The 125,900-nt window shown below is 47.3% G+C and overlaps 5 protein-coding genes and 2 pseudogenes across 10 annotated transcripts in view; 3 read left to right on the forward strand and 4 right to left on the reverse strand.

Annotated features, from left to right (window-relative positions):
- Window positions 1-13,854: 13,854 nt before the first annotated feature.
- Window positions 13,855-14,353, reverse strand: LOC119234489 (adenylate kinase isoenzyme 6-like; annotated as a pseudogene).
- A 12,476-nt stretch (window positions 14,354-26,829) lies between these two features.
- On the forward strand, window positions 26,830-55,194 carry UPB1 (beta-ureidopropionase 1). Of its 2 annotated transcripts, XM_037496741.2 has the most exons (10): window positions 26,830-26,987; window positions 32,943-33,114; window positions 34,902-34,989; window positions 41,062-41,156; window positions 43,392-43,553; window positions 45,190-45,359; window positions 49,145-49,226; window positions 50,181-50,223; window positions 51,278-51,432; window positions 53,599-55,194. In XM_037496741.2, exons 1-10 carry the CDS (start codon window positions 26,884-26,886, stop codon window positions 53,680-53,682), a joined length of 1,155 nt encoding a protein of 384 aa, XP_037352638.1. In that variant the 5' UTR covers window positions 26,830-26,883; the 3' UTR covers window positions 53,683-55,194. The 2 variants fall into 2 exon arrangements, with proteins under 2 accessions (XP_037352638.1, XP_037352639.1); XM_037496742.2 differs by lacking the exon at window positions 32,943-33,114.
- A 12,445-nt stretch (window positions 55,195-67,639) lies between these two features.
- On the reverse strand, window positions 67,640-80,480 carry GUCD1 (guanylyl cyclase domain containing 1). 5 transcript variants are annotated; one of them, XM_037495626.2, is made up of 6 exons: window positions 80,202-80,480; window positions 75,319-75,403; window positions 74,355-74,520; window positions 73,162-73,253; window positions 70,766-70,908; window positions 67,640-70,122 (listed from the first exon to the last, which is right to left on the reverse strand). In XM_037495626.2, the coding sequence occupies exons 1-6, from the start codon at window positions 80,410-80,412 to the stop codon at window positions 70,028-70,030; spliced, it is 792 nt and encodes a 263-aa protein (XP_037351523.1). In that variant the 5' UTR covers window positions 80,413-80,480; the 3' UTR covers window positions 67,640-70,027. The 5 variants fall into 5 exon arrangements, with proteins under 5 accessions (XP_037351523.1, XP_037351521.1, XP_037351522.1 ...); XM_037495624.2 differs by having other exon boundaries at window positions 70,766-71,007; window positions 80,202-80,478; XM_037495625.2 differs by having other exon boundaries at window positions 67,640-70,119; window positions 70,766-71,007; window positions 80,202-80,477.
- On the forward strand, window positions 80,063-93,840 carry SNRPD3 (small nuclear ribonucleoprotein D3 polypeptide). The gene is made up of 4 exons (XM_037495629.2): window positions 80,063-80,650; window positions 82,546-82,689; window positions 91,717-91,909; window positions 93,616-93,840. The coding sequence occupies exons 2-4, from the start codon at window positions 82,564-82,566 to the stop codon at window positions 93,675-93,677; spliced, it is 381 nt and encodes a 126-aa protein (XP_037351526.1). The 5' UTR covers window positions 80,063-80,650; window positions 82,546-82,563; the 3' UTR covers window positions 93,678-93,840.
- Window positions 93,841-98,628: 4,788 nt separating this feature from the next.
- LOC119234667 (TIMELESS-interacting protein-like) lies at window positions 98,629-99,725 on the reverse strand (annotated as a pseudogene).
- Window positions 99,726-102,121: 2,396 nt separating this feature from the next.
- Window positions 102,122-108,614, reverse strand: LRRC75B (leucine rich repeat containing 75B). Its single transcript, XM_037496417.2, has 4 exons — window positions 108,438-108,614; window positions 105,891-106,019; window positions 104,443-104,558; window positions 102,122-103,584 (listed from the first exon to the last, which is right to left on the reverse strand). Exons 1-4 carry the CDS (start codon window positions 108,612-108,614, stop codon window positions 103,053-103,055), a joined length of 954 nt encoding a protein of 317 aa, XP_037352314.1. The 3' UTR covers window positions 102,122-103,052.
- Window positions 108,615-112,221: 3,607 nt separating this feature from the next.
- GGT1 (gamma-glutamyltransferase 1) overlaps window positions 112,222-125,900 on the forward strand; it is a 22,212-nt gene continuing 8,533 nt past the window's right edge. The window contains exons 1-3 of the mRNA XM_037496416.2: window positions 112,222-112,553; window positions 123,513-123,649; window positions 124,206-124,367. Of these exons, the coding sequence (XP_037352313.1) occupies window positions 124,210-124,367 (158 nt within the window). The 5' untranslated portion in view covers window positions 112,222-112,553; window positions 123,513-123,649; window positions 124,206-124,209. The remainder of the gene's footprint in view (window positions 112,554-123,512; window positions 123,650-124,205; window positions 124,368-125,900) is intronic.

Consider the following 125,900-nt stretch of genomic DNA (forward strand, 5'->3'; position numbering starts at 1 on the left):
TTGCTTTTCTGAGCTTCAATTTCTTTATCTAAAAAAAAAAATGTTGTATACTATATGGCATTCAAATACCATGGAGTAAGTTATTCTGCAAAGGTAACAGACCCCAGTGATGTACCTAAAGACAAAAAAGTACACCAAGGAGGGCCTCCCTGTTGGTGCAGGCAGTTGAGCGCAGTGCTGTGAAGCTGTCCGCAGCCTCTGCAGCGTGGGTTCGATCCTGGCCGGCCAGGGAGATCCCCACATGGCGCAGCAGACCTCTCCTGTCTCACCCGCTGCTCCCCTCAGCAGTGTATTTCAGTCTGCCTATTCTGTTCCCTGCTCTGTCTCTGGTGAATCCTCTCACCCTCCCGCATATCTGGCCTGTACCCCCGGTTCTTGTATGCATGATTAAATGAATCTTAAAAAAAAAAAAAGTACACAGAGGAGTAAGGTCCAAACAAACCTTGTTAGAGTGAAGGTGCCGGGACTACTGTTCGGAGGTGTGGCATGATGGTCAGTGTCTGGTGAACACCAGCCAATATTCTGGTGTGGGGTCAGCTAAAAGGGTGTTCACAGCTAAACAGCAGGCTTAGGTTTCAAAGTCTATTTTTAGATCCAGCAGAACTCAGTGAGGGGGAAGAGGCAGGATTCAGACCACCTTGGGGTCATACATGCCTGCTGTTAAAGGGGAAACACAACTTTGATTCAGACCATCAACTTGTACTGAAACATCGTGGAGCAGGGCTGGCTGCAAGTGTTCTCTGCAAGGATAAAACGAGGAAGAGTGAGAAACATTCAGTCTAAGGGATCTTGAACTCAAATTTAGGAAAGTGACCTAAGAAGATTTGAAAGAAGCTAGAACTACAAGCAAATGTGAGGATGTTTCTGCTTTTGTTTATACTTTAGCCAGTCACATGAACAGACGAAGCTTCTGCAGAGGTAATTTGAGAAAACAAAAATCTTCATGACTATCATTAGCATATATTATCTTTCAAGGTGTATCCATAATCTTTACCCACATAGAAAGGTAAAGAACAGCATAAAGGGTGGAGTCTTGAGATTATGAATTTGGACATAACTGGCGACAGTCGTTACATCATCGTCGCTGCCTGGAAAAACAATCCGGTCCCCCAACTTTTCTTCTTTGATGCCCCACAGCTGGGTTGACAACAAACTCTCACCAGTTTGTGTCTTGCAGCGTCACTGGTATAGCAGAAGCCTTGCAGACACTCAATACTTTGGACGACAGAGCTACCAAGCCCGTTCAGACAGACATCCTCTCCCTGCTGGGCCGCCGACAGGCAGACCTCCCGCGCCTGCAGTGCATTCTAGCAGAGAGACGCCAAGTTGGGGTGGCGCTGTTTTCACTGAGTCTTCAGTGACTTTCCACTGAGCTGTGGGAAAATTTGACAGTTGACTGTAGCTGAATCATAACCCAGAGGTCCTGACCACTCAGATCTGTGAAGATTCCTTTCATTCCTTTCCCAAAAGGATAACCTGGTAATCTGCGATTGGTAATTCCATTTACCTTCCGTTCCTTGCAACTAGATAAAGGTGCGAGTTGCATGCTCTCAGTGGTGGCAAAAGGGTATCTGGATAATAGCAGCTACAACTTATAATTATAGGAGCTTATATTTATCTTATATTTACTGTTATTAGGAATTTTTATAGATTTTTGTCATTGACTCTTCAGAACCACCCAGAGAGGAGTTTACTATTCAAACGCCAAGTTTACAAATGAGGAAACAGAGGTCCAGAGAGGCTAATAACTTGCCCATGGGCACACAGCTACCAAGGGCATGAGAAGCTGAGATTTAATATAAGCGTTGTGGAATTCTTCGGTATGGAGTCTTTATAACTTTGTTGGATCAATGGGAATGGAAAATAAAGTTATACCGTATCCAAACCCAGGACAGATATTCTGATCTCAAAGGCACTTCAGATATTGCACTTCAGCCACTAGGTTTTGCAGCTGAGAAAACAGACCTAGTGAGCAGGCGGGAACTGCCTGGTGACAGCCAGAATTCAAGGCATGTCTCTTCACTCCAGGGTTCAATGCTCTCTGCTGTATCAGACCTCAGGTTCTCTGCATCATCTTAAGAATCCAGAGTTGATACCTTCTCCTTTGTTCTTAGAACCTACATTTATATAAATGTAAAAATACCATCATATAGTTTTTCTATAATATACTGATCCCCCAATTTGCTCTTCTCCTTTTTCAGGGCCTTAAAAAAATTTTGGCTTCCTTTTAGGCCTTCATTTTTTGTTTTTTTAAAATATTTTATTTATTTATGCATACAAGAACCGGGGTACAGGCCAGAGTTGTGGGGGGGGGCAGTGAGAGGGTTCATCAGAGACAGAGTAGGGAACAAAACAGGCAGATCAACTGAAATACACTGCTGAGGGGAGCAGGGGGCGAGACAGAAGAGATCTGCTGCACCATGTGGGTTTCTCCCTGGCTAGGGATCGAACTCATGCTGCAGTGGCTGTGGCCAGCTTCATAGGTTGAGTCTTAATCCCTTGCGCCACCAGGGAGGCCCTTAAGCCTTCTTTTTTAAAAAAAACTCAAGAAAGCGAAAGCAGTTTCAGATAGGATATTAAAAAAAAAAAAAAAACAAAAAACTTTGAAATATTTTAACATTCCCTCCTTTTACCAAAGATTTTAAACACTATCATTCAGTAAAGATTTCTACTTGTCAGTCATGCAATTATTTTGATCTCCTCATGCTACCCTCCTCTGCCCTTCCTCATAGGAGATGACGGACAAAGGTCAGTGTATTACTTCAGCTCCAGCGTGTCCATCTCCAGGGCTTTACTCACACAGGTTCCTCTTCACATCCTGCCTCCCGTCCTGGAGAGAGTGTCCCATAAGCTCCCCACCGACTCTGGACTCATTCCTTCCCACCCCTTTCTCTATCTGGACCAACAAATTACAAAGAGATGAGAAATGATCTGATATAGTCGTATGGCAGAGTTTAGTCTTGTAGTCAAACAAATCTTCGCCCCTCTGGACAGATTAGTCAACCACACAAAGTCTCAAGTCAAATGGAGAGGAGACTCTATTCAAGGGGATTATGAAAACGAAATGAGAGAATGTGGGCCTCCCCGGTGGCGGTGGCGCAGCGGTTGAGCGCTGGGTTGCGAAGCTCCCTGCAGCTTCTGCGGCACCGGTGCGATCCCGGCTGCTCCCCATGGCGCGCAGACCCCTCCTGCCACCCGCTGCTCCCCTCAGCAGTGTGCTTCGGTCCTTCTGCCTGCTCTGCTCCCCGCTCTGGCTCTGGTGAATTCTCTCACCCTCCCGCGCTTCTGACTGTACCCAGTGCTTGTATAAACAAAATAAACAAACAAACAAATAAATAAATATACGTGCCTCTTCCATAAAAAAAAAAAATGAAATGAGAGAATGTGTGAAGGGGCATGATATGTAGTGCCTTCCTTTCTCTCCTGGCTCCTTCCCTTTTCTTCACGAAAAAGCGTTCCAAAGAGATTCATTTGTTAAAAAGTTCTTTCTTATCCTCAAACAGTGAACTGTTCTTTCTCCTTCCTGTTCTTTCAAGTATATTCGAAGTGCTCTCATTATTGGCCCTTCCTTCCCCCCATTCAATTCACTTCAGTGGCTATATATTAAACTCTTGCTAGCAACCCACTTAGTCCGTTTCAATACTCTGCTGAACTCTGAATGCTGCCGCCTAACTACTGCCCAGCCCTCTGACCTCGGTGGTCTGCTCATTTCTGCATCTCCTCTAACTTCTCTGAATATTTCTGTCTTGGTCACTTCCTCCCTCTCACATTTTCACATTCTGTGTCTGTGTGACCACTTCCGTCCCCATTGATCCAACAATCACAATTTGCTTAGATTTCTAGTTCTCAGTATCTCTAATCTGAATTCCAACACAGGTCCCAGACCTGAATTTCCAACTGTTCATTGGAATCTCTTTGGCGTTTCTATGAACATCTAAATCTCCAAATCCACTTTTTTTCTGATAGCTTCAATTTTCTAAATGGTTTCACCATAAAGCCAATGTTCTAGCAAAATGCCAGAGTCCTCTGGAATGTGCCTGTCTTCTATACTCTGTACTTGAGTGATCATAAATCCCTTTGATTTTTATTTTCACAATATTTCCCAAATTGATTTCCAGTTTCTTAATTCAGGCTTTTGTCATGTCTCGGTTAATACTTCAGAATGGAAGTCCTTACTTCTTGTCATTCACTTCATGCATCCCCTACTCCAGAGCCGTAATTTATCTAATTAATAAATCTAAGCATATTAATCATCTACTCTAAAATCTTCCATAGCAGTGCCATGGATAGCAGGAAATAGAAAAGAAACAACACAGTTCCTGTCTTTTAGGAGAATACACTATTTTTGGAGAGACAAATAAACCCAAAAAACTAGTACCTAAACTGAGATACAAAGTCTAAATGCCAGCAGTGTTCAGAAAAGACAGGTCAGTGTAAGCTAGAACGCAGGTGGAAGTCTCACAGAGACTGCCTCAGGATCTTGAAGGATGGGTGGAGTTTTTGTCAGCTCGGTGGAAGAAGCAGGATGTTCCAGGACAGAAACGGCACACGGAAAATACAAAATTTTTGCCAGGCAGAAGGAAGCCTGGCCAAGTGTAATGGGAGATTATATAGGGGTATGATGAGACTAACCTGAAGAGGTAAGGTGGGCCAGGAAACAGAGGTCCTCAAAAGCCAGGAAAAAAGGAGTTTCCCTAGAATAAGAAGGCCGTAACTTTTTTGAGTGTTCTAAAAATATAAAAGCAATCACATAACAAAACTAGAATAATAGAAAAGCAACTCTGGCACACAGACATACACATTCTTTTTTTTTCTTTGTAGTAATGTTTATTGCGGTACTGTTGATTTACATCACAATATATGTCTTAGGGGTGCAGCTTTACACCTCTACTAATGTATATTTCAACACACCCACCACCAAAGCCTTACTGGACCCCCTTCTTCCCTTTGCTCCCACCACCCTCCCCTTCTAGTAGCTTCAGTAAAGTTCATTGCGCTCTTTCCCCTCCTGTTCTCCCCTCCCCCATCCCTTCTCCCTCCCCTTCCGGATGCTTCATACCTAGGGTCTGCTTTTAAGGTGACCAACCTTTTGTTTGGTTTCTCTATATTTCACATATAAGTGAAACCATCCAGTATTAATCTTTCTCCTTGACTTATTTTGCTTAGCAGCAGCTCCATCTATGATGCTGCAAATGGCATGAGCTTATCTTTTTTGATCACTGAGTAGTGTTCCATTGTGCATTTATACCACATCTTGATTCATTCATTTGCTTGGGATCATTTAATTTGTTTCCTTATCTTGGCTGTTGTAGATAGTGCTGCAATAAACATAGGCATGTAGGTTACTGTTCGAATTAGTATTTGGGGGTTCTTAGAGTAGGTATCTAGGAGTGAGATTGCTGTGTCATATGACAGATCCATTTTTAGTGTTTTGAGGAATCTCCATACAGCTTTCTATAGGGGCTGGGCTAGTCTACATTCCCACCAACAGTGTAAGAGGGTTCCTTTTTCTCCACACACTCACCAGCACTTGTTTGGTTTTTTTTTTTGTTTGTTTGTTTGTTTTTAATATGGGACATTTTCATAGGTATGAGATGGTTTATCATTGTGGGTTTGATTTGCATTTCCCTGATCATGAGTGATGATGAACATTTTTTCAGATGCCCATTGCTCATGTGCATGTGTTCTTTGATAATAACCTACTTAGTTCTGCCAATTTTTTTATGGGGTTATTCAGTTTGTCTTTGTTGAATTGTATAAGCACCTTATAGATTTTTTATATTAGTCCCTTATCACATGCATGATATATTTTTCCTATTTAGTAGGGAGTCTCTTCATTTTAATTACTGTCTTTTTCTGTACAGAAATTTTTTAGTTTGATGTAGTCCCATTTTTTTACGTTCTCTTGTTTTCCTTGCTGCCTAAGGTGAGTCCTCAAAGATGTTTCTGAAGTTTATGTCATGGTGTGTTTTTCCTATGTTTTCTTCTGTACACGATATGGTCTCAGGTCTTACATCCAAGTTTTTTATCTATTTTGAGTTGATTGTAGTGTATGGTATGAGGTTGTGGTCTAGTTTCATTCTTTTGCATGTGACAGTCCAGTTTTCCCAGCACTCTTTATTGAAGAGACTTTTCTTGTTCTGGCATAGATGCTTCACTCCTTTATCATAGGTTAGTTGTCCATAAATATGTAGTTTTATTTCTGGGCTCTCAAATCTTTTCCATTGGTCTATGTGTCTGTTTTTTTTTTCCCCAGTACCATGCTATGTTAATTATTATAGTTTTTTTTTTTTTAAAGATTTATTTATTTATTTATACAAGCACTAGGTACAGTCAGAAGCGCGGGAGGGTGAGAGAATTCACCAGAGCCAGAGCGGGGAGCAGAGCAGGCAGAAGGACCAAAGTACACTGCTGAGGGGAGCAGCGGGGGCAGGAGAGGTCTGCGCGCCATGTGGGACCCTCCTCTGGTGGCCGGGGAGCAACCGGGGATCGAACTGGCGCTGCAGAGGCTTCGCAACCCAGCGCTCAACTGCTGCGCCACCGGGGAGGCCCTTATTATAGTTTTATAGTACAGTTTGAAGTTTGGAAGTGTGATACCACCATCCTTCCCCTTTTTTGATAAGAGAGCTTTGGCTATTCAGGGTATTTTGTGGCTCCATATGAATTTTGTTAATATTAATTCCATTCCACCTCATTGACGAATGCATTAGGATTTTTATTGGGATTGCATTGAATCTGTAATTTCCTTTGGGTAGGATGGCCATTTTGAAAATGTTGACTTTTCCAATCCATGAGCAGGGAATATCTTTTCATCTTTGTCTTCTTCTATTCCTGTTAACAGTGTTTCATAGTTTTCTTTAAATAGTTTCTTCACCTCCTTTGTTAGATTTATTCCCAGTTATCAAATTTTTGTGCATGAGATTGTAAGTGGGATGGTTTTCTTAATTTCCTCTTCTTCTAGTTCACTGTTTAAATATTAGAAGGCAACTGACTTTTGTGTGTTGATTTTGAATCCTGCCCCTTTGATGAACTGGTTTATCGTTTTGACTAGTTTTTCTATGGAGTCTTTTGGGTTCTCTATGTATATTATCATATCATCTGCAAATAATGATAGCAATACATCTTCTTTCCCAATTTGGATTCCTTTTGTGGCTTTCTCTTTTCTAATTGCTCTCACTAGGACTTCTAATACTATGTTAAATAAAATGCTGAGAGTGGACATCCTTGTCTTGTATTAGATCTTACTAAGGCTTTCAGTTTTTCACCACTGAGGATCATACTAGTTATGGGCTTATCATATATGGCTTTTATGATGTTAAGATGTAATCTATTTATCCCCAGTTTTACAATGGTTTTCCTCATAAATGGATGCTGAATCTCATCAAATGTTTTCTCAGCATCTATTGATATGATCATATGGCTTTTACTTTCCTTTTTGTTGATGTGGTGAGTTACATTGATTGATTTTTAGATGTTGAACCATCCCTGTGTTCCTGGTATAAATCGCACTTGGTCAGGATGTATACACTTTTTTTTCTTTTAAGGATTTATTTATTTAGGCATACAAGAGCTGGGGTACAGGTCAGAGGTGAGGGGGGTGAGAGGATTCACCAGAGACAGAGTGGGGAACAGAACAATCAGATTGACTGAAGTACACTGCTAAGGGGAGCTGCGGGCAAGTCAGGAGAGGTCTGCTGTGCCATGTGGGTTGCTCCCTGGCCGAGGATCAAACTCGTGCTGCAGAGGCTGTGGATTGCTTCATAGTGCAGTGCTTAACCCCTTGCACCACCAGGGAGGCACAGGATGTATAAACATTTTAATGCATTGTTGGATTTGTTTTGCTAAGATTTTATTGAGGGTTTTTGCATCTATGTTCATTAGGGAGATTGGTCTGTAGTTTTCTTTTGTTGTGTTTTGTTTAATTTCAATATTAATGTAATGTTGGCCTCATAAAATGTACTTGGAAGTATTCCCTTTTTTCTCAATTTTTTTTGAAAGAGTCTGTGCATGGTAGGAATTAGCTCATCTTTGAAATTTGTTAGAAATTGCTTGTGAAGCCATCAGGTCCTGGATTTTTGGTTTTGGGTAGAGTTTTGATTACTATTTCAATTTCCTTGCTTGCAATTGGTTTGTTTAGGGTTTCTGTTTTTTCCCTATTCAGTCATAGATGACTGCATAATTCTAAGAATCTGCCTATCTCATCTCACTTGTCAAACTTGTTTTCATATAAATATTTGTGGTAATCTCTGATTATTATCTGCATTTCTGAAATCTGTTTTAATTTCTCCTCTTTCATTTTTTAGCCTATTAATTTGAGTTTTCTCCCTTTCTTAGTGAGCCTAACTAGAGGTTTGTCTATTTTATTTTTTTCAGAGAACCAGCTTTTGTTTTTATGATCTTTTTAATTCTTTTTAATTTCTATTTTATTTATTTCTGCACTGATTTTTACTATTTCCTTCCTTCTACTGACTTTTGCATTTTTTTTTTGTTCCTCTTTTCAATTCCCTTGAAACAAGAGACAAGTTTGTTAAATTGAGCTCTTTCTTATTTCTTAATGTGGGCCTGTATTTCCCTCTTAGCACTGTTTCTGCTGTGTCCCATATGTTTTGGAAAGTATGTCCTTGTTAATCATTTGTCTCAAGATTTTTTTAAATTTAAAAAAAAAATTTAAATACAGCTGTAATTTTATTTTTGTAATTTTCTATATTTTTTACATCATTTTTCATTTTTGCACAATGTATGCATTTTCATCTTGGTTATAGTCCCCATACAATTCCCACCTTCCCCCCTTGTTTTAATCCTACTCCCTCCTCCGCCCCTGTAGTATGTCTCTGGTTTATAGTTGCTTGTTGATTTTGATTTTTACTTTATTATAATTAGGTTTTTTTCCTGGTCCCTTATTTAGGTTTTCTAAATTCCTGCTATGAGTGAGACCATCCAGTATTTTCTTTTTCTTTCTCGCTTACTTTGCTGAGCATGATTCCTTCCAGCTCCATCCATGTTGATGCAAATTTCATGAGTTTCTTTTTTGATTGATGAGTAATATTCCATTGTGTATGTGTACCATATCTTTTTGATCCAGTCATCTATTTTTGGGCATTTCGGTTTTTTTTTTAATTTCTTCTTTGACTTCCTCATTAAGCCAATGATCTTTCAGTAGTGTGTTGTTCAGTCTCCATGTATCAGAGAATTTCCTTATTTTCTTTTTGTAGTTGATTTCTAGGGTAATACTTTTATGATCAGAGAAGATAGTTGGTATGATATCAATATTCATAAATTTGTTAATATTTATCTTGCGACCCAATATGTGGTGAATCCTGGAGAATGACCCATGTGCACTTGAGAAAAGCATGTACTCAGCTTTTGATGTGTAGAGTGCCCTATATACGTCTATTAAATAAAAGCAATCTAATTCTTTGATAAGGAACTATATATTATTTTCTGTCTCATTGATCTGTCCATTGGTGAAACTAAGGTGATATCTCCAACCATATATGTATTTTCTCCAATGTTTTCAGATTTAATAGTAATTGCCTAATGTATTTTGGTGCTTCTTTATTTGATGAGTATATATTGATGAGTGCTATGTCTTCCTGTTTTATTGTTCCCTTAATCATTATATAATGTCTATTCCTGTTTCTTTTTACCTTTTTAAGTTGAAAGTCTATTTTATCTGCTATAAGTATGGCTATCCCTATTTCCTTTGAGTGCCGTTTTCTTGTAGAATTGTTTTCCACCCCTTTACTTTCAGGCTATTTATTCTTGGAATTTAGGTGTGTTCCCTGGAGACCACAGAAGGGTGGGTTCTATTTCCTGACCCAACTCGATACTCTATATCTTTTTATTGGTGAATTCAGTCCATTTACATTCAGTAATTATTGATATATGAAAACTCACTACTGACATTTTGTACTTAGATTTATGATTCTATTTAATTGCTTGTTCAGTTTATTCTTCTCTTTGGTTTAAATACTAAAGATCCTTTTAATATTTCCTAGAGGGGGGTTAATGGTTACAAACTTCCTAAAATTCTGTTTGTCTGAGGTCTTTTTTTCTCCCTCATATCTGAGGGAGAGTTTTTCAGGATAGAGTATTCTTGGTTGTAATTTTTTATTTTGGAGTATAATTAAAGCAGGGCCCTTGAAGCAGGGCCCCCCTAAATTTTAAGCCCAGACCTGATGAAGGATGTCAGATGCAGTTTGCCTCCAGCTCCACTGATGACAGTCCCAGCTATGGTTCCTCAGAGCCCTGCAGCCCAGGAGTTTGCCTGGACCTCAATACAGGATCCTGTCTAGGCAAGGGCTGGGCTTTTCCTTTTTATATCAGGATACTGGGAATGGGCTCAAGAATGGACCAATTTTATTGAGGCAAGAACTAGGGTGGGGGTTCCAAGGGCCCTGTCTGAAAGCAAACGGCACTTGATGCCGCCCACCCCAGCAGAGTTGGTTTGATAATTTAGGGGCCCTGCTTCAAGGGCCCTGCTTCAGTTTTAGTATGTCCCTCCATTCTTTTTGCCCATAGTGTTTCTTCAGAGAAGTCTGATATTAGTCTAAATGGGGTTCTTTTATAGGTTGTTTCCTCCCTCTTGTCAGCTTCATTATTTTTCCTTTGCCTTGGACTTTTGGAAGTTTTACTATTACATGCCATGCTGTAGTATTCTTTTTGTTTAGGTTGTTTGGATTGTTTGGGTATTGTTGTTTTTTGGCTTCCTGCATTTACATGTTCACTTTCCTCTTAAAGTTTGGAAAGTTTCCTTCCATTCGTTCTTTAAATAGTTTTTCAGTTCCCTTCTCTCCCTCTTCTCCTGGGGAAACTAGGATTCTTACATTCCCTTTCCTCGTGGTGTCAGACAACTCTCAAAGTGTTTCTTCCATATTTTTCTTTGTGACTCTTTTTCTTTTTCTATTTTGAATCTTTTCCCATTTGCATCTTTGAGTTCACTGATTCATTCTTCCATTTGGTTTATTCTACTTCTTTGGCTTTCGCCAGAACTTTTCATCTCTTCCATTGATCTTTCTACTCTTTGCATTTCTATTATTTTCTTTTGAAATTCTTATTTCAATTTCAATATTTTGGTTATTGATTGTGTTTCTCATAACATTCATTTGCTTTCCTGAGTTTTCTTGCATATCTCTAAACTGTTTGCGTTTTCTTGGTATTGTTTCAATTCTTTGATTTTCTTAATTATGGTAGTTATTAATTCTGTATCTGATAGGAAGAAAAGTTCTTCCATGTCTTCGTGACTTGGTTCTCAAGATTTGTTTTCTCTTTGTAGTGTATTCTTCCCCAGGGGACTTGCTTGGCCATTTATTTGTATATTTTTTTCTCCATGGTTTGCTTTCAATTTGTTCTGCTGCAGTTAAGGGTTTTGTTGTGTGAGGATCCTCCTCTTCCACTCTGGGCATTTACTGGTTGGTGGGCACAGCAGTCATGGCCTTATGGGGTTTGGTGTGATGCTGGGAGTTCAGCCAGGTGTCACAGTGTCCCTGGCTGGGCAGCATGTGGGGCCTGGCCAGAAGTAGCCCTGTAGCTCATCCTAAGGCTGGGCAGGGCTGGGATCTGGGCATTGTGGCTTCCAGAGCTGGGCAGGGGGCAATACATATAAATTCTTTCTTTCTTTCTTTCTTTATTTATTTATTTATTTATTTATTAAGATTTATTTATTTTGCATAAGGCCAGAGGTACAGGCCAGAGGTATAGGCCAGAGGTGTGAGTGGTAAAGGGATTCACCAGAGACAGAATGGGGAAAAGAACAGGCAAACTGACTGAAATGCACTGCTGAGGGGAGCAGTGGGCGAGTCTGGAAAGGTCTGTTGCACCATATCGGTGGCTCCCGGGCCAGGGATCGAACTCGTGCTGAAGTGCTGCAGCTAGCTTCATAGTGCTGTGCCTTAACCCCTTGCACCACCAAGGAGGCCCCTATATAAATTCTTTTACTGCAACAATCCTTTTAGATGCTATTATCCTAATTTTACAAATAAGGATATTGAGGCACAGGTTTGTTAAATAACTGTCTGGAGACCACACAGCTTTGTGCAAAACCCTATACTAAACATTAATGGTACAGATAAATAATTTCTGCCTCTACAGTTCTCAAAATTTAACAAAAAAGACAAGTACACAAATTATTATCTCGTAGGCAATTATTTATAAGTCAATTTTTTAGGTATTGTAACAAATACATATACAATATGGTAGTGTTATATTAGGAAAATTAATTTTAAAGTAATAATCTAAAAACACTAGAATTGGAGAATTAATTTCCTAGATAATACAATCTCCCTATTAATGATACAGTGATCCGGTCAAGATCTAGTGATAATGGTGAACACAGTAAGACTGGAAAAAAGGACAGAATGTAAGATATTTCTAAAGCAGAAATGATTATAATAGGTTTAATGTAAGAAAAATATCACATTTAGTTTTTTAAGTTTGGGAAACTAAAAGAAGGATGTTTATAAGAGAAAAATAAATTCACTTGAAGGCATACAGAGTTGAAGACAAAGTAGACCTTGGAGAATATATCAATAAAAAGCCTTAATATAATAAGATTCAAAAATGAAACTTAAAATTGTTAGCACCCAGGTTTGAGCTGTATATAAAAAAAATTTTAAGCGTTGAATGAACTCTGCCAGTAGGATGGCTTCTATGTATTTTCAAGTTTTATTCTCTCTTCATATTCTGCTTATCACTATTATCAATACCATTTTGCATCATCCTTTCCACAGAAATAAGATGTGATTATTATGTATCAATATTGAAGTCTGAAATATAAGAACTACCCAAAATGGATCTCAAAAATTAGGGTTTTGCTCAACATTTTTCTGGAACTTCTCTGTCAGAGTTACATTCAGGGTCCATCTATAATCCAAACTTGGGGGCCTCCCTGGTGGCCTAGGGGTCTTTGTGCCTGCTATTATCATTACTCCCTGACTTCAATCCTCCCCCAGTTGCTAACCCACATATGGCGCAGCAGACCTCTCCTGTCTTACCTGCTGCTCCCCTCGGCAGTGTATTTCAGTAGCTCCACCTGTTCTGCTCCCCACCCTATCTGTGGTGAGTCCTCTCACCCCTGCATCTCTGGCCATCATCCCAGTTCTTCTATGCAAAAATAAATTTAAAATATTTTAAATAAAATTTAAAAATATAATCCAAACTTTACAGTCACACTTTATTTGTTAACATCGCCAACATGATCACCCACTAACTTAATTCTGAATGAGATTTTCTTATTTCTTCAAAAATAAAAGCTACCCTCAAAAAGAAGAAAACATTGTTTTCAGAATCAACACTAAGGTTATTCCAGAGGTTATGCCACAGATGCAGTAAGTAGCTTCAAAAGAGGCTTTCCAAAATATTCTGAGAAATGGCCACAATTCTGTGAGGAAGGGGTGCCCCTCCTAAGAGCTGGGCATTGTACCGCAATTATTTCACAGGCCTGCTTTTATTTACCCCTCAAATCAGCCATCAAGTATAACCATCTTAAGCTACCAAAAAGTAAAAGAAGATTCAGAAAAGTGAAGAAACCTGCTCAGGGTTATAAAACTAAAACATAGTGGAGTTGGGACTTTAAAAATGTGATTTTGTGATTGCACCATGTTGTCTTTTGAGGGAGGACAGATTTATTTATTCTTTAGCAATTAAAGCATTAAATGACAGTTTTTACTCTCAATATGTAATATTTCAGGTTGCTTAGATTTCTTGTGGAGAGTAAAAACTCAAACATAAACCTTTGTTTGTATTATCTACATACCAGTCCTGCAGCACAATTTTAAAAAGAAAAATTTTACTGATAATTCCTATGATATGGTAGAACAATATCAAGAGTGATTATAAAGTGATTCATCTTGTAAGTCAAGAACTACGGTCTTTGACCCATTGCTCAATCCATTTTCAGATCTGATTAACAGTATCCTCTAGGTCTGGTTCATTGTTGGACAGCTGATGCAGTATTTCTTCCTTATAGGATGCTATGTTCTTCATAAAGAACTTGAAATAAATTTCTCACTAAATATTGTCTTTTAGTTTCTTCTCGTTATAACTCATTTCAGGCCTTTTTTACAACCCACTGTTACCTCTTTTTAGCACAAAAACCATATGAAACCAGTATTCAAAGAAAAAAGCACAACTATGGTAATCAACAATAACTCCAGCTTCTTTCATCTGGTTTTCTGACTCATCAACTATCTTCATCTAAAATGGGACAATACTGTTCATCACAGCCATCGCAAAACTGTCCTTCTCAAGCTTAATCACCCACTAAGGTATTTCAGTCCTGATCTTGTTGCAAGTTCTTTGCCTAGCATGGTTTTTCCATCCCATCATGTGCTGGCCTTTTAAGACACACTTCCATTGCTGGCTGTGAGGCAGGGGCACAGGTGAGGTCAGCATTGTGTGTCAGGAGGTGCTTTAGATGCCTATGTCACTAACTTTTGGCAGCTCCTGTCCCTTGGGTTTGTACCACAGTACCTTTGCTAAAATAACACTGCTCCACAATGGATGAAGTTATTAATTAAATGGTGTGACTACTAAATAATCCTATCTCATATAGCCATAACTTAAATACTTTTTAATTTTTGTTTCCCACCACTTTCTGTAACCAATTAATTCATCAAAATATTGAGGCACATAAGAACAACCAGTGATGGAAATTTGTCATAGGTTTGGACTTAAGTCTACCTTACAGAAGTACAGAATATTAGAACTAGAAATGTCTTTAAATCATCAGGTCTGATTTTCTCTGATTATAGTATTATATGATTTAAGAATCTTATAATCCAGGTCAACAAGCAAATAGCACTTCCTTTCCTTACATAACACGTTAACTGAGGGCTATTATGTATTTGCCATCAGGGCTTTATTCCTGCACACTCAGTTTAACACAGACAGCAAGTTTTACTTATTTTTTTTTTTTAAATTCTACTCATTCACCACTGGCCCACCATATACATTTATATATAGCAGACACTGATACTACCCGAAACTGGGTTGGGAGTGTGTTGGCTTGAATTATTTAAGAGAAAAACATTTCTACTTGTCCTGCCAAACACATTGATCAATGCTCACTTAAGTGATGTAATCATCCCTCATTTTGTAAGGTCTACTCTCTCTTTTTAGGTGACTAAGCAGTGTGCAATCTTCCTTCCTTTAATGGGATAATTTTCAAGCTTGCTTTATCCTTCCGGGTTTTGTTTGGTTTTACAATTTCATGCAATCATTTTCTCCTGTGAATATGGTGAAAGGTTTCATGGTTGGAGTTTTTCTTTAGCACACGTGTCTCTAGAACTCTTTAAACATGCTTTCCTAACACTGGAGCAGTGTAAGCCTTCACTGATGTTCCAAACAGACTGGCTACACTGCAACAACCATCTTTTTCTGCTTGCAGTCCTTCTTTTCCTTCTCCTAGACTGACCTTCCTGTGTCCTCCACACATCCTTCTGGCTCTGATGTTTGTTCTCCTACCTCTGGACCTGTGTGGCACTTTTGGTAATGTTATCATCTAACATTGTAAACACAGCTACTGTTTATTAAGCACTAGCCATGTGCTATGTCTGAAACCTTATGTACATAACACAAACTACCTAGCTTGTCTTTTTACCCCTGCACCATGCTCCTCCCATTCCCTGTAAAGTCGGTCACTTTAAGGCCTCGCACATAGCAAGGCCTTACACATAGTGTAAGCCTTCACTGATGTTCCAAACAGACTGGCTACACTGCAACAAGTGCTCAAAAAAAAAAAGGAGCCATTATTATCATCATTATGAGAACAAGCACCATATGACCATATGACTTATTCATGTTCAATCCCAGTGCCTGACACAACGTCAGGCTCATTCAACAAATGTTTATACAACTAACCAGTGGAGAACAAATGTTATATGGCTAGAAGACCTTCTGAAACAAGTGGTGCAGCGTGCTGACTGCTAACACTAACTCTTCAGCAGGAGTTTTCTGGACAGGAAAAGCACCCAGTCAAGTTAGTAAAGATGGGGCTGAGGATCCCAGAAGCACAACCTGGAAGTCCAGCAGAATGCGCAGTACCAAGTCCAGGAAGCTAGTGTTGGCTAGTGACCATAGGGTCTGAGGCAGAAGAAGGCTTTCTGTAGATTGCTCTGGATACAGGCCAATGTCACTTTAGCACCCCAGGTGTAGACAGCATGGTCAGACTAATGTCCTTGGATTAGAGAGAAATTTAGGACTTAAAAGAAGCCTCTTGGGCCTCGCCGGTGGCGCAGCGGTTGAGCGCTGGGCTGTGAAGCTGTCTGCAGCTTCTGCAGCGCCTGTTCAATCCCCGGCTGGCAAGGGCCCCACATGGCACGCAGACCTCTCCTGCCGCTCCCGCTGCTCCCCTCAGCAGTGTATTTCATCAGTCTGCTTGTTCTGCTCCCCGCTCTGGCTCTGGTGGATTCTCTCACCCTCCTGCACTTCTGACCGTACCCAGTGCTTGTATAAAATAAATAAATAAATCTTAAAAAAAATGCTCTTAATGATGAAGGGGGTGCCTGATTCTTAGAGAGTTGAAGCACCCACAGAGACCCAAGGGTGAGTTTTTGGAGCCCTGGTATTTGGCAGTGGCAGTATGGGATGTAGTCTGTGCTAGCATCTGGGCAAGAGCTAGCAGAGCCCAGAGACCAAAGTGAAACTCAAAATTCACATTCAAGTATTTGATGGCATTGGGTTGAAAAGGGGATGGAACACTAGGGTGTCAGATAGAGGCTTGTATTTAAGGAAATTAAACATATATCCAGTTTCTAAACTGGAGTGTAAGAAGGCTAATGCCTCAAACATGGCAGGCAAATTATTAGTTTAGGGCACCGCTTTAGAGAGGGTTTGCGGCAAGATTGATATCTGAAGCAGGATCCTGGGAATAAGGACAGGACTTGCTAGTGGTAAGGTGGTTGGCGGTGGGGCAGAGAATCTGTTAGGTTATTATAGTACTGCAAGCCCTCCAGGGTGGATCATTAGCACACAGAGAGCACCCTGGAGTACAAAAGCTACTTTGTTTCAGCGTTAAGGATTTTGAGGTGCTAATTATCTAGAGACAGTAAGTACAGTACACAAATCTATTTGGCCTTTTAACAAATATCTAATGATTTCTCTGTACTTCTTTCACCCCCAGGTTGTATATACCTGTGTCCTAACTGGGTCTCTCCATCCCCCCATACAGTGATTTTTTTTTCCCCCTAATTGAGCACCAAATACAACCACTTCCAAATTGAAATTGCTCTTTACAACCACAAGACAGTTGTTTCAGTCTCTGTTCTGGGACTATTACAGTCACCATTATTTAGGTCCATATACACTAGCAATAAAATGGGTCCTATTACTTTAAAACCAACCAAATCAATCCAAATAAAGCCCATACAATGCTGCTGCTGCTGCTGCTGCTACTGAAAATAATATGATCTTCCCATTACCTGGTTCTCCAGTAAAATCCCACTTTTTGACTTTCACTTCTTCAGATAACAAACTGCCTCTTCTGTATTAACCTATGGTCTCTTTATGGTTCTTTGGATTTGATATTCCTAAGGTTTCTTGGTCCATGTTAAATCAATTTACACAGATAATGGACTACCTGGTTCAACTACCTATCTGATGATTGGTTTCTTCTGCAATACTCCCACCAAGTGGTCATCTAGACTGTCCTTGAACACCATGAATGACTGAGGACTCACTTCCTGAGGATTCACCTTTGAATCACCTGTTGAAAAGAAATGTTTGGGGATGAAATATGCCTCCATGAGTTTCCATCCAGTGACTCCAGCTCCTCTCCTTAGGATCATGTGACACAAACATAAACCTCTTATACGCAGCCCCCTTCTGATATCTAAATAAGGTGATAGTATCCTTCCTAAGTTCGTTTGCTTTGCTTTGTTGGATATATTCAAGATGATCAATATGCCTTATATCTACCCCAGAGCCAGATAAATTTCAGGTATGTGTTTGTCAGCATAGAGCAGATGGGAACAGTCACCGCCCTTGTGTTCTGGATACTATACATCTCATAATACAACCTAAGACTAAAACAGCTTTTGTGGCAGCCACAACACACTGTTGACTCACATTGAGCTTACAAACGACTAAATACCCCTCACTGCCATATATATTACTGCTAAGTCCATTGCAGATTTATGTAATTGTTTTAAGGGAAGGAGGCAGAGATGAAGGTTTATTTAACATATTGATATTTCATGAAATTTGGGGCCCAAAAATTCAATCTGGAATTTTGTATTCCTGATGATACCAAGTCTATGCTTACTTTCCTAGTCCAAATGATTAGACAAATTAGTTGTAAGTCATGGGCTAGGTTTCTGCTTAAGCTAGTCAGCTGTGCTTTATTTGACAGCCTCAGATTGTAGCCTTCAAATTCACTCAAAATTATTGATAGAAAAACTGGTGGAATGAGTGCAAATGATTCAATGCATAAAGGCATTAGCATCACTGGCAAAATAATTCAAGAAAGTATCCGGTACATTAAGAATGTTATATGATATCCAAAAACCCTTTCTTTGATTAAAAATAGTATCTTAGGGCCTCCGTGGTGGCACAAGGAGTTAAGACGCAACCTATGAAGCTGTCCACAGCCACTGCAGCACAAGTTCGATCCCTGGCCAGGGAGCTACCCACATGGTGCAGCAGACCTCTCCTGTCTCACCCGCTGCTCCCCTCAGCAGTGTATTTCAGTTGATTTGCCTCTTCTGTTCCCCACTCTGTCTCTGGTGGATCCTCTTACACCCCCACATCTTTGACCTGTACCCCAGTTCTTGTAAGTATAAATAAATAAATCTTTTAAAAAATTCAGATCATGAATGGCAGATAGAGTGCTTTTTTTTTTAAGATTTATTTATTTATGCATACAAGAACTGGGGTACAGGCCAGAGGTGTGGGGGGTGAGAAGATTCACCAGGGACAGAGTGGGGGAACAGAACAGGCAGATTGACTGAAGTACACTGCTGAGGGGAGCAGCAGGCGAGTTAGGAGAGGTCTGCTGCGCCATGTGGGTAGCTCCCTGGCTGGCCGGGGGATCGAATTCATGCTGCAGAGGCCTCGGACAGCATCATCTATTGTATCTTAACCCCTTGCATCACCAGGGAGGCCCCATAGAATGTTTCAAATAAGATTCATTAAATAAGATTGGCTTGTGGTTAAACGGAAAAAAAAAAAAGAAAAACCTAAGAAGAGTTGTCAAGTAATTTACTTAAAGCTGCAGATACCTAATTTAACCAGGATTAAAATCTATTTATGTACTTTCCAATATGATCCAATGACTTTCTGTTCTATTGTACTCTTTCTTGAAGTAGGCAGCTGTTACTTATAATTAGGACATTTCTGAAAATAGGGTCTGATATATTATCTATAACTCAAGAAATTTAAGCCAAAGTCTCCTACTTCTAATCCAAGGAAATATGGGTCAAGACACTAATCAGAGAGGGATCAGCCATGAGATATTGAACCTGTAACTTCTCAGTAAATGTATTGTGTGTGTCATAAGAAGCTCTCCCTGAGGGTGGATTCCCCACCTCATAAATACTGTTGTTGGCGTCATTCAAGGACTAGGGTCCCTTATAATCAGGGCGCAAAGATAGCTGAAAGTCTTATTGAAAGTAGAGGATTCTAAATCCGCCTCAACTAGGGTGGTTTTTTTTAAAAAAATAGGCCAAATAAGCAGTTACTGAGTTAATACATGTAAAGAGGACTTGGTAAGTGACTATATAAACATTTGTAAATACTGATATGGTGTTCAATTTGTTTTATAAATAACTTATTGCACCATTCATATGCAAAGCATTGTAGATTCAAAGACAGGTCATACTTGTATGCTGAAAAACTTAACAGATTCAACATAAGGCAATGCAAGCCTGAAGGTGCCAGGAAAGGCTTTATTACTTTTTTTTTTCATTTTATACCTTTTTTACATCATTTTTCTTTTTTGCACATGTATGCATTTTCATCTTGGTTATAGTCCCCATACAATTCTCACCCCCCTTGTTTTGACCCTACTCCCTCTTCCCTTTCTCCCCCTCCCCCGTAGTGTGTCTCTGATTTATAATTGCCTGTTGATTTTGATTTTTACTTTATTATAATTAGTCTTTTTCCTGGTCCCTTATTTAGGTTTTCTAGATTCCTGCTATGAGTGAGACCATCCGGTATTTTTCTATTTCTTTCTGGCTAACTTCGCTGAGCATGATCCCTTCCAGCTCCATTCATGTTGCTGCAAATTGCATGAGTTTATCTTTTTTGATTGCTGAGTAATATTCCATGGTGTATATGTCCCACATCTTCTTGATCCAGTCATCTATTTTTGGGCATTTGGGTCGTTTCCATTGCTTAGCTATTGTGAATAGTGCTGCTATAAAAATAGCGGTGCAGGTGCCCTTTGGAATTAATGCTTCTGTGTCCTTTGGGTAAATACCTAGGAGTGGAATTGCTGGATCATATGGAAGCTCTATCTTTAGTAGGTTGAGGAATCTCCACACAGCTCTCCATAGTGGCTGGACCATTTTGCATTCCCACCAGCAGTGCAGGAGAGTTCCTTTTTCTCCACAACTTCGCCAACATTTGTTGTTGCTAGTTTTTTTAATATGTGCCATTCTCACTGGCGTAAGATGGTATCTCCTCGTAGTTTTGATTTGCATTTCCCTGATTACAAGTGATGCTGAACATTTTTTCATATGCCTGTTAGCCATTTGCATTTCCTCTTTGGAGAAGTTCCTTTTTAGCTCTTCTGCCCATTTTTTGACTGGATTATTTACTTTGTTTTTGTTGAGTCTCCTCAGCTCTTTGTATTTTTTTGTGATGAACCCTTTATCATTAGTGTTGTGTGCAAAAATTTTCTCGCAGTAGGTGGGGTTTCTCTTTGTTTTGGTTATTGTCTCTTTTGCTGTACAGAAGCTCTTCAATTTGATGTAGTCCCAGCTGTTTATCTTTGACAGGAAAGGCTTTGTTAAAGAGGAGACACTTGAATTAAACTTTAAGGTTTGGGTAACAAGTATCTACGTGAATAAGGAGCTAATAAAAGACTGAGCTTGAAATAATGTGGAGTGTTTATGCAACTGGAAATAGTTTAACAATGCTGAAACCCAAAATATGGACCAGGGAAGAGTTATAATGTGATGAGGCCAAAACAGAAAACCTTACACCATGCAATCTTAGACTTCAGCCTAAACTAAGGAAAGGCACTGAAAAACAGATCACCTTAGGAACCAAGGCCAGGGCGAGTTTAAAATTGGGAAGCAGAAATACTCATTATGAATTGGCTGAAGTAATCTAGTAGCTGATGAGAGCCTGTGCAAGGAATGTGTAAGTAGTAATAAGAATGTATAAGATGCACCATAATCCCACACTACCGGGATGGGTAGGCCGCAGTGGGGAGGCCTGGGGAGAGGAGGGATTAGCGTCAAAATAAGGGGGGGGTGCAATTGTATGGGGAATATAACCAAAATGAAAATGCATACATTGTGCAAAAATGAAAAATGATTTAAGAATTATATAAAATAAAATATTTTTAAAAAAGATGCACCATAATACAGAAGAAAAGGAGGCTATTGAAAATGTTGTGTGGGGGTGGAGGGAATCACCTCATCTGAATTTTTCTCTCAGGGCCTCTCTCATGTATGACACTTATACCATCAGTTCTTTCTCAGTTCTATTAAAATGAAGCTGGTTAATGTAGTTTAGTGTTGGTTAGCTAATATTAAGATGAATTATTAAAGTTTAGTGAAAGGAAAGGCGACTTTGTAGGGATGGGTTGGGCTAGTCATGAGGGGAGAATAAAGGGACCGAAAACAAAAACAAGGAACAATGAGTTCAGGTAGCTAAAAGAGAGGCAAAGAAACTTCGTATGTCATGACTTTGGCAGGCGGACTCTGTTCTACTATAAAGCCCATTTTCAGTCAGCTTGAGTGCTCTATTCCAAAACTCTTTTCTATGAGACTACACAAGAATACATAAGGATGTCTATTATGTAGACATTACATCTACGTAAGGATAAGAACAATAAAAAAAAAACTCTAGCAAAGAAAAAGAACTGTGACTTCCAGCTAAGGAACACCATGCGATGACAAGTTAACCCAGAAATTGTGCCCTTAGGAAGTTGTTTAGAAATCGGGTCACTTCAGATCTTTCCCCTTTGACTATAAAGTGAAATGCTGGCTCCTGTATTTTCATTTCCAGTAAGTGTGAGTGTCATGTTTACCTTGGAACTCTGTCAAATACCAAGATGCTCTGCTCCACAGTTCACAGTATTATACAGAGGATCAAATGGGATAAAAAGAGGCAAAATCTTTTTGTGCTATAACTGCTGCATGAGAGCAGGCAGCCTCTCTGGCTCACAGGAGAAAAGAGGACAGGTGCAATCGCAGTGTCACAGTCCGGCAAGGATTGCTCACCAACAACGGTCATAAAATTTTAGTGCTTTGAATGTTAATGAGCAGTATCCACAGTACCTTGAGTACCTTTGCTAAGAGATTAAAATTAACATACACTGTGAATTTAAAAGTCACACCTAGAGCCACTATCCTTTTTAACAAGCTGTTATTATAAAACCAGCCTCTAATATGAAACTCTTTTGTCACAATAAGCACATAAAGAGAATTTTATATATGACTAATCTGCTAAAATCACATTTTAGTAGAATTAGAAAGGCTTAGATCATTTCTACAGACCAGCTTCCTCCCCTCCCCCGCCTTTCTTACAACAGGAAAACTAAAGTAATAGTGGAACTCAGTCTAACCTGCAGTTTTCCTGACTCCTGGTCTACAGCTGTTTTCTTCTAAAAATTTATTTTAATAAAGTAATTCAAACATAAAGAGAAGCATAATAACAACATCCAGATTTTTAAGATGTTCATATCATATGCTTCAGCTTTTTTTTTAAAGTTTTATTTATGCATACAAGAACTGGAGTGTAAGCCAGAGATCGGGGGTGGGTGGGTGAGAGGATTCACCAGACAGAGTAGGGAGCTGAACAGGCAGATCCACTGAAATACACTGCTGAGGGGAGCAGCTGGCAAGGCAAGAGAGGTCTGCTGCGACATGTGGGTTGCTCTGTAGCTGTGGATAGAACTCTACTGTAGTGGCTGGCAGTATCTTGATAGCCCTGTCTTTAACCCCTGCACCACCAGGGAGGCCCTTCAGCTCTTTTTTTTAAAAAAATTATAATATAAATCAGATGATCCTGATTCCTCGATCCCATTCCCCTACCTCCCTCTCCAGAGATAACCAGCATACTGAGGTTGTGGCATTTCATCCTTCTTGTTCATGTTTTCATGCACTTACCAAACGACTATATATCCATAAACCACACCATGTTGTCACAGAAAGAGTTGGCCTTCAAAACAAGGAAGAGTCCTTCACTCTAGTATGTTTATAGGCAGTTTAAACTTCTGGGGTTTGGCTAAATATTGCAAAAAGAAACTAGGGCATGGCTTAAACTCTTTATAAATTATTACAGAAGGATCTAGTGAAGTGTCCTGTTGATGTAGATTTTGGAGTTAGTGGGTTTGAAGTGCAGGATCCTTGAGTTCACTCTGGGAAAGGTTTCGCCAGAGCTCCCCTTTCAGCAGCAGGCTGCGAGTTTCCCAGATGAGTTTCTCCATGAGACAGAGACATTGGTTATATTTAAAGAACAGGTTTATTAGGAAAAGGGAACAGAAGAATAAAGGACACTTGCATAAACACAAGCGGGCAGGAAGAGCTGCCCCAAAGGAACAGGTTTGCTAAGAAAGGCCTGCATGCTTGCAGGCGGGCGGCTTTGAGGAGAGCTGCCTCCGCTGTGGGAGATCAGTGAAGAGAAGCCCGGCATGGTACAGGTCACGGGCAGGCAGCAAGCTGCTGCCCTGCAGGGGGACAGAGAGCTGGCGAATAGAAGCACCTGCATAGTCACAGGTGGGCAAAAGGGCTGCTGCTCCGTGCCAGTGCGGAGACTGCACTAATATAGTCCTCTTCTCTTTGGGAGGGGTCACTCCTATGTGGAGTGGCCTGTTTGCTGCTGATTTTGGAGACCAGAGGTACACAGAGATTCCACAATGGGCCCAATCTCCGTATCTTCTCCTTCAGGTCTATGTTCCTGATACCCCCTACAGCAGTCTGGTACCTGCTTGGGTCTTATGCCCCATGATAAGGTACTGGAGCCTAAGGATCTTGATTTCCATAACTGGATTAATGTTACATTAATCCCCTCTACCCCCACCTCCAGCTCTTGGCATTTTGTGAGTCAGGTTTTAGTCTTGTGATGCCTCCTTTAGATTTTCTATTCTTTCCTCCATCACCATTATTATTTAAGAGTAAAAAAAGATCAGGCAAATTTAAAATGTTTAACATTTTTATTATTCTTCTCTGGTGTTTCATATTTGTGAACCACTTGTTTATAATGACTTAGTGTGACCTGTCACCCAACGATAGGGAAAGGTGTTATACCACCTTATACGCAACTTACCAAGTAAGAATAGTTTCTGCTTAAAGTCCAACTCAAAAGTTGTGATTTAGTGAATATGTCCTCCACCCCATCAAAATTAATTCTTTATGAGTGCCAAAGCCCTGTCGATACAAAAACAGACCAGACCCAGGTCCTGTCCAGACCTCAGCAATAATTACACAGCAGTGTTTGATAAATGCGCTAACAGAGGTATCCATAGAGGGTTAGTAGAGTCTAACTTTTCCTAGGGATACTGTAGAAGACCTTTCAGAGGAGGTAATGTTTGAGCTGCATCTTGTAGGATGAGTAGGAGTTCTTAAAACACAAGATGGAAATTCATTCCAGGTAGGGAGACGCTGAATGAGAGGGTACAAAGGATGGTAACATACTTGTGTTAGACAACTAAGAGGAGATATTGGAGGTAGAGAGATAAGTTAGAACGCTGGTAAGAATTCAAGCAAAAGATGACATGATTGCAGGCATGAGGTGAGAGGGGGAAGGATTTTAACAAAATTCAGGAGATAAATTTAGCAGAACTTGATGCTTGATTACATGGAGGAAAGAAAGAACATGGAGGAGTTGGAGATGACTCCCAAGGATTTGGCAAATGAGTGGGTAGTGAAGTCATTAACTAAAATAGGAAATACCACACACAAGATAAGAGCAGGTCTAAGAAAGGTGGGTTCAAGTTCCCTCTAAGGCATTTTGAGTTGGCAAAAGGCCTGCAAGAGGCCGTCAATGAGTTTCCTTTTCTAATCCAGAAATCACCCCTTCCTCTGAGCTGCATAGCATATGGTATACTTTTTCTGTATCACTTAAATCTGCTGTATTTATAAGTCTTTTCAAATGTATCCCTCCCTTAAATCATGGAGAAAAAGTACTAGGTCTCGATCATTTGTTCACAGCCCTTATTACAACCCCTTATTATATACAAAAGGCCTTCAGCTAAAGTTCGCATTTTTGAAAAGGCGGCTCCATCAGATAATACTCAGAAGCTGCCAGTTAACATTTATCAAAACAATGACCAAAACTTTAACATTAGTGACTTACAGAAAATATCTAAAGTATTTGACCCTGCAGCACCTACTTTCACAATAGCTAGCTCCTATTGTGCGTATCTTTTAAGCAAACTTGCAAGGCAGTGGTATTCCTGTTTTACAGATAGAGCAACCTAAGTCGAGAGTGTCTAAATTATTTGCCTGGGGTCACAAGGTTTGCAAGTGGCCAAACCGGAACTGGGAGAGACTTGTTCCTTTACGATGCTGCCTTGCCAGGACTAAGGGGGCCTGACTGTCCTAATTCACAGTTGGACTGAAAACAGGGCGCCAGAGAGAATGGGACTTCTAGCTCGTTGGAAATTGCAAGAGGGCCCTAAGCGTATCATCCCAGTCACATTCTAAAGCGCCCCCCTCCCGGGGAAGTGCCCACCGCTGAGCTGAGAGAGGGCCCAGGGTCCACCCATTGGGTGGGCCGCCCGCAGCCCCAGTACCCGGCATTTCACAGCATTAACTCAGCGACAGCGGAGTTAGCGATCGCGTCTGCGCTCTGGCTCCCAAGCGCAGGATGGGGAGGGGGATGGGGGGTGGGGATGGGGGGATAAGGAATGGGGATGGGGAGATGGGGTGGGGGTAGTGATGGGGGTGGGGAAGGGGGGAAGGGGGGATGGGGTAGGGGTGGGGGTGAGGATGGGCGGGGTGGGGGTGGGGATGAAGGGGCTGGGGGTGGGGCTGGGGGGGACTGGGGGGTGCTGCAAGGTACTGACAATACTAGTGCAAGGGCTTGTAGAGACTCGTCCCTCAGGGTTTATGAATTTTCGGAAATACAGGTTACTGGAAGACAGTGGGGTAACCTCCTCCCTCGGGACACTGAAGCCCGTCCGGGCCCTTCCTCTGTGTGTCCTGAGGCAGGCAGGGCCGGTTGCAGTCCCCACTGTGCGGGCCGGAGACCGCGGAGGCGGCAGGGAGTTGCAGCCAGTCCCCGAGAGGGCGGGAACGGGGCCTCGGCGGGCGTCCTCGACCTCCAGGAGGCCGCCTCCAAGTCCTCGGTCCTGTCCCGACATCTCGGGGCCGGTAAGAGGAGGAACCTGAAGGCGAGGGAGAGTGAGACGGCGAGAGAACCGCCCGGCACCTGCTCGAAGGCCCCGGTGGGCTGCGCCGCGGGAGGCCCACCCCGGCCCAGGGGCGCGGCGCGGGCGCGACGGCAGAGGGTCCCGCGCGCCCCGACGGGGCGTGCCCGGCGCGTGCCGGGGAGGAGGAAGCCCAGAGGCGGGCGACGCCCGGGAGCTCTGCCCGCTGGCGCGGCGCGAGGAGGGGGCGTGTCGGGCTCCGCGGCGGCCGGAGCGCCGGGGTCGAGGGGAGTGAAGGGCGCGTGCGCGGGCCCAGCCCCCGCCGCTCCTCCTCCCCCACCCCCCGCATTCTGAGGGCAAAAGGCTGTTTTCGGCGTGGACTTCGGCGCCTGCGGACACCTGCCATGGCGGGGGCAGAATGGGAGTCTCTGGAGCGGTGCTTGGAGAAGAACCTGCCGCCCGCAGACTTGCGGGAGGTGAAACGCCTGCTCTATGGCAAGGAGACCAGGTCGGGGACTCAGTGGCCGGGATGCGGGCGCGCCTTGGGGCCCGACAGTGCGGGGCCGGGGGAGGACGAGGACTGACGTAGGGCTCTGAGGGAGCTGTGACGAAGTGCTGAGGTGCTGGGCGGCGAGAGTAGATGCGATGACTCAGGGACGCTCAGGGCTTGCACAACCGCGAGGTGACGTTTATAAGCTACTTCTCCCCCAGTTGCCCCAACCAGAAGAGACAGATGAGTGGGGGAGTTTACTCTCTGGATCTTTCTCTGTGGCCACCCAACTCTCCTTCCCTGTTTCTAGTGACCAGCTTCCTCCCCAGAGCTGGACCTGTATTCTAAGTGGCTGTCTGGGTCTGTGCCCCCCACCAGAGCCCCAGCCATTCAACTAATTGCCCAGACCCAGCCCTGCCTTTCCCTTCTAGCGATGACAGCTTCTGATGGAGTCTTGGAGACAGAGACAGTTGAATCTGGTTGGCCAAGGAACCTTTCCCGCGGACAAGCCACAAGAATTAGTTACCACATCAGACCAGATGGTTTCACTCAGTGCAGATGGTTTTCCATTCCCAGCCAGTCTTGTGCATCACTAGAATTTTCTGAGGGCTGTGCATTACTAGACACTGGGTATATAAAGCTGGAAGACACTAGTCTTTCCACTTGTTTCTTTTCAATAGACTCACTTCTCTCAAAGCAACCAGAAGATGTAAATCATATCCTGTTGTTCCTTTGCTTAAAACTCTACAAGGTATTTCCTTGACTTTAGACTGAAATCTAATCTCTGACCCCATGCTGCGCCACACTAAAAGCCCTTCCACCTCCTTGCCCATTTGTGGATTCCCTTCATCTAGCCAGACTGAGTCCTCCCTGACCTTGTGGCAGTGACCTTGAGCAAAAGCCTAGTCAACTCACCTGAAATTCAGAGATGTTAATTAGAACAGCGATTCCCACCACCTGTTGCTGTAGAGTTTTTGCAGGGAGGCCAGACCTTAGATCCAGGAGTTTTTTTCACTGCTAGTGGATAGAAACTGTAGAACAACTGCCTATGGGCCTAGGAGTCACACAGAAGGGCTGTTCATCCAGAAGTACCCAGGACTGGGTGACTCTAGACCTCTCCAGTGGCTCCTGCTAGGGTACCGCTCTCCACGCACCTATAAAGACTCATTGTGGGCAAAGTCTCTTAGAATTGAGGCTCCCAAGTGTCTTAAAACTAGAATGCCTCAGGCTATAGTTTCTAGGGATGGAATAAGTTTGTTTTAAGGGTGATGTGGGTATGCTCTCTTGGGGGAAAAAACAGAGAGAACTCGTGGGTGTCAGGGAGAAATAAAGCACAAGAGTGTTAGGAAAAGAGAAAGCAGTTTCCCATGAAGCTAAGTAGAGCACATTCTACAGATCAGGGTAGGGACTACCTTGCAAGAGGCACTTTATATGAGCATTCAGAGTGCTCCAGGGTAGGAAGGGATTATAACAGATAATGAAATGACAGCGCCCCATCCATTGGTCAATCCTGGGGCTTGGTTCAAATATCTGAATAAGTGGCTTACCTTTTCCCTTGTTTCCTAGTCCCTTGATTCTCTTCCACTTGCCACTGAGTCCATCCAGGCTTTACCTCTAGGGTATAAACCATATCTGCTCATTCCTTGAGATGGGATAGGATTTGACTATGTACAGAATTGAAAATGGAAGATAGAAAATTGTTAATTATTTAAAAACTCTTCTCCCATTTAAACTCCTGCTCATTCCTCACAGCCTGAGTCAGACATGGTCACCTCTGTGAAGGTCTGGTAGACCTGCAGGCCCTCCTTTGGATTCGTACTACACTCCATACAAGACCACTTCTCCCAGTTACATGCAGTGCCCAACACAAAGATGATGCTTAGTAAATATTTGCTGAATGGATCAGCTAAATGGGCTTTTGCCTGTTCCAGACAGGTGAAATCTCCATTTGAGGACTCTGAATTTGAGGACTGCCAAAATGAAGAATTCATTAATTCAATGAATATTCATTGAGCATTTACATTTCTCTTGGGCAGTAGGGGTTTCTGCCTCAAGGGGCTTTCTGTCTTTTGGTGGTTGCCCTACAGTGTGAGACAAAGATGAAGAGAATTTATAGATGCAGGGCTGGGAGCAGGTCAGGAAGGCTTCCCAGGGCAACATGCTTGAGCTTCACCCTGAAGGAGCTGGAGAGTTGGCTTGGAGATAGGAGAGCTTCAGGGGCTCCAGGCCAAAGTCCAAACACCAATGGACATGTCCATCTGGGGACAGTGAGTGTAGAGTGCTATGAGAGGAGGTGGGAGTAAATGAGGGGGGTCCTGGGGGAACTGTACATTGCTGAGGCTCTGACCTGATAGTGGTCGGGGCTTTCAAAGAATTTGAAAAGGTCATGTGAATGATGAGAAAGCCTAATGCAAAGAGTGCTTGGAGATAAAGAGGTGGGAAGTTCCCAGAGGTCACAGGGAGGTCAGCAGAAGTATGGATAGCAGTGGGTGTGATGGACAAGATCAAGATCCTTCAGTCTTCTGGTCTGGGCCATCAGGTGGCTGATGCATTCATTGCAAGAGAAGCAGCCTTGGGGGAGGCTGATGAGTTGAATTGGGCATGCTGCTTAGTTTCCTGGAGCTGCTTCCATTTGGTTGCCACGAACTGAATGGCTTAAAACAAAAGAAATTCACTATTCTGAAGACTAAAAGTACAAATTTAAAATGTTGGTAGGGCCAAAACCATCCAAAAGCCTGGGGGAGAATCCTTCCTTTTTCTAGTTTCTGGCAACTTCTAGCATTCCCTGGCTTGTGGCAGTAGCACTCCAGTCTCTGCCTCCATCTTCACATGGCTTTCTTCTTTCCCTGTGCCCTCCTCTGGATGTTGCTTATGAGAACTTGTCATTGAATTTAGAGCTCACTGGGATAACCCAGTATGGTCTTATCTTGAGATCCTTAATTACATCCATAAAGATTCTTTACAAACCAAGGTCCTATTCATAGGTTCCATATACTCATGGACATATCTTTTGCGGGGCTACAGTTCAGCCCCACTATAGGGACCACTGGATGGGGGCACCTCAGGAGAGAGCTGTTTTGGAGATGGTCGTTCCAGTTGGAGGAGGCTGGGGTGCAGAGTAGGAGAAGCCCAGGTGGAAATCTGGAGAACCTTGGATATTAAAATGGCCAGAGGACACTGTCACTTTGTGGGAGACCCCAGGAGTGAGGTTGTGGGGGTGGAAGGGTCCTAGGGTGCATAGCATGGATGCTGAATGGAACAGGGATAAAGTTTCAGGTGGTCAGTAATGTCTACTAGGATGAGGGTAACAAGGAGAAGACTGGTGGGGAGGGAGCCTGGGGGATAAGGAGCTGAGGAAGGTATGGGGGTGAGGGCTCCAGGGAAGGGGAAAGGAGAGAGAGCAAGTAAAGGAACAAGAGGGACTCTCTCCCCACTTTTATGCATTTTTATGGGAGAGACTCAAACAACTTAAGTGATGGATGTGGTAGTGTGTAGGAGGTGGAGAGATGTCCAAGCCATGCAAATCGTTAAATCAGAAAGGCAAGCAGAAGAGCAGAACTTACAGAAGGACGCCATTGTGGGTATAATGCACACACAGATAGAAAAGTACTGGCAAAATACATAAACTGTCAGTAAAAGGGTCATGTCTGAGGTTCCTGACTAGGGCTTGGACTGGGATGGACAGGGGAATTCATGTTTCAATTGATTCTCTGTTTCACTGTTTGATTTTTTTTACCCTATATGCATCTGTTTCCTTTGTAACAAAGCGCTAGTTTAATTATTTAAAACACTGATGGTAAAGCGCTGTTAGAGAGGGAAAGATAAAGTTCCAAAAGTGAGAGGTTAGAGGAGACAAGAGGTGGACTCCCTCTGGCAAGTTCTGCTTAGGGGTAGGACCTAGGAGCATGTGTTAGGGCCAGAACAGGGAGTGATAGGCTCCCCTCCTTGAATCTGGAGGTAAGACCACAAGGGGTAGGGCCTTAGTAGCAGGATGAGGGGCAGAAAGCCAATTATAGAGACCAACGAAGAGCTGCATGCATCACCCCTTCCCCCTGTGTAATTGTGACTTATTTGCTGCTGTCACCCCCCTGCCCCCCAGGCTGTGGCTGATCTGTACCTCCGCTGCATCCCTGAATCAAACCTCTGGTGCTCAAGGTTGATTGAGTTCTCCAAGATGAAGCTGGACAGAATGTGGTTAAGGACTGGCTGGATAACAGGAGGGCAGGAAAACCTTGGAGGTAGTGGTCAGACAGAAGGGATGGAGGGTGCTGAGGAGAGGTAGAGCCTGAAGGAGATTCTCTGTGAGAGTGGAGCAGCCTGAATCAGCACTCCCTCAGGCCTAGGAAAATGAGTGTTTGAAGAGGACTAGAAGTTGGGGAGTTGGAGGCAGCACTTGGCATGACAGCGAGGAGGCAGGGAGGTTTAGCATCACGCAGTCACGGGACTGACGGTGATGGAACGATAGGGAGAGAGGACAGCTGTGGGCAATGGATGGGCAGAAAGGGCTGAAACTAAGGCTATCACAAAGGTGACATGACTGGATTTACAAGCCTGAGACGAGCTCTTCTACCTGACATCTTCCTCAGGATGTGCCCGCAGCTGAGGACAGGGCCTGCCAGCACCTCTCTGAAAAGGCAGTCTAGCTCCCTGACCCATGGGCCTAAGGAGAAACTGACTCATAGAGCCCTGTCCTCCCTCTCGTGTCCAGGAAGTGACTTGTCCTGGGACTGAGCCTGCCTGGGTCAGGCGGTGCTTTCTGCCTGAGAGCGGGAGGACTGACGCTGAGGCAGTCTTGGCAAGGGGAGGCAAGGTGTGGGCACTGCTGCTATTTCTAACCTAGTAAAGAAATGGAACCCTGACTAGTTGAAAAGCAGGCTGATTGTCAGGGGCGGAACCGAACTCAGAGCTGTCAGGGCCGTCACATGAAAATCGCCTGGCAGGGGGCGGCGACAGGGGGCTTGGACTGACAGGGCTGTGATTTTTAAAGAAATGTCTTTAAGAAAGTGATTTAAAGTAGGAGAGAAATATTATTATTAGATAATGACTGTCAGGTTATTTTTTGATGTGTTCTCTGGGTATTTCGTAACCGTCTTGTCCCTAGATGGTAAGCCCTTCCTGGCCAGGGGCCGTGTCCCTTGCCCCTGCCAGTTTCACCTCAACACACGGCAGTCATCAGGAGGTGTTTACTGTTTGGCCAATGGTCACTACAGAGGGAGGTTTTTATAAATAATCCACTTGCCTTTGTTAATAAACCACAAATCAGGATAAGCACTTGGGCCTTTGTTTCAGACACCTGGGTCCTGCGGAGCGCACCCAGCACCAGGCATGGAATTGTACACCCTCCTCCCCCCGCCCCATGGGAGCAGCAGCAGGACTGGGTGGTGGGGGTCACCAGAGACTTGTATCCTTAAAGGCAGAGTGCCACGGGACTCGTGTTCATGCTAACAGTTCCTGGCCTCTCCACTCAGCTGCCTCCTAAGCCTGGTTCTCAACAGCCCCGCCCTCTTATCACAGCCTGCCCCATCCCCCAGACTCAGCAGAGCCCTCTGATCCTAGTCCGCAAACATTTTTGGGAATCCTTTCCCTCCCTTCTGTGCTGACTGCTGGGACTTTAATCCCTGCACTGATTTCAGCAACTTTAGAAAAAACACATCAGCCTCTTGACAGTTGCCCTGCTCACCTCTCCCCACCTACTCCCTCCCTGCTGAAGCCTCCTTGGTGACTGTCAGATGAAGTCCAGACTCAGTATGAGTCCCTTCTCAGGCTTGTGAGGCCTCCCTCAGCCTCAGCCCGTTGACTGAGCCCACCCTCCCAGCCTGAGCTTTGGTCCCCCAGGCCCCACAACTCTGTGTGCCTTCTTGCCAGGCACTCCCACCTCCTCTATACCCCTGATAAATGGCTGGAGAGGACTGGGGGAGTTTTGAATTCAGCAGAACTCATGTAGATTGCCTGCTCTCTTCCTTGCCCCTTTAGGAAGCTGGAGCTGCCCAGCAGGGCTTTTGAAGCTGCCTTGGAAGGGGACTTCGAGGTGCAGGGATATGCCTTTGAGGCAGCGGAGGAGCAGCTGAGGCGCCCCCGGACTGTGCGTGTGGGGCTTGTTCAGAACAGGATTCCCCTCCCTGCAGATGCCCCTGTGACAAAACAGGTGCGGCCTCTTTGGACCATAAATACAAAAATTGGCTGTGGCCCTCTCTGTGTTTTGAACATGTCCACTGTCCCTGGCTGGCCATTCACTCTGGGTCTATAGCACCTCGTGGCTCTCCTGATGCTTCTGCTTTGGCCCCTGCCCTCCAGCCTGTGTCTCTGCCTCTTTTCCTTCTGCTTCTTCTTTCTCTGCCTTCCTCTCTCATTGTTCTTTCCACCTCCCACTCCTCTGCCTCTCCTGTGATTGATCCATTGTTCCATTTCTCAGTTGTGATGGCACTCTTTTAACTGGCTCACTCTCTTTCTATGGAACTCTGCCTCTCAGTCAGAAGGCTGACCACCAGCACACACTGGTTAGGACTGTCCCTGTCAGTCCCTGTGTTCTTCTGCCTTGATCCTAAGGGCAGGAACTCTTATACCCCAACATTTGTCAACTGATGATGCCTGCAGGGTTTCAGAAATATGATAGCCATTTGTTTATTACCTTACAATTAATATACATGTGACAGCAACTGTACTTCCCTAAAGAAACATGTTGTCACTGACGCAGGTGATGTGTTGAATACATTTCTTCACAGCATTCCTCCAGCTGTGCAAACTCTCAAGGCTTTCCTGTAGAGCTTTCCTCGGAATACGGCATGGTCAAGAATTAATTCTTAGGGAAACTTCAAATACTTAAGGTCAGTTGGATTTCTGCTCAGGTTCTGTATCATCTGTTCCATTGATCCTTCCTTTACTGTTGTTGAACTAAAATATTCCTGGTTCTCAGTACCCTCTTTGTCTTTAGATTAATTGTTTGTGACTCTCTCTCCTCTTATCCCATTTTGTCAGTCATCAGGGGCACAGATGCTGCTCTCATCCCCATGGCACCTAGAAACATGCTTTGCATACTTGTCAGTGCCCAGCAACTCACCCTCGAGGCCTGGTATGTGCCGTCTGAAAGGAGAGGCATCCTTGGAAGAGCTCGTGCTCTCTGGGCTTTCAGCTTGCTTTCTGTGGTCTTTCTTTGAATACACACTTCTGAATGTCTCCTGGAAACCATGACGTGTACTGCGGACATGGAGAATATGAGGTCCATTTCCTCCTGCCCTCAAGGAGCGCATGGGGTCATGGGAATGACAGCAGAGGAATGAGCCAGCACAACGGGAATGGTGCTGCTGTGGGGGTTCCATGTAGGCTGGGAGCCCAAAGGTACCTTGATACTCAAAGCTATTCTGGAGAGTTGGCCCTCTGTGGGCAACACGTGATGTGGATGATACATCATGGAAGACTGGGTCGGGGAGGAATCTGCACAGAAGCACAGCTGGAAAAGGCAAGTCATTCTATGATAAGATACCCACAGGATGACAGAGGTGGCAGGACAAAGCATCCCAGAGTCCTTGAATGAGAATGGTAGAAAGTGGACTGTGTCCAGGTGAGGCAGGAGTTAACAATGTGGGATGGTGCCCATGTGTGGTGGGCCCACTGAGTATGACCCCTTCTTCAATAAACAGCATGTGCCTTTCCACGCATTCCTCTCAGCAATCTACTAGACAGGTGGTGTTCTCTCCATTCTCCAGGTGAGGAAACAGATCCAACAAAGCAGTGTTTAAGTCTATGTGGGACTCCAGAGCCTCTGCACCTCCCTTTTATTGCAAATTTTGGACCTAATGAGAATTTGAGTATCATAGTACCCTACCCTACTATTCTTGTAGCTGGGTGGGTGGGGGCTCCACACTGGGACGAGTTCTAACAGTGGTCTCAATCAATAGAACTATGGGTTCTTATCCTTGTGTTTTTAATTGCCAGGTCTCAGCCATTCACAGACGCATAGAGGCCATTGTAGAGGTGGCTGCAATGTGTGGAGTGAACATCATTTGTTTCCAGGAAGCATGGAGTAAGTCTTTCTTGGGGTGCTTTCTCTATTGCCTTCAAACAATAGTGTATTATTTCCATATTGCCAAGATTGTCTGCTACTTTATTTTTTAAAGATCTACTTTCTTTTCTCATCCATAGAAAGCTCTTTGTCAGCAACACCAAGAACCCAGGAACTCCCGCCCACCCTCCCTCTGCCCCAGTATATTGTCTGGTTCTGTCAGTTCTTCTTCCCAAGTTATTATGAATCCATTCATTCCTTCCTCCCAACTCCTTACCACTGCCCTGGTCCAAGGGCCCGTTTTTGCTGGGTTCTTCCTTGACTTCGCTGTTCCCGGACTATTGCACCAGCTGGTCTCTCTACCAGGAATGTTTTTCCACCCCTAGCCTTGTTAACCCTGCTCAAGCTCCAGATCTAAGCCCGGAGTCACTATCCCTATTTAAAGCTCTGCTCCTGTTATAGGTTCCTGGTACCATGTGCCTTTTCTTTATTTCATTTTTATTTTTGTCAAAACAACGTGCTCATGATTTAGAGTCTACAAATTAGTCTACTAGGCCTGCTTCCAAAAAATAGCTATCCTCTTCCCCCGAGGCAAGCATCTTCAATTCTTAGCTAGTTCTGTTGGAATTTACCTTTGTGTTGCTGCTTCCTAATTTTTCAGTTTTGCATCATCTGTTGCCTTCCTGCTATGGGTGAAGTTAAGATTAGTCCTTGCCCTCCTACTGCCTCGACACATATGTACACTTCCTGACCCATCCCCCAACTATTCTTTAACAAGCCATTTTATAAACCTTGATGTCTTTTGTTTTCCTTGGAGTTTGCTTTGTTTTCTACAAACTTTCCACAAATTCTACCCCAAGCTTTCTTCCAGGTTCCTAAATCCCCTCAAGAGGTTTAGATCCATAAAGCAGCTCATCAGTTCTATCTCTTTGAAGGAATGTGTCCCAGAACATTCTGATAGTTCTGCTCTGAATTAGCTGCACCCACTGCTGGCTGCATAGCTGTCATTTTGCCTTGTCCCTTGCCTGGCCCTTGTGTTTCTCCTACCCCGCATCCTCCTCGTTCTTGCTTTAATCCCTCATTTTGATTGAGTAGATCCCTGAGGAAGAAAATATAGGAGGTAAGCTTTCAGATTTTGCATATCTAAAATGTGTCTCCTATAACTTTCTCTGTAGTTTGGTTGGGTATAGAATTGTTGATTAGAAATTATTTTCTTTCAGAAGTTTGAACTGGTAGCTCCATTGTCTTCTGGCATTGTGTTACTGACTAATCTAAAGCCATTTTGACTTATTGTTTATGACCTGCTTACTTTTCTCTGAAAGGTTATAGGATCTTCTTTTTTTTTCCTCTAATACTTTGAAATTTCATAATGATGTGCCATCATGTGTTCTACTTTAATCCATTGATTTGGGCACTCAGTGGGTTCTACCATTTTAGAAACCTGGGTTCTTCAGTACAAGGAAATTTTCTAGTATTGTTTCATTAGTGATTTTTCTCTCCCCCCTCCCTTTTTTTTCCTCTTCTTTCTTCCTGATACCCCTATGATTAAGATATTGGAATCCTGGACTGGATACCTAATTTTTTTACATGTTTCCTCCCATTTCTTATATCTATCTTTTTGTTCATTTTCTGGTAGATTTTTATCTAATTTTTTTATTCAGCCTCTATTCAGCCTTCCATTTCTATGCTTTTAATTTTAATTTACAAGGATTCTTTTGGTCAGAAAGTTAATGTTTTACCATATCCTGTTCTTATTTTATAGCTACAATAACTTCCCTTATCTCTGAATATATTAAGTAGTGTATTTTTTCTCTCTGCATCATCTCTACTTATTCCAAATTGGTCCTTTTCTCCCCTGATTATAATTTAAGATTGAAGACTAAGCAAGTTCTGAGTTTGTTGGAGAGGCTCCTCCACTGAGCTTCATGATAGGATGACCCAATTTAACTGTTTGTTAGGTAATTCCCCCAAGGTAGTATCTTTAGGTCATTCTTTTTAGGCTGCTCAGATTCTCCAGAAAACTTTCTTCTAATCTCCTGCCAAGAAAATAAGAGGACAGGGTCCAGTACAGTGGCACTTACATAATCCCTCTGTCTTTGACACTCTACTTGCCTTCTTCTGCCCTGGTTTCCATAAAGTCAGAGACCCTCTGTTTAATTCTCACTAGAGAAGGAGCCTCCAGCCTTCTGCTAGGATAGAAGGGTGCATGTCCTAACCTCTTACAGTGGAGGGGGAGTCTGGACTTCTGCTTCTTAAACAGACTTTCAACCCATCCTTCTTATTTGTCATCCCTCTCTGCTTTCTTACCTTCCAAGCTACATGGCACCTCTGTCTCCTAAGCTTTTCATGGGAATGTTGTAGAGAGTAGGGTGCTTCCTGGCCTCCTCCACTGTTGGGGAACTCAATTTTCTCATTTCCTCTAACACATCTAATGCTCCCCTACACTCTCCAGCCTCCCGTGTTTTGTTGCTACTGCCCCTCTCTCAGTGCCCCATTCTTGTAGCTTTATACTTTTGTATAAAAGTCCCTTTACTGTCATGTTGGTAGGGCTTCAGGAAAGAGCAAGGGTATGTGTCCAATCTGCCACCTGTACCCGGAAATTCATCTTGTTTTTTGTATACTTTTGTATGTGCCACACTGTGCCATACAAGAGCTGGGGTACAGGCCAGAAGTCTCGGGGGGGGGGGGGGGGTGTGTGTGAGAGGATTCACCAGAGACAGAGTGGGAAACAGAACAGGCAGATTGACCAAAGTACACTTCTGAGGGAAGCAGTGGGTGAGTCAGGAGAGGTCTGCTGTGCCATGTGGGTTGCTCCCTGGCTGGCCAGGGGATCAAACTCATGCTGCAGAGGCTGCCAACAGCTTCACAGGTTGCTTATTAATCTCTAGTACCACCAGGGAGGCCCTGTTTGTGCCACACTTTTGATTTCTCTGTCTCTTCCATTAGACTGTAGGCTCCATGAGGCAAATGGCAGGGTGTTATTTATTTTCCCATTCCAATTCCCAGCCCTATTTTTCTACATTAAAAAAAAATAATCATGGTAAAATATGCATAGCATAGTATTTCTCACTTTAGCCATTGTTGGTGTATAATCAGTGACATTAATTACATTCAGAATTGTAAAACTATCACCACTATCTATATTTAAAACTGTTTCATCATCCCCAATGAAAACTTTAAAGTTATTTAACCACAACTCTCCCTCCTCTCTCACCCCTGATATTCTCTATTCTTTCTTTCTATGGTTTTGCCTATTCTAGGTCTGTAGAATAAGAATAAGGAAGTGCATAAGTGTACTTTCTGTCCCTTTGTTCCTAGCTTCTTTAGCTTAGCATGATGTTTGCAGGATCCATCCATGTTGTTGCATGTGTTAGAATTCCATTGCTTTTTGTGGCTGTATAATATTCCATCATAGCACACTTTAAAAATTCATTCTCCACCCCTGTCTTATTTTTAGTGTCTAGGAAAATCCCTGGTACATGGAAGACACTAAAAAATATATATTTAATGGTTTCACCAACTACTTCCCTTTGTTGGATCAGGAAAACTGTTCATCCGTGAGAACCGTGGTTCCTCTACGCAGAGCTGAACACTGTGCCCTGGAAGTTGTACAGTAATACCATGTTATAATTCAGAAGCTAAATTCAGCTTCTGAAATGACTTTCAGTTCCCAAATTATAATATCCACTCCCCACTCCACTTCTAGATTGGCAGCTTCTGAGGGCAGGGCCAAGTCTGAGTCTAGGAGTTGTGATACAATGATGTGACAACTCCATTTACCCTCTCATTAGAAAACTGTACTTGGGATTTGCAACCAACCTCCCCCAACCTCCATTCCACATCCTTCTTTTGAAGATTCATTTACATTAGAGTGCTTGTATAAACAGGAAAAGAAGTCATTAAAATGGAAATGGATAAATTTGGAGAGCTTAGCAACCTGAAATAAAATCAGAAAAGGAGACTTTATTCTCCTGGGACATTTGAATTTCTCCTAATGTTCTGAAAGCTGAGAATAAATGGTCATTAAGGGACATTTTTGTTGTCAACAATTTTTTTTTTTTGGTTGTTGTTGTCATTGGCTTCCTTAAAATAGTTCATCTGTCTTTGTAGAAAGAGAGCCTGGGGAGTCTTGAGCCAAGGCCCCTGAGGCTATTGCTGGCAGAACCTGCTGCCCACTTAGCTGCCTCTGTGGGCCTCCACCCAGCAGCCAAGATGGTGGTGATGCCATCAGTGATTTCTTCACACTGACACCATTGTAGGTCCAGACTTCCTGGAACTGGAAGGAGTTAGGAAGCTTGGTTTCTCTTCCTTCCCTTTTAAAGCAGGAAGGTCATCCCTACCTCCCAGGGGCATCAAGGGCAAGCTGCTTTTTACCAGGTCTGAATACTTGCCAGGCATGTAACCCCCATTTGGTGGAAAAAGTTGACTCCAATTATTACCCCAGGCTGGCCACACACCTCATGCTTCAACCAGTTAAATCTTCCCACAAACCCTCTCTGCAATTTGTCAGTTTGGAATAAATTGCAAAGGCTCATAGGCCAATCCCCCTGAAAGGAATGGACTTATTGAGAGAAGGAAGAGGTAAAGAGTGTTTGGAATCAGTCCAAACAAGGAATTCAGTACTCCAAATCAGGAAGTAAAAGACAAACATCCACTAGAATTTGGGCAAAGGCTGCAAACACAAGTGCCTGGAAGACAAACCCAGAAAGGCCAGTAATCATGTGGCAAGGCGCTTCACCTCACTGGGGAGAAAGCAAGCACATATTTAATCATGGTGAGATACCAGTTCACAAGAACCAGTTTGGCAGGTGTTAAAAAGTGCAAGTGTCACAGCTCTGCCAAGAATGGCTGTAGAGCAGTGGAATGCCTGCCCAAAGGCCCCTGATGGCCACCCCTAGCACATCTTCCTTCCCCGCAGAGGATTTGACCCTGTTGTATGTAGTGTTCTTTGAACTATTACTAAACATATATGTACCTGTTGTTTTAGGGGGAATAAGGGGAAATAGACAAAAATTATTTTAATGACAGTTCCTACTAAGTTAGCTCTCTGGTAGCATCTCATCTAAGATCATAGGAATGAATGCATGTATCCTTGGCAAGTGCTCAGCCCACCTAGTGGTTCCCAAACCTTTGTGGGGTCATTAAGTGAATGGCTTTTCTTGTTCCTGAAGAAGTGAGTGCTCTTCCCATAGTGACATGGCAAGGGTCCCAGCACCATATTCTAGTATTTTCCCCGAGGAGTTTTAGTTCTGCTCTTGCCAACCTGCAGACTGACCAGCAGCTCAGGATCTACTGGTCAGAAACAGTTTTTGGCTGTGACTTTTGCAAAATGTTAAAATACACACACACACACACACACACACAGAGTACTAAATATATATATAACACAGAATTTAACAATTTTAATCATTTTAAGCATACATTTCTCTGGCATTAAGTACATTCACGTTATTGTGCAGCCATTGCCACATCCATCTCCAGAACTTTCTCAACTTCCTAAATGAAATTCTGTCCCTTTTAAACAAGAATTTCCCATTACCCCTCCCCTGCAGCCCCTGGCAACCACCATTCTACTTTTTGTCTCTATGAATTTGACTGCTCTTGGCACCTCATTTAAGTGGAATCATACAGCTTTTATCCTTTTGTGACTGACTTATATCACTTAGCATACTGTCCTTAAGTTTCACTCATGTTATAGTATGTGTCAGAATTTCCTTTTTATGATTGGGTAATATTCCATTGCGTGCCTACACCACATTTTGTTTCATCCACTCATGGACACTTGGGTTTCTCCCATCTTTAGGCTATTGTAAATAATGCTGCTATGAACATGGGTGTGCAAATATATGTTCAAGTCCCTGGTGCAGCTGTCTTTAAGAATATAGGACAGGCCTTTGACCCAGCCCCTTATTTTACCATGAAGTTCAGAAGGGTAGAGTATGCCTGTGTCCAGATCCAGTGAGTGAGTAGAATCCAGGTTGAGGCATTCAGGCCGTATTCTTTAGTGGAGATCCTCCACCACTGGGAGGGCTAAGGAGCCCCCTCAGAAGTCATGAGTGCTCGATGTGATTCTGACCTTTCTCCTCTTCACAGCTATGCCCTTTGCTTTCTGTACAAGAGAGAAGCTTCCGTGGACGGAATTTGCTGAGTCAGCAGAGGTCGGTCCCACCACTAGATTCTGTCAGAAGGTAGGACATTAACTACTGTTCTGGCAACAGCTGCCGGGTATGGCCCTTCGTGGAAAATGACCCATTTGGGGCTTGTTTTGCCATATTAGAATAGATAAAACTGTTTGCTACCCTTTTTAGTGTACTTTCACTTAAAATCATATTTTCAGAGCCGGAAGGGTCCTTAGTGACTTGTCCGGGTGAGGGAGCTACAACCCAGGGAGGGGGTGCCCGAGAATGACTCCCACAGAAGGTGCTGTGCCAGGGGCAGCACACTGGCAGAACAAGTACTCAGGGACCAGGTCCTTATCCAGAATTCTGCCTACTCTATTAACTGCTTGCCTGAGTTACGTAAGCTGTGCATGAGCTGTCTCATCAACGTAGAAACTGCTTTTCATTTGTCTTTATTAAAACTTCATAATACATGTTGTATGATCCCATTTATATGAAATGTCCAAAATAGGCAAATACGTAGAGGCAGAAAGCAGATTATTGGTTGCCAGGGGCTGGTGTGGAAAAGGGAAGGGGAATGGCTGCTAATGGGTATGGGATTTGCATTTAGGGTGATGGAAATTTTCTGAAATTAGATTGTGATGGTTACACAGCTCTGTGAATGTACTGAAAACCACTGAATAGCATAATTTAAAAATGAATTTTATAAATAAAATGAATCTTATGCTCTGATTACATCTTAATAAAGCTATAATCAAAAAGATCCATAAGAAGTGATGAATGGTAACATCCTTATTCCCACTTCTAACAAAAGAACTACTTTCATTTCTCCATCTCTCATTTCAGACATTAGATATATTTTTAGGGGGTTTCTGCCATGATCATGGTGATTCCATCAATCCTAAGCTGTGATTCTCAAGCTATCAGGTTGTTGATTCTGTGCTGTGGAAAGAAGGGGACTAGTTAGGAGGTGATTGCAGATGGCACCCCTGGGCCAGAACCAGAGGAAGAGAAAAGGAGGGTGGGAATGAAAACTGGTGGCAGGGCACTGCCCAGTGCACCTTTTCCTCTCCTGTCATTAAAATCAGTGATAATCATGGGCTAGTGAGAGCTGAAGACATGACCAGCTGGGCTGCCCATGCTGACAACCATCAGGTACTTGTGTTTCTATTTGAGACAAAAGGAATTAGGTATCAAGAAGCGTTTTTCCCCTTTCTTTTTCTTTTGTATAGATAAGAAGTAAAATGACTTTTTTCTCTTTTTGTTGTGATTAAAAAAACATAACTTAAAATTCATCATCTTAACCATTTGTAAGTGTACCGTTTAGTAGTGTTATATATATTCACACTGGTTTGAAACAGATCTCTAGAGCTGTTCCATATTGTAAGTTTGAAGCTCTGTACGCATTTAACAACTACATTCCAACCCCAGGTACTGGAAACCAAAGTTCTACTTTCGGTTTCTATGCATTTGAACACTTCAGATAACCTCACATAAGTAGTTTCATACAGTATTTATCTTTTGTGATTGACTAATTTCACTGAGCATAATGTCCTCAAGGTTCATCCATGTCAAGGATGACATCTTGTGTGACAAGATTTCCTTCCTTTTTAAGGTTGAAAAATATCCCATTATATGGAGAGACCACATTTTATTTTTCCATCCATCCATCAATGGTCATTTGGGTTGTTTTCATCTTTTGGCTACTGTGGATAGTGCTGCTGTGGACAGGGGTGTGCAAATATCTCTTTGAAATTCTACTTTTGCTTCTTTGGGATGCATGCCCTGAATTGGATCCTATGATTGTTTCTATTTTTAACTTTTTCAGGAATTGCCACACTATTTCCACAGCAGCTGTACCATTTTACATTCCCAGCAATAGTGTACCAGATCAATGATTATTCTTATTTAGCTGAGCTTGGACATTAGGATAGCAGGGGCATTTGGTCTTCAAAAAAACACATGCAAGTTATGAACCACAGAGGCCCTTCTGCCTTGCAAGTTTGTTAGAGTCCAGAGAGAAGATCCTATGTCTGAGAGAGGGATAGGGATGTGTGGATTTTCCCCACTGTGTACCAGGCACTGGAACTGTAATAACAAACTCCATTCCCTCAGTTTTTGTATGATAATTAAGCGCTACAAAATCTGGGGGGTGGGGCAGAGGGTGAGGAATAAAACCAAAAAATACATGCAAGTGAAAGCTCTGAACCAAGTCTAGTTATTGGGTAGGATCATTGAATTCTTCAATGAAAACTCCAGCAGTTGATTTGAAAGTAGGACTTGATATTTTTATCATTTTTCCAGTTGGCAAAGAAGCATAACATGGTGGTGGTATCGCCTATCCTGGAACGAGATGAAGAACATGGGGACATTTTGTGGAATACGGCTGTCGTGATCTCCAACTCTGGAGCCGTCCTGGGAAAGACCAGGAAAAACCATATCCCCAGAGTGGGTGATTTCAATGAGGTAAGCTGCCCCTCAGATGACCAGCCCAGCTCTTCTGCATGCAAATCTCTGTGGGCCTTTCGGTAGGGAGGCTCTGTCGGACCATGTCATCTCAGTAGTGCTGGGACACAGTAGGGCTGCACTGCTCAGGGGGCCTCCGGACAGTGCCTTGTGTCATAGGGGCAGATGGGATGCAGGTGGGACTCCCAGGTGAGTCATTTTTCACATGGTGTTTTTCTTTAATATCACCTGTATGGGCTTTCTGAAATTCTTTTTTTTTTTAAATAATCAGTATAGAAATCAAAACCAAAATAAACAGCACACACACACACATGAAATAATTCCTGCAGTCCCTCAGACTTTAAGTTCACTCACCACAGCCTAGTCCTTGTTTGAGGTCCAGAGTCCTTCCCCATAGCTCAAGAGGGGTCTTAGCCATGTCCACCTGCTGGGTGACAGTGGGGAAAGTGCATGTTGGTACACTTGTATGTTAGATGGGGCTTCATGCCTATGATCAGAGCATGTCAGGGGTGCTTTCTGAATGGTTAATTGAAGGGAGTAATCATCTGAAGGAAGGAAGTGAACTCCACCCAATACCTAAGATGTGAAATCTGAACTTGATATGCAGTAACTACAGTTGTTCAGGATGTGGTGTCCCTAGTCTCTCACCTCCCTTCTCACTTGTACTGGTCCCGGCCATTCTCAGACTGGTCAGGGAGACAAGAAAGGGTCTGCAGAGCTAGCTGAGATTCCTGGGAAGAAAGAAGAACCCTGTGTTTCTCAGAAACAGTTGGAGTAGGGGGTGGAAAGATAGGCCCCTTACCTGTTTACCCTGGGGTTAATCTTTAGCTCCCTGCAGATAGTGAAGGGCTTGTCTCAACATACCAGGATCCGTTCCAATGTCCACCATATGCACATCCTGGTTGCTGCCTGCTCCTGGCAGATTTAGAATTAATGGGAGAAGGCAAAATACTTGGGAAAAGATCAGTTTAGGGCCCTCTTACCATTCTCACTGCCATCCCTGAAAATGTTCCAGAGCCAGCACCTTGAGGGGAAGGCAGAGAGGCAAGGACGACAGGACTGGGTCCCACCTGCCTGCTCGGCACTCCCCAGGGGCATCCTTAGCATCCTGCCCAGGAAGTCTGTGGAGAAGAACATGTCAGGGTAGGAGTTCTTCAGCTGGGCAGGTCGTAGTCCCCTCAGTCTACATTCTCTTCCCTGAGCAGGGCGAGGGTTGCCATTAGAGCAGCTCGTTGGCATGTGTGTTTGGTGAGGCTGTTGACCAATTCATATCAACGTTGACCAAACCATAGCTTTCAGTTGTACCGTGATTGAAGCCTAACTGATTTATCCTTAAAATATGTGGGAAGTGAGTTTGGGAATTTTATTTTTGTTGACATGTCATGAAAGAAATTGTGGATAAGTGTTTAAACCACAGTGATTTCCCCTTGGTTTGATTTGCTGATATTGTGTCTCGGTTTTTTGTTTGTTCTCTTTGTTTTTGTCTTTGAGTGTATCAAAATTTTGGAACTTAAAACTAGTCATACCTGGGAGCGTGGCTTGGACTACTGACAGTATTTCATCTTTTCTGTCAAGTCTAAGACAAGGGAAATTTTACGCCTCAGGAGGCTTCAATGCATGGCTCTTTGTTTTTCAGTCAACTTACTACATGGAGGGGAACCTGGGCCACCCTGTGTTCCAGACTCAATTTGGGAAGATTGCAGTGAACATTTGCTACGGGCGGCACCACCCTCTCAACTGGCTGATGTATAGCATCAACGGGGCTGAGATCATCTTCAACCCCTCAGCCACCATTGGCGCTCTCAGGTAGCTCAGCAGGCAGGAGCTAGGAGCTGTCATCTTAGACCTGAGGCTGGGCTGGGGGCTTGGAGACAGGTTTGTGAACTGCAGCAGGCAGGTGCCACCACCAGATTCCCACATACCTGAGTCCTGGGGTTGCATGTTGTGTATTTAGCCAACTTTTCCCTGAAGAGAAGTACTCGAAGTGACAGTTACAATTCCCCTAAAGAGCTGCTCTACTATAAAGTATCAACCTTTGCCATGATTCTGAACACACTGATGATAACAACCTCCCAACCCCTCGGCACCCCAATTGTCAGGATTCAAAAAAGCTCAGCTTATAAAGTGGCCAGCAAATAGTAGGTGCCTGGCCCAGAGAACTTCCCTCCCAGTCCCAGCTGCTGTGTGCTCCTGGGAAGAGCATGGGGAGCAGGGCTTGAATTCCAGGGCCTACCAACATCTGGGGCACAGAGGCAGACATTTAGATAAGAGAAGGAACAAAGGAGGGAGTTGGGGCTTAGAAGGTCCTTAAGAGATCGAGTAGCTCTGCAACTTATCCTTAACCAGAAGAATGCTCTGTTCTTGTAACACCTAATATGCATTCAAGTGTTAGTCTAATCCTGAAACAGATAAAGCTTCTGATCAAGGTGGTGGGATGGGCCAGGCAGCACCAGCTCTCCTGGGAGGACCCTCTTTTAATTATAGCAACAAGCTGAGACGACCCAGCAGGACTGCACATCCGCTCGCTGCTTCTTCCCCAAAGGCTGAGCATTTGGGTGATTTCCAGTTTTGTATCATCACGAGAGCCAGAGCTCTAGGCACGTATGTGCAAATATCTTTCTCCCCAACTCACTTCCTCCAGGGCAGGATTCCTAGATCAGGAGGTGCTTACTTTCACTCTCTGTTGTCCTGGCCGTGTAGGCAGGGCAGGGCTAGTGTCCCAGTCACTCTCTGCGGGGGGTGGGGGGGGGGCTGCTGGGGAAGTTCTGCTGGACACTTTTGAGTTCCCTGCTGGTCCACATCTCTTGTCCTTGCTCTTGATTCAATTTTAGTCAAATTTCTTCTAAATGTAAGAATGTCATGTTTACTTCAACTTTTTTTTTTTTAAAGCACGGTGTCCCCTTCTCAGGAGTGGTATCCCCTCAGCATTCTGATTTGCAGAGCACATCCCTTACCACAGTAGAATGCAAACTCTTTGCTACCTTGTGTCTGCCAAAGGTCTTTGTGTCCAGGGGAAAAATCATGTCTTGGCTCTCTCCTCGGGCTCTCCTAAGGGCATCGTGGCAGCTAGATCTCCTGGCAGCGTCCTCTGGCAGTGGTAAAGTAGGGAGGTTACTGGTTATGCAGCTACCAGCCCACCTCCCAGAGCAGCCCCCTCTTGCTTCATCTCCCCACAGGAACCTGCTGAGCATCTGGGCCTGAACTGGCTATTAAGCCAAGGCAGGCAAAACTGCAGCCTCAGACTCAGCTGGCCACCTCCCTGACCCCACTTCCTCAGGCTTTTATTAGACCCAATTAAGCAAACAGAAGCACCCTGATGTAATATACACACAACTGCTTATGTCCTCAGCAGCCTATTAGGCTTATTAAAAATTATTGATTTTCCTTCCTCAGCCAACAATCATCCAACTTGTGCCTTTCAAGGGTGTGGCGAGGCTGGCAGTTAAAACAATACTGCTTTTCTTTCAGAAAGCAGTATTTTTCATGAGCACTTAAAACATTCACCCTCTGGCCAGACCATTATACTCCTAGAACTTAAGCTTGAGGAAGTGTCAAAAAGAGAAGGCTATATCTGTGAAAATGTTTCTGGCAGCATTATGTACAAGAGAAAAACTGAAAATGAGAGAAATGTCAGGGTTAGGTAAATTTCAGCCTGTGTTTTCCCTGGGTTAGGAATATGATGTAGCATCATGACAAAATCCTATAAGCAAAATAAATAAATAAATAGTTTCCAGGCTGTGGTCAGAGCTCTGCAAAATTTTTTTTACTAAGACTGTTCATGGGGTGTGGCAAAATTACAATGGATGGTTTTTTAGTATGGTGGGATTCAGGATGCACTTCTTAATATGATTAGTTGTTAGTGGAGTTGATGGTGAGTATTCCTTTATCCAAGGCTGGGCTAGTCCCTACTACCTACACAGGTGTCGGACCACAGCTTCCAGAATCTCCATCCCTTTTCTGGCAACTCCCACCCCCATATTAGATACATGCACCCACATATGCACTGTGGGGTGACACTGTGTTCTCACCCATTTTGGAATCTCATAAACACACAATAGAATCAAAGTGCTTTTTGATGAACTGAGTCAGCTTGACAAGTCATGCAGCCTGAGTGGTTTCAGATTTCTACCCCATATATGCATTTATCGGAAAGTTGTTGTCCAATCCCCTTTTCACATTTCACCTTCCCGTTGTGATTATTTTTAGGGGCTTGTGTACACCACACTGGGAATAGGACAGATGTCCCCAGGCCCCCAGCAGGCTCTCCTTGACTCTTGCACTCTCACGAACCTCTGGATTCCTTTCCCTTGCTTGTTTTGAGAGCACAAGTTTTATTGCCAGCTGTGGATTTGAGTCCTACGCAGCACACCCTCCCTAGAGAATTGCAAGAAAGATGTTTTATGGCACTCGCCCTGCAACTGTCTATTTAATTCTTGAAAATGTCAATTACGGGCGTGTTTCTGTAAAAATCCTTTCTTAAAAGTTTTGTCAGCTTGGCTTAGCAGCTGGGGTGGAGGGAAGCAGCAAAATGAGTCCCCTCAATCAAGCCTGTGATTTTTTTTTTTTCCAGACTCGTGAATCCTCCTGAGAATTAGGCTTGTGACAAGCACCCACCCCCTCCACCTACTCCCTGGTTTAAACCAGGTGCATGCTGACAGGAAGGAAGATTCCAGGACATTTTGCTCCCAGTCACTCAGTGTTTCTAAGTGGGCATTATGCCTGTCAATCCAGAATCTTAATGATGTTGTTCCTTAGACAAGAGATAGTTAGTGACAAGAAAACCCACTGAATTCCATGGCACAATTTAGTTGGTGGGCTGGAAAAGGACAGAGTCTCCAATTGGGGTGAGATCCCCCCCCCACATCCTCCCTTTCGTAGTGCTGGACTGAGAAAGGCTCATTGTTCAGCTTTGCCTGAGGGGTGCCCCCTTCCTAGACCAGTGAGAGGACCAAGGATCCTCTGTAGAGACTCAAGATTCAGAAGAGGAAAATAGGAAGGGGCTGGGGAACCAGGACAAGCTCAGGAGAGGTGACCACTGCAGAGGAATCTGTTTTCCCCCAATATCTAAATTCCTTTCAGGCTTATTTTCTTTACACAACCTGAACCTCACCTTATGAAAACGGTTTTGTCAAGGCAACACAGCAGAGTAGCAATGGGGCAGGCAGTGCCTCCGCCGGGCCACGAGCAAGCCTCCAACCCTCGGCTCCCTCCTGCCTTTTACCTGGTAAGGCTCTGCTTACCAAGCCAGGCAGAGGGAAGGAGGTGAGTATGGAGCTCCTGCCACGCAGGCCCCCTCTAGAAGCTTCAACAGAATGTTAATTCATTCTTCGCAATCTCCCTTGAGGAAGTTTCAGAAAAGGAAACTTGAGTCTCAGCAAGGATCTGATCCAGTACTGTTATGTCTGCAGCAGGCCTCCCCAATAGTCTGCTTGGGTTTTAGCATGAACAGGTTGAGGGGTTGGGGTTACCTCTGGACATGAGTCTCCTTGACCACCCCCAGTGACGGCCTGAGAAGGCTGTAGCTGGGTGAAGCCTCCACGGAGTTTGGCTGCAGAATCAGCAACCAGGTTCCTCCCCTTCCTCTCTCACAGCGAGTCCCTGTGGCCTATTGAAGCCAGAAACGCAGCCATTGCCAATCACTGCTTCACCTGTGCCATCAACCGCGTGGGGGAGGTAAGTCCCAGCAATCCCGCCAGTTCTTTGGCTTGGTCACCAGGAGTGCTGGGGAAGAGAAAGACAGATAAGCTGCTGCCAGACCTGCCTGCAGAGAGGGGGCTGGCCCCTTAGACCAGTAGTGGCCAGAGGGGAAATCTTTGGGAGGGACTTGGTATCCCTCCTCTCCTTACTCTCTCTGCATGCCTCGAAGTTGCAGAAAGGGAGAAACTGGCTTGGCCTGTTGCTTTTGAAGATATCACTATGTCCTTCCTCTGTTTCTGTTTTCAGCTGAAACCATGTTGAATAGCTCTCACGCTGTTACTACCAAGTATCCAGTTTCTTATTTCTCCCACTTCTCCCTATGGATCCCATGCACTGAACACATCTGACCACCACATACCATGTGTTTATTATGTAATAATCCTCTTCCCCATACTTATTAAGGAGATATCAAACTCTAATAGGAGCATCTCATCAGTCTGAGATAGCCTAATTTCTGGCAACATAAAGAGACTCAGTGTTTTAGTTAGCCTGTGTAACTCCATTTCAGCTTGATGTGTGCTTTTCATGAAGCTTTGGGGAAAACATTGAAAATTGTGTGGACACCCCCTCACCTCCTTCACAGATCTGGGGCTGGGACTTAATTCCTCTGGCAGGCACACCTTAGCCTTCCACAGCCCTCAGAACCACTCCATGCCCAAAGTCCATGCCCAGTAGATAATAAACTCCCCAGCAGCAGTCTGGGTCTTTACCTTGCTTGTCAAGATTCCCTGCTGGTCTGGTCACCTGCATTTGCTCATTGCTGGGTGCCCAGCAGGGACGTTTAATAAGTACTTGCTGATAGCCCATTGGTACAGGCCTCTGTATTGCTTAACTATTAGTATTTCTTACTAAGCCACCTCAGCCTAACTTTGTCATGAGCAGAGTGGTAGTGCCACCTATAGGTGTATCTTACCTTGTTTTATTTCACAGGAGCTCTTCCCAAATGAGTTTACCTCTGGAGATGGGAACAAAGGTACGTTCCATGAATTTTTGTAGTGTTGCACCTGAGGAGAGTCCTCACCACTCCCATCTCCATCAGCCTCCTCCAGGCGGGGGCTGCCCCATGTACCATTGGGGTTGACTTCTCTCTGCTTTGTTGTCCACAGTGTGGGAGCCTGACTATGGCCGAACCATGGACAGGCAGTCCTGGGCTTGTGGCCACCTCGTTCCCTGATGGGGATGGAACAGGGATTGGATTGCATTCCACCCTTCCCTGGGGACCTGTGTGAAGATGGGCTGAGAAGACATGGGAGAGTCCTTTGTGTGCTCCCTGAAAGAGGGGGCTGCTTCATCCACCCTGCAGACCTCCCTCACTCCCTCCCTCCTTTCCTTTGTCCTTGTCTACCTCCATGCAGCTATTTAAAGAAAGCCAGACACCAGCATAGATTACCTCGGGTTCCTAGAATCCACAGCTTGTTTTCATGTGATGGCAGGTACTGCCTCACCCCTGCTATGAGTTCCCCACTGCTGGTCCCACTCTCTGGTCCAGAATGTGGGAGAGAGGGACAAGGAGATTTCTGAATGAGCTCAGGGTACCTGCTTCATCCAAGCCCCCGCTTGGCCCAGCACTGCACTCACCTGCTCCTTGTACACCTTTGGGGTGGCTTCTCAAGTTAGCCCCACTTTCCAAGAGGGGCAGAAGGGTGAAAGTGATAAGCTGGAAAGGCTAGAGAGGACAGAACCCCCCAATTCACTGTGTGGGGCCACCCCAAGAAGCAGGTCACACAGGAAGCCCCCCAGGAGCCATGTGACTCTTGGGCTGTGAGTAACTGATGTCGGGAGCAAAGAGCCAAAACACCTGTAGAGGGGTGACCTGTAGAAATATCTGCAGGGCCCGAGGCAAGGACTGTGAAGATGACTTGCAGCAATTTGCTGGGCCTTCAGCCTGAAGAGAGACACAAATCCTTGGGGCTTCAGCATTGGGCAGATGCTGGGGAGAATGGCATGGACCTTTTGTTCGGGGTGTCCCTCAAGATTCCTGGCTCTGTCTTCACAAGCTGATGGTGCTTTCCTTTGCTCCTCCAAAGCTCACCAAGACTTCGGCTACTTTTACGGCTCAAGCTATGTAGCAGCTCCTGACAGCAGCCGCACTCCTGGGCTCCCCCGCAATAGGGACGGGCTGCTCGTTGCAGAACTCAACCTCAACCTCTGCCGACAGATGAATGACATCTGGAACTTCAAGGTGGGCCTGAGTCCTCTGCTGTTGCCCTGTTCCTCCACAGGCTCCCTTCCCTACACCCCGGACTGGAACCACCTCTGTTGCTTTGCCCTCTAGCCAGCCCATTCATGTGCAGCTCTGAGCTGAGATGAGCAGAGGTCCAGGTCTGTGCCTCTCTCAGGCTTCAACCTTCCCAGCCAGGATGGAGCCTCCGGGCAAATGCTGCCCAGACAGCTGGTCTCACTTCTCATCTGATTTAGATGCAGAGTGCCTTCTACCAAATTAATCTCAATTTCATTTGTCCAGAGAATAGAATAGATTGACTTTTCTAATTCTTTTTGCCTTTCCAGGCATTTACACTTATCACAAGATAAATTCGCATGTTTGGTTCTGCCTGTGGCCAGACCCCACTGTCTAGGCCTTGATGAGGAGGGGAAATAGAATTGCTGAATGGAATCTAGGCCTACCTCTGCCATGACCTTGCTCCCTAACCTCAAGCAAGTCCTCCCTGCCCCAGTCCTTAGTACCATTGACCCTTGAACAACGTGGGGCTTGGGGCACCGAACCCTTCCACACACATTCCTGCAGGTGAAAAATCCACATAGAAGTTGGTGTTGTTTTGTTTTGTTTTGTTTTTTTCATTTTTACTGAAGAGAGGAACTGCTCACACTGTGATCAGTTTCACACAGCTTTTTAAGTGGATGAGGTGATACTGAGTTCACCACAAGAGCAGCAGGAGGTGGTACAAAGTCATGCATGACAGTGGCCACAAAGTCATGCACAGTATGCATGAGTTTATTTTACACAGTTATGATTTAATACTGCAGCTATACATTTGTATGCTTCTCTCAACTGTGAAAAGCGCCATGAATGGTCTGTGTGTGCACAAATTTTGATAAATTTTGACTTTATAACAATTTGTATATATTTTATGGTAGTAAATGATAACTACTGTCTACATATATTTTATGCACTCATCACATATCTTTTCTTTATTTTTTTTTATATTCCTAGGCTATATGGTTCATCTGTGGGTTTTTTCAAGTTGTCAGAAATCTTAAAAAATATTTCCAATTATTGAAAAAAAATCCGAATGGACCCACACAGTTGAAACCCATGTTGCTCAAAGGACTACTGTACTCCCACTTATAAAACAAGAGACTTACCTTGAAGGCCGCAAGTGGCCTTTGAGCCTTACTACCTGTGACACCAGGGTTCATGAGAGGAGTGTGTGTCCACCCTCCTGGAATGGGGTGGTGGCAGCCATGGCCTGGTTTTCTCCTGAATATGGCATCTCATCATGGATGCAGACAGTTTGCTGTGTTAGTGTTGGGCAGTATTTCCTCAAATTTAGCACCCAATTTTAAGTAAATCATATATGCAAATGAATGTCACATTGTCGAGACTGAGTGACTCTGCCCACATGTCTGGGAGGAACCAGATCCAGCCAGAGATGCAGTCCAGGCCCGGCTTCCTCATTTACCTGAGGGTCCTTGGGCATGTACCCTGAGTCTCAGCCTACCTCTGCTTCTCCTAGGAAGCTCAGATTAATGCAAAGTTCTGTGCAAATTAGAAGTAGAAACCAAGAAACAGAATAGTTTCCCATTAGAAACTTTTAAAAAGTAGAAACCTTCCCAGTCTGTGCTGCGTAATCTGCATGAGTCCTAGTGAAATCTGGGCAGAAGGAAGAGGGTTGGGGGGATGGGGAAGAATACTGGAGTCTAAGTACCCAGTGAGGTGGGCTGTCTAGCCCTGTGCCCTCCCTCTCCCAGCCTACATCTCTGTGGAGATGCCTTGTGGGATGAATCCCTAGACTCAGATCCAGGAGCCCAGGGTGCAAATCCTGACCAACTCCATTCCTGGCTGGTGACCTGGAGCAGGCTGGGCTGTGGGCTGCTCTCCTAGGGCTCTGTAGGTCTGCAGGACAGGCCTTCTCCCTCCTATCCCAGGTGAGACACACCTTCTAGATGGACAGATCACCGGAGATCCTCCAGGAGGAGGGACCAGTGTGTGTGAGTCACCTGTGATCATTGCCAGGAGTCACCGGGTCACGGGGATTATTTCTGTATGACCTGCCTTCCTGAAGCATTTCTGTCCCATGGCTGCCCTCTAGTGTCGAGAGGTGGTGGTGAGTAAATGGGAAGTGTTTATAAAGGAGGAACCTCTGACTGACTTGTATTTTACTTTCAGATGACAGGCAGATATGAGATGTACGCAAGGGAGCTCGCCGAAGCTGTTAAACCAAACTACAATCCCAATATCGTGAAAGAGTAGCTGACCTTCAGTCCCTTCCCACTAAGGGAGGCACACGTACCCAGCAGATGAACAAGTGCAACAAACTTGACAAATCCAAGCTCCCCCTAATGGTGCCCTGATAATCTTGCTGTCCTGATTGATTTAAACATGTCCAGGCAGAAAGGGTAGAATGATGAGTGACTGCTTGGTGGGTATAAAATGCTCTTCTGGGCTTGCATAGAAGTGATGGTTCTCCAAACACAGTGAACATACCAAATGCTACTGAACTGTATACTTTAAAATGATTGCTTTCATTGTTATGTAAATTTTAGTTAATAGGGAAGGTTAATTTGTAGTTAGACACATGGGGTACCCCAGTTCTGAGGCTCTCCACTTGCCTATGGAGACTGTCAGATTTGAGGGTCAGCATAAGAGTATGTGTTGGTATGAGAGGTGAGACTCGCCCAGCGTTAGTGCACCTGCCAGATGGCTGTGGAGGGAGGTGGCCATCTGTGTTTACTTGCTAGGCCATGGTCTGCAGTTATTCCATCAAACACTAGTCTGGGTGTTGCTGTAAAGGTATTTTATAGGTTTGACTGTAAGTCCACACACCCAGTTAACTAAGCAAGTGAGATTATCCCAGATTATCCAGATAGGCCTGATTTAATCAACTTAAAGTCTTTAAGAGCAGGGCTGAGGCTTCCTTATGAAGAAGAAATTTCTGCCTGTGGACAGTGGCTTCCACCCTTGCCTGAGGCTTCTAGTTTTCCATTCCTTGACTCCCTGCCTTACAGATTTCAGACTTGTCTTTCCAGCTTCCACAATCACTTAAATGTTTATTCTTTACAATAAATCTCTTAATATATATCCAACTGGTTTTACTTCTGATTGGACCCTGACTGATACAGATTCTGGTACCAGAAGTGGATCTAAAGGAACAGAATCTTAAGGATGAGTTTTCTGCATTGGTTCTAGGTTTTTCTGGAATCTTCTCTAATTTCATTGGATTTAATCACATAGGAGGGCCTCTCTGGTGGTGCAAGGGGTTAAGCACCGTACTATGGGGCAGTCTGCAGCCTCTGCAGTGCAAGTTCAATCCCCAGCTGGCCAGGGAGAAACCCACATGGCGAGCAGACCTCTCCTCTCTCCCCCATTGCTCCCCTTGGCAGTGTATTTCGGTCGGTCTGCCTGTTCTTTTCCCCACTCTGTCTCTGGTGGATCCTCTCACCCCTGCATCTCTGGCCTGTACCCCAGCTCTTGTATGCATAAATAAATAAATCTTTAAAAAAAAACAAAGTTTTTTAATAAATAAATAAATAATCACATAGGACTCTTTCCAGTGGTAAAGAAGCATATGGTAGTCTGTAACATGATGTAGCAATAGAGGTTTATATATAAGGCAGACCATCAGCCTGTGCCTGAGTTCCAGGCTGCCCCTCCTGGCAGTCTGCCCTATTTATGGATTTTGTAATGCAATTCCTTGCACTAAACTTACCTATCTATAGCCCATGTGTATGTGTATAGATATATATACACATATATATACATATTTTCTGCCATAATCATATTACAAATGCATATATGTCCCTCTATTAAAATTAAATATATGTAAAATATATATGGCTGTGTGTATAATATGTATGGCTACATACATACGCGTTTCTCCCCTCATTCTGCTTCTCTGGTTGAGGCCTGCCTGACGTGGCAGGTTACTCACTTCTCTGCACCTTGGTTTGCACATCTGTAAAGTGAGACCATATCCTTGTCTTGCTTTATGTCACAGGACACTAGGGAAAGACAGATTAGATGGACCAGAGAACCCCTTGGCCGTGTGAGTTCAGTGCCTGCCCCTTGCACCACACAGCAAGAGTGCAACTTGCCAAGTCTCAAACCTCCACACTGACCAGTAGGTGGGAATGAGGTCTTTATTGTCCCCAGTCAGAAAAGCAGCCCCGTTCCTTCACTGGTACAGCAGCTGAAATGATTGGATAGCCCGTGCCAGGGCTAAGATGCTCCTGGACAGCAACCGGGGGTAAGAAAGCTGGATGGAGCAATCTGACCACAACTCTGTATTAACCCCCTTACTCTCTTTCAACAGGCTTTTCAGTTCACCTAATAATCCTTTATACCTTACTTTTTCATCCAGCCCTGCAGACATGGTGAGCTTTTCTGTTTGGCCATCAGTATCCAAAACCTTTCTAAAAGGAGGGTATAGAGACCAACTTAGGTCATCAGTTGGTACATTTATAAAATAAGCTCTAATATACCAGAAATAATTTGATTATCCATACTTCTCACAGCATGTCGGTCAGGCTCATTTTAGAGCAGGCAGGTCCTCTACAAATGGTGTGATCTGAAGATTTCACTCATGTCTGGACCGTGCAGATGCTCAGCAAGTGTTTGTTGAATAACCCTCAGGTAGAATTTGTTGTTTCAAAGTGATCATTGCTGATGCCACAGGAGAGAACTTAAGGGTTCAGTGTACAGGCTCTATGGCCCATTGGCTCCTGTGCAGTCTTGGGTGAAGCCTTTTGACCCCTCAGGCGTTACGTTTTCCCACCTCTAAGATTAGAGGTGGCTGTGTTTGACATTCTGCAGTTCTACAAGCAGCATTCCTGCCAAGCCATGGTGTCACTGTTAGAATCTAGGGGAGAGGCATGGCGGGCAGGGAGGATGGCAAAACCACAGTACGCCCAACAGAAAGAAAAGGTGAAGGCATTCTCAAGGATAGACCAGGTTAGGCCACAAAACAAGTCTTACTAAATTGTAAAAGACTGAAATCATACAAAGTATCAGGATACAAAGTCAATATACAAAAATCAGTTGCATTTCTATACAGGAACAATGAACAATTTGAAAAAGAAATTAAGAAAGCAATTCTTAGCCCCTGGTGGCCTAGGGGTTAATTCTCAGCACTATCACCACTACAGCCTGAATTTGATCCCAGGCAGGGAGTTAACCCGCATATGGCACAGCAGACCTCTCCTGTCTCACCCGCTGCTCCCCTCAGCAGTGTATTTCAGTAAAATCTGCTGTTCTGCTCCCCACTCTGTCTCTGGTGAATCCTCTCACCCCCACTCTGGCCTATACCCCAGTTCTTCTATGCAATAAACAAATCTTTTTTTAAAGGTGACATAAGAAAGCACAATTCTTTTTATTTTTTTAATTATATTTTTATATTCCCTATACAATTGCAACCCTCTTGTTATGACCCCATTTCCTCCTTTCCCCACCCCCCACCATAGAGTGTCTCTGGTTCATAGTTGTTTGTTGATTTTGATATTTTCTTTCTTATAGTTATTCTTATTCCTGGTCCCTTATTTAAGTTTTCTAGATTCCTGCTAGGAGTGAGACCATCTGGTATTTTTCTTTTTCTTTCTGGCTTATTTTGCTGAGCATGATCCCTTCCAGCGCCATCCATGTTGCTGCAAATTGCATGTGTTTATCTTTTTTGAATGCTGAGTAATATTCCATGGTGTATATGTACCACATCTTCTTGATCCAGTCATCTATTTTTGCCCATTTTTTGACTACTACATCACACCTTGCACAAAAACCAACTCAAAATGAATTAAAGAACTAGACATAAGAACTGAAACCAAAGCTTAGCTATTGTAAACAGTGCTGCTATAAACATAGGGGTGCAGGTGCTCTTTTGAATTAATATTTCTGTGTCCTTTGGGTAAATACCTAGGAGTGGAATTGCTGGATCAAATGGAAGCTCTATCTTTAGTAGGTTGAGGAATCTCCACACAGCTTTCCATAGTGGTTGGACCTTTTTGCACTCCCACCAGCAGTGCAGGAGAGTTCCTTTTTCTCCACACTGGATTTTTTTGGGTGCAGTGTCTTATAGGTGTCTGTTAAGTCCATGAGTTCTATGTCTTTATTTAGGGCTCTAGTGTCTTTATTTTTTGTCTCTTTGATGTGAACTTTGGTGAGAGTGGGGTGTTGAAGTCTCCCACTCTACATGTATTTTCTTTAATATCTGTTTTCAGAGCTGATAATAATTGTCTAATATATTTTGGTGCCTCTTCATTTGGTGAGTATATGTTGATGAGTGTTATATCTTCCTGATGTATTGTCCCCTTGATCATAACGTAGTGTCCATGTATGTCTCTTTTTACTTTTTTTAATTTGAAGTCTATTTCATCTGATATAAGTATGGCTGTTCCTGCCTTCTTTTTTGGTCCATTTGAAGCACAATTCTCTTTAAAAAATAAAAAGAAAATAATTCTATTTACAATAGTATCAGAAAGAATAAAATACTTAGGCACAGTGAGAACTACAAAACATTGCTGAAAGAAATTAAAGATATAAATAAATGGAAAGACAGTCCATGTTGATGGATTGGACGACTTAATATCTTTAATTATCAATATTCCCTAAGCAATTTACAGATTAATTGCAATCCCCAGCAAAATCCCAATGATGTTTTTGCAGAAACAGAAAATTCTTGCTAAAATTCATATGGAACCTCAATCAGCCCTCAAACAATTGAAAAGGAACAAATCACTTCCTGATTTCAAAATTTAATATAAAGCTATAGTAATAGGGGCCTCCCTGTTGGCACAAGGGGTTAAGTCCCAGCAAGATCAAGTTATCACCAGCCACTATGGCATGAGTTTGATCCCAGTCAGAGAGCTAACCCACATGGTGCAGCAGACCTCTCCTGTCTCACCAGTTGCTCCCCTCAGCAGTGTATTTCAGTAGATATGACTGTTCCACTCTGTCGGTGAATTCTCTCACCCCCCCGCACCTGTGGCCTAGACCCCAGTTCTTATACGCATAAATAAATAAATCTTTAAAAAAAACTATGGAAAGTCTAGGATAATATCCTATTTACAAGTTGACAAATTAGCCTACTTCAGTTTCACAAACACTGGCAGAATGCAGAACATTCCTGGGTCAGAGACAAAAGACAGTTTGTTACAGCTGTAGCAGTAACCAGAGAAACCAGCATTAGGAGGTTTGCATAGGAGTTTTCTTGTAGCAATTCCCAAGCCCCAATTCCTACATAGCAATGCAAAAAGGGCCAAGTGACTCCCACCAACTCAGTGAATTACATTAAGGAGAGGAAGAGAAAAAAGAGAGACGAGAGCTTAAGGGACTTGAATCTTTTATACTGGGAAATAAGTATGCTGACCCACCGCACCAAAAGCAGACATTCTGTCAATCCACCAAGGTCATAAGAAAGCTTTGCTTCAGAGAGAGATTTCTCTCTGTCTTTCAAAACTACTACCTCTACAAACATCTTTGAAAAGATAGTCCAGAACAAAGCATCAATAGTTTTATCTCTCAAATCATGCTGAAATGCATGAGATGTGGGAACCCTACAACAATAACTTATTATTTCCATCCCTCATTTCACATCATCTTGACTTCTGGCAATTTCCCCATGAGTTACTCTGATTCCATCAGTTACTCTTATTAATCTGACCAACAGGGCTGACCCAGGTCAGTTCAAATTGTCACATAGCATTCATTAATTTCATCCATAGGGCTTCCAGGGGCAGAATCAGCCCAATCTGCACAATAGCTACAGTCCTGTTTACCAGGGTTCTTGACCCAATAGGTTGAATAAATCCCCGAAGCCATCAAGGTCTATCTTAGAAAACCAGCAACTTTCTCAAATATAGACCTTTAAATTACTTGACCTAGATTTTTAATCCAGGTATAGCAGGATATACTAGATGTTGACAATTTCCACCTTAGCAAGTTTGCATCTATGCCAACCCTGTCCGGTGAATTGACACTGACCTGAATGATTTGCAGGCCACTGATCACTTCAGATATAGTCAGGGAGAGACAAATATTGCATCACTTACTACAATCTAAGGTGACTCTTACTGAGGTGCTGCAATTGATGCTCCAAAATTGGCAAGTCTCATTCCAGTAGCTAAACATTATCTTTTTTTTTCCATTTTCTGTTTCTCACACCTAAACCTTTTCTTTGCAAGGATCAGGTGCTAGAGGAACAGGACATTTTAATAAAATGCAGAGACCCTTATCTTCCCCACTTTGTCTTGCATGTGCCACCACAGGGAGCTATGTGCTCACACAAGTGTCCATTGTCCTTGTGATCTAAGACCATGTCAATCCAACTAGAAAATCCAAGTGACTAAATCAATCAAATTCTAATCTGTAGGCCCCCTTTCAGCTGGGCTGCCACCTAGAAGCTGTGCCCATCAGGCTGGCCTGGGGTTGTTCTTAGGTGGAAGAAAGAAGCAACATTGCCCAGGAATAGTCATGTTAACTGACTATGAACTTGAGCCCTTATGACCTTTTTTTTTTTTTTAAAGATTTATTTTTTTATGCACACAAGAACTGGGGTATAAGCCAGAGATGCAGTGGTTGGGGTGTATGTGAGAGAGGATTCACCAGAGACAGAATGGGGAACAGAACAGGTGGATCTGCTGAAATACACTGCTGAGGGGAGAAGTGGGTGAAACAGGAGAGGTCTGCTGTGCCATGTGGGTCACCTTCCTGGCCAGGGATGGAACTTGTGCTGCAGTGACTGCTGACAGCTTGACAGCACTATCTTTAACCCCTGCACAATGAGGGAGGCCTCTTATGACCTTCTTACTGCTATTGTCCAGATGTACATAGGAAATGGCCTTTCTAGAAGTTGCATTAAGTGACCAAATAGCTATACGAAAGAGTATGAACCAGGAGGGAGTGAAGAAAGTAGAGTCAGAAACATTTTTGAGTTGATTTTTGAAGAAGCATTCGGGTTTTGAAAGATTCCAGATGCGTATGTATGGCAGGGAGTGTGTACAGACCATTAAAGAACCATCTACCTGTCCATTATGATGAGAAGCATGCCCTTCTCAGACTTCAAATGGCCCTGAAAGCCAAAACACCACACAGGGCCATGATATGATGGTGTACCCACAGTTGGCTGATTGGACTGGAACAGCCACTCTGAAACCTGGAAAATTGTCCACAGTGCTAAGACACCAACCACCAATAGCCCTGAAAGGGGTCAGAGGCCTATCCTGTACAAGGTGAGCAGACCGAGGCCATGTCTAGGCAAGCTGGCCTTCTCTGCAAGAGAAATAGAAAGTCCTTAGTCAGACTCATAAGCTGGACATGAAGTGGTAGGGTAGGCGGTAGCCTCTGAATCAGAAACAGTCTTCCTTTGTACTCAGTCTACAACTGTGGGTGTGTTGCTGTGCCCAGTACAATGGTGGACACAGGTGGCACTCTAGGTGATACAGGTGATGCAATCACCTCCCCCACACCTCTGGCCTACACCCCAGTTCTTATATGCATAAATAAATATGCATTAATAAATGCATATTATATGCATTAATAAATCTTTTTAAAAATGTGATTCTTCTTTTTTTAATTATTATTTTATTTTATATAATTCTTACATCTTTTTTTAAAAATGTGATTTTTTTTTAATTATTATTTTATTTTATATAATTCTTACATCACTTTTCATTTTTGCATAATGCATGCATTATCATTTTGGTTATATTCCCCATACCATTACACCCCCCCCTTATTTTGATCCTAGTCCTTCCTCTCCCCTTCCCTCCTCCTGCCCTAGGTGTGTCTCTGGTTTATAGTTGCTTGTTGATTTTGATTTTTACTTTGTAAAATTGTGATTCTTCTCCCATGGCCCTAAAACACTGGATGAGGGTGCATCAGTCACCCCTGTGGTGGAGATGTGAAGGCACCACTGTCAGAATCTCTGCTGCTGAGGCTTTTGACTTATCACCAATAAGAGGCCGATTACACTGTGAAATTTTAGCCATCAGAGGGTAAGAGGACTCGTGCTGCCTGCCCACAGGCAAGGGAGTCCATCCCACGCACCCTCAGAAAAGTGCAAGCAGGTCTTTTTAATAGAAAGAACCCCCTTTGGCTAAAGGGCAAGCATCAGCTCCTATGAGACATTCAGATGTAGACTCAACAAAGACTATACATCGAATTGGATCAAAGGGCCCGTGGCACTTAGCTTTTGCTCCCCTCACTGTGAAACTTGCCCAATCTCCATCAGTGGAGTTTGGAAACCATGCACCCCTGCCCCACAAACCCAGAAGGATGGTGACTTGGGAACTCGTATCCAACAGAGTCATAGAAGGTTGTGTTCCTCCAGTTCCCCAAGTTTCCCAGCACACTTAGCTCAGTACATATGACCTTTGGCCCTTCTTGAGCAAAGAGAGACCTCAGCCCTGACCTCATTCTCCCTCTAAGTGGCTGAGGTCAGGGGAGAGAAGGAGTGAGGGATCAGGGATCGTGGAAAGAGAAAGTGGCTGCGTGCCATCAAGCAAGGGCACATTCGCTTTCAGTTTCTAGCAGCGTGGCAGCTGTTCATAAGCTTTCAGCCCAGCCTCAGCCCCTTATCCGGTGACAAGGCCATCACTACTGACACCGCTGCTTCTGTTCAGGGGATCCCTCACCCACAGTTGCTCCACTTTTCAGTGAGGGCTGCAGGCCTTTTGTCCTTGCTTGACACAGACTAGATGTGAGCTGTGGTGACTTCTTCAAGAAATTCAGCTTAATCTGAGACATTTACTGCCCCCCTTGTCACTATCATGTTACAGCTTTCACCCAGTTTTAACAGAAGGTCTAAGAAAATTTTCCAGATGGTGGGGCTGATTACAAGGATTTATCAAGACTTCTTTGGGTGAGTTTTTCATTCTCATCAGTTACCTTCATCAGAATTGTAAGCACAACTGAAGTGGTAAGAGTCCAAATACTAGTCAACATTTCTTCTCTGGCTTTCTAAGGAGTGTGTGTCAGGGGACTCTCTCCAAGAGCACCAAAGCTCTTTTTTAGCAGCCAGGACCCACTGCAAATAAATAAATAAATAGATAGATAGATAAATAGATAAATAAATAAATAAATAAATAAATAAGAACCCTCTGAGATCTTTTACTATTGTCTCCTAGTGGGGAGAAGGTTGGCACAAGAGGATGCAAGAAGGATTAAGCTAATGGGGAGCCCATCTCTGTCATTCCCCCTTAGCAAATGCTCTGTGCCCTATGCACTTAGGACCACGCAGGCCAGACAAGGCTCCTGTGATCTGCCTGTCCTGGATTTCCAGCCCTGTGCTCAGAGCAGGTGTGCATCTCTGTAAGTGTCGTTTCAATTGGGTCGCAACCATCTGCCCACCCTAGATGAAACTTCCTGTAGTTGTGATGAGGAAAATGTAAAGTTGACCACCAAATAGTGCAGGGTGCCCCTCACCCAAGGAGGGTTGGCAACCAGGACACTATCTGTGTGACTGTCTTTGAACCTACTTCCTACACCCTGCAGGCTCCTCTCTAATTCTTCTTCATTAACAAGCAATAAAATGAAGGACCAGGACCTCCCTGGGTAAGTCCCAGCACTATGAAGCTATCCACAGCCACTGCAGCACAATCCCCAGGCAGGGAGCTACCCTATGGCACAGCAAACCTCTCCTGTCTTGCCCGCTGCTCCCCTCAGCAGTGTATTTCAATCAATCTGCCTGCTCTGCTCCCCACTCTGTCTCTGGTGAATCCTCTCAACTCCCACACCTCTGGCCTGTACCCCAGTTCTTGAATGCATAAATAAATAAATCTTTAAAAAAATAAAATGAAGGACTATTTATTGCCTGATCACGTAGAAGTTAGTCAACAACTGGTACTGATTCCATGGACTTTCCATTAATTAACCTGCAAGGCCCTCATTCCTCTTATTCCAGAAAGCCACGTCTCTGTCAGCATCCCATTCTTGTTGCCAAAACCATCAAGAATCATGAAAAGCCCTACTTGCAAGTTAGCCTGCTGTGGCTCCATGGATGCTAGTAAAACACACAACACTCCTAGCTTAGAGCAAAGGAATTTATTATGGCACTAGCAGTAGCGAGAGTACCAGCATTTTCTTGCAGATTCTTTAACCCCAGTTCGAAAGGGTCCGGGGACACTGCACTGGTAGTGGCTTCGTTACAGGAGAGGAACCCTGGGTTTAAAGAACCTGAAACTTTTATAACAGGCAGTACGTCTTTGCCCTGAAGAGAGATAATATCACATCTTCCAAAGCTATTTGCTAGGTGGCCATCCTGAATAGATAGTTCAGAAAGTGCCTCTGTGCATGAGACAGCAGAAATGCAGCCACCCATGGAGAATTGCTTCCCAGTCATCCACTGCAATTACCGTGTAAAAACGTTACCAGTTCACCCTTCTACCCCATCCTGTTGGGAGACTGTCTGCTGAATTCTGCTGACATCAGAGGTTCAAATGCCTGTACTTAATGATGGCCTATGGTGCTAAAAAGATCAGGAAAGATTTAAATGGATGTCATTAAAGACCAGTTGCCAACAACTCTCAGACTTTATCAGACAGCTACTAGGTATCAGGTACAGTGGAAATAGGATGGTGTAGGAGCGTGTGGCACAAGGAAGGTGTGGAGGTGCTCCTTTAAAATGGGTGACTTTGAGCAGAACCCCGAGACAGGAAATTGCAGGTGCAAAGGCCCTGAGGGATGAATTTTGACAGGTGAGAGTATCAAGGCAAGACCAGGTTAGGGTTCTTCTTGTGGTTTGATTGTGAGGGTGGAATGAGATGTGGACATCCAGGCACTGTAAAATCAAGGCTCTCCAGACAGCTCAGGGAGATCGCCTCACCGGATCTTCCAGGGCTGCGGGAAGCCCAGGATTTAACCAGGGCTGGGGAGATCCTCAGGAAGAAATATTCAGGACACATGTCCGGGCAGACAGTCAAGGATAGACCAAGGAAGAGGCTAAGGGGAATAGAGAATGAGGAGGTCACTTGAGACCACTGTGCTGGGCCCCTGAGAGTCTCAGCCTCCATTTTCTGACACAGGTTTTTCCGTGAACACTCAAGTCCATGCAGGGCCCATCACCCAGAAGGGCTACATCTGGGTATTTTCCTGGGTTCCTCAATTCTGTTTTGAAGCTAGTACTGGGAGGGCGAGGGGCAAGCCCATGATGCGCAGGTCAGATGGAAGCAAGTCTGCAAGAAGAGCAGGAGGTGTGCTCTTCTGGGGTGTCCAGGCTACATGCCAGCCTTCTATCGGGAGGCAGGCCCCAGGGGCCAGGGGGAGCTTACTTCTGGCTCCAGAACTCAGAGTTCACTTCTGGGCTCTTTTGGCTTAGTTACCCCTACAGGGTCTCTGTGGTTGCTCAGACCATGGCCTGACAGGAGGTTGGGAACAGGAGGGTTGGCCTGACAGGAGGGTTGTGATGGTTTGGGTCTTTTTATAGCTTAATGGGTGATGTCTGGGGTCAGTTGCTCCCTTTTCTGGATTGCAGTGCCACCCGCCTGCGCCCCCCCCTGCCCCCGGTCAGTGGTTAACCCAAGTGTCATTGCATTTCAGAGAACAAGAATGTCACACAAAAATAGTCTATGGAAAAAAAATAGTCTATGGCCTGGACAACTAATCTTTGACAAAGGAGCAAAGAATATACAATGGAACATGGACAATTTGTTCAATAAATGGTGCTGGGAAAACTGGACCACCACATGCAAAAAAAATGAAACTGGATCACTACCTCTCACCATGCACAAAAGTCACCTCAAAATGGATAAAAGACCTGGACATAAGACCTGAAACCATAAAATATATAGAAGAAAATACAGGGAAAACACTACAAAGCATACATCTCAATAACATCTTTAAAGACTCATCACCCAAAGCAAAGAAAGTCAAAGAAAGATAAACACCTGGGATTACATCAAACTGAAAAGCTTCTGCACAGCAAAAGCGACATTAACTCAAACAGAGAGACACCCCACTGATTGGGAAAAAAATCTTTGCACTCTGGCCGATAAGTAACTGATCACAAAGATATACAAAGAACTCACAAGACTCAACAAAAACAAAATAAACAATCCAGTCAAGAAATGGGCAGAAGAACTTAAAAGACATTTTTCCAAAGAGGAAATGCAGATGGCCAACAGGCATATGAAAAATGTTCAACACCCCTTATCAGGGAAATGCAAATCAAAACCACATTGAGATACCACCTTACACCAGTGAGAATGGCACATATCAAAAAAACAAGCAACAACAAATGCTGGCGAGGATGTGGTGAAAAAGGAACTCTCCTACATTGCTGGTGGGAGTGCAGACTGGTGCAACCACTATGGAAAGCTGTCTGGAGGTTCCTCAGTCTACTAAAAATGGAGCTTCCATATGACCTGGCAATTCCACTCCTAGGGATCTACCCAAAGGACACAAAAACATTGATTCAAAAGAACACCTGTACATCTATGTTTACTGCAGCACTATTTATAATAGATAAAACCTGGAAATGCCCAAAAACAGATGACTGGATCAAGAAGATGTGGTACATATACACAATGGAATATTATTCAGCAATCAAAAAAGATGAACTCATGCCATTCGCAGCAACATGGATGGAGCTAGAAGGATTATGCTCAGTGAAATAAGCCAGAAGGGAAAAGAAAAATATCGGATGGTCTCTCTTATAGCAGGAATATAGGGGAACCAAATAAGACATCAGTGTGAAAAAATAATAACAGTGCAAAACACAACAAAGTAAAAATGGACAACTATAAATCAGAGACATCCTGCAGTGGAGGAGGTGGGAGAGGGATCAGAGGGAGGGATGGAGGAGCACAGGGGACTGAGGTGATGGTGCACAGGTGCACTGGTGAAGGAAACTCTATGGGGACTACACCTGAGGAGGTAGGGGGAAGCAAATATTGTTTAAAAATGAACAGTGATGTAAAAAAAATTTAAAAAATTTATAATATATAAAATTATAATTCTTAGGGGAAAAGAATAGACTATGGCCAAGTAATTTAGGGGATACTCTGGATGGATAAGGTCCTCTTGCCAAAGGATTATACAGAACCTTTCCTGCACATCCTAAACTCCCAGAGGGTATGTAGCATGCAATGTTCACCAGGCCAACCTGTCCAGGGCACTGCTTTATCCAGGACTTCCCACCACTGGCATTCTGAAAGGCATGCCTCCGAATGTGCTAGATAAGATGGTCCCCAGGTGCATTTCTAATTCTGTTCTGAAATTTAAAAAATGGAATGCCCTGGCCATCATTGCCCCTTGATCCTTACCTACCTCCACCCTGCATGCTCTCTGGGCAACCAGATCCACCAGAACTCAATATACTGCCCACTTGTGTCCCTCCTCCTTTAACACGCCCTCATTCTGACACATTTCTCCCATAATTGCATTCAGTGGTCACTCAAAGTCTCCAAACCAATTTCATGGCTGCCCCAACCCATAATATACTCATTCAGGATGGGGCTCTTTTCTTAGGGTGGGCAGAAGGTGCACACTGAAGTGCCAAGACGGGCGAGCTCACTACCAGCGCTCACACGCTGCTGGCCACACACGTAGAACACCCGCGGTCCTGCCCAGCACACTCCAGCTGGGCCCCCTGCCACTCCTTGCCCGAAGGTGACTCCAGGTCTGTCTCCAATTGGAATAGTCAGGTCAGAACTCCTGCTGATGGAGCGCCAGTGTGGGCTTGGGCAGGTGGGCAGAGCAGCAGCCATTCAGGGCGAGAGGACAGGCCAGACACAGGAAGACTGCCTAAGTCAGCTCCCTGCAGAACCCGAGGCAGGTCTGAGGCTGCTGGATAATGCAGGGCTTCCCATCACTTCCTTCCGAAGTAGAATTCTAATCAAATGAGTTTGATAATAGTCCAATAGTTGGCAGATAAGGGGAGCTGCAGGTTGGGGTTAGAGGGTGCAGGAGGGCTGGAGGTCTCCTGCCTCCCTACTGTGGGTCCCACTGTCCCTTCACACACCCCACCCCTCTCCCCTCCCCATCGCCCTCTCCAAGAACCAGTCAAGCCAGGTTCCCAAGCCCTTCTCCCTCCAGCACCACCACCTCGGCCTTCTACAAGCATGGAAGTCTGGGTTGCAGGCATGAAAGGCAAAAAGCTGGATTCTAGTCCCCGCTAAAACCAGGCATAGCAAGTCAGGGACCCAAGTCAGGGACCCAGGTTTCCATGTGCTCATGCAGCTGAGAACTTGGGAAGATGAAAATTCAAGAAGGCAGGGGTACCATTATTTTGCAGTGACAATGTTTATTGAGAATGGCTCATTACAAACAAAATATATTTATGTATAAAATCTCTGCAATGCAAAAGATCCCTTTTGTCCCTGTGTGGCTGGAGTGAACAAAGTCAAAAGTCCAGTGTGGCTTCAGGGGCTACACTGGGCCCCCAGTGTGCAGACAGGAGGTTGTGGGTACCATGGGCTGTGGACAGAAGCTCCTGATGTCTGAACTCTTCCAACCTGCCTTTCACGTGCGCAAGAACATGACACAGTGTTCACACAACACTCCCTCGGCAGCTGGCACCACCTCAGGGACAGGCAGCTTTTCTCGTACCCTTTCAGGTGGGTGACACCTAGCTTGTGGCTTGCCCTGAGAAGCCTCATCCAAGGCCAGGGGCTGCTTCAGTGTCCCATGATGGACTGAGGTATTGTGACCACTCTCCTGGTAGAGGCTGTTCCCACACCAGCCCTACCAGCACATCTGCCATGTCTCACTCATTCAGCCACTGTGGAAGCTTGGCTACCTCACTGCTTCCCTCTGTATAGGTATTTTCACCATTTTCCCTGGATTCTCCTGAGGATGCCCAAACCCCCCACAGCTGTCACACGAGGTACTTGTGGAACTGGAGTTCCTCAGGATCCTGGGCCACTCATCATTAAGGCGATAGGAGACCAGTCTGAGAGCAACACTAGTCTCTGAAACCCAGGGCAGCTGCCCAGTTACCAGTGCCTCCCTCTTGACCCAAGGCTGCCTCTGGTGTTGAGAAGCAATCGGCTGGGTAGTCTGACAGCCCTGTATACAGGGCCAAATGCAGCATCTCAGAGCAGCCTCCTTGGGATAGGGCCAGTAAGTTGGGTGGAGGCAGACGCTGAGTGTGGCTTAGAAAGGGGCAGCAGCTGCCACTGCATCATGCCTTCAGTACTGTTAGACCAAGATGCAGGGATGCAGGGGCGGTATTATCTGTTGGGGAATTGCTGGTTCTTTGCCAGAGGCAGCCCCCTTGGAAATGATCAATTTCCCTTATTTTTCAGGTGCAGACCTGGGTTCAAGACCCAGCACTACTACTTCCTGGCCAACTCCACAGACTGGACCAGCTTCTGTCTGTAAGGTATGGGCCCTGATACTCAGTCTGCCTCAAGGTGAGTCCCCTTCTCTTTGGAAGAGACATTAAGGTGGCTTACCTGGCCCATAAAAAGAGGTGTCAGTGGTTCCAAAGTACCTGCAAACTCACTATTATTATCTTACTTGGGGGTCATTTGAGAATCAAATCCTAAATGTGAAAATTTAAATCTCAAAAAAAAAAAAAACAAAAAACCACCACAAACATCTCCACCCTCCACCAAAAAAAGAAGGGGGTATGGAGGGGGGCAGCGAGGAAGAGCTCCAGTCCATGATTCATGCCACATGATCCTGGGCAAGTACTACCTTTCACTGTCAAAACAGAAGAGAACCAACATTATGTGCAAAAGTGGGTGGGAGGCCACAGGCCTCCCCGACATTGCTTCAGGAGCACAGCACCCAGTCCTGGAGACTCTGGGCTCCTCCCACTCAGGCTATTGTCATAGGCCTCCAGGGTGTGTCCACGGGGAGGGGGGAATTCTTGGGGCTCAGACGGATGTTCCTGGTCCTTGGTCAGGCATCCTGGAGCACGCTCAGCACTGCCAGTTGGCAGGATCCAGGAACCCTACCTGCCAAGCCTGCCTGCCTAGTACCCTCCACCCTAGAGGGCTGAGTGCCTGGAGGGTTGGGGAGGGGGAGTTTCAGAGTCCTTTTTGCCTGAGGTCCAGCCCTCCTCAGGGCCAAGAGGCAGTGCAACCAGTTCACTAGGGCCCACTGGGAAGGGCAATGGCATCCATCAAAGGGGACAAGGGGTCTGCAGCACTTCCAGGGAGAGGGCTGAGGACGGTTCCGACCAAAGTCTGGAGCAATACACAGCCCCGGGGGTTGGCTACAGTCTCCAAACATACAGATGCTGTCCTGACAAGTGGCATCTCCCTTTAGCGTTCAGTCCCTGGTCTGCAGGGACATGGGCTCTGGTCTCCCCGACCTCCCCAGGGTCTGGAGCATGGAAAAGAAGGGCACCAACAGGCTGGATATCCCCTGGGCTTGGAAGGAGTCAGGCTCAAAGTCCGGGGGAGGCTCCGCACAGACATGCTGGAAATGCCTCCAGCTACTGGCAGGTGTGGTGGTTAAGTGGGTGGCATAATGACATTCAGCAGTGGCAGATGAAGCAGGCATGTTGTGGTCTCCCCAAGTTCCTGGTGCTTCATCACACTGGCCGAGGCAGTTCTGCATTACAGCTCCAGCAGCCCCAGGCCGGGGTCAGGGCCTCCTGAGTAGCCTCAGCTGGACAGGGCAGGGTAGGATCCAAGGGCCTGGGGACACCAGGCTCCTGATGTCAGCTGTCCAAGTAGACAAAGAGGATGTCCTCATCTGTGCCATAGCTAGTTCTGGCCTCCTCAAAGTTACTAACACTGGTGCTGCACATTCCTGCTGGGGGTGAGAGGACAGAGGGGTCAGCAGGTACAGGAAGAACACTGGTTTCACGGCCCAGGGAGCCAGGAAAGGTCTGACTATGTTGCACCTGCCTGACTACCTCTCCCTGCTCGGGCCTTCCAGCCCTGGCAAGTCCTCCTTGCCTACTACAGCCTTCATCGTTTCATTCTCAGAGCTCCCCCAGTTCAGCAGATGGATAAAGTGAGGCCCAGACAGGGGATGGTCAGGGCCATGCAGGGTAGGAATGTGAGTTGTTCCCCTTCCTCAGTCTGGAGCAAGTGCTGAGGCTGTCCTGGGAGAGGTGGAATCAGGGACAGCAGGGAGGAAACTGCAGTCTGTGCAGCACGAGATAGTGAGCTGGGGCCCTGGGCCACGGCACGGGGCTAGCAGGGTAGGCAGGACAGATGGCTGGGCCTGGCCTGGGTGTGGAGGAGGCCATGTGTCCCCGGGTCTGTGGTTGGTTTGCTATATGGTTGGGGGGTAGCATGAATGACATGAGCCCAGGAGGAGTGGAGGCTTTGGGGAGAGGTGAGGAGGAAGATCTTGGCCACTCCACGCTGAAAGGGAAGGAGCGATGTGGGCAGGGCATTTGGGAACTTGAATGCAGACCCTTGCCCACCATCCTTCCTGCCATACTCACGATCAGCGTAGGCTGGGTTGTTGTAGAAGATGCAGCCTGCAGTCCGGTTGTAGCCACGCAGCACGATGAAATGGCCCTGGTACTCTGGTGTGCGGCAGAAGCAGCGGTGGCTGCTGGGGGTGAAGCAGCAGTACTTGACGGGGCTAGAGCAGAGGTCGCAGTGCAGCACCCCTGAGTTCACCAGCACAATGGCCACGTGGCCCTGTGCCAGGTGTGCCTGGATGTCCTGTATGCTCACCGTGCTGTGAACAGGAGGAGGGTCAGCTGGTGCCCAACTCTCAAGGGGACCCCTGCTTGGACCCCAGTTCTTCCCTATGTCACAAAGCTTGGGAACAATGCTTCTCTCTGCCTGAGCTCCTTGCAGGTAGGACTGTCCTACTTTGACATGGTGGCCCAGGACCACCGAGGACACTGAGGATGCCAAATGACAAGCTGGCCCTGGCAGGCTCATCACAGGGTGGCAGGTCACCTCCCAACAAGTCCTAGCCAAACACCATGAGAGCAGCACACGGGACTCCCACCTCCTGACCTGGTCGGTGAATTCTTTTTGCCAATTGCCCTCCTTGGTCCTTTTCCCCAAATCGTGTGTTTTACACTGGAAAGTTATCAGCCCAATTTGATTCCCAAATCTGAGCCAAACACGTCTTTACCAGGTTTAAAGCCGAGTGCTTTTTAGAAAGGGCTCCTTTTTTTCTTAAAGCTCCTTGTCACAGAAGGGGCTGCCAAGGCAGGGCTGATCAGCACCACCTCCAGGGGGAACCCCCAGTTCAGCAGAGTTGGCTGCCGGGAACAAACCCGAGGCCAATTCTTAAGCACTACTCCATTTGTTGTCCCCCAGAAGGCAGCAAGTTCAAGTAAGAATTTAAAAGGGGAGAAGGACTGGAAGGGGGTCCCCAACACCAGAGAGAGGCACAACTATCCTCAATGGTGGGGATGCTCACCCACTTGGGTCCTCCTTCCTGAGAAATCTCCTCAGGAGTGGCAATGAGAGCACCACGTGGCCTGGTCCACAACTAAGGCACATTGGGGTTTGGTTTGTGGCTTCAGCCCAAGAAGACACGCCATTTTACCATTTGGTCTTAGAAATGAAATGACTGGCTGAGTTTACAGTGGGAACCGAGAACCCATGGCACAAGAGTGGGATTTCAGTTGCAGGAAAAGAGGGGCTCTGTTGGAAGGAAAAGCAGCCAGTTTCATGGAATAGTCTGGTGTGGAGGTGCTGGGTTGAGATCATGGCACTGCTGAGACGCTGGCGGTGAGTGTGGAGAGCTCATGCTGTTTTTCCCATCCTCAGTTTCCTCGCCTGAGGAATGCGGACAGTACCAGCTTCCCACTCAGTAAGACAGCAGCTGTCAAGTGCCACTAAATAAACATCTGCTGCTGTTCCTTCTAAAGGTGCTCATGTGGTGAAAGAATGCATGAACACCTTCCCCCCATTTTCCAAATCACCCATCATTGGCTACATTGTGTTAATAATGAAAACTGACATCTATAAAGAAAAGGGAGAACTGGGGCCTCCCTGGTGGCGCAAGGGGTTAAGATGCAACCTATGAAGCTGTCTGCAGCCTCTGCAGCATGAGTTCGATTCCACGGCCGGCCAGGGAGCTACCCACATGGTGCAGCAGACCTCTCCTGTCTCGCCCACTGCTCCCCTCAGCAGTGTACTTTGATCAATATGCCTGTTCTGTTCCCCACTGTCTCTGGTGGATCCTCTCACCCCCCCAACACCTCTGGCCTGTACCCCAGCTCTTGTATGCATAAATAAATAAATCTTAAAAAAAAAAAAAGAAAAGAAAAGGGAGACCTGAGCTGAATGGTCTAGGGAAGCATGGCTGGGAGCTGAGCCAGCAAGCCTGAGGGAGCCAGCAAGCCAGTGAGCCTGGAGAAGTAGTCTCAGGGACTGCCTGAATCTGGGTCCCTACCTCCAACTCTACCCCCATCTAGATAGAAAGGGAAGACCCATGTAAGAGCACCAAAGCCCATGGGAAGATCTGGGAGCCGGGCCTTTCTAGGCAACCTATAATGATGTCCCTATACCCTCTAACCCCATGCCAGCATACTTCTCTGCTACCACATCATCACTTGGGCCCCATGCCACCATTCTATGAGCAGACCAAAGGCTGGCTAGAGTCTGTCTTGCTCACCTGCCTCTCCAGTCTCTGCTCAAGACCCACTCAAGACCAGGGCTTTGGGTATAGTAAGTCAGTAGCCCACTGGTCCCATTTTATGGATGAAAAAACCAAGGTGGTGGCAAGTCACTGCCCACAGCCACCTGGGTAGGAAATCCACTCGGCCTGACTTACAAATCCCTAGTCTTTCTTGCAGGCCATCTTGAGGCCTCTCCCTCTGCAAGTCCGGGTGAGCAAGTACAAAAAGGAAGGCGCAGGGAGGCTCACCATTTCTCCACCAGCACCTTGCAGGCCTTGGCTTGTGCGAAGAGCTGATTTACTCGGGTCTCCTCTGTGTCAAAGTGTTTCCTATAGAAGGACTGAAGAGAAAAGGTCAGGCTGGAGGATGTCACCCATCTGGGCTACCCTCGTCTCTTTTGTAAAGATCATGTGATAGAGTCAGAGACAGCGAGAGAATGGAGATGGCACAGGCAAGGGAGACGGCGCAGGCAGCATGCCTGGGGAGAAAGCTGTGGTTCTCCCAAGCTGGCAGAATGGCTAGTCAGAGTGCACAGCAGATGGGTGGGCAGTCAGAGTCAGGTTGGATCCCTCGAGGAGGGTAGTCACACCTGGGCTTATATACCTGGTATGTATGAGTAGAAGTCTGTAGTAATGAGTAAAAGGGCAGTTAAATCCACCTGGACATTCAGCCAACATTCAGCTAAGCCGGGGGAAGTCCATGAAACATACATTAATGCAGTGGTCTTAAAAGGGTCAGAGTCCCTGTGGGGGAAGCAGAAAAGGCCCTTTTCTCTGCCTCATGGTTACATGGTCAGAATGTTCTAGTCTGGAACATTCAAAGGAGAAGTTGACCAGCACTGGCCACCATGTAATAACCTCTTGCCAACAAGGGCAGCAGTGACTCTGTTCTGCCAAGTTTCAGAGTCTGGGACAAGATCTGCCTTGGGGCAGGCAAGACCAGCTCTAGTTGTGCAGGGAGGGAGACTACATTGGTGTGTTGGCGAGGCGACATCAGCATTTTTTCTCATAAAGAAAACATTTTGCGTTCTTTCCCAGAATACCAATTACTCAGCTTGAAGCTGGTTGTCTTGTGAAAGGAAGAAAAGGGGCAAGTGATGGCCGACAAGGTCAGAGCAATGTGCATTGAGGTCCCAGGTCCTGCCTTGTGCTGAGGGGCAGCAGGGAAGGGCACAGGAAGACAGCCTAAGAGGCATCTCTGTATAGCCTCAAGAGCAGTCAAAGGCAGGCAGGAGGTGCTGGGAAGGATCCAGCTCTCTGCAGAATCCTTGGGCATCAGAAACCTCAAGGTCACCTGGTTTGACCAGCTCCTAAGTCCTGCCTACAGGAGATCTGACGCTGCTCCCTGGTCTCTACACATCTGTGTGCTATCCAGGTGCACAGGTACTTAGGCTGACTGCACCTTCTTGCAATGCCTAGACTGGTGCAGGCTAGTTGCTCACCTGGTTTTTGTAGCCCTTGTCAACGCCCAGGGTCTGGGTACAGAAGCGGTGCCTCACACCAAAGTGGCGCATCAGGTAGGCCAGGTCAATGGTCCAGATGCTCCTGGTCAGCTGCAGCTCCTGCAGGGCGCTCTCAAATTCACTGTCGTCCAGCTGGCCCAGGTACCTGTGGGCAGTCGGGCTGTTGAAGTTGGCTCATCCCCCAGGGGAAGCTGACTGGGTCACTTCCTACCTGTGGGCCCATCAGCCACTGTCAGACCCCCCTACTCCCCATAAGTCTCCAACCTTGTATCTCCCACTCTCGTGCTGCCTGGGAGCCACACTGGCTCTGCCAGGGGCCTAGATTCTTGCAGGTTGTGCAACTTGAAGCAAGTCACCACTTTCGCTGGCCTCACTAGCTCATCTCTAAGTTGAGGTACTAGGACCACATTCATGGTTTTCTAAGTTTTAGTCAAAGAATCCATTCTTGAACACTATCTTGCCTGGAATTCTGGATGTAAAATGGGCAAAGGAGAGGCCTTCACCAGGCAATTCCAGGCAGTCCCCTGAAAACTCTCCTGCAAAGTGATGATTATTGTGCCTCCAGGCTCTGTGGTCAAGGTTCTTGTGATGCTCACGTAGCCGCAGCTCTGAGGTTGGGTCCCCAGCGACTCTGTCTCCCAGGAGCCCAAAGCTAGAGGCTGAAGACCTTTTGTACCAATCATGGGGTCACTCTCTGGGCCAGACCTAGGCACCTGGAACTTCCTGGTCATTCCCAGAATAAAGACCTGGAAGACCAGGTCCACCACTTGCTCCATTTTGCAGATGAGACCGAGCCTGGATGGAAGCTGGGCCATTCTCCCAATCCCCAACCAAAGAGAGTAACGTGAATGATGAATCCCACCCAGATCTCTCCGGATCCCCCTAGATCTCTCCAAACCAGACCAGGTGGTGTGGAGGGCAAGGGCCTGGGCTACCCACTCACCGTAAAACCATTCTGGAGCAGGCTAGGCCGCAGTCCCAGTGGTAGAGCTGCTGGATGATGGGTACTGGCAGCTGCACAAAGTCCCCTGCATGGAAACACATGGTGGTCACAAACCCCTGGTGCTGTACCCACTGCTGCCCCTCCTGTTTTAGCCATGATCACTGGGTCCTGTATAGATCCTGTAGAGGCTGTTCAAAGATGGGCTCACAGCATTTCAGGCCTCCCAATCCTTCCTCCTTACAACAACAGTGATCTCCCCAAAACACCAGTCAGAGCAGCTCAGTCTGACTCAAAATCCTCCAATGCTATCTCTTAGGATATCACTTTCAAGGGTGCTGCCCCAGCACCCCTTGCCTCTTTGCCTCTCTTGGCTTTCATCAGGCACCCTCCAGATAGAATCTTATGTCCCAGGGCCTTTGTACACCTGCTCCCTCTGGGCACTTCTGGTCTCCCAGATGCCTGAGCTAACTCCGACCTGAGAATGTCACTTCTCCATGATGCTCCACTCATGCCCCCACTGTGTGAACTCAGGCTCCAGAGAGACAGGGCATGAGAGGTACTTATCGGATATTCATGTCCGAATTCATGAGGCCCCTGGATGACTGTCTGACTCCAAACCCCCTAGGGCCACCATGGTATGAAGACCATGGTTAGGAGGAGACTGTCACAAAATCTGTTCAGGGAATGCTATCCTAAGCGACCTCTCACTCTCTCTTTGCCAAGTGGCGAGGCAGAGCAGAAAGGGTTCAATTTAGACATTCTAGCCCACCTCTGCCACGGTGGGTGGAGCAGCTGAATTCCTCTTGCTGAACTAAGTCTGGTCATCTCTAAAGCGGGGACTTTGGTCCACTTTGAGCATGTTTAACAAATATTTCCTAAGCGCCTAGTAAGTGCCTGACCTGGAGATATGACGGTCAGTGACACAGGCCCCTGTCTGGTGCACAGCAAAAACAAGCAAGCATATGAGAAAAATGGAAGGGTGGGCTAGGGGGAATGGTAAGGGTGTATCTTAGAGAGGAAAGAATCAGGGAACACAAGGCAAAGGGGGTACAGAATATGCTGAATCCCCGAGGTAGAGGCGAGTCAGCACGTTGCCCACAGGACCTTCCAACTCTAAGATCCCATGAATCTGGACAAAATTCAGTCTAAAGAACCAAGAGGGACTCCCTACTGTTCATCTTAGTGGTTCCTGGGACCTCTCTTGAACCTGAGGCCAGCCTGTACAGAATTGTCCCTGGAGTCCACCAGCCATGCCAGCCCTGGTGCCCACTGTAGGTGCCACCTAGAGGGTCACTTACTAGCCCTGGAGTCCATCCTGGCCTTCTCACCTGCTAGACATGTCTGGTCAGTCCCTTGCCTGGAGTGGGCCCCAAGTTCCTGCTCTTCTACATCTAAACTACCCACCCACCTACACACACACACTAGTCTTCAAGGTTTGGATCTGTGACTGCTCTTTCGCTAAGTTGTACTGGCCTCTCTCCCCCTACTCCTTACCTCCAAGGGCCTATGGAAGGCAGGGGTGAGTGCAAGCTACATGCCACCTAAGTCACCTTAGGTGCCTGACCTCTCTCTACTTGTCTGGGCCTACTTCCTCTTCTGCTCTTGCCCTGCTTCTAAAAGAAACCCAGGCCCCTCATTCAAAATCTCTGCATATTCACCACCTCCCACTCAGATTCAGTCCTGAGGGCTCAGGCCTGCCTGACTCCTGCCTGTCTTCTGCCTCAAATTCCACCCTTCCTCTCTCATCTCTGTATACAGCAGCCACAGGGATCCCATCCGTAGTTTCTTTTTGCTCAGGATAACATTCTCACCCTTTACCATGACCTGTAGGGCACTGCCCAACACAAGGCGCACCAACTTCACCTTGGCCCTCTACTGTAGCTCAACTTGTTCCAGTAACCCTGGAAACCCATCAAGCCTCATTCCACTCTAGGGCCTTTACATACTTAGCTCTCTGTCTGCAACTCTTTCCTTTGTGTTCTCAAAGTTGCCCCTTTTCATCACTCAGGTTCCAGTTCAAAGTCTCTGAGCAGCTTTCTCTGACTATGCCTTGGGGTGGGGTGGGAGAGCCCTCCTTCACAGCATCCGGTTTGTTTCCTTTACAGTACTTTGCAAATGTAACCAAAAAAAAAGCTAGTCTGTTTCCCAGCTATATATAACCTATCTGAGGACAGAGAAGTTGCTAATCTTGTTCACTGTTGTTCCCAGTGCCGCTGGTGGTTAATAGTAACTCAATGAACATTTGTTGGGGGAAATGAATTTATTGAGCACTCCCACACTTTGTCCTCTGGTGATTCATGTTCCAACAAGTGTTCCCAAAGGGCCGAGTAGAGGGAGAGTTGTATAAATACAGTTTTTGTCCCCTCATGGTGGAGTGCCTCCCTTCTCAAGAACCCCTTACTATGGCCATAAATTAGTGCCTTTTTGTTTTTCTCTACATACACAGGTGACTTACTCCTCAGTCTTTGCTCTTGTATATCCCTTAGTCTGGAATGTTGTCTCTGAACTTCCAATTCCTTTCTCTCTCTGAGCCCCGAGCCCCTCAATAGAGAGTACTAGAGATGATGTCTGCTTTCCTCACTGAACAGAAATCCTCAGTGGCAGGTGGGGATGGCTTACATTCACCTCCTCCTAGTCCTCAGCCGAGAGCAGGCACTCAAACATGTTTGGTGAATAGAAGTCTTTTCCGAAAAGGTCTTATTCCTTGAGATGCCTTGGGCCTACTTATCACCACTATGCCCACCCCCACCCCGTCCCCTCGGTCTTCCAGACTCTGTTCATAGCTCCCTGACCTTGGGCTCTGACACCAACTAGCTGGGTTGTCTCTGTCTGTGCGATATATGTGGCATAGGATAGATATTCTTCAGGGCCCTTGGGAACGCCACTATCCTTCTGCTCCTCCTCTTGCCTTCCTCCCCAGAACCCCTTTGATCCTAGAGCCTGACAAGGCCTAACATCCCCACGTGGCCATCCCCTGTCTTGGCATTGGCAGTCAGCCCAAAGGGACCCTGAGATGCTTCTGTGGGGGGTGATAAGGGTAGGCGAGGCCTTCCAAGCCCAAAGCCGTTGCCTGAAGTCGATGTCTAGAGTCAAGGGACTGTCCTACCTGAGAGGCCCTAACCTGAGGCCCTCCAGAGGCCTCCCTGGAGGGCCCTAACCTGGAATCACTTGGCAGCTGTCACCAAGGAAGTAGGCAACTCACTGACCTTGATAATTAACCCCTCTGAGCCTCAGTCTGTTCATCTGCAGAAGTGAATATAATGATATTCTGGGATTATTATGAGGATTAATGAGGCACTGCAAATGCCTCATACAACTTAATGCAGTGCTTGCACATAAAAAGTCCCTATAAATGTGAGCATCCACTGAAGCTCAGAAAACCAAGTGCCTAGTGGGCCAAGATCACAGAGTTGGAAGTTTAGAGATGCAAATCCCAGGACAGCATAAAACCCTCCTCCATGCTGCAATCACAAAAGACCAATCCCTATGTGTGACACTATGGTCCCACTGATACCTTAGGATTGGGGTCCCATATACTCATGACATCTCCCATAAGATGGCTCCTCACTTTTCTTTACTAGCACTTTCTCTTTCTCATCAACCCTGTGCCTTAAGCAGAACAGGAATCACTACTTTCTCTCTCCTGCACTTAGAGAAGCAAACTGAGGGCCAATCTTGGTCTCTGCCCTAAAAGAACTGAGGTCATCTCAGACAGAAGGAACAGCGGGTGAAGAAGAGCAGCAAGACAAAAATGCTGAGTCTGGGAGGCTGAGGTTAAAAGAAGCGGCCCTCCCATTGCTCTGTGCTCTCAGGCAGTTCCCTGCCCTTCTAGGCCTCAATTCCCCCACAGTTCCCTGAGGGATCGGAATCTCCCCAGGTGGCTCCAGAACGACTTGAAGCTCCTGGGTAAGGTGGCACCTGCTTACAACCAAGACCCTCCCCTCGTGACCACTGTAGGAGCTGACAGGGGGTTCCAGCCTGGGAATATTAAGAAATTCCAAGTGACCCGAGCTGAGGGGTTGGCAGGGCCAAGGCGAGTGTGTACACCTGGCCAGGTTTCGCCTGAAGCTTTATAGCTCAGGCAGAGGTGGCGGTCAGTCCAAGGTCGCGCGGTCGGACCCTGCCCCGCGCTAGGGCGGGGTCCCTCTAGTTCCCCGGGGTGAGGGCTGAGGCCTAGGGAAGCACTAACCGGGCTCGAGCTGCTGCCCCGCTGCCTCCGCCTCCGTCCTCATGACCCAGGCGGCGCGGGGCGCCCATGGCCCTGGCCCGGCGCCGGCAGCAGCTTCGGCTTCGGCAAGGGCGGGAGAGGGACCGCTGCGCGTCGGGTTCCTCCGTGGCCACAGAGACCGCGGTGAGCAGGGGAGGCGGTGGCTGGGCCATCCCAAGCCCCGCCCCGGCCCTTCCAAGCCTCCGACTCGGGGCCCGCCCCTTCCTCACGCCCCGCCCCTTCTCGGGCCTCGGGTTTGGGGACCCCTCCCCTTCCCCCCCGGACTACAATCCTAGAGGCCCAGCCCCCTAAACCCGTCCCGGCCATTCGCTGTCTCGGTTGCTGGCGACCACGCCCCCCCCGCCAGCCCCGGGCGCGGCCGCGCAGACCCGCCCCACTCCGCGCCGGGCCCCGGTCCGAGCCCCGCCCGCAGCCCCGCGCTCCGCGGACTCTGCCCGCGGCTTCCTCGGCAGGCTCCGCCCCTGCTCCGCCCGGCTCCTTTGCCAGCGGCAGGCTAAGGCGCGGCTCTTCCCGAAACGCCGCGCGGCTCCAGGAGACCTCGCTCTCCTCCGACTCCCGTGAGGGCCGACTTCGGGCCGGCCCTCGCTCTACCCCGTGCCTCAGTTTCCCTGTGCGTAGAGGGAGAGACCTCGCCTCGCTTCAGGGGACCCCTTACCTGGCGGTGCCGGGGCCCAAGCGTTAAATTGTGAGGGCAGAGCCTGGCCCTCGGCCCCATCGCCTGCCGCCCGGGATCCAAGGGCCCAGGCCCCAGACTCCCGCCTCGCGATCCGACCCGGCCCCGGCGTGGAGTGTCTGGCTACGCGAGCCCCCCTCTCCCCTCGCCGGCCCGAGGGTCGGTGTTTCCGGCGGCAACTAGGTCCGGTCATCAGCCTTCTTCCGGGGCCGGAACTATCGTAGCCGAGCAGACGTTTCCTAGCCGGCGCAGTGAGGAGGAAGCAGAGGCGAGACCGCGCTGAACACCAGGAAAAGGAAGGGTGCAAGCTCTGCGCGCGGCATTTTGGGAACGCGTGGTGTTCTGGGAGCTCCTGGCCCGCCATTCGCTCGTTTCACGCCTTCGCAGTTGCTTGAGTCGCTGCCGCACGAGAAAAAAGGAGGCCGGATCCGGTGAGGAGAGGCTGGGGGCTGGTGAGGGTAGGCCGAGGCACTCGTGAGAGGTCTGGGGCCGGAGAAGGACGCGCTTCGGAGGAGCCCTGCGCAACTGGGGGAGGGAAAAGAGCGGGAAGCCCGGCCATCCAAGTGTCTGCCTGGCCTGGAAGTGAGTTCTTTAGCTTCCCCCCCAGGGTACGTGCGCGTCACTTTCTGAAACTCCCCAGGTTAGTGTTTTTCGAAGCATCCCGGCAGTAGCCTTGAAATAACTTGTGGTTGCTACCTCCTTCGCCTAAGTCCTATTAGGGTTACAGTTTTCAACGTTCTTTGCAGCTCTGCCTCCACCTACCTTCTAGATACAGAAGTTTTATCAAGTGTCCCTGCTTGTAAACCATTCCATCCAATTTTCTAAGTACTGCCACACTTTGACTGGATCGTGCCTGTGTATAATCCTACTGTGGTTTTCCACTGTCTGCAAGATAGGTGCTTACCTTGGTTATGGTTTTTGTTGCAAAAAAAATCATTTCCTGCTTATAGTGAAGCCGGTATGCGCTGTTCCCTTGAACCGCCATAGGTTCTTGTCCCACGAAGCAGTAAAAAGAAATTCGCAGACATTTTAGATAAGTAAGCAGAAAGAAGCAAACTTTAAGAAAGTAAAGTTTATTTAAAGGAAGAAAGTAAGGACTTCCAAGTACGCTGTACTTGGGAGGGGCAAGGAAGCTGTTTTGGGCCTGTGTCTAGGGATATTTAAACCTTTTTTCCCCCTCTATTCTAAAATCTCATCATCCTATTTTGTGCTTGGCTCTTCCTCCTAGTGGCTATACTCCCCTGGGCAGATGTGCCCATTTCCCTAGTCTTTAATCTTAGAGTTTCTCTTTTTATCTCCCCTGTCCAAGGTCTCCTAAAATTTACTGCCTGGGGCTCCCTGGTGGCGCAGGGGGTTAAGATACAACCTATGAAGCTTACCGCAGCCACTGCAGCACAAGTTCGATCCCCAGCCAGGGAGAAACCCACATGGCAAAACAGACCTCTTCTGACTTGCCCGCTGCTCCCCTCAACAGTGTATTTCAGTCAATCTGCCTGTTCTGTTCCCCTTTGTTTCTGGTGAATTCTCTCACCTGTGGCCTGTAAACTGCCCCCCTTCCTGTATGCATAAATAAATAAATCTTTTTTTTAAAAAAATTACTGCCTGCACTGTCCCTGAAGCTGCCTACTTAACCCTAACTTGCCCTGGGACTTGACAGCATACAGTCACTATGTCACTTTGATATTTTCTCTTTCACTTTCCTTGGTGAAGTAAGCAGAAAAATCAAAGGGCACTTAATGGGCTGAATTGAATGCACAGCCTCTTCTACTCTTGATTGTTCAGTTTGTGTCTCCACTACCCAGGTCTGTACACAGATGTGCCCAATAGTAGCAATGCATGAGTGTTGAGCACTTGAAATTGAGGGACTGAATTTTTAATTTGAATTTTATTTCCATTTAAGTTTAACATAAACAGCTACATGAGCACAGTGACCAGATTTTATTATGGGTTAACAAAGGGGTGTTACCCACAATTATGAGTTGACAGATACATTGTACTATACATACATTCTAACTCTCTTCCCCAACATATACATGGTGTTGTTTAATGCTTATTTGATGAAGTTAAAGAGAGAAATGGTAGCAGGGAGGAAAATGGGAAACACTTTTTGTTCCCACTAGCTTTCCTTCTATCCAGCCCCCACAGTCCTCCCCTCATCTTGCATGTATTTGCCAGATGGGTTCACATTCCTTTTTCTAAAGAAAATACAACTTTGGCATTTTTGCTAAGTTTTATGGCATATTAGGGCCTTAGGGGAGACTTGGTATATTCTACATGCTTTCATGTTCTGAGAGATGAACTAATTGTTGTCTTTCTCTTATTGTAGAACTTTCTTCCTGCCAAGATGTCTATTGGTGTGCCAATTAAAGTCCTCCATGAGGCCGAGGGCCACATTGTGACTTGTGAGACAAATACCGGAGAAGTATATCGTGGGAAGCTTATTGAAGCAGAGGACAACATGAACTGCCAGGTATCCTGCTTTACACGTGAAGCTGTGGGGGGAGCTTGCACCTTTGTTTTGGAGGATAGAAAAGTGGCGATTACAGGACTTTTTAAAGATATTCTCATTCACCAGTTAATTATTGATTGCCTAATGTGTGCCAGCACTGTTACTAGTGCTGGGGAAGTGGACGTAAATAAGAGTTAATTAAAGTTTGGAGTATTTAACCTTATACTTTGTTTTCTTCATCCCACAATTTTTTCTCCCATGTTTTGGGAACTTGTTTAAGAGAAATGGTGCTACTCTCTTTGGTAGAATCTTCTAGGTTCAGAACCATTATCCATTTGCCTGCACGTTTACATAATGCCTTTCATTTAGCATAATCTTCCACTCACATGGTGCTTTAGTTTCCATTTTTCTTGGGGGAGGAATTGTTTGATTACAGGCACACCTTTGAGATACTGGTTTGGGCTCTGGGCTGTGACAATCAAACAAGTCATACAGATTTTTCAGTTTCCCAGAAAAGTTATATTTACACTAGAGTTTAGCATATTAAATGTGCGGTAGTGTCATGTCTAAAAAATTTTTTTAATATGCAGATATGTTTTATTTGCTAAACAAAAAGGTAATCACATCTGAGCCTTTAGCAAATTACGTTCTTTTTACTGGTGGAGGGTCTTGTAAAAAATAAAAACTAAAAAGGCAGCATCTGCAGCACACAATCAAGTGAGATATGCCTGAAGAGCAATTACCCGTGAGGTGAGCAGATTTGGTGATAGTTTTCTCATCCATAAAATTGGCAGAATAAAGTTAGAGGACTTGTCTACTAAATGTCACTCTGCTAATGTAAGTGCTCCAGCAGCTTCCTGATACAATGCCCTTCTTTTGACACTTATTTTGCCTTTCACTGATAGTGACTTAAATTTGTACAGCATTACTTTACAAAATGTATCAGCACACTTCTTTAAACAGTAGGTTAAGAGCTTGGGCTTTGGAATTGGAGCTATGGGCTTGAATCCTAATTGTATGACCTTAGGCATATTAATCATAGTTTTCCTCTACCTGTAAAATGGGGTGTGGTGTTATTTTGTGTCCTAATACATAGATGCTAATACTGGGTCAGTTGTGCAAGAGATTTATTGGGGGAAATGACAATAACGGAGAGAGAACAGGAGAACTGGGATGCTGGGCTAACCCTGATGAAAGGAGAGGGGTCAGGAAGGAAGATTGGGAGGAACCTTAGACTGTAGCATATCTCTGAGGCAATCCAGGCAGAGGTTGCTTGTTAAGAATCTAGTATGAGGCAGAAGTGGCCTAGTTCTAGTACCCCCCACTGTGGTCCATCACTGACTGGCAGCCTGGGGAGAGAGTGGCCTCAGGTGAATGCTGTGGATCCCCAAGGTAGTGGCTAGAGACTGTTGACTCCCTGCATTCCTCACAGCCTGCTCTCCCTTGAAGGGAGATCTGAGCAGTGCATTTCCAAGTCTACTATGGGGATAACATCCACAGCCAGGACTGTCTCAAAGATCAGATGAGTTATGTGTGTGCAGCATTTCAGCATCTTGTCAGCATGAGATACCTGTTAAGACCAGAGAGGTAAATGTCCTAACTAGCCATTCTTTCAGTGTTCATTTATTTGTGATTTCTTTAGAGCTTTGAGCGTCATCTTCCTGCCAGGTTGACCAACTGTGGCAGTTCTTGGCATTTATGGAGGTTAGACATCTGATAGCTATAGAGGGCTCTCTTAAAGGCCTGTGGGGCAGAGACCACCTTTACTTTTGTGATGAAAAACTAGTCCGATCAGTCCTCTTTTTTTTGTTGGCTTAATACATCTTCATTTTAAGGTACTTTTGTTTGGTGAGTACAGGGTAAGACAGGATAGTGGATCTGAATGAGTTTACTCGACTGTTTATTTGGACAGGTTACTGAGCTTCCCTGGCCTCAGGTTTCCCATCTATACTGTAAAGATGTCTGACCAGATGATTTGGTGGTCTTGCAGATGCAACCAGTGAGTTTATATGCAAGAGTATCCATTGCAGTGGTATTTTTCATAATGAAAACAACCAACATTTGTGACTAAACAAATTAAGGTATGTTACAAGGAATGGTAATCATCCAATAAAATAGTGTAGAACAATATTTAATGTCATAGGAAAATGCTGTTGATCTAAGTGGAGAAAAATACAAAATTCCACAGTGTCTTCCTGGTTTTATAAAAGAATGAACAAAGAGGCCTTCCTGGTGGCCTAAAGGTTAAATCTCTGCTACCACACTGAAGGTCCACCTTAATAGCCTGAGTTGATTTCCCACCAGGGAGCTAACCCTCATGGTGCAGCAGACCTCTCCTGTTTTGCCTGCTGCTCACCTTAGTGGTATATCTCAGTGGATCTGCCTGTTATGATCCCTACTCTATCTCTGATGAATCCTCTCACCACCACCACCACCACCACACCTCTGGCCTGTACCCCAGTTCTACACAAAAATAAATTTTTCTTAAAACGTACAAACAAGGTATAAATGATACATAAAATGTATTTAATACACAATATACTTCCTACATAAGAATGTAGTAAAGAATTTTTTTCAGAGATTTATTTGTGTATGCATACAAGAACTAGGGTACAGGCCAGAGGTGTGCGGGGGGCGGGGTGGTGAGAGGATTTACCAGAGACAGAGTGGGGAACAGAACAGGCAGATTGACTGAAATACACTGCTGAAGGGAGCAGCGAGCGAGTCAGGAGAGGTCTGCTGTGCCATGTGGGTCATCTCCCTGGCCAGGGATCAAACTGCAGTGGCTGCAGATAGCTTCATAGTGCTGCGTTTTAACCCTTTGTGCCACCAGGGAGTCCCATGTAGTAAAGATTTTTAAGGAAAACCAGAGGAGAGGAGTTACCTTTTGATGGAAATTATATGTGACTAAAATATTTAAAGATTTTTCTCATTTCAAAAATGGTGAACATGGGCCTCCCCGGTGGCGCAGCGGTTGAACGCTGGGTTGCAAAGCTGCCCGCGGCCTCTGCGGCGCCGGTTCGATCCCCGGCTGCTCTCCGGCCACCGGATGAGGGTCCCACATGGCACACAGACCTCTCCTGCCGCACGCTGCTCCCCTCAGCAGTGTACTTCGGTCCTTCTGCCTGCTCTGCTCCCCGCTCTGGCTCTGGTGAATTCTCTCACCCTCCCGCGCTTCTCACTGTACCCACTGCATGTATAAACAAAACAAACAAATAAATAAATAAATAACATTCCTCTATTGGGGGGGGAAATGGTGAACATATGTTAAGTTTATGAGCATAAAGAAGGTAATGTCAAACCCCAAAATTGCACTATTCTTAAAAGTAACAATTTCTAGAAGTTTTGGTGGGAAAAGGTGATAGCATTAATAGGTTCCACAGGAGCTGAACTAGTGCTTTGATGGTTTAGGCATAACCTTTATACCCAGTCACTGACTGGACTAATTTAGAACTATGTTTTCTGTGCTGTGACATAACAGTCTATGGAAAAATAGTCTTATAACAATGAGAATCCAAAATAGCTCTCACATGATTGTTAGTTACAAACTGCCCAGAATTAGCCTCCCGTGGTGGCACAGGCGGTTGAGCACAGCGCTGTGAAGCTGTCCACAACCTCTGCAGCTCCGGTTCCAGATCCCAGCCAGCCAGGGTCCCACATGGCACAGCAGACCTCTCCTGTAGTGCCTGCTGCTCCCCTCAGCAGTTTATCTCAGTAGATCTGCCTGTTCTTTTCCCTACTCTGTCTCTGGTGAATCCTCTCACCCTCCCCTCGAATCTGGCCTGTACCCCGGTTCTTGTCTGTATGGATAAATTAATAAATCTTTAAAAAACAAGCAAACAGACAAACAAAACCCTAATTCCAAAAAAAAAAACCGCCCAGAATTAATATCAGGAAGGTTTTGGAAATTTCTAAATATAATGTAGTTGGAAATTTCTTCAGTTACCTAGCTCTCTAGCTAGAAGGAATACTAACTTTTAATCTGTTTTTTTCTGAACTGTGTGAGAGTGGATCATATTCACCATACTCCTTTATTGCATAATAATTTTGCATATTTCTTTGTTTTGCCTTTATTAAATTTTTACTTACATTGGTTAAGACTATGTAAGTGAGGCCTCCCCTGGTGGCGCAGTGGTTGAGTGCTGGGCTGCAAAGCTGCCCACAGCCTCTGCAGCGCCGGTTCGATCCCTGGCCGCTGGGCAAGGGTCCCACATGGCACGTAGGCCTCTCCTGCTGCCCCTCTGCTCCCCTCAGCAGTGTACTTTGGTCCTTCTGGCTCTGGTGAATTCTCTCACCCTCCCGCTCCTCTGACTGTACCCAGTGCTTAAATAAATCTTTAAAAAAAAAAAGAAAAAAGATTATGTAAGTGTCAGGAGTAGTAGCTTCACATCTCAGTACCTACCATCATTGCAAATTGACCCCCTTCTGCCCATTTTTCCCACCCTTGTATGTTTCTTAATAACATAGGCACTCTGTTGTATCTATAGTACAGTTATTAATTCAGGAACTTCAACTTTGTATCTGTCCTTTAATCTGTACTTCATATTCCATTTTCTACAAGTGTCTTTTATGAGTGTTTTCCTTTACATCATGCAGTCCAGGATCACTTGAAGTCAGGTTTTTTGTTTTTGATTTTTCATAAAATGTTCCTTAATTGAGGTTATGCTGATGCATAGCTTCAGGTCAGGGCATATTTTCTTTGACTGTTGCTGAATAGGTGATTTCTTCTTAGTCTCACATTCAGAGACCCAAAATGCCTGTTTGCCCCTTACTGGTGATGTTAAAATCATCTGGTTGCTATATTATGTAGTCTTTTCATTGTATATTCTTTTTCCTTTTGTAACTAATGAGAATTTTGTGGAGAGATTATTTGAGCAAATACCAACTGACTATACCTCACCATACCTCTTATCCATTTAGCATCCAGTAAAGCTTCTTGCTTGAATCTTTTTTTACTAAGATGGTTGCAAAATAATTTTTTTTTTATTCCATCTTTCTTTTCTGTATTCATTAGATCTAACTATATGGGAGAGCCTTGCCATATAATTCATTGCTATCATTATTTTGATGTTGTTATTCCAGATTTGGCTGGTAGGAGCCTTCTCCCTGAGCTGATTTCTGAGTCCTTTTGATATGACCTAGCAACTTTTTGGAATGCACAGCCTTACCCTTCGGAATAAGATGTTTGTTACAAACTCATCTTTTACCTTCCCTAACCCAGCTCTGGAATCAAGTATTTCTTCAGGGAGCCAAGATTTGGGCACTGTTAATTATTTAATAAGTCTTGGTGTAACTTATCAAACTAGGACCCATTTCTGAATGGCTGTGTGCTTAATATTAAGTACTAGAAGTTTCCATTCTTCACATGCTTGTTCTGTGCCAGACTCAGTGCTAGGATGATTATAAAAAATAGCTCCTTATGTCGCCATAGGACTCTACCAGAGGACAAGTCTCCAGATGTCCAGGGTGAAAGTGGCTGTAAAGCCAGGTCTTTGACTTCCAAGTCTGTGATCTTAACAACAGTCTCCAAGGATGAGGTGTACAATAAACTTGTTGGATCCAATTGCTGAGTGTCACACCTCTGCTCTGCCAAATTTAAGGCAGGAAACTTAGTAGAAGGAATCAGGAAAAGTAGGGGAGCACTGCTGTTAATGGCAGGACAGAGTACTTGCCATGTGCCCCACAACAGGAAAGCTGTGATTGACTGTCCTTAGGTGCCCCAACATTGCTTTACAGCCTGGGAGCCAGCACTGCTCTCCCCACAATTCTGACTATATTAAGCTCTCTCCTGGGATGTCTTTTTAATTGGGTATGTGGCTCTTGATCTCTGTTTCCTTGTGGCTATTTAGCAAATTTGAGTAAACTCAAACAAATTTGAGTATTCCTGCCTGCCTTTTATTAAAAATTCAAATTGGGGCCTCCCTAGTGGTGTAGGGGTTAAGTCTCGGTGCTATCATGCTATCACAACTGCAGCCTGAGTTCGATTCTGAGCCAGGGAGTTAACCCACATAAGGCACAGCAAACCTCTCCTGTCTCGACCTCTGCTCCTCTTAGCAGTATATTTCAGTTGATTCTCCTGTTCTGCTCCCCACTCTGTCTCTGGTGAATCCTCTCTCACACACACACACGCACACCCATCACCCAACCCCTCCGCACCTCTGCCCTATACTCCATATGCATTACAAATGCATAACAAATAAATTTTGGGGCCTCACTGTTGGCACAAGGGCTTAAGCCCAGTGCTGTGAAGCTATCCTCATCCTCTGCAGTGCGAGTTCCATCCAGCCAGGGAGCTACCCACATGGCACAGCAGACCTCATCTGTCTCACCTGCAGCTCCCCTCAGCAGTGTATTTCAGTAAATATGCCTATTCTGGTGAATCCTCTTACTCTCTCCTCCCCCCCACCCCCCCCCCACCTCTGGCCTGTACCCCAGTTCTTTTTTAGATATTTTATTTATACAAGAACTGGAGTATAGGCCAGATTTGTGGGAGGGCAAGAGGATTCACAGAGACAGAGCCGGGAAGAGAACAGGCAGACTGGCGAAATACACTGCTGAGGGGAACAGCGGGCTCGCCATGTGGGTTGCTGCAAGACCGGCCTGCAGACAGCCTCATGGCGCCATGCTCAACTGCCTGCACCACCAGGGAGGCCCTGTACCCCAGTTCTTATATGCATAAGTAAGTAACTCTTTTTTAAAAAAAATCTTTTTAAAAAATTCAAGTTGATTCAAAAAAAAATACAGCTATTGCTTATTAACAGGCTGTGGATATGGGTGGTGGGACCTTGGACTTGTGTGCAGGTCAGCTGTTCTCTAGCCCTGCAGGGAGAGCATGAGAGCAGTGTACTTAGGGCTGTAGTGGGCGTCAGATGATACTGGATTCATTCCTACTGCAGCCAGAACACGTGCCATTTGTGAAAACACTTTGTCTTACTGGTCTTATATAAAAAACTCTGACAGGGATTCTCAAATCGGGTTGGGGAGATTATGACAGAAGAAGGAGTAAGATATATACTGGGATGTGCTGGAGAAGTGGCTTAGCAATAGCACGACCTCCAACATAGACATTTTAACCATCCTTTAGATTTACCATTTATTAAGCTTCTACTGTGTGCTACTAGTAGGAACAGCATTTAGACATGCTTGTTCTTTAACAGGTCTAAGGAAGCGGGGGTGGTCTAATGTGTGTTTAAGAATAAGGATATAGAGGCTGATAGTCCTGGGTTTGAACCCCAGCCACGCCACATAGGAAGAGCAGTGTGACCTTGCACAGGAAAATAAGAGGCTGCGAGTGTGGCCTGTAGGGACAGATCTGCCTCTGACTAGCTGTGCCTCTTCCTCTTTCCAGTGGGGATGATGAAATAATCTGCCTTGTAGTGTTGTGATGTAAAATGAATTGCAATGAGAAGTCACCTGGGACAGTGCCTGGCATCTCCGTAAGTGCTCAGTGAGCGTCAGAGTTGTTGTGTTGTATTTCCCTCACTTGGCAGCTGAGGAAACTGAGATTCAGGGAAGCCTGGAGAACCCAGGGTTACAGCCCCAGTAAATGGCCAGGCTTGGATCTCAGATCTAGGGTATCTGGCCTGTTGTGTCTTTTACAGAGTATTCAGTATGTCTAGTATTTGTGAGCCTGCATCAGGCCCTGGATCTCTCAGATAGTCTAACCATATCTGGTATTCATTTGTGGCATCAGAGGTTATGGTGTTCTTAAGGCAACAGGAGGACAGCAAGGAATCAGAACCTGTGTGGAAACTTATTAAGAAGCTGGGAATATTGAGCCTAAAGCAGAAGGTGTGTGGGAAACTTGAGCCTACTGCCCCACTGGGGTAGTAGGGACAGGTGGAAGCTGTGTAGACCATTCCAGCTGTGCAAATACAGCAGAGGCAGCCCTAGAATATTGTTAGTCTTTTTGCACTCTGGGTGTTCATGTAGAGGCTGGTGGTCATTTGGCACTTGAGAAAAAGAGTGAGCTAGTATAAGGTAACAAGCCAGTCAGAACAGCACACCTATGTAACGTGGGCTTGAATCATTCTAAATAAATCGCAGTTCTCTTCCAACCAGAAGACACATAAAACAAGCTACCTTTTTCTGGCAAATATGGTACCCAAAGATTACCACTGATAAGTTTGCTTCTCCTCACACCAAGCCAGTCCCTTGGCTGGTCTCACCTCTAGGCTCCCTCCTCTCTATCTCACAGTTTGTCCATATTGGCATATTCATCTTTCCTAAGTGCCACTGTAATCCTCCTCGCCCTTCATATGACCACAAACCCCCAATCTGTGAGGTTTCAACCCTGTCTACAGCTCCAGTTTCACTGTTCAGTCCTTGATCCTGTGGGTTCCTCCATCTCTCTGCAAGCTCTTGCCTCACACCTCTCCAATTCCAGGCCCTTTGTAGAGGCCCTCCACTTCCCCTTCTCAGTGCCTAGGCGCTCATCCACACCAGAGTGGATGGTACTTCTAGACTGTGTCTGCACTTTGAGAGCATAGACCTGCATCTGATGTGTGTTCATGACATCCTCAGTGCCTCTGCAGTCTGTGTGTCAGGCAAATGCAGGAGAGGGTAGAGTTTAGACATGCCAAACTGCTGTTGAGTGCGTCACATGCTTCGCATACAGGCAGTGTAGCAGCTGAGTTAGTGCAGAGTCAGGGCAGTTGGGTTTGCATTTGGATTCCCTGTATTTTGGCTATTTGATCTTGGACCAAGTGCCTTCATTTTTTTTTCTCTGTAAAACTAGGAAAGCTCATACCTCTCCCAGAGGGGCTGAGAGAGAGAGAGAGGGAGGGAGGGAGGGAGGGAGGGAGGGAGGGAGGGAGGGAGGGAGGGAGAGAGAGAGGGGAGAGGAAAGAGAAAGAGAAAGAAAGAATTGCTGGGCAGTGCCCTCAGTGCACCTGAAAGCACTCCGGTAGTTCCCCAGCTCTGCCTGGTTCCTTTGTTTGACTATTACTTTCTGTACTCCTCCCACTGGCCAAGGTGCCCCTGCTTTGTGTGCGCCTGTTATCTTTTGGTGCTGTTGGCCTTCCTGATAAGCTAATGATTTCCTTCCAGATGTCTAACATCACAGTCACATACAGAGATGGCCGTGTGGCACAGCTGGAGCAGGTGTACATCCGTGGCAGCAAGATCCGCTTTCTGATTTTACCTGACATGCTGAAAAATGCACCCATGTTAAAGAGCATGAAAAATAAAAACCAAGGCTCGGGGGCTGGTCGGGGAAAAGCAGCTATTCTGAAGGCTCAAGGTAGGTGCTTCCCATGCCCTGGTTTTAAAAATATGGGTTTGTCTTTTCTCTTTAAGGACAAGGCCATGTAATCCTTTGGGCACTGAGGGTGGATCTGACCTCTGCCAGCTCTTCCCTCACTGACACCCCTTTCCCTGTAGTCTTGAGGGATCTTCGAGATCCCCTTGCCTTATACCTTTTCTGTTTTGCTTCACCTGACCCCTTTCACAGGGTTTGTGCAGAATCCAAAGTGACTTCTTGGGGAACTAAGATGGAGAGTAGTAAGAGTCTTCAATGAGAGAGTAGATAAGTCTTCAATTAAGACTCTAGAAGACCCTTTGTTTCCAGAAATTCTGCCTGGGGGGTCTGGGGAATTTGTTCTTATCTAGTTTGTGAGCAGGGGCACTATAGTGTGAATTAGCTGGCTTCTGAAATGATGTAACAACAGTTCCCAGAGAGGGCAGGAGTTTGTATTGACACCCAGCATACACAGAAATGCTAATCCATTTTCGGATCCATTTTCGGATAAGAAGTAAGCAGTTTTCACTCATCTTTACCCATTAAAGTGGGCAGGATTTCTATTTCCAAAATTTCTAATATTTGAAATTAAATCTTCCTTTAGCACATTTCCAAAATGGCACAGGTCTTGTCCCAGTCACATAAGGCCAGCCCAGTTAGAGGTTTTATGTTTGATTAAGAAAGCAAGAGCAGTTGTTAGAAATGTTCATAGTATGGTAAAAAGATGTACAATGTAGGGAAATCACGGATTCTCCATATTTGAGGTAGCTTGAGAAGTACCGATTTTCTGCTTTCTTAAGGAGGACTGCCCCCACTGTCACGTTGTAACTGCACCATCTTCTCTAGCAAAAGGTGAACCCCAGTGGTTGTGCACTAAAAGGCACTTGCTGTGAGTCGTCCCAGGCCAACTGACTGCTGCCTGAGCCTTCTCCCTCTCCCAGACCCTTACACTGGCCCTTTCAGCAAGCGGCTGGGTTCTTGGTGACGTCCCTCACTGTTGAGGTTGACTCCCAAGTTCTGTAAGAGGAAAGAAGGGTGATACTCCAATTAGTAGCTATAATAATATCTTTACTTGTTCTTCAAGCCACTGGTCCCCTCCTAGATTACTTGGGTCCCGGAGAACGGCAATCTTGTGCCCTTAGTGTGGAAAGGGGTTTTGGGTTTTTTGTGGGTGGTCGTTGGTAGTGGTGGGGGTTTTTTTGGTTTTTGTTTGTTTGTTTGTTTTTGTTTTTGTTACGAACATTTCACACATGTAGACAAACTCAAAGAATAAGACTTGTCACCCAGATATAACAGATGTTAACATTTAACTATAATTGTTTGGGAGCTGTAAGTGTGAATTAAATGCATCTGTTGAGTTTTATTAGCTTGCCCTGAGCCAGTTCTGGGAATTCATCTTTTCAGTGGTTCTGAGACTGTCTCCAAAACCACCTTCGCACTTGACACCTTGCTTTCCCAGTCTTGGAGAGAGCAGTGCTGGAAAGAAAGGCAGTTTAGAGCTTACTGCAGCTCTGAGGCCAGGAGCCAGGTTCGCCCCTCTCTCGGGCTCTGATCTTCCCTTGACATGTGATGGGGCAGGCATGGTGTTGGACCAGGTGCTCTTCGCGCGCCTTCCTGCGCTTGTGTCCTTGACTGCTGCTGCTCTATGGCGTGAGGACTTACTGACCACACTGACCTGACCGTGCCCTTTCTTCTCCTTTCCCCTTCAGTGGCTGCAAGAGGAAGAGGACGTGGAATGGGACGTGGAAACATCTTCCAGAAGCGAAGATAAATTTATCTGTTGAACAGAACTTTGCCCTTATTTTTCCTTTTAGGTTATCTGGCTTCAAGGGGTATGTGCTTATATATATGTGCTAGGTTTTCCTTAAACAGGAAATGTTCAACTAAATAAATATGATTGTGCTTTTTTTTTTTTTTTTTTTTTTTTTTTTTTGGAGAAAAGAACTATGTGTTCATTTTGGAGTTTGGTATTCTGTTTACTTTGGCAACAGGTTAAATTTTGACACCCTGGGAGATGACCTGGGAAAATGCCAGTACTTTGAAGTAGCAGTTATTGCTAAAAGTTTAAGCTGCTGTTCCAGGCCAGTTACTGGTTAAGCCCCAGAAAAGTTCACCTCTGAAAAACTGAGAATTCACAGACTGTCTCCTTTGTCTTCGAATATAGCCACTTACATGGCACTTTGTTCAGTTCACCTTGTGGAATTATCACCAGCTCATTTTGAACAACACAGCATAGGTAGTCTAGCCTGTGATAAAGTACAATACTCTGAGCACTGTAACCTGAAAAGTCTAGTGGTTCAGCATTTGGGAAAAGTAATCTAGTACTAGTACTGGCAAATCAGAGAACCCTAGTGGCTCCTGTACTGGTTTCACAAGCAATTTTGTGATGGTTCAGGGGACAGATTCATGCATTTATCAGAGCATCTCAGCATTGATTGACACAGCCACAGTTTTTAATGTTGCAAAAGTATAATTGGAGAGAGGACGGATATGCAAAGTGAATAGCTCTGACAAAAAACATGGAAGTTGGAGAAGCAAGCTGAAAAGAGGTCTTCCAGAGGAGTTCCGTGTAGGATGAACTATAGCAAAAGAAACATTAAGAGGGGAAGGCAATGATTATTGGCTCATAGAACATTTCTCATTGGACAGATTGCTCAAGTAATGAAAGGAGAGGCAGAAGAAAATTCAACGTATCCCATTAACCTGGCATCAAGTAGGAATTTTCTGACAAACTCTTATAATCATGAAACTGCCTTGATGTAATGGACCATGTGTTATTCCTATAAAGTATTGCTAAGGAGTAAGCACTTTTGGGTCAGTCAGGTAAGGCATGTCAGATAAGACATCAAAGACTGTGCCCCCCCCGCCCCCAGCAGCCCCTGTGTCTCCTGTACCCGAGTTCCTCTGACACATTAAATGAAGTATGTTGGTGCTCCCACAAACAATGTTGCTGCAGTGTAGGGGATCCAGGACTGGGGGCCATTTCAAATGAAACTTAAGCTGTGAAAGGAGTTAGTTTTAGATTTGACCAGTTTGTTTCTGGCAAGAAAAGAAATTTGTACATTTAGTTACCTATAAAGTGGGTTTCGTTGAAGTTGTTCAAAATGGGATTCTTTCAAGTAAAAGAGGTGATGCCCATTAATGCCCTCAATGATTGTTTTCCCGCCTCCCTACTGGTGACCTTGATTTAAAGGCATTGATTTACTGATTTATTAATGAACCTACTGAATTATTCATATGAGTGAGAACAGTGGTTTTCAACATCACCTAGAGAACTACTAGAGAAGCAGATTGCAGATTCCATGATAATTAGCTGATCTTGAGTGGGACCCAGAAATGTGCGTTTTAAACAAGCATCTTGTTGCCCAGCCAGGTGAGTCAGACTCAGTGGATCTGAAGGTGCAATTTGACCCTGCACTAGTTACAACTTGACTAGGTCCTGAAAAGTGAATGGGGGGGGGGGGTCTCATTTATGGGTTTTGCTTCTAATTAATGTTCAGAAAATTCGGAAATTTCATAAAACAGTAAGAAACCTAAAATGCATAGCTTTAGAAAATTTTATATTCTTTGTTTTAGGGGAAAAATAATAAGCAAAGTTTATTATGAAAAATAGTAATCTACCTGCCCTTATCTTTAAGCCCCATTTTCCCTGCCTCAAGCATTCTTTTTCAACTGTTGCCTGATATGTTTTTTATTTACCTCCATCTCTCAATTTTAGCACAGCTGCTAAAATTATGCACGGCTGCTGCATGATGTTTTGTTTTAGGCATAATCTCTCCCTTTGCCCACCATGCCTGTATTCCCATCGCTCATCCCCCGAGGTTACAATTCTAGTTAGACCATATGCAGTATCTATCTTACAGTGTCTGGGTATTTAAATCACAATTGAGCCTTGTGGACTAGATTACAGTCCTGCGGAACTTTTTTTTCCCTAAAGTTAATCTTGCGTTTGTATTTGCTAGTTTTCTGTCTGCGCTTTACTCATTCAACCCCAGACTTTTCTAAAGACATGTATCAATTTTTTTCTCAACCCACCCCAATCTGGGCTGGCTTTCCCCTTTTGCTTAATATATTGCTGTCCAGTGGACTATCCCCACACCTCTCAGTTTAATCTCCTGTTTTCCTGTGTAACATTTTCTTCTGTCAGTTTATTGAATACCTGCAGTAAAATGGGAAGTAATTTTTTGAGAGAATTGCATGTCTGAAAGTATCTTGTTCTCTCATATTCCATTGAGCATGAAATTGTAGGTTTGAATTTGTTTTCACTGAGAGTTTTGAAAGTAGTATTACTTGCTCACCTAGATCTAATACTGCTGTGGAGGAATCTAAAGCCATGATGAGTCCTGACTCCTTTTCCTTCCTTTGCCAGTGTTCTGGAATTTCACAATGCTGTCCCTTGGTGAAGGTCTGTTTTCATGCATTGTGCCAAGCCCTCGATGAACTCTCATTTCTGGAAAACTTTCTTGAATTATTTGTTAATGATTTCCTTCCTTTGGTTTTCTGTTTTTTCTTTGTGTATTTGCTGATATCCTGATGACATCTGAATCCCCTAGATTTCTGAGTAGTAGGTTTTTTTTTTAATCTTTTCTCTCCTAGCTCCCTTCCTGCCCCCAATTTTCATGTCTTTTGATCTCTTTTGTGGAAGATTCCCCCACACTGATTCTCTGAATTTTAATTTTTTTTATTTTAATTTTCTAAATTTGACCTTGCCCTGTGGTTGTAATATCTTATCTCTTAAGGACTTCATTATGCTTTGTTGAAACTTTGATTTCCCTGCATGCTGTTTTTCCCCCTTTTTTTCTTGTAATCATTTGTGACTTTCCTGAACCACCTGGCATATTCCACAGATAATAAAAAGAAACAGGGATATTACGAACAACTTCATGGCAACAAATTCAACAACTTAGATGAAATGGACAAATTCCTTAAAAGGCCCAAATTACCAATGCTAACTCTAGATGAAATAGGTAACCTGTACAGCCCTGTATACAAGAAATTGGAATTGTAGTTGAAAACCTTTCCACAAAGAAAACTTCAAATCCATGTGCCTTCCCTGAGAAGTTCTGTCAAATAAGGAAGAAATAATAACAATTCTACACACACACACTCCCCCCCAAAATTGGGGGATACTTCTCATTTTATGGGACCAGCATTACCTTTACACCAAAACCAGGTAAAGATTACAAGAAAGGAGGGCCTCCCCTTGTGACCCAGTGGTTGAGCACTTGGCTGCGAAGCTGCCCGCAGCCTCTGCAGCACCAGTTTGATCCCTGGCCACTGGCGAGGGTCCCACATGGCGCAACAGACCTCTCCTGTCTTGCCCACTGCTCTCCTTAGCAGTGTGTTTTGTCAGTCTGCCTGTTCTGTTCCCCGCTCTGGCTCTGGTGAATCCTCTCACCCTCCTGTGCTTCTAACTATAGACAGTGCTTGTATAAATAAATAAATCTTAAAAGAAAAAAAAAAGATTACAAGAAAGGAAAACCATACTGAGATACCACTACCTAAAAGAAAAGGAAACATTCATGAAAAACTTGAACAATATTCATAGCAACCCTTTATAACACCTAAAAACTGAAAAAAACCTAAATGTCCAACAGGTGATGAATTGTGCTTCCTTCCAGTAGAATACTACTTAATAATAAAAATGAACTATTGATAGGACAAGGTTTATGTCTCAGCACAATGAAGCTATCCTCACGAGTTTGATCTGCCAGCAAGCTACCCATGTGGCGCAGCAGACCTCTCCTGTCTCGCCTACTACTCAGCAGTATATTTCAGTAGATCTGCCTGTTCTGCTCCCCACTGTCTCTGGTGAATACTCTCACCCCCCAGCATCTCTGGCCTACACCCCAGCTCTTGTATGCATAAATCTTTTTTTTAAAAAAATGAACTCTTCATACATAAAACAACCTGGTTGAGTCTCAAAGTAATTTATGCTGAGTGAAAGATGTCAAAAAGCATACACACTGATCCCATGCATCCAATACTGGAAGGTGCCAAACTATAGGGCTAGAAAACTAGTTAGTGGTTTCTTGGAGGTGGGAATAAACAAGTTGGGAGGAGAGGCATTAGCAAGGGAAGCTTTTGTGTGTGACAAATGTATGTGCTGTCTTTATTACGGTAGTGATTTTATGGATATGTGAACACTTGGTGTGTCCACTTTATTTCAGTAGACAGTAGGGTTTGGCTGTCTTCTGCATGCTTCCTTTCCATGTTCTCAACCTGGCAAGGTAGGTTAGCTTGAGGCTGAGCACCCAGAAGTAAAGACTGTGCTTTGTCCTGGTCAGAAGTAAGTGTGGGTAAGCATCCCCTTGTATGGGGGGCTTCACCTGATTCCCGCGGACCAGCACAGCAGTGAACGATGAGGCCGCCTCAGGGTTGAGAGAAGCGTGCAGGGTGGTCAGGGCGTCGGCGAAAGAAATGACAGACACACTTCAAGAGATGTCTCCAGGGGGTTTTGCTGTTCTCCCCCTGCTTCAGGGAGTTTTGCTGTTCTCCCCCTGCACGCTGGTTCCTTGCCCAGCCGGACCTAGGGACCGTGGCGAAAGCCATTAGCCCTAAAGGTCACTGCAGGGGGAGGTGCGGCACCTGATAGATACTTCCAAACCCACTCTTCAATCTTTTTTTTTTAAGCCTACAAAAGTTTTACCACATAAGGATTTTTCACTCAAATAGACAAATACACAATAATCACAAACTTGAAAGAATAGCAAATTAATGTTCTCTTAGTTAAGGCCTATCAACCTCAGTAACATTTCTCAGTAACATAAACAATATTGTACATTTTAAAAGACCTGGTCCTGTTGCATTTTTGCTTTAATTCCTTTTCACTTATTGACAGGCAGTATTGTGTGGATTGTCTAGCATGTCTTACATCCATTTGACTCCTTTTGATTCTCAACTGTGCCCTGGGTGTGTTCACTAACAAATCATTTCCTAGGGACTATTACTAAGTAACTTGACCTGCCTTTTTCCAAGACCAGTTGTTTACTCCTATCCATTCTTTGTTGCTCTTCTGTTGGGTTTCTGCTTGACCCAGAAGCAAACTTCTTTCAGATGAGTTTGTCAAAAATCTAATTTGACAGCAGTTACACTGCAGTGTTATTTTCTCCTTTTTTATTCATTATTGCTAATCATGTGAAATAGGGAGATTAAGTTGAATTCATGTTAAACATGTCTAAACTTCCATTTTACTTTGCAGGTATTTAATAAAATCCTCAAATTGCAGTTGAGGGAATAGCCTGTTGCCCAATGCTCCATGTGTCTGGTTAGTGTCTTCAAGGCTTCAGCCTCATGATGTTGACCTGGAGTTTTGCCTTCTCAAACACATTGTAATACTGGAGGCCCTCTCTCTGAGGTTAACCTCTGAGCATCCTGCTTGGGTATATTTATTTGTTCTTTTTGGAGATACAAGAACAGGCACCCCTCTCCCTGACTCTTCATCAGATTCAGCTCCATCATCATCTCTCTGAAGAGGCCGGAGGTGGGAAAGATGGAAAAGTTTCATCTACATGCTCATCTTGTGGGTCAACCAAGCATTCTGCAGTTCCAGTGTCTTCCTCTCAACAGACTGTGGTGGTGCTATGGCAACAGGCTCATTAGTCTTTTTCAGTCCTGGGAGAGTACAGAACCTGGATCCTCACTGCATCCCTCCCTCTCCATTGTACACATGAAGGGGTTTATAACAGGTCTCCCCAAGAAGTGCCACTTTGGTAGCTGGAGTATTTTGAGCTGAAGGCAATCAAGGCCCCATAGGTTCAAGAGAAACTTGCCTCTCCCTTAACTACCTGGAAGAACTTAAATTAGAGAACTTGCCCATAATGAGTGTTATCAGAAATGACTTTTTAAAACCTATCTGTATGGCAGGGCAAACAGCTAATTACTGGGCATCTGTTCTTAATGTCAGGTGAACTACCTTCCTCCTTTTGAAGTCCCAGATCCCCTATCGTATTCCCTAGCTCAAGATGGCATATGTACCTCACATGGGCTCCTTACACATACATAATTTTTTTCTTTTGTTAATTTGATTATTCAACTAGAAGAACCAAGAAGGGTAGGTGATATTACACACATACAAACACACACACACGGATACTGAGGCACAGAGAGGGTCTGACTGGTCTTGTTTCAGGGGCAATGTGAGGAGATCTGCCCTCTGCTGCAGGATGCCATGCTGGTTTCTGCCTCGAGTAGCCTCTTTAGAAGGGGCTTGCTCAAGTTCAGGTGAATTCCAGGGCAGGCCAGTCTCAGCCTCGCCCCTGCCCCTGCTATCTGTGAGAGATGCAGCAGCATGCAGCGGGTAGCAGGTGTTGCCAGGCTGCCGCCAGGCTGCCAGACTCCTATCCAGTTTCTAGCTATCAGACTTTGGCCAATGTTGCGTCGTGCAGCACCACACTGATAAAGACATGGGAGCTGTGGAACAGGCTGCACAAGGCAAGATGCTGAAAGCAAGATCCTGGCCATTTTTATTGATAGAATAATCATAGAGCATCAGCTACATGCGTTAGGGGGACAAGGAGAAAAGGATGGGTGAAACAAGAATGTCAAGTAGGGCTTGGGGGAACATGAGTCTGCTGAGCATGTTAGCTTGAGGACCAAGTGTGGTAATTGAAACAGATCCCAGACCCCAGGCCACAGGCCTAATCTTATCAACAAGGCATTCCACTGATCAGCCTCTGGGGTCCCTTGTCACACATGGGTCCTCGGCCACCCAGGCATTCCCGGTCATACCTCATGACCTCATGATGTATGAGTCAGGAGTAAGTTTACGCATCCATCCTCAGCCCCGCAGGCGTTGCTGGTCATACCGCTTGATGCATACCCTTCCCAGAGTGATCGCGCTTTCTGCTCTTGATGTGAAAGCCACCTTGCAAGGTTTGGCTCATATGACTGTGACTGGACAGTTCTGGCCTTTGTATTGGAATGCAGAACTGCAGGTAACCAGAATGGTGGCTGAGCAGGCCACTGAAGTCTAGCAGCCGCTTAAGTCTAGCAGACCCACAGGATAAGTCACTTGATCTCTCCCTGCCTCCGTTTGCTCACTAAGTGGAAGTGGTAGCAGCACCCACATTCTTCCAGTGCAAAGAATTAAAGAAGTATTTACACTTTGGAGCAGTAACTGACCCAAGGAAGTACTAATTAAATAAGTGGTTTCAGCTCTGCCCAGTCCTGAAGGCTAGGGCTCCTGTAATTCCCATCCAAAGATCCTTGGATGGAGGCCCTTCTGATGCTATAGAGAACCTGCTCTGCACCCCCATGAGGCTCTCACTTCCCAAACCTTATATCGTTCTCACTCCAGCAGGGTAAGGGGAGACGTAGTGTATTACATTTCCAAGATGACAGGCGCCAAAAGGACCACATAGCAAGCAAGTGACCAGGCTGGGACCAGGCCAAGCCTGTCTGCCTCCAAAACTAGGTTTGAGTAAAGATCAACCTGAGTGAAACCCACCTGCTGCCTCCTGGACCTTGCGGGCTGTCCTGAGACCCCTTGGGCCCAAGACCCTTTCAGGATTAGGGCACAGGGGGAGGCTTCTCGGCTCCCAACAAACTGTGTAGGCCCATGTCCTTAAAACTAGGATTGGAGAGCTGGAAGGGACCGTGGACCACCAGCCCTATGTGGCAGAGAGACCCAAAGCCCACAGAGGGATGTTCCACAGCAGGCTGACCCTGGTGCTCTTCACACTTGTCCTATGGCCTCCAGGTAAGAGTTCCTGAAAAGCAGCAAAACCAGCAGGGCCTGACCTTGGAGGGGCAGGCTGCATAGGAGGGGAAGCTGCTTTTCCTCACCTATTCCTGCCTGGTACTGAGACTAATACCATCCTGTCCTCAACCTTCTTGGGCCTCTTCCTTCTGGCCTAAGAGGCTGCTGTGCATCCAGCTTGCCTGGAAATGAGCTGCAATCCCTCTTGGTCCATGGCGCTTCCTTCTGCCCCTCACCTGCATGGGAAACCAATGCTCCCAGACCTGGCCTCCTGGCTCTGCATGGGAGAAACTTAGGTCATTTTGGGCCTCAGTTTCCCCCTGGACACCTCTAAATTCCTTTCTTTTATCTGCCCTGTCTGCCTCCTAGTTGGTCTGAACTACTAGTTCTCCACACAGGACTGTGAGGATGGTGATTATATTAGGTTTTTGGTCTTGAGTCTGGTACTTAGGGGGTAGGGGAGGGGTGGGAGACTGAGAGACAGCCCTCCACTAAGATCCAGCTACCTCCTGGGGGCAGCCCTAGGACTGCTCTAATTCTAAACCCCCTGCTGCTGGCTGTATCTACCTCCACCCCCTGCATGCTCTCTTGGGGTACCCCACAGGAAAGAACTGTGTACATGAACACCCAGGGCCTGGAGGGAACACACAAGTTCTTTGTTTCTGATTTAATAAGTCTCTTAACTCACCAAGTACAGGAGGCTGTGGCGGGAGGGGGGGACCGGAGTTGGGAAGGTGATGGTGGGTGAGTAGCAGAGATGGTGAGCAGACCTGTGCCCTGTGGGAAACAAGCCTTTCCTCCTGTTGGTATAGTCTTGTCCCAGCCCAAGCAGCCTGATGAGGAGGTCAGCAGCCTGGGCTCAGGCATGAGCTTTCTGTGGGGCTCCATTCTGAGCGATGCACCTCTCCCAACCCCCTCCTCTCCAGCTTTCTGTGTAACATGCCCAGGCCCTGCCCAGATGTGGTGGCCAGGCCCCTGGAGCCCTCCTCTAATGTTCCAGCCCCAGGATGGACCCAGTCCTACTCTTCCCTCTCTCGCGGCCCTGCCCAGAGAGCACATGAGGGAGGTCAGTATGTCCCTCTCTGAAGGATAGGCAGGATCCCTCAGCTATCTGCACCCTTTCTCCCCACCCCAGTCTCAGAGCTGGCACTCAGAGGCCCTGAAGTCCATGATGCAGAAAGGCTGAGGCAGAGGGGGGCATTGTTCTTTATTGTGGGTTCTGCATGGTGTGTACTGGGCCCTCCTGTGGAGGGAAGGCTGAGACTTGGGCCTGGGCTGACCATCTCGTGGGCCTCCGATGAGCCCATTCTCCTGTTCCTTTAGTCCCAGGCTGAGCATTTACACTGGTTCTCTGGGGGCTGGGGGAATCTCCTGGGTTGCCATCACTCCCCATCCCATGGACTTGGAGCATGGTCTTTTAGGTAGCAAGAGCCAGAGGGGTGGCGGTCACCTGGTGCAGCAGGCCTGGGACTGAAACCCTGACACAGCAGCTGCAGAGCCCCAGGTAGAGGCAGCAGTGATGGGCCCAGATGTGCTGCCCTCAGGTTCAGGCTCAAGGTCCAGACCCTCATAGATGGTGGGGAGAGAGGTGCGCTGGCTCAGCCGCCGTCTCAGGCCAACCAGCAGGGGCTGGGGCAGGGTGGCCACATCCACATTGTTGCCCAGGTCCACCCAGGCCAGCGTGGGGAACTTGGTGGTGTCCTTGACAGCCTCAGTGAGTTCGCGGGTAGTGGCCTGCGTCAGGCGGTTGCCATTGAGCAGGAGCTGGGTGAGGCAGGGCAGCGTCCAGAGGCTGGGCAATAGCAGGCGCAGCAACTCGTCACTCAGCTCCGTGAAGCTCAGGTCCAGCACCTCGAGGCCCGCGCCATGGCTGCCCAGGTAGCGTGTTATGTGCTGCACATCCCTTGCTGACAGCCGGATCCCTGAAAGGTCCACCGTCTCCCCTGCCAGTGGAGTCTTCTGAAGGCTGCTCTTGAGGCTAGGGGAGGGTGGTGGGTGGAGGTGTCCTGAGTGAGGGCCCACCGCCATGCAGTCCCCACTGGCCACAGACAATGTGAGGCAGCCCATGGCCCAGGCCCCATACAGTTGGGTCAAGTTGGGATCGTATTGCCAATTTCTAAATGGGTGGCCACGGGCAGTGCTCAGCAGCTCTCTGAGACCCAGTTTCCCCTTTGTTGAAAAGGGGACCTGGCTATTCTGAGAATTAAATACACATACACTGAGGTTCCAGGGGCTGTTATTATGGAAACCTACCATATGCCTGCATTACCACACCTGTTTCACCTATTCTTTCACTTTTATGCTAAGTCAGAGGTGTAGGAATGACTGGTTATCCCATTCTGCACAGATGCCAACATGCTCAGAGAGGAAACATGAATCTTCCATGGCCACTCACCACTAAGGGAGGAGCCAGGCCTCCAAATCAAGGCCCTCTGACTCCTGAGCCCCCCATTTTCCCACAAGCCTCCTCTAAAGTTGATCCAACTAGAAAGGGAATAGCCTTGGCATAGCAAGAATGGAGATGTGGAGGGGTGTGGGAGGGACCTGCCCTGGAGAAGGGCTCTCTGTGTTCTCAACTGAAAGGTTAAAAACAGAAGCGTCCCCCCCACTGCCAGGCCCTGGGACAGGAGGTAGGTCATACAGAATGTGTGGCTTGGCTTGGGAGCATCTGCAGGCCCCAGCCAGACTGGCTGTAAGGCAGGCGAGGGTGAGGGGCCCAAGGGTGAGATTTCAGATAATAGCCTCTTGAGAGAACCAAGGACTAGCCCTGCCTCTCCACATCAGCCTGGGAAGGGACCCTAAGGGGCCATGGCAAGGCTGTGGGGGTTCCTCTTACCAGCTCTGGGTCTTCCTCCGGGGCAGGCTGGGCCCTCGCTGCCGCTTGGAGTGAGGGGTGAGGTGGTAGATGAGCTGCCGGCAGATCTTGTCGGAGGACTTCCAGAGCTCATAGTCCTGTTGGGGGAGGGGGATGGCGTGGTCAGGATGAAGCCAAGCCAAATGAGCACAGTCATTTACCACAGATCATTGCCCACTGGCCTCCCCTCCTGCCCCCACCCGGACTGCGGCCTGGCACAAAGCCAGGGGAGGCTGTCCGCTGGGAGCTGGACAGGCTAGTCCAAGGCCCACACTGCGGGCGGGAGAAAGCCCAAACAATGGGCCCTTGTTCCCTGTTCTCAGGCCCAGGGCCAGTATCTCAGACCATCAGCTGGTTCCCTACCCACCCTCCGCACTCCCAGGGGACTCGCCACAGTGGGAGGCAGGACCAGGCTCCTCCAGGGAGCCCTGCTCCACTGACGCCACCCCCAGGGAATAGGAACAAGCCAGGTCAGCATGCTCTTCTTCCTCTCACTCTAGACTGCGACTGTGGGCCCCGGGTCTGGGTGGCCAGGGCTGGGAGGGTTACCCTGCGATAGCATTGCCACCTGGCTTTCTCCTGGGCCTAAGTTGTCCTGCAGTAGCCCAGCTTGGGAGGAATACAGGGGTGCTCTGCTTTCCACAAAGTATGCTTCCATTACCCAGCATGTTCTTTCTCCAGTCCCTCTGTCAACAGCATGCACACACTGTGGCAGCGAGCCCTGGCAGTCACTGGGCTAGCCTCCGAAACCCCACCAACAACTGTATATAAACGTGGGAGTTTTGGAAGCACCTGTAGTGGGCATCCTCGTTCCACCCGGGACTCACTGTGACTAAGGCATGAGGGCTGATATTTATGGCAAGGTGTCTGCAGGTGCCATCAAAAGTGGGGTTCCGGCAGCAGGGCAGCAGGTGTGGGGGAAGGTTGCAGGTGGTAGATGCCAACTCAACAAAGAAGGGGCTTGCTTGTGGCTTGCGCTGCTGTGGGAAGCAGGGAGCGCTTGCTCCAGTGATATCCAGGAATGGGAGTATGTATGGGGGTGGATGTGTGTTCCAGGGAACTCTCTGGCCCAGAAAGTCAAGACTGGCAGTTTAGTTCTGTCAGTGGATTTATCAGAACATTCTGAGTCCCACAGCGTCTCCATACTACCTCCTGCCTGGGCCCTGTGGCCCGGTGCACAATGCTATGGAACAGGAAATGGGTTTACTTAATACATGGCTCGTTAGGATCGGGAAAGCACAACTCACATGTGTTCCAGCCGCTGGCCAGCCTGACATACTGAAACTGGGCTCAGGAGCCAGAGAGGGACAGTCACCTGGGTAAGGTCTTATAGCAAGTCAGAGAGGACCCAGCTCCGAGCTCCCAGTCCTGGGCTCTCCCGGCCCGTCAACCACACTGCCCCGCCTGAGGCCTCTCCCCACTGGCCTCACCGTCTTGGGGCACTGCAGGTCCCGGGCCAGGTTCACGAGCAGGTCATGGGAGATGGGGTCCACCAGATTGAGCATGGCCACGTTCCTGTAGAGGATGCTGGTAAGGAGGGTCCCCTCGAGGCCCAGGTCCTGTGAGGATAGTTGAGTGAACCATGGGCCAGGGCCTCCTTTCCCTGGGCCCTGTCCCAGCTTGCCAGAGCCCCTCACATCCATTCCCCCTGCGCCATCTCTCTCCCTGAGCCTTGCTGGCATCTTCCCACAGGACACAGGGGGTAGCAGGCCAACTGTCCAGGGGCAGGTAAACCCTTTAGTGAGGAGAGGGCTGGTGCGCCAGGAGTCTCAAGGACGTGATAGCAGATCCTGGAACCTTTAGCCTAGTTTCCTGAAAGTGAAACGAGACACCTTGCCTCCTCCGAGGCTGGGTTCCTCTGATGATCCCCTAAATGCCTTCAGGTCCTTTGTCCCCTCTACCTATTCCAGAGCTCTTCTGTGGCCATTATCTGTTTGCTGACAGGTCCAGTGGGGGTGGACAACTCTCTCTGCTCAGATGTCCCAAAAGGCAGCTCAGACTGGGTGTGCTCATTTCCTGCCCTGAAAGCCAGCTTTGCCAACTGTGCCCAGCTCTGTAAAGAGTGCCACAACCCCCATCTTCCCAGGTACGTGGGCCAGAGCCCAGGAATCACCCCCACCTCTCCCCCAACATCCACTCTACCCAGCTTTCCCTCTCCACTGCTTATAGGGGTTCACCCCCTAACAGCCCTCCTAGGGTACCCAGCCACTTGATGCTCCTCCAGATCCAACTCTGGACTTGCCAGAGAGGTTCTATGAAACCCACACTTGATCTTGACCCTTAACCCCTTTGGTGGAGACCAAATGTTCTGGAAGTTTTTGTTATATCAGCAACTAACACCCAGTCTGGCATTCATGCCCTTGCAGGCCAGCTCACCAGACTACCAGTCCAGCCTCAGCCTCTTAGTTTCCCATTCCTCACTGACACCCTCCCTCTGCCATCCCCACTCCCCCACCTGTCCTGGCCTTCCTTCTGTCTTTGGTCTTCTGCTACTCCCATAAGTCTGGTGTAGTGCTGACCATTCCTTTCCAGGGTCTGTTTAGAGGATATACCTAACAAGCAGATGGGGCAGGCACAGCCAGGAGGGGCCTCCAGGCCCCAGGAGGGCCCTCCCCAAGCCAGAGAATGACATGTTCTGTTTGGAAGACTGCCCCCCACACAGGAAGACAGGCCACGTGGGTGTGCCCAAGAGTCCCTGTGAATTATGAGTTATGGGGCATGCCAGGCCCGTCACTGAGCCTCAGATCCCAACCTCTAGAACACAAGGGGGAAACCTAGTCAGTTTCTCAGGTCAAATGCCCAGTTTTTGCCTTGGGTTCCAGACACCACCCCAGAGATGGGTCTCTGGATAGTTTGGCTAATAGTGCCACTCTGCCATTTGCCTTTTAAGCACAATTTAAGCCATTCAACTAGGGGGATCAAGATGGGGGGGTAGGGAGCCTGGGCTGACCCAGCCAGGGCCCCAGACCACAGCCTGGTTTCTGCTGGCCTTCATTGTTCCTCTCAAAGGGACAGCCGCACCTTTCCAACCTGCTAGGCTGAAAATGGACACTCAGAGCAGCAGGAGGTGTGGGGCTGGGAGACTAGAGGTTCGGTCATTGCCCAATTTCCTCTGTGACCCTAGGTTCACTACTGCTCTCCAAACCGCAGTTTCCCCAGCTCTAATCACCTACTAGCAAGCCAAAGACCTGTACAGCTGATTTCTGCTTACCCATAGGGCAGGCTGTGGTAGCTGCTGCTGTAGCAGGGAGGGACATGGGCAGAGAGGGAAGTGTTTTGCCCAGTGGTGATGCTAGACCAGAATCCATGTCTCCTACAGCAACCCGGGGTTCCTCATCTGGGACCATGGTACCTGGCATGTGTGGGACCAGAGTCTGGATATGGAGTTACGATGTGCAGGTGCCAGATGAGTATACTCAATGGGTCTGAGCTGCCTGATAGGATAGGTGTGGGCGCCCTTGGCTGTCTGGGTTGCTACGGTGTCATGGTGAGGCTGCATCGCTGACCAATGGGCTGTCACATCCCAGGGTCGTCTCCCTCCTCCAGTGCCTACCTTCACCCGGAGGAGCGGGGAGCTGTCTTAACTTTGACCCTCAATACAAGATGCTTACACCCCTCCAATTGCCACTTCTCCCAACCCCTCCTTTCCTGTTAAGGCCTGAATCTGGGCTCTTAGTACCAGACTTGGGGCACCCTCAACACACACAACTGACAGTAAACCCCGGAGACCGAGACGCAGTCACTTGTCCCTCTTCCACAGGCACAGGAGGCCCGGCTCGCGGGCCTCCCCCTGCCCTCGCTCCCTCCGCGCGCCCGGTCCTCGCGGCGAGACTCCCAGCCCTGCCCGCCGTCCCGCCTCCCCTCGGATCCGCCCAACCCGCGCGCCCCAGGCGGCTCCACGCGGCCTCCCGGCCCCTCCCCGGCCCCGGCCCGGCCCCGGCCCCCGCCGGCCCCCGCCCGCCCGCTCCTTCTCTCGCCTGGCGCAGGAGGCGCAGCAGCTGCCGGGCGCGCTCGGGCCGCCGCTCGCGGAGCGTGGACTGGATCTCGCGGAGCCAGCGAACCCGGCGCTCATAGGGCGCGGGCCCGCACCCGGCCGCCGCCCCGGCCTCCGAGCCCGCCCCGGGGCCAGCCCGCCGGCCCAGCCGCGCCCCCATGGCCGCCGAGCGGCCGGCGCCCAGCCTGCCGGCCGGAGACTGGCCGTCCGCGCCCCGCCCCGGCCCGCCCCGCCCCGGCCCGCCCCGCCCCGCTCCCGGGCCCGGTCCTTCGGGATGGCGCGGGGTGGGGAGCGCGGGCGCCCCTGCCCAGGCCGGGCCCCGAGAGGGGGCTTCCTGTTGGGGGGCTTCCAGGCTGTCGCTTGCCCCCTCTTCCACAGGCGCGTCGGGGGCTCTTGCTGGAAGAGGCTCCCACCCCCGCGGGAGCTGGAGTCGGTCGCGAAGTCCCGGAGCCGCCAGGAAAAGCGCCGAGGCTGCCAGCACGAGGTGGCTCTTGGCGCCGCTAAGCCTTTTGGCCTTCGTGCTGATGTGGAACTGTCGCTTTGGCAGGGCCGGAGCACTGGCCTTGGAGCCACGGCAGGCTGGTGGCGCTCCCGGGCCGCAGTGCTAATACCTGCTCTCGGGCATCTCCCCGGCGGAGAGCCGTTGCTGTGGTGGCACTGACCCTTTCCGTCTCAGGACACTTAAGCATTGACAGATGTTTACTGCCCCTCCCTTCTTGGGTGGGGGGTGGGGGGCAGGCATGGCCAGGTTAGGTGGAGTGTCCCCTCTGACCTGAGTGATAAAGGAGCTGAGGAATGCTGGTTAACCTTTAAGCCCAGCTTGGGCAGGTTGGCAGTAGGTCTGCCACACCTGCCCTTAGATTTGATCTCCCCGCCAGGATGGAGCAAATGAGCTCTGGTTCCTGTAGGGACCACACTTGAGCTAGGGACGGACCCTACCTCCCAGGGTCTCCTCACCAGGCTGTGTTGGAAACCTGCTGCCCCCTGCATTACCCCCCTGCTCGAATCTGGGCCCCTCACATTCCAGGTAGGTGGCATTTGGAGACTAGTCTTGGGTTTCTGATTCCCATAGCAGGAGGGTGGGTGCAGACTTCAAGGGTGTAGGAGGGGTGAGCACAGAAGGGTGTGTGGGATGTGAGGGGTGACTGTTGATGGAGGGCAGAGCCAGGCTCCTTCCTCTGGGTGAAGCACTGCCTGCCCAGGAGGAGTTGTGTCAGGGGCAGGTTACTAGGCTCTTATGCCCTGATGCTGAGCCCCAGAGAAACAGCAAAGGGTAGTTTTGCGTCCTTCCTGGACCACCTACCAAACTACTGTTGTAGCCTGTGGGGCCCCCTTATCAGACTTGTTCCTGAGGCCCCCTTCTTTCCTAGCATCTGCCAGCTGGACCCAGCGACCTCCCCTCCCGTCTCTATAGACAGCATTGTCCTGGGGCCACCTTGGCACTGCAGGTTTCCTCCCTGGCAAACCTGCATGACTGCCCAGACTGCCTTGCCCCAGGGCCAAGGCGCTGTCGCTGAACTGACGTGGTAGTGAAGGGGCCAGAAAAGGGATTAGAGACTTAAGCAGCAGCCCCAGTGCCCCAGGGACCTCTCAGCCCCCAGTCCAGAGCTGCAAGCCTGGTAAGACCCTCTTTCTCCTCCCCCACATCCTCAGAGCTGGAGTCAGAGCTGGGATGGCTCCCAGAACCTGATTATCCTTCCAGACGCTGGGCCAGGCCTGGACATTGTCCCCTTGAATGTGAGAAGACTCTGTGTGTGTGTGTGTGTGTGTATAAGTGAGTTGGGGGGAAGGCTGAGCCTGGCTGTCAAGAAGGGGACAGCCAGACAGTGGCATGGGGGGATACCCAGAGCTTAGAATCCTGTGGAAAATAGAGAACTGCCCCTCACCCACCACCCTGCTCTGTGTCCCTTGTTGGCTGAGAGATTCCTAGAGGACATTTTTCCAGGAAAGGAGGAAGGGTCGGGATCTTTGGATGGGCCTCTCTCAGTCTCCTATAGGGGTTTGAGCTGGTTTGACTTAACCTCATCTGGACAGGAGCCCCCAGAGACAGACCTGGCCCCTCAGGAATGGGGCCTTCATTCTCCCTCACTAGCCTCTATGTGTACTTAGTTAAAAGTTGCATGCCTCCTCTCTGGAGTTGCCCAGGGCAGTAGGGGTGTTCATGGAGGTCCTATAGAGTCAGGGGGGCTGTGATATTGTCCTCAGTCCCAGGGATGATGTGGAGGTTCAGGGGCTTGTACATGGTCTCTCAGGTAAGGGAAGTTGGGGGCCCAGAGGATCAGGTGGATGGTTGGGTAACACAGCACAGGTCCTGCTGGGGGCACTCTAGACCCTAACTGGGGCATGCCAGGAGACAGGCTACCATAGGGTAGCCTGGCTGGAGAAACAGGGAGCAAGGTCCAGAAGACCCTGTAGTAAGGTGGAAGGCTGCAGCTGGGGCTGAATCAGGCCTACCTTACCTTTGGACTACTCCTCATCCAAGCCCAGGAGGAGGAAGGCCAACCCGGGGCTGATGACAATTAACCAGGTGACAGTCTGCATGGAAAGATTCAGGATGGTTTCAGAACTCACTGGGAGGAAGGAAGCTGATGGAGGAATGAAGCTCTTTTGGTGCTCTGTGGAGAGTTTCCCCTGGAGCTAACTCTATAGTGACAGGAAGAGGTAATAGAGAGCACAGGAGTCAAAGATCTAGGCTCAGGACCTGGATTTGAATCCCCTGGATCAACTACTTTTGGGGTGTGCAAACATTGGCAAATAGGTAGTTGTATTCATTTCTGTGGCTGTGAGAAATTACCACACTTGGTGGCTTAATACAAAAGAAATATATTCTCTCACAGTTCTAGAAGCTAGAAATCTGAAATTAATTGGGACAGCAGGGCCATGATCCTCTGAAGTTACAAGGGAGACTCTTTGTTTGCCACTTCCAGCTTTAGGTGTGGCCCATAGTCCTTGGCATTCCTTGGCTTGTAGCTGCATCACTCCACAGATTCTGGGCCTGCCCTCTGTGTTGGGCAGCCAGTAAGGTGGGAAGTTGGGGGGCCAGAGGATCAGGTGGGTGGGTGGGAAACACAGCACAGGGCTGTCTGGGGGCACTCTAGACCCTAAGGGCGGACCTCACAGACCCAAGGCGGGGGTCAGTGGAGTCGCGCACGTTGCTAGGGGGAAGCAGGGTTTTATAGGGTGAGGAAAGGTCAGGTGGGTAGGGGAAAAGTTTGTAGGGCAGGTAGAGGTTCTTTGTCTGAGATGAGACTTGTAGGGGGAGGGGGGAGGCTCATTGTCTGAGTCCTCCAGGCAGGTATCCGCATTCCTGCCCCCCAGGTGGGCTTCCTGGTTGGCTCCTGCATTCTGGCCTCCTGCATGGACCTTTCACCAAATAAGGTCACATTTCCAAATAAGTTCTCAGGTGGGGTATGAATTTGGGGGGGTGCTATTCAGCCCACTATAGTGGCCTCTGTAAATCTGTTTCCTCTTCTGTAAAATGGGGAAAATAAAATACCTACCTGGCAAAGGGTTGGAAGGATAAAATACAACAAGAAAAGAGACCAGCACACAGCAGTGTTGCAGTGTGGGAACTCTTTTTCACTAATGAATCCTCTATAGTAACTGAAGCCATCACTGGTCCATTCAGTGATGACAGACACAGGTTTGCAGCAACAGCCACTCTGCAGTGGGGAGAGCTATGAAGGGAATCCCTGCCCCAGGCACTGCGGGAGGCCAGGAAGGCACCAGCCCAGGAAGTGGAGGCTTCCAGAGGGGGTGACTTTTTTTAAAAGGTTATTTATTTATGCAAATTTATGCATACAAGGGCGGGTGCAGGCTAGAGTTATGGGGTGTGGAGGTGAGAGGACCTACCAGAGACAGAGTGGGGAACAGAACAGGCAGACTGAAACATGCTGCTGAGGGGAGCAGCCAGCAAGACAGGAGAGGTCTGCTGTGCCATGTGAGTCAGCTCCCTGGCCCAGGATGGAACTCATGCCTCAGTGGCTGCGGACAGCTTCATAGTGCTGAGATTTAACCTCTTGCACCACTTGGGAGGTCCCAAAAGAAAGTGACTTGGAGGCTGGAGTCTAAAGGAAGAGTTTTCACCTCACGTAGTAAGGTGAGTCCCAGAGGTAGAACCAAGATGAACTTCACAGAGGAAGGGGCGGGGAACCTGCAGGGCAGGAGTTTATCCGGAAGGCCAAGGGGGCCTTTGAAAGTTTTTTCCGGTGGGAGAGGGAGGAGCTCAGATTTGCATGCAGAGCGCTGGGACTGACTTGGGGGAAACGTGGTGGGGCTGGGGACCTGTGAATTGCCAGGTGAGAGGGGTAGTCCTTGGCGCACTGGGGGTCAGATGTGGTGGAGAAGGGTGTAGAGGCAGGGGCAGTTGGATGGGCCAGGGAGGATGCAGGGGTGGTGGCCTAGACTCTGGCTAGAGTGACTGGGGAGGTCTGGGAGGGAAGTTGCTTAGCTCAGGTCTGAGCACGTGGTACCTGATGCACCCGAAATATCAGCGGGCACTATGTTTTGATGCCGGAATTGTCAGGCCTAGTCTCCCAGCCAGGATCGGATTTCAGGCTGCAGGGCAGCAGGGCAGCGCTGAGCCCCAGCCGCTAGACCCCCCACGGGTTGGTGTCTCACGAAGCCGCAGCAGGAACTTCGCAGACGCTCAGGCAAGCAAGCGAGAAGAGGCAGGTTTGTTTAGAAAAAGTTTATTGAGGAGAAAAAGAACAGAAATAAAGTGGGACTCCCAGGCCAGGGAACCAGGCCTGGGAGGGGCAAGGAAGCCAAAGTGGAGTCGTGTCTCAGGGAATATAGACTTTCTTTCCCTCATTATTCTAAAGCTCCACCAGTCTCCTTGTGATTGGTCAGTTTTTGGCTGTCTCACTTAATTTGCTACTGAGTGGGGGATCTTCACATTCCTTATCTAACAGGTCTGTCTTTCCCCATTTGTTATATCTTTATCTTTATGGTCTAGCCCTCCCGGTGAGCATCTTTACACTTTATCTTCTCATCTGAAGAAAACCAGGACCATCCTTAACAAGATTATCTGTGGTTCTAGGATGTTTGTTTTTCCCAGTGGAATTGGTTTCATTTCCTTGCTCGTCCTTATCTCTGAAGCCTTCCTGAATTCTTTAAAGGTCCCCTCTTGCACTGTCCTAAAACTGCCTAATAACCCTAGCTTGCCCTGTCTCAGTTTCAGCAGAGCCCTGGCAAAGGGTCAGTTTGACGGGGTAAATGTGGTATGAGGAAGGTCCTGGAAGCCTAGGTTACTGAACACTTTCCATGCATGGAAAGTGTTGGGGGCAGGGGCCTCTCTCGTGGCACAAAGAGTTGGGTCAGCACTCTGAAGCTATCCGTAGCCACTGCAACATGAGTTTGATCCCCAGTCAGGGAGCTAACCCACATGGCTCAGCAGACCTCTCCGGTCTCGCCTGCTGCTCCCCTCAGCAGTGTGTTTCAGTAGATCTGCCTGCCACACCCCAGCTCTTGTATGCATAAATAAATAAATCTTTAAAAAAGAAAGAAAGTGTTGGGGGCAGCTTTGGCATCAGTGAAACCTCAGGTCTGTTCAGTTCCAGGCTAGGTCAGGCGGAGTGGGAGAGGGTAGACGGGTACTTAAGCCTTTGACTCCCGGGAGCAAGTGAGCAGAAATGAGTGGAGATGAATATGTTGGCTCTTTCGGAGACCAGGCCCATGCTGGGTGGGGGCCTCCTCCCCCACCCCCTGGAGCTCCCAGACACCACAGATAATTATGAGGTGATAGGATAAATGGTACCTGTGCCGGATGTGGTGGACAGGGTGGACTGGGTGGCCAGGTGGGGGCACCCAGGCTGCAGGCCTGGGTGTTGTTTCTGCGGAGGTAGTGGGCTCTCAACTGTAGCTGGTAAATATCCAGCTCAGAGACTCTGCCCAACGACTGTTTTAATTATCCCTGCCCCCCAGATGAAAAACAGTGCAGGAAGAGGAGCGGTTGGGGGTAAATTCAAACTTAGAAATTCTAGAGCCCATGCTCTTGGCGGTATTGGCATTCTGCCTCCAAGTTTGGGAGTTGGACTTGGTCCACCAGGTGCTAGACTGGCCGGGCTGCTGGGTCTTCCCAGGTGTTAACAAGCTGACATCTCTAGAGGCCCACACACTTGGCTGCACTCCAGCCTCTGCCCTCACATCAAAGGTGAGTGCTGAACCATCGACTGCTGCAAATGGCGCCAGAGTTGTCGGCTGGGCTCTGGGGGCATGGAGGCTCTGCCTGTGCTCGCCATTTGCCAGCGCTTACCTCCCTGCTGCCACTGGGCAACCAGCACCCCCTGCACAGAGTCTTTCTCCCATCTCTTCAGTGTGGTTTGCATGGCTCAAGAGGCTGTGACCAGGTAGGCACAGGGCCTGCTACCTAGGGTGATAGTGGGGTAGAGGGTGGCACTGCTCCTCTGCTCTGTGGCCTCAGACAGTGAACAGGCGAGAACCTGCCTGCAGAAGACATTTCAGGAAGGCAAATTGGCCCTTGATATTGGGAAGAACCATGGTCCCGCTGTCTCTAGAGGTAGAGAGCCCCCCCCCCCCCCGTCAGGAAACGTGTATAGCTGACCTTTCTGGTGTGCTAGACATGGGCAATTGAGACAAGGCATTTGGGATTCTGTTAGCCTAAAGTTGATTAAGATGCTAGGATGTTGGCATTTGAAATCACTTTTGTCAGCCACCTAGCCAGTGTCTCCTTGGAGCTGGCTGATACCAGAGCACACCAAGTGTCCCGGATGATGTCAGCTTTCCTGATTTCCAGGTCCTGAGATACCATCCCAGCAGTTCTGGAGGACAGCTGGGTGTTTGCATCTGGGTGTGCCTGGCTCACTCTCTGGAAGGCTCTGACTGCTGTTAGTTCCCAAATGTTGTGTCTCATGTGGGACATGAGGCTCTTCATGTGGGACCTGCACTTCACGGAGTCAGACACAGTCACTCCTGGGACCTGACAGTGGGGTGGAGCCAAGCCAAAGCTGCTGTGGGACACCAGTTGCAGGAAGTGGTTTGCACGCATACCCTGTGTCATAGGTCCCTGCTTGCCTGTTCATCCGAATGGCTTTGGGCAAGTAAGTAACTTCCTATCTCAGGTTGTGGTTTCCTGCGCTGCAAATACCCCTCTTGCCCCACTGGTGCCTTGTTTTCCCAGGCACAGAGGTGTGGCAGAGCTGAGCCTGTCAAAACAGGTAGAGTCTTAGAGGCTACTGTGGCCTATTTCTCAGGTGGGGAGATGGCGGTGACTAGCCTCCCCTGCCCACTGTCCAGCTCCTTGAGCCTCCAGCCTGGCCAAGGCCCCAAAGGCTTTCCAGGTTACTGGTGCCAGCACAGCAGAAGTGATTTGCAGATTAAAGGCATTAGGATATTAGGTTGAGCCCACCCCCTCATGTTGCCTTTGTAGTTGCTTCTGCCTAAAGGCCAGCCCCCGCCCAGGAAAACTCCTCAAGGAAAAAGGACACAGAGCCCAACTCAGTCAGTCCCCAACCAGTGCCCCCATCAACATTCCCTTCTTCCCATAGCCCTTGCCCTCTTCTTGGTTCCTGGAGCCCACCAGGGTCTTAATGAGTGAGCCAAGGTTAATGGGTTACCCAGCCCAGTGACACATTCACCAGCCTCCCTGGACTCTCAAAGTCCAGACACACTGGCCTGGCCTTCAAGGTCTAAGCTCAGGCACTTCCCTTTCCAACCATGACACCTCAGGACTCAGGAAGGGCCCCGGGAGGTCAAGTTTCCCTTGCACCTTCACTGCTGGGGAGGCCCCCAGTGTCTGCCTCCAGAATGGAGGCAGCTCCATACTCAAGTGCTTCCCTCCATCTGGCTCATTCAGCCACAGGTGTGGGGTGGGTGGAGGAGGCCTGGGTGGAACTACTTGACTTTTCTGAAGAAAATTTTGAAGAGGCCATGACACCCAGGAAGTGGACTTTTTGGCGTATCTTCTTGGCGTGTCCACCCCAACCTACTCCCAGCCTCAAGTTACCTGCCCCCACAGTCTCCATCACTGGGTCTGTCCCTCTCTTGGTGGCCTGGGCTCTTCCTCTTCCTCAGTTGATTATACTATTGCCTCTCCAGTCTGTCTGGGCTCCTTGAGAGATGATTCTGAACAGGCCAGGATCAGATGAGAGAATGAATAAATGAATTTGAGCCAGGACTGTGCTAGTGGGAGCATTCTGGAGGCAGCTCGCCTGTGTGGACCTCCCCTGGAGGGCTGAGGTGTGTGGGCACGCCTGGGCCTGCCAGCCCTCTGGGGGCACCCACTCCCTCTTATTTGACGGGCAGAGTAGGTGGGGGATGAGCTGAAGGCTTCATCCCCTTCCTCCATTGCCTTTTGCCCTCCAGCCCTCTGGGTATGATCTCAGAAAGTTGGATAAGGAACTTTCTGGATCACTCCTTTCAGGCTAGGTGACCATGGTCCTTGAAGTGACAGCCCCTAGACATCCTACTTATGGCGCCGAGCAGGAGTGGAGAAGAGGACATCTCCCATCCTGGAGCTATGGACAGAGCCTTAGACTCCTCAGATCTGGTGGGGGTCTCAGATGCTTTCACTCCAAACCGTCTTAGTTTAGGCACTCCAGGTACTATGTGACCCCACTCTGGATATCCTAAAGGGGGGAAGAGGGGCTCACTTCCCCCTAGGAGACCCTTTCTCTCCCTGAAAACCAGCCTTATTCAGCCCCAACGAGGCCCTCACACTCAGGTCTTTCATTCAGGGTTTGGGTGCCCGCTGGGCTCAGTGAGCCTGGCAGCTATCCCAGGTCACACAGCTCCAGGGAAAGGACCAGGATCCAGGCCTCTTCCCACCTGGAAAGGATCCTGTGCCTTTAAAGCCTCCCCCCACCCCAGGCCGGCAGGGGGAGGGAGGGGAGGAGCTGGGTCACAGTTGGGCTTTGGGGACTCAGCTCAGTGCTGGAGAGCTGCAGGAGGACCAGCCTGGGAACCAGGTGAGTGGGGCCCCAGGTGAGCCAGCACAGTGTCTGGCAGATCCCCTATGCTGTGTGACCCCAAGGTCTACTCACCCTCTCTGAGTCGCTGGGCCTCTTAGGTGAGAGAGCTCATATTTGGGCCTCCTGGGAGCACCTAGAGGCCCGGGTCCAGCCCCAGCCTTTGCACATGCTGGTGGATTCTGGTAGAGTCCCTCTTCTTCTCTGGGCCTCAGTCTACACACCTGCTCAGTGGGGTGAGCTGGCCCTCATGGTGAAGGGAGCGGGCCCTTGTGGACAAATCCTGCAGAGGAGTTGGCCAGGTGGGCAGAGCCTTGATTCTTTGGATCTGGGCTGAGATTCCGTTTCTTGTTTGGTAAGTGGGTTTTAGAATGTCCGTCAAAGCTTTCTGGTTCATTCAGCCACAGGTGTGGGGTGGGTGGAGGAGGGCTGGGTGGAACTACTTGGCTTTCCTGAAGAAAACTTTGAAGAGGCCACAACACACAGGAAGTGGACTTTTTGGAATTAGAGAGGGTGGAGTGTAGCGTAAAGAGATTGAGGACCAGGAGGATCTGGCAGGTGAGGTGACGCCCTGAGGGGTGTGGTGTGCATTCTGGAGTGAATCTGTGATGGGGGCTCAAGTGCTGTGTCCTGGGGCATACCTGTTCCTCTTGGGTTTCTGACTTTGGCTGTGGTGGGGGTGGGGTAGGGTCAGTTGTGCAAGGAGCCATTGCACAACTCTAGGGGGCGCCGCCACCTTGCGGTCACACCATGCATCTCCCAGCTGTTGTGACATATTTCTAGAAGGTAGTGATCATCGAGTCTTGTGGAAGTTGTCTTTTTTAAATTCTCAGCCCTCAGCCACCAGGGTGAACAGCAAGGGAGACGGTCTGGGTAGCGGTACTTGTCTCCTTCCGACATGTGGCAGCGGGATGAAAAAGGATTACTCAGAGTCCATGTCTAGAACAGCGAGAAGCCTAGAGGGACCACACCACGAAGGTGCAGCCCAGCTCCAAGTGCAGTTTCTTTTTTATTTAGAATCAGAAAATAAAAATGATCAAAGAAGCAGCAGGCAAACTGCTTATGCAAAAGTGTATGGGGAGCGAGTAAGCAGCTGGCCCCAGCCAAGGTTGGGAACTAGGGAGAAAGTCAAGGAAAGTCTCAGTGTTTACGCTGCTCTCACCATCACACCTATTCTGTTTCTGCACATGGCTGTTTTCAGCATGTAGAGATCCTCAGACCAGGAATTTTGCCCTGAGAGGTTCCTTAACTTTCCCTGTTTTTGCACACTGAGAGGCACAGAATAGTTAAAGCAAAGGGTAATCAAGGCAAAGTCACAGAATAGTTGAGGCACACAATAATCCAGGCTCCCACAGTGTTTGCATCCCTGGGTGCAGGCAGGGCTGGGGAAGCTGGTGAGTGGTGTCTTACCCTCTGGGAGGTGACTGCTTGCTGTGGGCTGGCAGTGGTGGGGCCAAGGGGGTGAGTCCCAGGCCCATTTGCTGGTCTGTGGGCTAACTCCCTGGAACCAGCTGACCTTGGTCAAGTTGCTTCCACCTGAGCCTCATTTTCCTGTCTGAATTTGGGGCTGTGTTCTGGTTTCACCTCTGTGGATTTGGGGTTAAAGTGACACAGCCATTGGGTTGGGTTAGATTAACAGATAAACTCCAGGCTGGCTGCTATCTTCCTCTTCCTTGTGCTCTCCTCTTTGCTGCCTCCTGGGAACCTGCCTTGCTTAGCCTCCACTCAGCTCATGAGAGTACTGGTGGGTGTGGTGCTGATGGCAAGGCTTGCATATTTCTAGGAACTGGGAGCGCACCATCTTTTGTGCCTGGGACAAGAGCCATGGGTCCGGAGGAGACCTCTAGCCCCCAGCCAGCAACTTTACTGGGATGAAACAGTTTCCCCAGATGTATCCCCCTAGGTTTCCTCTCTGCATGAAGGGAGTGGGGTCTGACTGGGACAGAATGTGACATGTTTGCCATATGAGGAAAGGCCTTCTTTGTTCTGTAAGTCATATTTCTGTTGACATAGCTTTTATTTTATTTTTTTTTTAAGATTTATTTATTTATTTATACATGCACTGGGTACAGTCAGAAGCGCGGGAGGGTGAGAGAATTCACCAGAGCCAGAGCGGGGAGCAGAGCAGGCAGAAGGACCGAAGTACACTGCTGAGGGGAGCAGCGGGCGGCAGGAGAGGTCTGCGCGCCATGTGGGACCCTCCTCTGGTGGCCGGGGAGCAGCTGGGGATCGAACCGGCGCCGCAGAGGCTGTGGGCAGCTTCGCAACCCAGCGCTCAACCGCTGCGCCACTGGGGAGGCCCTGACATAGCTTTTAATGTGAAGTCTTCCCTTATGTCTCCCATCCCTGGAACCTACAACTACTGCTAGGTTTTACCTGTGTCCCATCACAGGCAGCTCTGCTCCAACTTAACCCTAGCTCAGGATTTTTCTGTTGGGCTCATTGGTGGGATCTGTAAAATCCTCTGCCCCATTCCCTCAGACTTTCTTCCTGTCTTTCTGTTGCTGCTGATACTCTTGTATTTTTTTTTTTTAAGATTTGTTTATTTATGCGTACAAGAGCTGGGGTGAAGGCCAAAGTGTGTGTGTCGGCGGGGTGGGGTTTGAGAGGGTTTACCAGAGTCAGTGGGGAACAGAACAGCCAGACTGACCGAAATACACTGCTGAGGGGCGCAGCGGGTGAGGCAGGAGAAGTCCGCTGCGCCATGTGGAGCTCCCTGGGCCAGGATCGAACTCATGCTGGAGTGGCTGCGGACAGCTTCATAGTGCTGACGCTTAACCCCTTGTGCCACCAGGGAGGCCCTACTCTTGTATCTTGTGCCACCCCAGGCAGGAGGCAAACTGTTGAGCAAACTTGGGCGAAAGACAGAGCCTTGTGGCTCTCCACTATCACACCCCTCCGCCCCAGCTGACTGCCCTGCCATGCAGCCACTTAGGCAGGGCCACGTCCCCTGACATTCCTGGCTAGTGGCCAGCCCTTGTGGCCAGGTCCTGGGTATTCAGCCCCTGCCTTATGCCTTGTCCATCTTCCCAGTCGCCCTGGTCTGCAGGGCTAGGGAGAATGTCCAGCAAAATAACTCTGTCACTGCAATTCACGTTTTGTGTTGATTTCATGGGAGTGCAGTTGGTGGGTTCTACCCCAAGCCTGCTCAAGGGCAGTAGGGGACAGGACAGGCCTGTTTTGTCTATGTGACCCTGGGCCGGGCAGCAGTATCTGATTAGCTTCCTTGCATCCTATCAGATGGCTTAAACTTTCAAGAAGGTTGTGGATTAAGTGTTGCAGATGGGGGCAGCAGATCTAGAAGCAGCAGATCAGGGAGCTGAGGAGGGAGATGTACTCCAAGAAATGGCTGACCCTTATTCTTGGCAGAAGAAGGCCATGGAGTGTGGGGAGTGGTGTTCAAGTTTTCCTGGGTGGGATATGTTGCTGCTTCTGGCTTGGGATCTCTTTGGTGGGCAGATCAGGGACCTGCAGTAACTTGGGGCAGGTAGGAGATGGCCAGGCTTATGTTGGGCCAGCTCTGGCCTTCACTGGGCCCTCCCTTTCTAGGATGTTCAGGTAGCTGCTTGGGTCTTGGGGCACTAACATTCTTGGATAAGTGGTGGAACTGGTTGGGAAGACAGGCCTCAGGCCACGTTCTAGGAAGCCACCCTTGGTGTCCACTTGCCAAGTGTGATGAGGCCTCGCAGGTTCCAGTTCTGGTCTGGTACTAACCACACCCCATCTCTGGGACACTGTGTCTGTTCCCACAGTTCAGAGATTCTGAATAGAACAGGGTGAGTCAGTGGGGGACCCCACCTGCCGTTCACTGGAGGGCTGTACTAGAGGACACTCACCTTGGAGGCAATCAAGTCCTGGAGAGAAGAACCCCTTCCTAGCTCCTCAGTACCTCCTACCTGCTGCCCAGGACCCTTCCAGGACTTCATGAACTTTAGTCACGTGGTAATAGGCAAGTCCCTGTGCTACCTTGCTTCCTTGATATCAGTCTCTGGCAGTCTTCCCTGCCAGGCTGGACCTTTTAGAGAAATCGCCTGCTTTCCACCCTATTCAGACACCTCCACATGTGCCACGGAGATGCAGGGTGCCCCCTAGCCAGCCCGTCACACCCTCTGGGACTAGGTGAACACGTGAGTTCTTCTGCCCTTTCCTGTCTCTGCTTCTCCTGGGAGGTGCCCACCCCTGGATCCCAACCCCAGAGGCCCCCTGAGGAGCTCTGCAGGCGTGGCTGTGCACTGTGGCTGAGACTTTCCCAGGCAGACAAATCTGCCTCTTCCTCCCAGGCATGCCCCAGCCTAGAGCTGAGGTCTGAGGAACACGGGCTTTCCTGGGCCTCTGCTGCTCCTGGGCCTCAGGTAAGCCCACCAGGGTCACAAGGAGTGGAGCCAAGGGTTGAGGCCAAGCACTGTGCCTGACCCACTCTCTGGCCTTAGTTTGCCCTCCTGATGTCGATTTGGGTGAGAGCCTTTGGCTTGTACATTGTTTTAGTGAGTCTTTGAGAAAATGTGGGGTGAGGGTGGGAAACGGAAGCCTGGTTCCCCAGCAGGGTGTCTTCCGCAGGACAGGACTGTGGACTTCTGCAGGGGGGGAGGAGGGCGGGGACCGTGACTGGGCCAGCCTCCCTGCTGGGAGGAAGGCCTGGGAGGAGGTGGTAAGTCAGTGTGGCTCACCCCCTCCCAACATGCCCTGGCAATCTGAGCCTCACTGGGTGTTCCTGCTTCTCAGAAACCCATTTGGAGCCTTTAGATGGATGGATGGAGGGACACAGGGGAGGCTGGAGCATGGATCTCAGGGGGTCATGGCTGACTCACCCCAGTGGTCCGAGGGGAGTCTCAATTCATGGCCCTAAGCCTGGGAGAAACGGGGCCATTCCCTCAAGTTACCCAGCATGGCCTGACCCAAGAATGGGACTGAGAGAGTCTCTTGGTGGATGGGTCTGTGCCTAAACTGAGCCTAGTCCCAGCTTGCTCTGCCCCATGGGATGGGAAAGGTCTTTGTCTGGACCTGATGCTGCATTTTGCTGGCCCAGCTCCTGAGGCCTCTTGGACCTCCCAGCAGAGCTATCTCCATTAGGAACCCTTAACCCTGACCTGGCATCCCTGCCAGTGCCTAGAGTATGCCAGGTCTGGCAGAGGGCAGAGAGCAGAAGACAAGGCCTGTCCTCAGGGCGGGGCCTGCTTGGCACTTTGGACAGAGCCCTCTGACTGCTTTTTGAAGGACTAAAGAGCAGTTGATAATGGTAGGAGGGAGGGCAGGGTGGGGGCTGTGTGGGAGTCTAGGCCAGAACCATGGTGCCCATATTTGGTCAAGGTGGAGGGGAGGGGCTGGCTATACTCCTACTGGGGACATGGGGTAGTGGTCTGCCACAGGATCTCTGATTGAGCTGGGAGGTGTAAAACCTTCCATGCTGGTATCTAGATGCTCCACACATAGGGAGCATAGACACACACGCATCTATTTTTGGACGCGTGTTTAGCCCCAAATATGACCCTCTGAATAGGGACAGGAAAAGTCAAAGGGCTCCGGGCTGGAGCTCACTGGAGGGAGAACTGAGTCTGGGAGAAGGGAACCCCTGCCTCTGTCATCACACCTCGTTGCCTCCACTGCAGAGATCTCAAGGCTCACTGCTGTCCTTCCCCACACAGCCTGGAAGGGAGCCAACAGGACATCAATAAACGAGAGGTCAATCACCTTCCCTATGCCCATTCAGGTGTTCGGGGCAAAGTGTAGCTGTGATATTTAATTGCAGCCAACACTTATTTAGTACCTCACACTTTCCAACCCACTAAATCTTCACACTTCCGAGAAGACAGTTGGTCAGTGGCTTGCTCAAGGCCCCACAGCCCACCAGTGGCATGTCCAGGCTGAGGAGCAGCAGGCTGTTCTAGAGCCTGAACGCTCCCTCACCTTGGCCCAGCATGCCTGGGGCTCTGCCACCTCGTCCTAAGGCATGCTCACTGCCCTCCCTGCCTCGCTGCGTGCTCACCCTCTTTGCTGAGCCTGGGAGCAATGCTGAGCAAATTCATGCTGATCACTTCCTCTTCTCTCTGGAGCTCTGGAGGCAGAGAAATCTGACAGAACTTCCTGGGGAGGGCTGGGGTGGGTGTGCTTCAGGTACACTTTTCAATTTTTAGAAGAACAAGGAGACTGCGTGGTTGAGGTGTCTCTCTGGAGCAGATTCTGGGGCCATAGACTCCTGCAGAGTGTGAGAGAGACCCCAGTCACCTTATCAGCACTTCCAGTCACCCACCTCTTGTGGCCACCTCCCCAGGTGAGGCTCTGGGCTTCCCTCTGCAGACAGAAGGTAGGACTGGCTCTGTGATCTGAGGATTCCAGAAGAGACTGTGGGTGTGACGGTGTGACAGAAGCTAAACCCCATGCTCCGTGGCAGGCCCCTCTAGGGGACCGGGGAAATGCTGGGCCCTGAGCTGCGGTGGGAGACATGATGGATCAGGCTAGGCTGGGTCCTCCAGGAGCCTCTGCTTGGCAGCAGGGGCTAAGCCACTAGAGGATACAAAGCCCTGAAATCAGGGTTCTCCCGGGGTCCCTGCTGGGATGGACTCCTTTCTGGGCTAGGGCCCTGAGGGGAAGAAGGGAGGAGGTAGGGCCGAACTGGGCCAGGACCTCTGGCAGAGAGAATGACCTGAGCAAAGGCCTGGATAGCTCACATATGTTCTGGGAAGCTTGGGGACTTCAGGGAGGTCTCTGCGGCTAGACTGGGCTGTGCCTTGTAGGATGGGGGTCTAGATGTGTCCAAGGGGTGGGCCAGTGGCGGTCCCCTGAACCTGCTCCCTCTGCTCCCCCAACTCCCACCCCCGTGCCTGCAGAGCCATGAAGAAGCGGGGCATGGTGCTGGCCCTGCTGACCGTGGTCCTGGTGTTCCTCATCATCGGCCTTTGCCTCTGGCTGCCCTCCTCCAAGTCACCTGACCATGTGTACCCCAAGGCGGCCGTGGCTGCTGATGCCAAGCACTGCTCCGAGATTGGGAGGTAAGGACATCTATCTGGGCAGGACGTGGGGACACAGGCCTGGAGATGACTATATAAGTGGGCCTGTCCATGATCCTTGGCTTGCTGAGACTCAGTTTTCCCACATGCAAACAGGCTGCCTGGGCAGGGGATGTCCTTTCCTTGGATGCTCTCGTCAGTTTCTAATCACAGGGTCAGGGGCACTGTCCCTGAGAGCAGGGTGCCATCTTCCAGTGCCCAGGGAGACCCCTTGTCTCAGTTTTAAGGTGCCTGTCTCTTTGGATTAAGCTCTGTTGTTTCATGTGGGGTTTTTGTTGGTGCAACCTGCTTACTTTATATGGAAAGATCAAAGGCACTTGAAAGATTCAAACAGAAAAAAAATAAATTATTGGCAAAAAGTAACAATTTTCTTTCTATTTAGAAAATGGAAACTAAGTCCATTAGTTTTGTTACAGGGCAGGGAGAGGGGCACCCCAGACCCCCCAAACCTGCCTGCTCTAAATAGGTTCTGCCATCCACTGCATCAACACAAAACATATGAGACTTTAATGAAAAGGAACTCTAATGCAATTAGTAAACAATACAGAAAAGGCAAAGAATATAGTTTCTAAATCAAGTACCCACAGTTACCCGTCCCCTCATCGGTAAAAGTCCAGCCAAATGGGATTGGCCCAGGGCAAGGCCCCAAAGCCTGCCACAGTCTAAAGCATCTTCCAGTGGGGACCCACAGAAAAGGATCAGAAACAACCAGACAAGTCTGGGAGGAAAAGAGCAAAATCAACATCAAGACAAAAACCACCATTGTCTCCTCCCCACGGGTCTCTCACCCACATCTGTGTCACCCAGCCCACGACCAAAAGGCGAGTGCCGTTTCTTCACGCGTCTCTCTCTGCTCCACGTGCCTCCTCCAGGTCTCCTTCTGGCTCTCATTCCTGCTTCCTCCCTTCCTCCATCCCTTCTGCAGCATCTTCTTCTCCCTGCTCAGCCCTACCCTCCTTGGCCCTCCACCCTCCTGGACAACAGAACCCGTCCTATTGTCCCCACATGAAACAACAGAGCTTAATCCAAAGAGACAGGCACCTTAAAACTGAGACAAGGGGTCTCCCTGGGCACTGGAAGATGGCACCCTGCTCTCAGGGACAGTGCCCCTGACCCTGTGATTAGAAACTGACGAGAGCATCCAAGGAAAGGACATCCCCTGCCCAGGCAGCCTGTTTGCATGTGGGAAAACTGAGTCTCAGCAAGCCAAGGGTCATGGACAAGGGTGGGGTAGGAAACCTGAAACTTCCCCCTTTCCTGGGGACCACCCTGTTACAGTTTTAGAGTTATGTTTTATTTATTTTTAAGATTTATTTTATTTATTTATGCATGCAAGAGCTGGGGTACAGGCCAGAGATGCGGTGGGGGGATGGGGGAGGGTGAGAGGATTCACCAGAGACAGAGTGGGGAGCAGAACAGGCAGACTGACCGAAGCACACCACTGAGGGGAGCAGTGGGCGAGACTGGAGAGGTCTCCTGCGCCATGTGGGTTTCTCCCTGGCCAGCCTGGGATCG

Source organism: Talpa occidentalis, unplaced genomic scaffold (genome assembly GCF_014898055.3).
Source record: "Talpa occidentalis isolate TD23 unplaced genomic scaffold, MPIMG_talOcc4v2.1 talOcc4.8, whole genome shotgun sequence".
NCBI classification, from domain to species: Eukaryota; Metazoa; Chordata; class Mammalia; order Eulipotyphla; family Talpidae; genus Talpa; species Talpa occidentalis.

Excerpts from the sequence above, each read along its gene's own strand:
- LRRC75B (XM_037496417.2), bottom strand. The coding sequence starts at position 108,614 with ATGGGGGCGCGGCTGGGCCGGCGGGCTGGCCCCGGGGCGGGCTCGGAG. Across the intron at positions 106,020-108,437 it reads TGCTGCGCCTCCTGCGCCAG|GACCTGGGCCTCGAGGGGAC; the intron begins GCGAGAGAAGGA and ends CTATCCTCACAG. Across the intron at positions 104,559-105,890 it reads ACCTGCAGTGCCCCAAGACG|GACTATGAGCTCTGGAAGTC; the intron begins GTGAGGCCAGTG and ends CTCCCCCAACAG.
- GUCD1 (XM_037495624.2), bottom strand. The coding sequence starts at position 80,412 with ATGACCGGACCTAGTTGCCGCCGGAAACACCGACCCTCGGGCCGGCGA. Across the intron at positions 75,404-80,201 it reads TTGGGCCCCGGCACCGCCAG|GGGACTTTGTGCAGCTGCCA; the intron begins GTAAGGGGTCCC and ends GTTTCCATGCAG. Across the intron at positions 70,123-70,765 it reads CAACCCAGCCTACGCTGATC|CAGGAATGTGCAGCACCAGT; the intron begins GTGAGTATGGCA and ends TCTCACCCCCAG.
- SNRPD3 (XM_037495629.2), top strand. The coding sequence starts at position 82,564 with ATGTCTATTGGTGTGCCAATTAAAGTCCTCCATGAGGCCGAGGGCCAC. Across the intron at positions 82,690-91,716 it reads AGGACAACATGAACTGCCAG|ATGTCTAACATCACAGTCAC; the intron begins GTATCCTGCTTT and ends ATTTCCTTCCAG. Across the intron at positions 91,910-93,615 it reads AGCTATTCTGAAGGCTCAAG|TGGCTGCAAGAGGAAGAGGA; the intron begins GTAGGTGCTTCC and ends TTTCCCCTTCAG.
- UPB1 (XM_037496741.2), top strand. The coding sequence starts at position 26,884 with ATGGCGGGGGCAGAATGGGAGTCTCTGGAGCGGTGCTTGGAGAAGAAC. Across the intron at positions 26,988-32,942 it reads CTCTATGGCAAGGAGACCAG|GAAGCTGGAGCTGCCCAGCA; the intron begins GTCGGGGACTCA and ends TTGCCCCTTTAG. Across the intron at positions 45,360-49,144 it reads GCCACCATTGGCGCTCTCAG|CGAGTCCCTGTGGCCTATTG; the intron begins GTAGCTCAGCAG and ends CCTCTCTCACAG.